This window comes from Artemia sp. Qi Xiang Cuo, chromosome 4 (assembly GCF_049724085.1).
Source record: "Artemia sp. Qi Xiang Cuo chromosome 4, ASM4972408v1, whole genome shotgun sequence".
In the NCBI taxonomy this organism is placed as follows: Eukaryota; Metazoa; Arthropoda; class Branchiopoda; order Anostraca; family Artemiidae; genus Artemia; species Artemia sp. Qi Xiang Cuo.
The window spans coordinates 30,195,508-30,319,390 of record NC_142797.1 but is presented as its reverse complement, the minus strand read 5'-3'; the positions used below and the strand labels follow the sequence as shown (position 1 = coordinate 30,319,390).

The 123,883-nt window shown below is 35.3% G+C and overlaps 3 protein-coding genes, 1 non-coding gene and 1 pseudogene across 5 annotated transcripts in view; 3 read left to right on the top strand and 2 right to left on the bottom strand.

Annotated features, from left to right (window-relative positions):
* The window catches only part of LOC148952986 (uncharacterized), a 12,505-nt gene extending 10,934 nt beyond the window's left edge, over window positions 1–1,571 (top strand). Inside the window, exon 2 of the mRNA XM_089087844.1 lies at window positions 1,076–1,571. Within this exon, the coding sequence (XP_088943970.1) occupies window positions 1,076–1,571 (496 nt within the window). The remainder of the gene's footprint in view (window positions 1–1,075) is intronic.
* A 14,699-nt stretch (window positions 1,572–16,270) lies between these two features.
* Window positions 16,271–17,092, bottom strand: LOC148952985 (uncharacterized). Its single transcript, XM_089087843.1, has one exon. The coding sequence runs from the start codon at window positions 17,090–17,092 to the stop codon at window positions 16,271–16,273; it is 822 nt and encodes a 273-aa protein (XP_088943969.1).
* Window positions 17,093–27,903: 10,811 nt separating this feature from the next.
* Window positions 27,904–116,905, top strand: smash (smallish). Of its 2 annotated transcripts, none has more exons than XM_089088223.1 (15): window positions 27,904–28,051; window positions 37,644–37,974; window positions 41,502–41,669; window positions 46,555–46,791; window positions 50,933–51,409; window positions 54,181–54,324; window positions 63,553–63,664; window positions 68,818–69,006; window positions 77,146–77,268; window positions 79,235–79,364; window positions 91,498–91,645; window positions 97,654–98,101; window positions 101,705–101,878; window positions 111,323–111,487; window positions 114,790–116,905. In XM_089088223.1, the coding sequence occupies exons 1-15, from the start codon at window positions 27,918–27,920 to the stop codon at window positions 114,810–114,812; spliced, it is 3,003 nt and encodes a 1,000-aa protein (XP_088944349.1). In that variant the 5' UTR covers window positions 27,904–27,917; the 3' UTR covers window positions 114,813–116,905. The 2 variants fall into 2 exon arrangements, with proteins under 2 accessions (XP_088944349.1, XP_088944348.1); XM_089088222.1 differs by having other exon boundaries at window positions 37,641–37,974.
* On the bottom strand, window positions 57,775–60,147 carry LOC148952984 (uncharacterized; annotated as a pseudogene).
* Window positions 70,448–70,520, top strand: TRNAF-GAA (transfer RNA phenylalanine (anticodon GAA)). Its single transcript has one exon. It is a non-coding gene; the product is annotated as a tRNA-Phe (tRNA).
* Window positions 116,906–123,883: the final 6,978 nt, after the last annotated feature.

The following is a 123,883-nucleotide window of genomic DNA, read 5'->3' as shown; positions in this document are numbered from 1 at the left end:
ACCACCGTTCCGATTCCACCAAACCAGTTCCAATTTACATCAGTTCCAGAATTTATTATGCAGCTGTCCTCGTGGCAATCTATGGCTGGTCATTGACAGTACCTAGTTTACTATAGTTGGGGGGTCATTTTGAAATGGTTTTATATATTTCCCCTGTAAAATTAAAACTTTAAAAACATACAGAGATTACCTTCTAAAAACAGGGCAACCCCCTCTTTGCATTTTAGATGACAGTTAAGTTTTAACATCACTCCTTAGTTTTAGCAAAATATTTGATCTATTTCAATATCTTTTCGTCTTTAATTTTATATTTTATTGATTTTAATACTTTAATCGACAAGTAGTTTTTACTCTGTTAGAACTATTTTGGATTTGTGGTAAGTATTTTTGTATTTTTTAAGAATAATTTATTGTTTTGTAAGAAATGTTTTGGATTTCTTAGAAATTTTTTAATTTTTTAAGAATTATTTCGGTTTCGTAAGAACAATTTAGATTTTGTTTGAACTTTTTATATTCTGTAAGAACTATTTTTGATGTTGTTAGAAATCTTTTTGTTTTGTAACATGTATTTCGAATTTTGCAACAACTATTTTTTATTCTGTTAGTACTATTTTGGATTTGTCTAAAATATTGTTGTATTTCGTAAGAATAATTTTTGTTTTTTAAGAACTATTTTATGATTTTGTTAGAACATTTTGTATTCTGTAAGAACTACTTTCGGTGTTGTTAGAATTTTCGTGCTTTGTGACAAGTATTTCATATTTTGCAGAAGCTATTCTTAATTCTATTATAACTATTTTGGATTTGTGTAAAGGTATTTTTGTATCTATTGTTCTTACAACTTTTTGTATTTCGCAAGAATTGTTTCTGCTTTGTAAGAATTATTTTTGGAACATGTTTGAATTTTTGTATGCTATAATAACTACAGGGTGTCTAAAAAAAATGTACTCACACTTAGAATAACGAGAAATCCTTTGTTTATGAATATACAGCAAAATGGAATAGCTTCGAATATAGAAGACAAATATGATTAGGAATCATGTTCATTAAGACGTGATTCATTAATGTGATTAAGGACGCTGTTCAAGCGTCTGCACTGGAAATGCTACATTCCAACACCAATTCATGCCCTAAACCAAGACGATCCTGACCGCCGAGTTGAATTCTGTGAATGGGACCTGGCGAAATGTGCAGGGTTTCCACACAAAATTATTTGGAGCGATGAGGCAACTTTTAAATTAAATGGCACCATTAATCGCCATAATTGCACGTACTGGGCTCCTGTAAATCGTCATGTAACACTTAAACACCATTTCAACTTGCCAGGAGTAACAGTGTGGTGTGGGATATCTGCACTGGGCATCATAGGGCCATTTTTTATTAATGGAGCGGTTACTGATGAGAGCTACCTTAACTTGCTTCAAGAGTCTGTTGGTCCACAAATTCCTGAGATGTCTGGTGATGACGGCGAAATTTACTTTCAGCAAGATGGTGGACCTCACGCCCTTGGACTTCTTTCTGTGAGGATATCTCAAAGACGAAGTTTATCGCACCAAACCAAGAACAAATGAAGCTTTGAAAATGGAAATTGAAAGACAATGTCACAATATTCCTAATGACCTGTTTCGTGATGTTTGCGAATCCCTTGGTGCGCTTTATCCGCATTGTCTGGACAATCATGGCCATCAATTCGAACATTTGCGAACATAATTCCTTAATCACATTTGTCTTCTATATTCGAAGCTATTTCATTTCACTGTATGTTAATAAATATAGAATTTCACGTTATTCTAAGTATGAGTACATTGTTTTAATACACCCTGTTCAGGGACGTTGTTAGAAATTTAGTATCTTGGAGCAAGTATTTGGTATTTTGTACCAAGTACTTTTTATTCTGTTAGAACTATTATGGATTTGTGTAAAGTATTTTTTGTATTTACTAATAATAATTTTTGTTTCGTAATAACTATTTTGGGTTTCTTAGAACTTTTTATATATTTTAAGAATTATTTCTTTTTCGTAAGAACAATTTAGATCTCGTTTAAACTTATTATATTCTGTAAGAACTATTTTTGATGTTGTTATAAATCTTTTTGTTTTGTAACAAGTATATTGAATTTTGCAACAACTATTTTTTATTCTGTTAGAACTATTGTGGATTTGTGTAAACATTTTTTGTATTTCATACGAATAATTTTTGTTTTGTAAGAACTATTTTTGGATTTTGTTTGAACTTTTTGTATTCTGTAAGAACTACTTTCGGTGTTGTTAGAATTTTCGTACTTTGTAGCAAGTATTTCATATTTTGCAGAAGCTATTTTTAATTCTATTAGAAGCATTTTTGATTTGTGTAAAGGATTTTTTCTATTTTCAAGAATAGTTTTTGTTGTTTAAGAACTATTTTTGACTTTCTTACAACTTTTCGTGTTTTGCAAGAATTTTTTCTGCTTTGTAAGAATTATTTTTGGAATAAGTTTGAATTTTTTGTATGCTATAAAAACTATTTGGGGTGTTGTTAAAAATTTAGTGTCTTGAAGCAAGTATTTGGTATTTTGCACCAAGTATTTTTTATTCTGTAAGAACTGTATTAATGTTGTTATAATTTTGGTGTTGTGTCACAAAAAAAAATATTTTGTTTTGCAGCAACTAGTATTTTGTATTTTGCAGTAGATATTTTTTTTATTATATTAGAAATATATTTGATTTATTTTGAACTTACTGTTTTATTTTAGAAATACTTTGCTTGTGGTAATAATTTTTTGTATTTTGTAACAAGTGTTTTGTATTTTACGACCAAAAAATTTTATTCTCTTAAAGCTATTTAGGATTTGTGCAAAGTGTTTTTGTATTTTTTAAGAATAATTGTTGTTTTTTTAAAACCAGTTTTGAATTTTGTATTCTGTAAGAATTATTTTCAATGTCGTTCTGATTTTCGCGTTTTTTGACAAGAGTTTCATATTTTGCAGTAGATATTTTTTATTGTATTAGAACTTTTAATAATTTTATTTGTTTAATAACTATTTTTGTTTTTCTTAAAAATTTTTCGTATTTTGCAAGAATTGTTTCTGTTTTGTAAGAATTATTTTTGGAATATTTTTGAATTTTTGTATGCTATAGGAACTATTTGGGATTTTGTTAGAAATTTAATGTTTTGAAGCAAGTATTTTGTACTTTGCACCAAGTATTTTTTATTCTGTTAGAACTATTTTGGATTTGTGTTAACTATTTTTTGTTTTTTAAGAATAATTTATTGTTTTGTAAGAAATAATTTGGATTTCTTACAACTTTTTATATTTTTTAAGAATTATTTCTGTTTCGTAACAACAATTTAGATTTTGTTTGAACTTTTTATATTCTGTAAGAACTATTTTTGATGTTTTTAGAAATCTTTTTGTTTTGTAACAAGTATTTCGAATTTTGCAACAACTATTTTTTATTCTGTTAGTACTATTTTGGATTTGTCTAAAATATTTTTGTATTTAGTAAGAATAATTTTTGTTTTTTAAGAACTATTTTTGGAATTTGTTTTAAATATTTGTATACTCTAAGAACTACTTTCTGTGTTGTTAGAATTTCCGTGCTTTGTGACACGTATTTCATATTTTGCAGAAGATATTCTTAACTCTGTTAGAACTATTTTGGATTTGTGTAAAGGATTTTTTCTATTTTTAAGAATAATTTTTGTTGTTTAAGAACTATTTTTGATTGTCTTACAACTTTTTGTATATTGCAAGAATTGTTTCTGCTTTGTAAGAATTATTTTTGGAATATGTTTGAATTTTTTGTATGCTATAATAACTATTTGGGATGTTGTTAGAAATTTACTGTCTTGAATTTGGTATTCAAATCCAAGAAAGTATTTGGTATTTTGCACCAAGTATTTTTTTATTCTGTTAGAACTATTGTGGATTTGTGTAAATTATTTTTGTATTTACTACGAATAATTTTTGTTTTGTAAGAACTATTTTGGATTTCTTAGAACTTTTTATATTTTTTAAGAATTATTTATGTTTCGTAAGAACAATTTTGATTTTGTTTGAACTTTTTATATTCTGTAAGAACTATTTTTGATGTTTTAAGAAATATTTTTGTTTTGTAACAAGTATTTCAAGTTTTGCAACAACTATTTTTTATTCTGTTAGTACTATTTTGGATTTGTCTAAAATATTTTTGTATTTCGTAAGAATGATTTTTGTTTTTTAAGAACTATTTTTGGAATTTGTTTGAACTTTTTGTATTCTGTAAGAACTACTTTCGGTGTTTTTAGAATTTTCGTGCTCTGTGACAAGTATTTCATATTCTGCAGAAGCTATTTTTAATTCTTTTAAAACTATTTTGGATTTGTTTAAAGGATTTTTTCTATTTTTAAGAATAGTTTTGTTGTTTAAGAACTATTTTCGATTTTCTTACAACTTTTGTATTTTACAAGAATTGTTTCTGCTTTGTAAGAATTATTTTTGGAATATGTTTGAATTTTTTTTATGCTATAATAACTATTTGGGATGTTGTTATAAATTTAGTGTGTTTAAGCAAGTATTTGTTATTTATCACCAAGTATTTTATATTCTGTTATAACTATTTTGGATTTGTGTAAAGTATGTTTGTATATATTACGAATAATTTTTGTTTTGTAAGAACTATTTTGGATTTCTTAAAACTTTGTATTTTTTAAGAATTATTTCTGTTTTGTAAGAACTGCTTTGGATTTTGTTTGAGCTTTTATATTCTGTAAGAATTATTTTTAATATTTTTAGAAATCTATTGGTTTTTTAACAATTATTTTGTATTTTGAAAGAACTATTTTTTATTCTGTTATAACTATTTTGGATTTGTCTAAAGTATTTTTATATTTTGTAAGAACTATTTCCGGATTTTTCTGAACTTTTTGTATTCTGCAAGAACTGTTTTCGATTTTTGTAGAATTTTTGCTATTTTTGAAAAGCATTTTATATTTTGTAGTAACTATTTTTTATTCTGCTAGAACTATTTCGGATTCGTTTAAAATATTTTTCTATTTTGTAAGAATAATTTTTGTTTTGTAAGAACTATTTTGGATTTTTTAGAACTTCTTGTATTTTGTAAGAATTATTTATGTTAAGTAAAAATTATTTTTAGAATACGTTTGAACTTTTGTATTCAATTAGAACTATTTGGGGTGTTGTTAGAATTTTCATATTTTGAAGCAAGTGTTTTGTATTATGTAGCAAATGTTTTTTAATCTGTTAGAAATATTTCGGATTTGTGTAAAGTAGTTTTGTACTTTGTAAGAATAACTTTTGTATTGTAAGAACTATTTTGGATTTTTTTTTAACTTTTGTGTTTTTTTTAAATTATGTATGATTTAACAAACCTTTTGAGATTTTTTTTTAACTCACATTAAAATTTGATCGTTAAAACTGAAAAAAGTTCTTTAATTTTCAAAATACTCCTAGCATCAAAATAATGTGAGTTTCTTTTATATTGTTTCTCTTTCGTTTTTTTGCTGAGAACGACCCTTAGATATACGTGCGCGCACGTAACCTCGTCTAAATGAACCTTAAAAAAATGAAATAAAGCTATGTCGACTTTACATATCTCTCCCGATTGGTCCCTAAAAAACCAGTCCGGTTGAAAACGTGGAGTTTTCGTACTGCTCACTTTTTTTGCAATGTGTAGGAACCAGTGGGGAATCCCCGCTCGTTTGGAAAGGTGCCAAGGAAAGGCATACAAATAGCATGTAGTTTCAAAACGTGTTTAATCACGTTTCTTGATTGAAGTATCTGTACTGCTCACTTTTTTTGCAAAGTGTAGGAACCAGTGGGGAATCCCCGCTCGTTTGGAAAGGTGCCAAGGAAAGGCATACAAATAGCATGTAGTTTCAAAACGTGTTTAATCACGTTTCTTGAATGAAGTATCTGTACTGGTGAGGAAGACCACACTATCTTTCCATTATAAACAATAAGTAGAACAACAGGGGAAATTTTATAAGACAGTGGAATGCAATTTTAAATGAATATTTTGACCGTATATATAATGGCCGTTCTCATCAAAACCACGAAAAAGAAACAAGAGAAAAACAACTCACACTATTTTGATGCTAAAAGTATTTTGAAAATTAAAGATCTTTTTTCAGTTATAACGATCAAAATTCAATGTGAGTTAAAAAAAAAATCTCAAATGGTTTGTTAAATCAGAAATAATTTAAAAAAAAACACAAACATTAAAAAAAATCCAGTTTTTAAGGTTCATTTAGTCGAGGTGACGTGCGCGCACGTAACCTCCGCTAATTGAACCTTAAGAAAATGAAATAAAGCTATGTCGACTGTACATATCTCTCCCGATCGGTCCCTAAAAAACCAGTCCGGTTGAAAACGTGGAGTTTTCGTACTGCTCACTTTTTTTGCAATGTGTAGGAACCAGTGGGAAATCCCCGCTCGTTTGGAAAGGTGCCAAGGAAAGGCATACAAATAGCATGTAGTTTCAAAACATGTTTAATCACGCTTCTTGAATGAAGTATCTGTACTGGTGAGGAAGACCACACTACCTTTCCATCATAAACAATAAGTAGAACAACAGGGAAAATTTTATAAGACAGTGGAATGCAATTTTAAATGAATATTTTGACCCTATATCTAAGGGCCGTCCTCAGCAAAACAACGAAAAAGAAACAATATAAAAGAAACTCACATTATTTTGATGCTAGGACTATTTGAAAATTAAAAAACTTTTTTCAGTTTTAACGATCGAATTTTAATGTGAGTTAAAAAAAAATCTCAAATGGTTTGTTAAATCAGAAATAATTAAAAAAAACACAAAATTTAGAAAAAATAAAAAATAGTTCTCGCAATACCATAGTTATTCTTACAAAGTACAAAACTACTTTACACAAATCCGAAATAGTTCTAACAGATTAAAAAACATTTGCTACATAGTACAAAACACTTGCTTCAAAATATGAAAATTCTAACAACATCCCAAATAGTTCTAATTGAATACAAAAGTTCAAATATATTCCAAAACTAATTTTTAATTAAAATAAATAATTCTTACAAAATAAAAGATTTTATAAAAAATAAAAAATATTTCTTACAAAAAAAAATTATTATTAAAAAATATAAAAAATATTTTAAACGAATACAAAATAGTTCTAGCAGAATCAAAAATAGTTACTACAAAATATTAAAATACTTTTCAAAAATAGCAAAATTCTAAAAACATCGAAAACAGTTCTTGCAGAATATAAAAAGTTCAGAAAAATCCGGAAATAGTTATTACAAAATATAAAAATACTTTAGACAAATCCAAAATAGTTCTAACAGAATAAAATATAGTTCTTGCAAAATACAAAATACTTGTTACAAAACCAAAAGATTTCTAACAACATTAAAAATAGTTCTTACAGAATATAAAAGTTCAAACAAAATCCAAATCAGTTCTTACAAAACATAAATAATTATTAAAAAATAAAAAATTTTTTAATAAATAAAAATTATTTATTAAAAAAAAAATATTATTCTTTATAAATACAAAAATAATTTACACAAATCAACAATATCTCTAAGAGAATATAAAATACTTGGTGAAAAATACCAAATACTTGCTTCAAGACACTAAATTTCTAACAACATCCCAAATAGTTATTATAGCATACAAAAAATTCAAACTTATTCCAAAAATAATTCTTACAAAGCAGAAACAATTCTTGAAAAATACAAAAATTTGTAAGAAAATCGAAAATAGTTCTTAAACAACAAAACTATTCTTAAAAATAGAAAAAATCCTTTACACAAATCCAAAATAGTTTTAACAGAATTAATAATAGCTTCTGCAAAATATGAAATACTTGTCACAAAGCACGAAAATTCTAAATACACCGAAAGTAGTTCTTACAGAATACAAAAAGTTCAAACAAATTCCAAAAATAGTTCTTAAAAAAACAAAAATCATTCTTACGAAATACAAAAATATTTTAGACAAATCCAAAATAGTACTAACAGAATAAAAAATAGTTGTTGCAAAACTTGAAATACTTGTTACAAAACAAAAATATTTCTTAAAACATCAAAAATAGTTCTTACAGAATATAAAAAGTTCAAACAAAATCAAAATTGTTCTTACGAAACATAAATAATTCTTAAAAAATTTAAAAAATTCTAAGAAATCCAAAATAGTTCTTACAAAACAAAAATTATTCGTAGTAAATACAAAAATACTTTACACAAATACACAATAGTTCAAATATAATAAAAAAAATACTTGGTGCAAAATACCAAATACTTGCTTCAAGACACTAAATTTCTATCAACATTCCAAATAGTTTTTATAGCATACAAAAAATTCAAACTTAGTCCAATAATAATTCTTACAAAGCAGAAACAGTTCTTGCAATATACAAAAAGTTGTAAGAAAATCAAAAATAGTTCTTAAACAACAAAAACTATTCTTAAAAATAGAAAAAATCCTTTACACAAATCCAAAATAGTTCTAACGGAGTTAAGAATATCTTCTGCAAAATATGAAATACTTGTCACAAAGCACGGAAATTCTAACAACACCGAAATTTGTTCTTACAGAATACAAAAATTTCAAACAAAATCCGAAAATAGTTCTTAAAAAACAAAAATTATTCTTACGAAATACAAAAATATTTTAGACAAATCCAAAATAGTACTAACAGAATAAAAAATAGTTGTTGCAAAATTTGAAATACTTGTTACAAAACAAAAAGATTTCTAAAAACATCAAAAATAGTTCTTACAGAATATAAAAAGTTCAAACAAAATCTAAATTGTTCTTACGAAACGGAAATAATTCTTAAAAAATATAAAAAGTTGTAAGAAATCCAAATTATTTCTTACAAAACAATAAATTATTCTTAAAAAATAAAAAATAGTTAACACAAATCCAAAATAGTTCTAACAGAATAAAAAATACTTGGTGCAAAGTACAAAATACTTGCTTCAAAACATTAAATTTCTAACAACATCCCCAATAGTTCCTATAGCATACAAAAAATTCAAAGATAGTCCAAAAATAATACTTACAAAACAGAAACAATTCTTGAAAAATACTAAAAAGTTTTAATAAAAACCAAAATAGTTCTTAAAAAAATAAAATTATTAAAAGTTCTAAAACAATAAAAAATAGCTACTGCAAAATATGAAACACTTGTCACAAAACGCGAAAATTATAACGACATCGAAAATAATTCTTACAGAATACAAAATTCAAAACTGGTTTTTAAAAAACAACAATTATTCTTTAAAAAATACAAAAACACTTTTCACAAATACTAAATATCTTTAAGAGAATAAAATTTTTTGTCGTTAAAATAAGAAACAATTTTTAAAAAATACAAAAAATTATTACCACCATAAAAATATTTCTAACATAAAACATTTAGATCAAAATAAATAAAATTAATCTATAATAGAATAAAAAAAATAGCTACTGAAAAATACACAATACTAGTTGCTACAAAACAATATATTTTGTTTTGTGACACAACACCAAAATTCTAACAACATCAATATAGTTCTTACAGAATAAAAAATACTTGGTGCAAAATACCAAATACTTGCTTCAAGACGCTAAATTTTTAACAGCACCCCAAAGAGTTTTTATAGCATACAAAAAATTCAAACTTATTCCAAAAATAATTCTTACAACGCAGAAACAATTCTTGCAAAATACAAAAAGTTGTAAGAAAGTCGAAAATAGTTCTTAAACAACAAAAACTATTCTTGAAAATAGAAAAATCCTTTACACAAATCAAAAATGGTTCTAACAGAATTAAAAATAGCTTCTGCAAAATATGAAATACTTTTCACAAAGTACAAACATTCTAACAACACATAAAGTAGCTCATACATAATACAAAAAGTTCAAACAAAATCCAAAAATATTTCTTAAAAAACAAAAATTATTCTTACAAAATAAAATTTTTTTTTAGACAAACCCAAAATAGTACTAACAGAATAAAAAATAGTAGTTGCAAAATTCGATATACTTATTACAAAACAAAATGATTTCTAACAACATCAAAAATAGTTCTTACAGAATATAATAAGTTTAAATGAAATCTAAATTGTTCTTACGAAACAGAAATAATTCTTAAAATATATAAAAAGTTCTAAAAAATCAAAAATAGTTTTTACAAAACAAAAATTATTCGTAGTAAATACAAAAAATGCTTTACACAAATCCACAATATTTCTAACAGAATAAAAAATACTTGGTGCAAAATATCAAATACTTGCTTCAAGACACTAAATTTCTAACAACGTCCCAGAACAGGGTGTCTAAAAAAAATGTACTCATACTTAGAATAACGAGAAATCCTTTATTTATTAACATACAGTGAAATGAAATAGCTTCGAATATAGAAGACAAATGTGATTAAGGAATTATGTTCGCAAATGTTCGAATTGATGGCCATTATTGTCCAGACAACGCGGATAAAGCGCACCAAGGGATTCGCAAACATCACGAAACAGGTCATTAGGAATATTGCGACATTGTCTTTCAATTTCCATTTTCAAAGCTTCTTTTGTTCTTGGTTTGGTGCGATAAACTTCGTCTTTGAGATATCCTCACAGAAAGAAGTCCAAGGGCGTGAGGTCCACCATCTTGCTGAAAGTAAATTTCGCCGTCATCACCAGACATCTCCGGAATTTGTGGACCAACAAACTCCTGAAGCAAGTTAAGGTAGCTCTCATCAGTAACCGCTCCATTAATAAAAAATGGCCCTATGATGCCCAGTGCAGATATCCCACACCACACTGTTACTCCTGGCAAGTAGAAATGGTGTTTAAGTGTTACATGAGGATTTGCAGGAGCCCAGTACGTGCAATTATGGCGATTAATGGTGCCATTTAATTTAAAGGTTGCCTCATCGCTCCAAACAATTTTGTGTGGAAACCCTGCACATTTTGCCAGGTCCCATTCACAGAATTCAACTTGGTGGTCAGGATCGTCTTCGTTTAGGGCATGAATTGGTGTTGGAATGTAGTATTTCCAGTGCAGACGCTTGAACAGCGTCCTTAATCACATTAATGAATCACGTCTTAATGAACATGATTCTTAATCATATTTGACTTCTATATTCGAAGCTATTCCATTTTGCTGTATATTCATAAAAAAAGGATTTCTCGTTATTCTAAGTGTGAGTACATTTTTTTTTAGACACCCTGTAGTTATTATAGCATACAAAAATTCAAACATATTCCAAAAATAATTCTTACAAAGCAGAAACAATTCTTGCGAAATACAAAAAGTTGTAAGAAAATAGAAAAAATCCTTTACACAAATCCAAAATAGTTCTAATAGAATTAAGAATAGCTTCTGGTAAATATGAAATACTTGTCACAAAGCACGAAAATTCTAACAACACCGAAAGTAGTTCTTACAGAATACAAAAGGTTCTAACAAAATCCGAAAATAGTTCTTAAAAAACAAAAATTATTCTTACGAAATACAACAATATTTTAGACAAATCCAAAATAGTAATAACAGAATAAAAAATAGTTGTTGCAAAATTCGAAATACATGTTGAAAAACAAAAAGATTTCTAACAACATCAAAAATAGTTCTTACAGAATATAAAAAGTTCAAACAAAATCTAAATTGTTCTTACGAAACCGAAATAATTCTTAAAAAATTAAAAAATTTCTAAGAAATCCAAAAAATTTCTTACAAAACAATAAATTATTCTTAAAAAATACAAAAATACTTACCACAAATCCAAAATAGTTCTAACAGAGTAAAAAATACTTGTCGATTAAAATATTCAAATCAAGAAAATATAAAATTAAAGATGAAAAGATATTGAAATAGATCAAATATTTTGCTAAAACTAAGGAGTGATGTTAAAACTTAACTGTCATCTAAAATACAAAGAGGGGGTTGCCCTCTTTTTAGAAGGTAATCTCTGTATGTTTTAAAAGTTTTAATTTTACAGGGGGAAATATATAAAACCATTTCAAAATGACCCCCCAACTATAATAAACTAGGTACTGTCAATGACCAGCCTTAGATTGCTACGAGGACAGCTGCATAATAAATTCTGGAACTGATGTAAATTGGAACTGGTTTGGTGAAATCGGAACGGTGGTATCAGGGAGCAGAAGTGGCGCAACCGAAACTAAGAGGACCAGAATCACTGAAACTGGAATTGGGACTAGAACCTGGGTTTGTGCCAGAAGATTTAGAACTGGAATCACTTTAAGTGGAGCAAAAAGCGGGGGAGTATATTCGGGTATCATTTTATTACAAAAATATTTTAAAAGACCGTGGGGAGTGTAACATGATTGGTGGTAAAAACACAAAGCAATGGACTTAACAGCAAATAACATGGGAATTCCTATACATGCAAGCAAATAACAAGGGAATTCCTATACACGCAAGCAAATAACTTGGGAATTCCTATACATGCGAGCAAAGAACAAGGGAATACCTATACACGCAAGCAAATAACATGGGAATTCCTATACACCCAAGCAAATAACATAGGAATTCCTATACATGCAAGCAAATAACATAGGAATTCCTATACATGCAAACAAATAACATGGGAATTCCTATACATGCAAGCAAATAACAAGGGAATTCCTATGCAAGCAGGCAAATAACATGGGAATTCCTATACACGCAAGCAAATAACATGGGAATTCCTATACATGCAAGCACATAACATTGGAATTCCTATACAAGCAAGCAAATAACATGGGAATTCCTATACATGCAAGCAAATAACATGGGAATATCTATACCTGCAAGCAAATAACATGGGAATTCCTATACACGCAAGCAAATAAGATAACCATTTCTTTTATTCAAATCCCAACCGCAAATTAAGTTATCGTATATTGAACAACCTCTGATTGGCTCATACAAAATGCCCACGTCAAACGATACATTCATTGTGCAATTCTTATCAAAAACAAAAAAGCTTTATACCCCTTTTTTCCAATGAGAGTTAGCTTTAGCAACGACACGCTGCTAACAAACTATTCTTGACTAAAGGCAATTGTCCAAAAAATTAATCACACTAGGACCGGTATTGCGTACTCGTTCCTCTTTGAAAGATGTATTGACCTCTAGATTAGAATTACCTACCAGAAAAACCGGAAGGTCATTGTAATATGCAAATGACCCTGGTAACCCAATTACTTGAAAACCTACACACATATCTATGCCTCAGGCGTAGGGTTCAAATATATAGATGCCTGGCCCGTGGTAAGGCATATTACGCAATCACTGGCAGTGGTACTAGATGCCTTACTACTAATAAAATTATTCTTAAGTTCAGAAGGGTCTATGTTTTGACATCGGTGCAACTTTTCACCATCACAACATCTCACAAGCTCCCCATCAGTCAAGTCATAAGGAATTTTTAATTTGTGTCAAAGTCAAAATTTCGGATTTTCCATTTTTCTAAGGCTAATGTATAAAACAAAGTTCAATGTGTAGCTTGTAGTCAGGGAGATATCCCGGGGGGACGGGAACGGGGTTTGAATCCCCCCCTACGAATGTTTCCAACTCGCAAAAGTAACAAAAATTCATATAAACAAATTTTTCATTCGTTTTTAAATTTTGTTATTGCCCCCCCCCCCCCTCTGAACAAAAATCCTGAATACGCCTTTGCCTATATTATTCACAAATGGCTTTCAATTTCCACTTCAATTTCTGGTCATGACTTTATGAGCTTGTTGGCTAAAATGCCAATATTTCAATCTAGAAGTTTGGAACCAAACACCGTTAGACCATATTTTTTAAATGGTGGTTGATTTCTACTGAATTTGGTATTCAAAGGTTTTGAAATCATGAATTGTAAATATCAGATTAAAGTTGCTAATTGAATGTTGAACAGAAAAATCATGATGTAGCTATCGCTGAGCTCAAAGCTCACTAGCTGCCTGCTTGGAGCATTTTGCAGCTAGCCCAAATAACAATTTAAATGTCTTACTATTCTGCATTACTTAATATTTGAACATCCTTGAATGGGATGGCTATCGGGCCAAATTTTTGAATATTTACAGAAGGAAGCTTGCCTTATTGAACAGTGATGGTGTATAAGACGGGAAATTATGGTGGGGAGACATGTGGGTGAGCACTAGAGGATTCTTAGTAAAACTTACTTGTTTATTACGTTCAACTTGGTGCATTTTCAAATACCAGCACCAATTGCCTAAAAATACATATGTTTATTAGCAGAAACTCATCTGTGCTATTATCCTAAGGTTTCATTCTTTTTTTTGCCTAAATCTTGCTTTCGAAAAATGTTGCTATTTTTGTAAACACAATCTAAATTCTTTTTTACGAATATAACTATAGTGTATTCCTGGTCCAGAACATTTACAATATTAAAAAAATCTAACAAAGGTTCCAGACAAGGCCGTAACCAGGGAAGGGGGGGTAGGGGGTTTGACCCCTCCCCCAAATGTTTGTTCGACTCGTAAAAACGTAAAACAATGAATGGAAATTTTTTTTGATCCATTTTTTTAAGTTTTTTTGTCCCCCCCCCAAAAAAATCCTTTGTACAGTCCGGGTTCCAGTTCATCTTTCTACTCCATGACTCCCTACACCACCCAACTATGAGCTGAGACCGTTCCAGAATTAAAAATTGGAACATTAAGATGGTTCTAAATTTTAGCTGGATTGGGTGCTGAGTTCTCAGTGCAGGCTGCGAATGGACCTCGAGTGGAGAGCTAGCCAAATACTGTATGGTGCTCATATTGTAATATTATTTTGGCCTCATATTTGTAATTACTGACTTTAAACCATACCAGCCTCGATGAGATACGAACTCCATTTATGAAATATGAATATATCGTGTTTTGATATTCTACATTATAACGTTAATCATGCAATTCACAAGCTCAAAAACGTTTGAAAACAAATGTGTAGAAATTGGGTGAGGTAGAACACAGGCTACATACTATTTTGACTTGGAACGTTCGCTTTGGAATTTTACCTTCATAAATCTCAAAATTTGGAAATTGGAATATACCACAAGCTATAAAATATATACTATTCTGACTGGTGAGGAGTTTTTGGTGGGAATTTATGGGCCGACAAAACATAAAAACCGAGAATAACAATTGAGACACATGAATAGCGATAAGACGGCAGACACTTTACTCAATCTAATTATAATCATCGCCATGAATGCCGTTTTCCTACTAGGCCCAGGGGTGGATACAGAATTAGTTGTTGTTGTTTTTTTGGGGGGGATATACCGATAAAAATTTGGCTTCACCATCGGCATTTCCGCCCACCACACCCAGTGATTAGTTTAATTTTTACCTTCTTGGGGAGGGGGTACGCCCCTAAAACCACTCCCCTGGATCCATCTCTATATTAGACCTATTATGACTGAGAGATTTATAATTGTAAGTGGAGGTAAACTGCACATGATTCAGTTTAGGTAATCCTATTTAGGTGTTTATTAATTTATCGGTCCTTAAATGAGGTATGCACGGAACCATCGTGGCTATTCAAACTCAGAAATAAGCATAGATTGTTGGAAAACAATTGCAGATACAATAGTTTCAATACTTTAATTTCCACTAGCTGAGTTCTATTACTGTTATTTTATGCCTTTTTTGCTTTTTAGTTAAGTATCAAATTGATTTTGAGGAAATTCTTTGCGTTGTATTTGCAGATTAAAAAAACAAGGCATTTCCTCTTAACAAGCATGTTTATTTTTCATTATCGTTGCCAGAGATAGTGGGCAGTCATAGTCTTCCGTAACAAAAAAGAAATGTCTCAACTCTCAAAACTTTTCAAGGTGGATTTTTCTTTTTATCTAATTAGCTTAAGAAATAAAAATTGGAATTTTGTTCCATTTGAGCGCCACGGAATTTTGTTCCCATTTGAGCGCCACGGAGTACCATTTGAGCGCCAAACCCAAAATTGTGATTTTGCGGTGGATGAAGCGTGGTTTGCTGCCACATTGACCTGTACAAATATTTATTGCCACGAAGACAACGAACAAAACTGAGGATTTTATTGGGTCAATGGTTGTGAAATAACTCTGTACTGAGAGTTAAGAAGCTAAACGTTTGTTAAGCTTGTGAAGAATATAAGTGAAGATTTTACGCACGTTCATAGGGTAAGAACTGATTGCCGCTGAAGAAGGCTTGCTCGTCAAGTCGAAATATTCGGCTCTTTTTTTAGAGTTATTTCACAACGATCGTTTAGAAATGGAACGAAATCACCCAAAAATCGTGCCAAAAACGGATAATTCAAATTAATATATTGGTAAAAATACAAACAAAAACTGCTAATATCACACATCCGGCGAAATGTTATGTGCGACACCCAAGAGAAGCTCGTCTGCTGTTCGAGTTCCAGCCCTGTACTCCGTCGACAGCTTTTCGAGTCGTTCGTTCAGCCATTCATACTTCTTGTTAGTCCGATGGATGACATGACCCTGGAGTAGCTGTGTCCATGCAGAATCGACGACAGCTTGTTCTTCCGTCAGGAAAGAGATAAACTGCCACAAGTTCAGGTGGTAGCGACCGACTCTTCGGTTAAACCGCATGTGCCATGATTCGAGGTCGTTGTTTGTCCTTCGCTGGATGCCGTAGACTGACCAGAAATGAGGAGGACATTGGTCGAACCACTGACGGCTGAAGTAAGTGACAAACGGACGAGCCGAAGGCCAGGTACGAACGATGTGAGAAATGATTGGACCAGAATTGATTCTGACGATCGCTGGAGGTAGGAACGCCAGAGCCAGAAGCTTTCGAACGTAGAGGTTGAAGTCTGCTTCGGTCATGTACAGCTCACGGACTGAGTGACGCCCCAAGTTTCTGATTACTGCTTGGCAAAAGTGGAAGTAACACCCACGGTGCTTGGCGGCCGGAAAAACTTGCTTCACGGATGTCAGCAGACCGGTCTCAAAATCAGAGACGACGGTCGTCGGGCGAAGTGTCACTCCTTTCATCGCAGCCTGTAGGATCAGCTCGCTGAAGACGTCGTTGTAAAGCTGCGCAGACTTGCTCTCCATGAGCACGAAGACAGCGGGAAGTTGCTTGTCGCCGAAGAAAACGTGAACGGTGAACAACTGGCCGAAGGGGGAAGGAGCTGAGTCGAAGGTGCCGTCCATATACCATTCCGGGCTTCGTTCAAGCAGACTTAACGACTCGTCGGTTGCAAAGCAAATCGCAGCGTTATTTTGAAGCTGAAAGAGGAGGAATCTCTGGTTTGCAGACGTCTCACTGAAAGCCTGGGGCAAGGGCGTCGGTACGGATATAGTATCAGCGGGCAGTGGTGGTATCAGCTTGTTTCGTGATCTGTACATGGACGACTTCACGTGCTTATAGGGTAACTGAGGCAAAGCACTCAGCCCACTGGCAGCAGCACTTGCGACCTGGCCGTCGTAGATAGCGGGAATCGGACGAGTAGTACGGGCTGACTCGCTTCGAAGGTCTGACCGGAATTTGTACTGCTGGGTCTGCAGAGGATCAGCGCTGTGGTCGTGCGTACCAACTGAAACTGGTGAGCCGTCGCTGGAATCAGTGTGTAACCGCCCGAGACATCCCTTCTTCATGCATCTCCAGCTCTTCTTTCTTCCTCCAGAAATCGGCTTATCGAATCTGTAGACGAAACCGTCGTGTTCTAGCAGTTGTTTATTCTTGGAGCTCTTCATTGTCAAACTGACTTATTAATACTAACCAGAAATATTGTTCCTGGCATCATTAAATACTTGTTATAAGAGGGTAAAAAAATATGCTCCCACACTAAATCCTATTGCATTTTGTGGGTAAACGGTTGTGCAATCGCTTACGCAATTAGGTCACCTGACCTAATTATCTGGCGCTCAAATGGGACACAACTGAACTAATTAAAATACGGCGCGCAAATAGGATATTCCCATTTGCGCGCCATGGCGCTCAAATGGGAAAGCGCTCAAATGGGATACATCCAAAATTACCTTGGATCCGCATATACAAAGCAATGATTTTCGATGAAACAACTAACTGGCTCTCTGTTAAAACCTCGCTCTTGGCATGAATTTCAAAAGTAGCTTAAAATTATAATAGCATTGAATTGACTAGAATTGCTGTCGTGCTGTCATGTCATGTTTATCCGTGACTTAAAGAGGACTATTGCATATTTTTCTACTAATGAAACTTTATTTGTCAAAAACTTCATTTTAATCATGATGGGTTATATTCGGAAATAAATATGTGCATATGTTTCCGTGAAAAACCGAAATTGGAGAATGTCGACATTGACCGGTAAATATAACCTATTTCTGAGATTTATAACATAACCTGTCACCATCAAACCTTGCATAAGACTGACTGGCAAGGCTGACTGAATCCAAGCAGAGAAAAAGGAATTTTGGACATTCACCAGTCAATGTCAACAATCACCGGATTTCGGTCTTTCACCGTAACACATACACCTCCTTTCTGTTCCTTTTCCTAGGGGAGGCGCATATGCAAGAATCTTTTCTTATTGGGAATGGGGGCTCGTAAGCTCCCCTAAGACGTCCAAATTATACTTGGGCTAATTTAGGATGAGTTCAACAATATAGAACTACTAGGGGGATGGGTTGGACCCAACGGATACATTCCTGCTTGTTTTGTCTTGATTCATTTTTGATAAGTGTCTAACCTCATTGGAAAACTTTACCTTCAGACTCTTTATACGTTCTCTAGACTCTTTAACGTTCTATTAGAATGTGATTTTATTTTTGATTTCTTTTACTTACAACAAATAAAATCAATAAAAAATAGACCACCAAACTGTATTTTAGAGGGAATTAAGTTTTTGATTAAAGTAGAAAATAATGTCTTTTAGATGTGAAGATATGAATAGATATGAACGTATGAAAATATGATTGATATTTAGATATGAATAGAGGTATTAAAAATCTTGTGTACACTGCCCATTGTACTTGTCGGTTCCCCTTTATTAACTACCTTTGGTTTTAAGCTCTATAATGCAATATCTTAAGACTACCTGCTTTTTTGAATAATTAAATAAAAAAGTTGGTACTATTACTATCTCATTTTGTGGGCCTCTCTAAAAAGTCAAGTTTGATTGATGCTAATGAAAATAAAGTAGTTTGAATATATAACAGTTTAGAAACAAATTTGGGCTATATATTTGCACATTCGGGGAGGGGGGGTAAAGCTTAGGGTATATCGAATACATAAACTAGCCTCGGCACCTTCCCCCTCCTAAACCCCAAAAAACCGCGGTTTAATATCGTATACGCAATGAAAACCTTGCTATCATTGCCTGCTCTATAACAGTTAAGACGGGAAAAACGGGTTTTATCATTGCCTAGTCTACAGTTTAAGCCGAGAGATCCATAAAATGGGATTGTACCAAAAAATTTTCTATGAAAAGTAAAGAGGAAATTTAAAACTTGAAACGAAATAAATTAGCTGGTATGATTACCTCAAACCTAAACCAAGTAGAATTACTATGAAGGAACTTAGTACGAAGATCTCAAACTTCAAACAAACATAAATTATCAAACAGTTCGTGGTAACGAACTGTAAGTAAGGAGCGACCCGGCTCAATGGTAACCGAAACTGTAGAAAACGGAATTTTGATACCAATAGATACATCAAAAGAATCAGATTATTACGCTCATTTAAAATAGATTCGTTTTATCAAGTTTAGTCCTACCTATCAAAAGTTACGCGCCTGAGAAAATTTAGATGATTTTCGAAAAAAGGGAAAAGATCCCCTAAAAGTTATAGAACCCTAATAAAAATCACACCATCATATTCAGTGTTTCAAAGAACCCTACTGCGGATGTTTGAAGCCTCTATCTACAAAAATGTGGAATTTTGCATTTTTTGCCAGAAAAAAGATCACTGATGCGTGTTCATTTGTTGTTGTTTTTTTTCCAGGGGTGATCGTATCGACCCAATGGTCCCAAAAGATCGTGAGGGGGCTTATTCGAATGAAAATTAACAGTTCTAGTGCCTTTTTTAAGTGACCCAAAAATTGGAGGGTAACTAGGCCCCCTCCCACGCTCATTTTTCCCTAAGTCCCCTGATCAAAATTTCGAGTTATTCATTTTGTTCAGCATGGCCGAAGATATAATAACTATATCTTTTAGGATGACTTAATCACCCAAAGTTCCCGGGGGGAGGATTGAAAGTTATTAACTTTGCTAAATTTTTACATATAGTATTGGTTTTTGGGAAGTACACAGACGTTTTCAGAGGGGATTTTTTCTGGTAGTGGGGGGGCAGTGGGTCGGGGGTTATGTGAGAGGATCTTACCATGAAGGAAGTTTTCATGGGAGAAGGGACATTGCTATGAAGGGGGCGCTGGATTTCCCAGCATTATATTGGATTTGTGGTAAGGGACATTTCTATGAAGGGGGCGCCGGATTTCCAAGCATTATTTAAAAAAGATCAGAAATTAAATTAAAAAAAACAAGTTCTTTCAACTGAAAGTAAGAAGCAACATTGGAAATTAAAACGAACAGAAATTATTACTTATATGAGGGGGTTCTCCTCCAAGTCAATACCTCGCTCTTTACGCTACAGTTTTTTTAGTGCTTTCAAAAGAGCTATCTATTCTAATTAAACGGCCTTTGTGATTCAGGACTTTGTGAATTAAAAATTTTTGTAACTTTTAACGTAAAGAGTGTGGTATTGACTAAGGGGAGAACCCCCCTCATATACGTAATAATATATACGTAATAAAAAAAAACAATAAAGAAAAAACAAGCGATACGGCCCACTAGTAATCGACACTTTTAAAAACGGAATTTTGATGTCAATAAATGTATCAAAAGAATGGGCTTATAATGCTGATTCTAAATATATAAATTTTATTAAGTGTAATATTACTCATCAAAGGCTACGAGTCTGAGAAAATTTACCTGATTTTTTAAAGAGGGAGGAAACATCCCCTACAAGTGAAAGAATTTTAATGAAAATCACACCGTCAGATTCAGCGTATCAGAAAATCCTATTACATAGGTTTCAAGCTCATATCTGCAAAAATCTGCAACTTCGTATTTTTTGCCAGAAGAAAAATATACGAATATAGAAGTTCGTTACGTAAGTGAATTTGTAAATTACGTCAGAACCAAATTTAGAGACATCCATTTAGCAAAAGAAAAGTAAAATTTTTATGCAAATTTGTTTACTTATTCAATGACGGTGAGCCAAAATAAAAGCGGCATTAACTAAAAAACGATCAGAAATTAAATAAAAAAAAATAAGTTTTTTAAAGTGAAAGTAAGGAGCGACATTAAAACTTAAAACGAACAGAAATTATTCCGTATATGAAAGGGGCTGTCCCCTCCTCAACGCCTTGCTCTTTACGCTAAAGTTTTTTATTGTTTTAAAAAATAAAGTTTCAAGACAGAGTCAAACTTTAGCGTAAAGAGCGAGGCGCTGAGGAGGGGACATCCCCTTTCATATACGGAATAATTTCTGTTCGTTTTAAGTTTTAATGTCGCTCCTTACTTTCAGTTTAAAAAAACTTGTTTTTTTTTTATTTAATCAAGAATAAGGATAGCGTATCCACCACTCAATCGCCGCAAAGCGTGAGAACAATGTTTTCAAATACTGTGCCGTGGTATTCCGGGTTGTCCTTTCCTTTTTATCCTGCTCCTTTTAAATGCGATGCCAGAATGGAAATTTTCGGTTATGCTTTGGATGAAATTGTTCTTGGTTATCTGCTTGCAAGCTATTATATTCTCCATTATTTTAGCTTAATTTTTTGTAACTGTAATTTAATTATTTTAATTTAATATGCTCGATGGCAAACGTCGTATAAGCCCCATTTTGAGGGAAAGAACTGAACTGAATAGTTTCGGCTCTCAATTAAGTGTCGTTCGGACTTATGCTGTGAAAGGGGGTGTGTTTTATTAGAGGTTTTTATTTTTTTCTGCAAACCTTTCACACTGGATAAGCCTCTTAAAAATACTTAGCGAGGGAATAATAATCAAGCTCTGGTGATGAATAGACAGCATCATGATAGTAGTTATCTGGGCTTCAGATTTTCTTGATCTCCTTATGCTGATAAACCAAATCTATTACGTGTAGTGTGTAGGGAGAGACCGCCAAACGAATGGATAGTACCAAGCAATTTCAAAGGCATTTCACTTCCGTGCATCATTTGTAAGATAAAGAGTTGAGTTATTTTCAAATACTGGTATATCAGCAGTCAAAGCACAAAATATTTTTACAAAAGGAATGCTAGCGTCAGAAGGAGCTCAACTAAAGTTATTTAAAGTGTTCTGGGACTTGAATTACACAAAGAAGAAGAATTGGCCACCCTTTCGAATAATAGAGGACTTGAAATAAACTGCTCAACTGTACCAATTGATACATCGTGGATTTTGTTGCGAAGAGATTACTCTTCAATAGCTAAAAGATTTTGCTAGTTCTTATATAATTTTCAACTTGTTACGTTGTGAAATAGAATTCTCGACCGTAAACAACGTCAAATATACGAAGTGAGAAAGGCTACGATGAACTGAAGAAAAAATGAGGTTATTTTAGAAAAATAATTGACCAACCATCAAATAAAAGTTTAAATAGGGATAAGTCCTTTTATTAAACAGTGAAAAACAGATACAGAAAGTTCTGGATATTTCTACCAGATACATTAGTGATCGTCATCAGCAGATAAACTAAAGTTTTACAATTAAAACAAACTATATTTATACAGGATAAAATAATTATTTCTGGGTCACAGATAGTTTCCGGTTCATTGGCTAAGAGGGTTCATTGAAAGTCTTGAGTTTTTAATATTGCATAAATGTAAGTTGAATTTTTAATTGTTGCATAAACTTCTTCTTCCAATTGCGAACGAAATGTTGCTGAATATATATTTATACACTTGCTTGGTCTATCTAAACTTGTACAAGAATTATCTGAGTGATAGATCGCATGAAAACAAAAGAAATGTAAAGAAAGTGGAGAAAGCATTGAAATATGAAGTAAGGAGGTGTGAAGTGGAGGCCATGGATAAAATTGCCGAGGATTTAGAAGATGCAGCTAGACGGCATAATAGTAAAATATTGTACTGGCACGTTAACAAATTGAGAGGTAGTAGTCAATCCGGACTTGTCCCAGTTAAAGATAGGAATGGGGTGGCAATTAGCGATAAGGAAAAAGCTACAGCGAGATGGGCCGAACATTTTGAGAACTTGCTTAACCGAGATAGAGTTGCAGGAAAAAATATAGAGGAAAATGAAAAAGTTTGTGATACCTTGGATGTGAAGGAAGATTTATTTTGTGAGGAGGAATTAGCAACAGTACTAAAAGGATTAAAGAATGATAAGGCTCCAGGTGCTGATAGGGTGGTAAATGAATTTCTTAAATATGGTGGCTCTGAGGTCAGAAATAATTTACTGAAGATTATGAATATGATTTTTGAAAAAGGGAAGTACCTAACGATTTTCGGAAAACCTTAATTAAGCCACTTTATAAGAAAGGTGATAAAAGTGAGTGTGGTAATTATAGTGGCATCTGTCTGTTCTCTGTAAGCAGTAAATTACTTAGTAATATGATACTTTTTAGACTGAGAGATGCCGTTGACAAAGTTTTAAGAGAAGAGCAGTGCGGTTTTAGAAAAGGTAGAGGATGTGTTGACCAAATTTTTACTCTTAGGTTAATAATTGAGAAGTGCCTAAGTTTTCAAACACCTTTGGTCCTCAGTTTTATAGATTATGAGCAAGCGTTCGATTCTGTTGATAGAAGAGCTTTAGTAAAGGTTTTATCCTTGTATGGTATACCAAACAAATGCATTAAAGTGATTAGTGTTATGTACAAGAATAACACTGCTGTGATTAAGGTAGGGAAGTATGGTAAGCACTTGGTTTTGTATTAAATAAGGGGTTAAGCAGAATTGTGATTTATCCCCCTTTGTATGGGTTAATTTGATAGACTTCGTCTTAAGGAGCATAGAAGAGGCAATGGGAGACCACAGAGTCAAATGGAAAGGAAAAACACTCCTGGACTTAGATTATGCTGATGATTTAAGCATCCTAGATGAAAGTTTGAGCAAAATGAATGAAGTTTTAGAGGTTTTGCGAGTTCAGGGTGCTAGTATAGGTTTGAAAATTAATGTCAGGAAGACTAAGTCACTAAGGTTAGGAACAAGTGACGATGAAAAGGTGATGTTAGGTAATGAAAAGATGATCAGGTGGACAGCTTCAATTACCTTGGTAGTATTATTAGTAAAGAAGGTGTGAGTAGTAAAGATGTTAAAAATAGAATAGCCAAGGCTCAGGGTGTTTTTTCACAGTTAAAAAAAGTCTTGAATAATAGGAAGATAAGTCTGCAAACCAGGATTAAAATATTAGAAGCTACAGTGATGACAGTGGTCAAATATGGTTCTGAAGCAAGAATACTCCGAAAAGTGGATGAAGATTTCCTCGATGTTTTCCAGAGAAATTGCTTAAGGATTGTTCTGGATACCCGGCTGACTGACCGTATTTCAAACAATAGGCTATACGAAAAATGTGGTTCAATACCGCTTTCTAGGTCTATAATGAAAGAAAGGTTGAGGTGGCTAGGGTACGTTGTGCGGATGAAGGATGACAGATTGCCGAAGATTGCTCTTATCGGCCAACCATCTAGGGCAAAACGGAAAGCAGGTCGTCCCCGTCTGGGGTGGGAGGGCGTCATAAAAGAAAATTTAAAGGAAATGGGAGCTTCGTGGGTGGGTATAAAAAGGGAGGCTTTGAATAGATTGGGGTGGAGGAGGAGCGTGCGTAGCTGTGTTGGCCTCAGGCGGCTTGGTGCTGCGATGAGCTGTTAGTAGTAGTAGTAGTAGTTGGTCTATCATGCCCATATATACGACATAGAAAGGCAGTGTGGCCCCCGAAAAAATACCTTGACCACACATTAAGGTGATTAAAAAAAAAAAGTATCTTTATCCCATTAAACTGACTATATGGAAACGCGCAAATAACAAGTAAAGTTCATTTTTGTGTTTTATATGACTTAGCTTATGCCCTTCAAATTTTATCTGGTAACATTCAATTGTATTTTCATATGAATTTTACCGAGTATTCCGCGTAATTATTATGTATTCCAGGTCAGCGTGAGCCGCTAGTAAAACACTGGGTTGGAGTGTCATTTGCGCTTTACTGAAAATAAACAAATTTTATGCAGTTTTTTTTTCCTCATAACTTCATAAATTAAATACTGCTCGAATATCTAGGAATTCTTGTTTTTATATCAGCACATTTGATATGATCAATATAGCTTTATTACTCTTATGTATAACATGATTTCATTTATGTTTTCTTTCTCTTAATCATTTCCTTTCAAATACATAGATTGGCTAAATTGGCTAAATTCAAATTCTCTATTTAAACTGTTTATTTGGTTTTCACTAAAGGACAAAAGATACTCCAATATTTCGGTCTGTTTTAGAGGCGGAACAACTACACTTCTGTGTGGTAACGCTTATGGATGTAAAACATTTGTGACAGTTCATTCAGTTTCACAGTTCTAAAAAGATCTCAATTTCGCCACTGCTTTCTTCATTTTAAACCATTCTTTTCAATGTATAGAAAATTGGCTAACAAGAACTTTCAATTTGGGCTGTCGATGCTCGAATGGGAATTCAGCCTCTTCGTAGGTTTGAGGGACAGTGCAGCGCTCTTTGTTTTGGTAGTTCATTTAATTTCTTCATGTAATATTCACACAGTGGCGGCTCTGGCCTCTCTTGCGCCTAGATGAAATGTTTATTAGCACCCCTCCTGTCTCCCACAAAATTTTCAGGCAAGATTTTAACAGAATTTTCACTTCCTAGCAAAATTATTTTCAATTTATTAGTTAATTAATAATTTATTTTTAATTATTTTTTATGTACTATTTAAATGATTAATTGTATAATTAATCATTATTAGATATACTAGTAATTATTATTAATTATTTAATAAATTTTATTTACTCGTTTTTTATTTATTTTTATTTTATTAATTACTTAGTAATTTTTTAATTATTTTTTCATTTATTAACTGTACCCTCTACTCTATTTTAATAAAAATAAAATTTCAGAAACTACGAAGTGACTATACCGTTAGATTGTCTATTTAAGATTTTGCGCCCCTAAAATGTCTGTGCCCAGGGCAAGTGCCCCTCTGTCTCTCCCCCAAAACTGCCTCTGTATTGACATAATTTCCTGTTCATTTTGTTGATATTGTGAAAAATTAAAGAAATGTTTAAATACTCTCTGTTTGAAATACAAGTCATTTTCTTTAACGCGTTAGAGGGTTTAAGGGGGCATTATCTCCGTTTTTTCATGTGATAATTCATTTTTAAGTATATGTTATTCATTTTTAGTTTTTTTTTTTGTTTTAAGTTTATGTCCATTGTTCGTTTTTATTTACTTCATTGCATAGTTCACTTTTATTTCCTTTACTTTCTAAGTTTCATTTCTTCATTCATAGTCATCTCAGCGCAGTTTAGGTTTGACATGTATTGTAGGCTAATTTCTGCTCGTCTCAATTCTTAAATTTTCTTGCTACTTTGTTGTTTGTTTTCTAAGTTTGAAAATGGATAAAAGGAACAATTGCAGGCGTCAGAAAGAAAAAAACTGATAGACCAGTTTATTCAACCTAAATTCATTTATAACTCCATACTAAACCTAATAAATGAAAGACAAAATTGCTGTAGTTATGTGCCTCGCAAAATAATTAATCATTACGCAACAGAAAAGTATTAAAGTCAAGTATGAAAACTTAAAATATATTCTATGAAGTATATTCATTCGATTTTGCCATGAACATAATTTTGTGGTTGTGAAAGATATTATTTAAAAAAAAGAAAAAAAGAGAATTTTATGGAATTTTCTCCAGTAGCGTTTCTTCTTTTCTTTCTTGATATATTTGGCGATCTTTGTAAACTTGTTTTTTTGAAAACTCAGCATAATGCTCTTGATGATTAGCTTGCCATTTAATTTATTTCATGGATGTTTATTTTACTTTTTTTTCGAACCAGGGATGGCGTGCTGTTTTTCAAAGTCATAAAACTGAGTTTGTGCATCCGAGCTTACCTCCCAGGCATTATTGGATATAATAATGAGCACAGTTTATATAATTATCCAGTAAGCTTATCGCAGATCATTTCTGGTCTTCGTTCTCGGTGCGAACAAAAAGCTCCTCCCACTTATTTCTTCACTTCTGGATCAGTGTGTTTGCGTCTATCAATGAGAAATGGTTACAAAGTGCATTATTCGTAATAGCGGGTTTCCACTTGTTTCCGATTGTTTCGCGTCTGACTTGTCTACCCGTGAAAAGATCTGATGCCGCTTATGTTTCTATCTGCAAAAACGTTCTCCGTAGCACTCGCACCCCGGTCCGGGTTTTTATAATGGGTGAGATAGAGAATGATCATACTGGATAATTATATAAACTGTGATAATGAGATAGAGGTGCAATTTTTTTGAAGTGAATAAAGTAAATAATTTGGAATTTTAGAGAACATAATTTCTTTGTAAAATCTGTACGATATTTTGATGGAATAACTTCATATAATTGTTTTATAGGAGTTTATTTCATGAATTTTGGGGGAGTCAAGGGGCTTTAATACTTTTTCATAGATTCGCACAACTTGGTGCCTCTGAATGTGTCTGAAAGTTCTGTGTCTCCTTTCCATTCTACGGTGCAAACATATGATCGAGTAGGCACCCTTTTTGATGCAATGATGCAGATATCGCAGCTTTCAGGTATGCACGTAATAATTTTTTGTGGAGGGGGGGATGAATTTGTAGAAATGTAAGAACAGGCAGATTAATTGGGAAATTAATGAAAATATACTGGGAGTCTTAAAGAATTTATGTATTTGTATATACGTAATATTTTATTATTATCTTGTTTTGCCTATTTAGCCTAGTTTTGTGAAAACAGTGCTTGTTCATTGTGCTTTAAAAAAATGATCTTGATCGGTTTTTCTTCTTAGAATTTGGAAGGTTGGAAGATGTCTAGAAGAAAACGCCAAGACCCAGTCATTCGAAGGGTATCTGAGGTTAAGAAGTTTGAACAGGAAGAAGCCATACGATCTTTTGAGTCAAAAGCGAGGAAGAATAGAACTTTCAGTGAAATGTTAGGAAGGTAAATAATTTATAGGATTATATCATCTTTTTTTCTGTGACTGTCTATCTGTGACAGTCTATTTTTTATCCCTTATATATTGCTATATAAACACGTAGGCTCTGTAGAAGATTCCTAAATTTTCAATTAATTGAATAACTAGGCTTCAAAATTTGTGGAGGGATGAGAGGGCTAATTTTATTGGTTTGTGTCGCGCATCCACTTTTTATTAAGGGCTCGCTTTTAAGACTGGAACAAAATTGTTGGAGCATTATTTCATGCTTCAACTGGAAATTTCGATATGCATGTGCTTGTTTTTTAAATGTAATTGCTCAGTTAAATCTAGAGGAATAGTATAAAAAATATGATAAATTATATTAAAAATATTAATAATTACGATTTGAAAACAAAGCTACCTTCATAGCCATATAATATATATCTTTTAAAGGAGAATTGCATTGTAATTCAATTCTAGATTCTTTTACGATAAATAAAAGTTCAAATAGGGATACAATCCTTTTAATAGACAGTGATGACAATGATAACAGTGATAGAAATTCACAAAAATACCAGGTATTTCGGTCACATATGCAGTGACCAGTAGTAAAACTGTAGTAAAACTCATGTAGTTTTACTACTGATGGCGGTCACTGCATATGTGACCGAAATATCTGGTGTTTTTATGAATTTCTATCACTGTTATCATCATCACTGTCTATTAAAAGGATTTTATCCCTATTTCAACTTCTATTTATTGTCATGGAAAGGCAGTGTGGACTCCGAAATTATCTAGATTTATTTTACTTATGTCAATACTGAACATATTCTGTAATTGATTTTATTAAGTAACGTAAAAAAATTGAATACCACAGTTTAATGATGGACACAATCCGAGACGGGAAGGGAGGGGGAGTGATAGAGGGTATCACTAGCGTTAATTTTATTTCAGGAAAAAATATCCTGGAGAGGAGCATCCCTCTTTAGCTGAAGATATTACAATTTGTAATCGATAGATATAATAAAAAAAAGTGTGTTCTAAAATGTATCTTTTTTTTAATAATGGAGATCTTTATTACATAACTAATATATACAAAGAAAGCACGAAGCCCAGTATTCTGGGCTTGTATGGCTACTCCTACAATACTCTACATTACACATATGGATTGGGTTACCACACCTTCCAACTACCAGCATATCAACACAGCAATATAATTCTGCTCGGATAAAAAAAAAAAAAAAAAAAAAAAAAAAAAAAAAAAAAAAAACTCATACTCCTACAGGCAATGACGTATCAAGTGGCTATGGAAATCACAAAATTTATTCCCCAGTTGGTTAGATGGAAGGTTCAATATTAAATGAAGTAATTTCTAAATAATAAATTTAAAAGATGCTGCTTCTTGAAGTTAAGTGGTCAAAACGGAATAGCTTATCTTTATAAAAAATGGTAAGATTTCACAAATAGAATTATAACAACTCTTTAAAAAAGGGTGAATAAATAAACAAGAACAAAATCGTTTGTGTTCCATTTATTCTTCGTTTACTGTAACTCTAAAAGAAAATCTGGTATTTTCAGAGTACTTCAGTTGCTGCTGCATTAACTTCGTCTTTGTGTTAATTAGAATATAGTTTCTTTTTTCCCCTAATTTTCAGCGCCAGGTATAATTGAATATATGATTTGCCGCTAGTTTTTTTTTTTTTTTTTTTTTTATCATCGAGGTTTCAGATGACTGTTGAATTTTCTTTTGAAAGAGTAAACAGAGAAACTTTTAGGGATAACTTCCTCAGGAAGATCATTCCCGATTGGAATGCAACTTCGAATGAAGCTGGTCTTCAAGTACTATGCTTTCGGCCTGCCGGCCTCAAGATAAATGGACCGAGCTTTGTGCCTTCGTGTCTGTATTTTTCAATTCAATTCAATTTATTGAAATAAAACAAGATGAAACATAACACCAATAATAATAAGGATCCTGGAAGCGAACTTATTGAGGACCATAACAACAAAAAATTGAAAATGAACAAGAGAGAAAAAAAGAAAAAACAGAAAAAACACGGGTAAATTAAAGCAAATTGATTAAAAATTTAGAGATTAATAATATCAAAGTTTAGTAACATTGTTATACAGCGTGCTAAAACTTGTGAATAGCTCGATACTGGGGGCACCATATTCCATTGAAGAATAGATTTATAGATGGGGGATCGCTGGGCGCAGCTACAGACAAACATGGGGACACTTAAGGAACGGTTGGTTGAACGGAGACATAGGCCTTCAGAATTATTGCAATTAAAATAAGATAATAATTGGGAAGGAAGGTTTTTATGGTCAGCGAAATATGCAAGGGATAAATTTAACTTTTTAATAATTTGTTCAAAAGGAATAATACCAAAATCGGAGAACAAGTCCTGAGTGGGATATAGTCGGGGCAGCCGAAAAACTGCTTTGATGGCATGGTTTTGGGCAGATTTTAATTTATTTGTAACTGAAGGATAAGTGTTGCCCCAAACAGATCCACACTATGAGATATGTGGCTAAATAAAAGAGTAATAAAGGGTGACAAGGATATGAGGGGGAAGAAAATTATTTACACGATTAATCATACTTACCTGTCGCAAAATTATGGCTCTGATGCACGATACATGAGTTGCAAATGATAGGGAGGAGTCTATGTGGACACCAAGAAACTTGGCAACTTTGACCTGCGGGAGGAGATCGGTGGAATATTTTAGGTCGAGTGCTTGTTGAGCTTCATTTTTTTTGTAAGGGTTCGAAATAATACAACCTGACTTTTCTTGCTGTTAATGGTCATGCAGTTAACGAGAGACCATTCCTGTACTCTATTCAGAAGAATTTGAGCAGAGGTGACGACGGATGGTAAATTAGGGCCGGTGATGAAAAAGTTGGCATCGTCAGCAAAAAGTACTGGGTGCACTGATGGACCCAGGCCTGTAACCAAATCATTAATATAAAGGAGAAAAAGTATGGGACCGAGAACAGAGCCCCGCAGAATGGCCATTCTGACAGGGAGGGGATGCGAGGTCATGCCGCCCAGACTCACACTCTCTACTCGACAAGAGAGATAGGAGCCAAACCATGAGAAAGGAAGTCCCCAAATCCCTGTGTTCTTAAGTTTACTTCATAAAACACTATGATCAACCATGTCCAAGGCCTTAGAAAAATCCAGAAATAAGCCAATTACAGTATTTTTAAGGTCATGTTGGTAACGTATAAACTGTATTGCGTCTATTAGTGCATGAGCATTTTAAAATTTGGAAAGGAAGCCATATTGATTAAAAGAAATCAACGAAACTGAAGGATTAATCCCAAATGAAAAGGAAGAAAGACGTCGGAAATAATTCTCCCAAGCACTTTGGATACAACTGGGAGAAGTGAGATTGGACGATAATTACGTATCTCAGACGGATCGCCTTTTTTATGAATCGGGATAACAATTGCTGATTTAAATATTTCTGGGAAGACTCCATTGATCATAGACAGGTTAGCTATATGCTCAATGGGTTCACAAACATAGGAAGATGCAGTTCTAAGAAGCTTATTACTTATCCCAAGGAAGTCAGGTGTACTACTATTAGAGAGAGATTCGATAACTTGAAGCACCTCATTACTATCAGTTGGAGAGAAAAATATGGTCTGGGATTCTTGCTAGGGTGTACTGACTCGGAGGGGGAACAGGAGTTAGCATTTGGAATATTGGTGAAATAATTATTAAAAGCATCCAGCACTGAAATTGGGTCAGTTAATCTGCCACTGATGTCCTTAAGGTTAATAGGTATAGATCTTGAATCCTTTTTTTTAAAGAATTTCATTCATTGTTGACCAAATTTTTTGCAAGTTCCCTTTGCAGTGAGTGATTTTTGAAATATAATATTTTTTTTTTGCTTCACGGATGAGTTTGGTATATAAGTTTTTGTAAGTTTTGTAATAATTTATGTCAGTAACGCTACTGGTCTTGCAAGCTAACTTATCAAGGTTATTTTTACAATATGAAGAGATTATCAGGCTATTGGACATCCAGGGCTGTATATAGGTAGTTTTTCGGTTTGATTTACAGACTGGAAAGGTTGAACTGATAAGATCACTCAGTCCCTGTGTAAAACCATTTGTGGCTGGATTAGCATCCTGACAATCCAAAACCTTTGACCAGTCAAATGATTTTAAACGATCCCTGAACCGGTTCATATTCACACTATTATATATTCTATTAGACGTAGGGTTATTAGCTGTAGAGTGTTTAGTAGTTGGTTGAAAGGGTAGGGAGAGATAGATTGGAAAGTGGTCTGACAGGTCAGAGAATATTATTTTGGAGGACAGGTAGTTTCCCAGGGAAGTGGATACAAAAATATTATCAATTACAGTAGCGGTAGACCTCATAGGATCAACTCTAGTAGAAAAAAGGATTGTTGGAAGAAGACCACTTGAGGTAAATGTTTCAAAGAAGGTATCACAATCATTATTACTGCTAACATTTGGTAAATTTCAATTGAAGTCCCCAAAAACTATTGCCTTCTTTTGGGGTAAATTAATAAAACTGGAAAAGTCATCAAAAAGATTACAAAAAGAAAGGTGTCGGAAATGAGGGTGGTTTATAAAACAATGAAAAAATAAAAGAATTGTCGTCAACACTTATATCAACAAGTACTGAATAAATGCGTCGCTTGCTTTCACGTTGTGAGAATAAGGAGTCATAGTGCATGATTCGGGTGAATTTTAGATTTGACCGGATGGAAATAGAAATACCAACAGAGGACATCGTTAAATTCCTTCCAGTATGAGTAACTCAAAAGCTTTGGAGGAACAAGTCGTTAGTACCATCAATTTCTGAAAACCACGTCTCCGTTATTCCAATTACGTCGAAAGGGCAGTAACCGTTAATTAAAATTAAATCTTTAAAATTAGTCTACTTATCTCTTATGCTTCTGATGTTAAAGCAGATTATATTAAGTTTTGTCTCTTCCATTAGCTTAGGTTTTACATTTTTTACAAAATCGAAATTGTCGAGACACTGACAGTTTAAATTGCTAAAAGGGCTATTTCGGCTAGCTAAGGGGTTGTTGCACAAAGTATTTTGGTCATCGTAATAGTTAAAAATAACATTATTGGACAAGTGATAATTTTGTGAGAAACGTAAAACCTTGCATAGTATACATTTAAATATCAATTGTGGTCGAACTTTCATCATTTGCTTGATTTGAATATTGAAATTATTCTTCAGCCGACGAATTATCATTGGTGGTAATTTTGGACTGGGATGGAAAGTTTGCCGTTTTTTTCTTAGATTTCTTGCCTTTGACTAGGGCAATGGCACCGATTAGATTAGCAGTTGAGTCAACAGGCTTAACTAGCTTCGATGTGGAATCTATGTCCTTTTTGATGGAAGATAGTTGAGCTATAGCTGTTTGCAAGATGTCATCACCTAGGAGTTTGGTGAAAGCTTTCTTCTTGAGAATATTTTTGGTTTCTCCTGGTTCATTACTAACCTCAATTCTGACCGTGAGATAAGTTGCAAGTCTTTGCCATTCTTGGCAACTTTCGGATGAATCTTTTGGGGGGCAGGATGTAGAAGTAAACTTAGGTCAGGGATGGGGGGACTGACTACTACCTTGAGTATGAACATTGTTTGCCTCTTTAGGACATGCTACTGTATTTGCATCTACTACGACAACTGTTGATTGGCTTCTACTGGGCCGATGGGGTGTGGGTTGCCGAGGGATTCTTGCAGCCACAACTGAGTAGGGTAGGTTCGTTTTATCACATGTTCTAATGATTACGACTCACTTTTGGTGAGCCGGGCTCGACTGTTTTTACAGGGTTGTGTGTCTATTACAGTCACACTATCTGCAAACATGGTCTAACTCACGGCAGTCACTAATTGCAGGCCCTGTCGTCACAAACTTAAGGCAGGACGAATTGTACACTTTGCAGTGTTTTTTTCTGTGTCCGTGGGCCAGACAAGTAGAGCATTGTAGGGGCTTAGGCTTATAAATCTTATAAAAAAGGGACATACCGTACAAGAATATTTCTCTGTTTAGCTCAACTTTGCAGGAAATGAGGATTGAACGGCTTGGGTGAAGGACTCCTTCTTTGTTTAAACTTAAAAGTTTTAAACGTAAAATGCAGTTGAAGGATTTATGAGAAGGCCTGAAGAATCTATTAGTTCGGTTTGTATGTCCTCCACTTTTAAACTGGTATCATCACCATAAAGCACATACTTGTGTAAATTTTCCACATTTTTTTTTGTGGCTAAAGTTTTAAATCAATCAAGGATTATTTCTTTGTATTTTGACAGGACATGGTCTACAACCTGAGAAGACGTGAAGTAAACATCAATAGACTCGTCCTGCTTGAAAACAAGTTAAAAATTGAACTTGGCAATCAGAAAAACAGCTTTTCTAATGTGTACTAGTCGATCTTTATAAAAGTGTTGTCCCTTGATTTTATGTATTGCAACAGACTAAAGCCTATGATCCTTAGCACAACTATTTTCGGGGACACTTGAAGGGAGAGGTTGCACTATCACAGTAGCTCGTCTATCAGCATGTTTCATCTTTTTGCCAGGCGTCTCACCTCTTTCATTAGAGGTAGTTGTGGCTAATGCCTGAATTTCTGACAGGTGGCTAACTGTTTTAGACCGCGTATTTGGGGGGGGTTCTAGAAAGAGTTTTAAAAGTAGGTTGGAAGGGCGACTGGCCAAGGGTTTCAGTGGGAGTATCCTTCTCGGGTGGTAGCCGTGGGGGCTGCTTTTTTCTCGACATTTATTCTGAAGAGACACTACAGATTCACGAACTGTTAATCAGTCTTAATTCAAAGTTACTTGACCAATAGTAAATATTCAGTTATGGAACTAGATTATTCACTATGATAAATAATAACTCACTTTGTGTGAAGTGAACAATCCCTTTTCGGCTGGACAATTGGACACACAATACAAGAAAGCTCTAGAGAAGGAGGTGAACAGCATGCAGCGGGCATCCATACTTGGCGATCGGTCTGATGCAAGACTTGTAAAGTCGGATGGTCGAACTGAGCGGTAGAAGGTTTTTGCAGCTATATTCCCTCTTAATGTCCGTTAATAGCCTCGGTTAAGAGCAGCTTTTTTTTAGAATTTGAATACAGCTTTTAGCTTAAAAAAGACGACATTAAATACCTACTTCGCTCATCCCATAATAATATTTACCTTCGGTTACTGTAGACTGGTTTTAGCTTCGCACTAGGTTGTAGCTATTTCTGCAACCGCGGGTATAGTAGCCGAGTTGCTTGAAATTGAAATTGAAAAGCCGAGTTGTCAGCACGCGAAAGGAGGGCCCTCCTGCTGTTTCGTTTGAGCTGACGATATAAATAATTCAGATGTTGGCGGTGTTAGACAGTATTTCACATATTGAAATTTCGTATGTTATAATGACAATTTGCAAAGTCTAATAGACAAAGAAGCAAGTAAAAAAAAAAAATGAAAAAAAAATGTCATGATCTACTGTTTTTTTGAGTGACAAAGTTTAGGAAGGAAATGATTGAAAGCACCAAATTTACAAGCAGCTTCTAATAAACCCAAATTCTCGCAATAAAAAAAAAAAAAAAAAAAAAAAAAAAAAAAATGAAACATTGTGATTTACTCGTTATTTGGATAACGAAGTATTGGGAGGAAAATCACTTAAAACGCCCAATTTAGGAAATCCCTTATTTGGCAACCGTGTTGTTCGTGCTCTGGATATTTTTATTCCGGATAAGTAGGATATTAACGGTGTTATAAAGTATCGCCCCAATGTTAAAAATATATCACTAACATCTACATTCTTCTGGTTCTTATAGATGACGTCTGAATAATTCCGTATAAATACAGAGATTACCTATTGTCGTAGCTACACACAGTTCCGTTAGGACGAATTGAGTTTGTGTTTATGTGTCATTACAGACCCAGACGAAAAATGAAAGAAAATAGGAATGCAAAGGTCTAAAGTATGTTAAATAAATAACCTACGGATAGAAAATAAAAGAAGGGAAGCGACAGTATAACTAAGTAGGTTTAAAAAAGCTGGATAAAGAGGGTGATAGCATTTCCAAGGAGGAAATGCAATAGAATTTCCAAGGAGGGTGATAGCAACGGGTAGACGTTTTTTTTTTTTTTACAGCTTTTATTTAAAGAGCGCTTTGGAAAAACCTGTAGAATATGAACAGCGATCGGGCAAGGAGTATGAGGAATAATAGTCAAACAGTTGTGGTAACGAATTGTAAGTAAGGAGCGACCAGGCTCAATAGTAACCGAAACTCTAAAAAATAATTTTGATGCCAGTAGATACATAAAAAGAACCGGATCTTTATGCTGCTTTCAAATATATAAGTTTCATCAATTTTAGTCGTACCCATCAAAAGTTACGAGCCTGAAAAAATGTGCCTTATTCTTGGAAATAGGGGGGACACCCCCTAAAAGGGATACAATCTTAATGAAAATCACACCGTCAGATTCAGCGTATCAGGAAACCCTACTGTAGAAGTTTCAAGCTCCTATCTGCAAAAATGTGGATTTTTGTTTTTGCCAGAAGAAAGATCACGGATGCGTGTTTATTTATTTTTTTTTCCAGGGGCGATCGTATCGATCCAGTTGTCCTAGAATATCGTGAGAGGGCTCAATCGAACGGAAATTAAAAGTTCTAGTGCCCTTTTTAAGTGACCGAAAAAACTGGAGGGCACCTAGGCCCCCTCCAACGCTCATTTTTTCCGAAGTCACCTGGTCAAAATTTGAGATAGCCATTTTGTTCAGCATAGTCGAAAATCTAATAAATATGTCTTTGAGGATGATTTCATCCCCCGGAGTTCCCAGAGGAAGGGTTGCAAGTTGTGAACTTTGCCAATTGTTTACGTATAGTGTTTGTTATTGGGAATTATACAGACGTTTTTAGGGGGAATTATTTCTAGTGGGGGGTCGGAGGAGGGGTTTACGTGGGAGGATTTTTCCATGGAGGATGTTTTATGGGGGAAGGGACATTTTTATGAAGGGGGCCCCGGATTTCCCAGCATTATTTAAAATACGATCCGAAATTAAATAATAAAAAACAAGTTTATTCAACTGAAAGTAAGAATCAGCATTAAAACTTAAAACGAACAGAAATTATTACGTATATGTGGGGGTTCATCCCCTAGTCAATACCTCGCTCTCTATGCTAAAAATTTTTTTTAACACTTTCAAAAGTGCTATCTATTCTAATTAAACGGCTTTTGTGATTCAGAGGTTTGTTATTCGAACAAAATTCGAACTTAGCATAAAGAGCAAGGTATTGACTAGGGTGCGAACCCCCTAATATACGTAATAATTTCTGTTTGTTTTAAGTTTTATTGCTGTTCCTTACTTTCAGTTGAAAACCTTGTTTTTTTTATTTATTTAATACAAACAGAAATCAATTCTGTTCGAGATTTCCTGCATATGAGCTACTCTGAATTTAAAAAAAATACTTTCGTCGCCATTGTTTTATTGCCAAAGACCTCTCATTGGCCATTAGTTTTACATTTCGTAGACAAAGTTCGATTCACTATTAGTGGAGTATGTCAATATTAATTGAACATATTCAACATTAGTTTAGCCTAATCTTCAAGTTAATTTTCTAGCAGGTCGACTGGACGGAAACCTAGTTTTGGATTTTACCCAGATGATGATGACGGTGGGACTTTGGATTTTGGAGAAAGCAATGACGATCCTTTTCAGCAATCTGATGAGCCGGTGATAGTAGCAAAAATTGAGAAAGTGACAAGCCAATCACAAATCGAATATAGTTATGGAAAAAGTGTAAAAAGTGTAAAAATTAGCTCTGAAACGGTTCTTTCTAATGATTTGGAAATTAGTGATGTTAATCAAAATCTGGCGGATAATAGTACCTCAAAGACAGAACAGTCCAACTTGGATAAAGATGACTCGTCCAGCTCTGTTAAGAAGGAGAACCCAGTAATTTTCTTTTACTTTATTTAGTTACTAAGCTAGTATCAAACGTCAATCAGATCGAGAAAAATTATTCCCCGTCGCTAAAAACCTTTTGAAATTAAGTAAATGGGGGCAGGTTATTTTTACACTAGGAACAAGTGCCAAAGATTAAAAACATCTTCATTTTGAAATTAATTAAGAAAAATAATAATTATGTTTTGCATAAAAAGTCCGCCCTAAAAAATGATAAAATTTCCTTCACAATTTTCTGTAACTTCCATGTAGAAGTTGATCATACAGTTTGTCTTTTTTGCGTTTTAGTTGAAATGGACTGTAGTCCACAGTCCATGGACTGTCACTATGACAGTAAAAGCGTCCAAATGACAATCCAGAAGTCCATATCATATATCCTATGCCTGCGTGCATGCCTGCGGATCGTAAGATTAGCATATATATTGCCCTGGACTTCTAGTTTTGTAAGATGTTTAACTGTATAAATAAATAAGCTTTTCTGAAGTTTTACTTTTTTGAAAAATCTTGTTTTTTTTTGTTTTTTTTTTGAGTAGCGAAGACGAATTAGCGGAGTTCTTTGCCGAAATATGTGCTTAATTTTTTTTTTCACTGCTAAACAAGTTTATAAATCTGAAAAGAATCCTGGAATTTCGTACAATAAAAAAGAATGAAAAAAAAATGGAAAAAACAAAAAAATAAAAGACAAGAACAAAGGAAAACAGTTTTTTACCTGTGTAAAAGGAAAACGAAGAGTGGCAAAGATCTTTACTAATTCGTCTTCAGTGCTAAAAAAAAACATTGGAAATAACCTTTACGAAATCACAGAAGCAAAGCATACCATATATTAAATACGTAATCTAACCTAACCTGGGTACCTTTTCCCCCCTAAACCCCAAAAAACAACAGTTTAAATATAGATCCTGGAGTTTGAAACCCTTTGGTTATATCCCACTAGGCAGTGTAAACCTGTTTTTCATCACGCGTCTCGGTCTATTTCGTGACTGGTTTCCTTGTAACTGCCCATATAATGCCGAAGTAACCTATTTTATTAGAAAGGGAAAAATTAACCTATTTATTTTTTCCAGCACGTACAACAATATAGAGAACAGTTGAGAAGCTTTGCAGCAAAATTTTGATTCCATAAGCAGTCCTGAATTCCTGATTTAAAGATTTTTGTTTTAGTATTGCTCTGAAAGGAAATAAGATATTTTCACAGCCCTACAGGAGTCACCTCCTTTTTTTCTGCTAATTCCTCAATTAGAATTTCGCTCATAAATACACAAGCAGTCATTTTTGGTTCGTACGGCATTGGTACCATGAAAATAACAACGAATGGACTGAGTTGTCTTAAATACTGGTCCTATTTCTCATATGTTGTCCTCCTGTAGACCAAGGCAATTGACTCTTGAGTATTTGCCTCTTAAATGTAGGTAATTTAAAGCTCTCTGGGACTGAATGAGCCTGATTAAAACCTGAAATTTCTTGTTGCTAATACTATTGTATACTTTTGGATTCCAATCAATTTTTGCATATAGTATGTGTTTCAGGAAGTAGATATTGCTAAAAAATGAAAAGGGATAGTCATATTAGTTGTAGCTACAGTAGTCTATTTCTATCCCGTTTTTTATGAAGCTTTATTTGGGAAACAAAAAAGTCTCATCGTTTGATTTTATCCAATTGGTGAGACAGGATTAGCAGTATGAATGCTTGACTATTTTGCAATCCACAGGACAGATCTTTCTTCTTTTCCTCACAATCATTAGCAATTGCATAATTTATGCCAAAAGTTTTCCCATTTTATCGTAAAAAGTATTGCAAGACTAATTTTTAATGAAAAAACTTTCGTTTCCCTCAGTTTCTATTCCCGGAATTTGTCTTTAAAGTTAAAATTCATAAAAGGAGTAGTATAAAATCTTTTGAAATTGAACTGCTCAGGTCTTCTAAATCAGGTCTTCTGGACCTAGGCGTTCTAGGTCTTTTAGGTCTCGCTGCCTGTTCCTTATAGGTATAGTCTAAATTAAATTAATAGCACAAGCTAAATCTTCAGCTGCCAAAAACAGTGGTAGTGGAACTCCTTCAGAAATGGTTGTTTGAGTTTTGTGGAATTTGATGGAACTAAAATTAAAGAAGAACCCAAACAATTTATTTAATTAGAGTATTTAATGGTATTTAATTAAGTATTTAATTAGAGTATTTAAGGTATGTTAATTGTCTCCCAATCCCTTTTTGTATGAATCACTCTTTAGTTTATTATACAATTAAGGAAATAATTGCCAAAAAAAATGGCCAATTGCTCATATTTCAAATATCCAAGTCGGTTTCGAGAATTTGCCCTTGATCAGGAAAAAGGAGTAATAAATGGTAAATTACCATTGATACTGGCGTGGAAAATAAGAATTTCATAACATGCCTTGGCTTGTTTTTTTTTTATCATTTGACAAATTGATAAGTGATAAATCCAGGAAACCGAAGAGATATTATATTTTCTGAATTAATGTTACTAAGACTATTCCTAAATTCGATATATTTAAGCGTTGTCATCATAAAATAATTATAAAAGCAATTAAGACCACACACATTTTACAGAACAACAATGGCGTCAATGCACGAAAATTCATGTGGTTAGAGGGGGGTGGGAGGTAAGATGTATTTTCGTAGACTGGGGGTATAGTTGACATTTGTTTTAATTTTTCCAGTGAAAATACCGAAAAGGCCTTTTTCGATAAAAATACCCCCCAAAAATGGCATTTTAAAATCCAGGAGGAAGGTTAAAAGCTAGAGGGTACACCCCTCCCCCCTTGATGCCACTGCTGTACTATTTTGATAAAAATATTTTTCATAGTAGGCTTGTTCCCCGGTTCTCTAATTTTCAATATTTATGACTAAAATAGTTACTTTTCATAGTTAAGCTCTCCCTCCAAATCAAAACCCGGGTGCTATCCAAGTGGACCAGTGTAAGTTCGATGAAGTCCTCAAAGTCTGAAAAAGTTTGTCCTATTGTCATTTTTATTCTTAAATCATTGTGTTTTGCCCTCTTACGTCCTTCTTCTTTTATATTTATTTTGTCCTTTGTATTCACTATTCTTTAAATTTGTTTCATTAATTTCATTTCATTAAAACGCAAGAACAAAATAAAATTAATTAGTATAAATTACTAAGAATATTAGAATAAAATTGATTAATTTCATTGAATTAAGAGAGTAAGGACAATAACAAAATAAATGAAGAATACCTCATTTGACGGCTTTACACCTTTCCTCAATCAGGTTTGGCATAACACTTGTCCCTAATTTGATAATTAGGGACATTATTTATTGATAGGGGATAATTAGGGGTATTATCTGGTTAGGGTTCTTTCTTTTAAAATCTGTCGTTCTTTGTTCTTTTATTTCTCTATCTTACTCTTTTGTTTATTGTAATTATTTTCTTTTTAATTAACTAAGTCAATAAAAAACACAAAGGATAAAGATTGTGACTTTTATATTCAAATACCTTGCCTGAATTTTCATGATCGTTATAAGTTTGTTTTCTCCACCAAGGTTGAACAAAACGGATCACATGAGGGTTATCCTCGAAGCGAGGATGAAGGAAAGATGAAATTGAACGACTGCCCCAGTGACCCTGTTAGGAGAGAATCTAATGTTCAGAGTCGCTACCTTTCACAACTAGAAAACAATTCCAAAGAAAAAAGTCCAGTAATGTCTAAGGTATGTCTCCCCATCCTCTGTTTCTCACTCTTTCTCTCTCTCTTTCTCTTTATCACGCACTTACTCTTGTTTCTTTATGAGAGTCTTATTCTCGTTTCCTTTTGTTTTCTGTTCAATGCATGCACTACCATTTCTGCATGCAGTTTAATCGACAAATCGATTAAGTTTTATCGATTATCGATATATCGATATATAAATCGATTTATTGATTAAATCGATAAATCTATATATTTCAGAATAACAAATTTTATTATACTTTACACTAAAAAGGAGTCGGCTTCCTTACAATGAGTTGTTTCTCAATCCTATAAAATAGCATTAGAGTATGGCCGTGATGCTATTTAAGATTAATTATGAAAAAAGATTTTAAAAAATCAATTAAGAACCAAATTAATACCTGAAACGAGCAGAAATAGTCAAGTGATAATTCAAGTATAAAAATAATTAGTTCAGAACAAAGAAAAAAAATAATCAAGTCAAAATTAAACTAAACAGAAATTATCACAGATGAAAGAAGGGCTGTTACCCTCCTCCCCCCCCCCCCAAAAAAAAAATAGAGGCTTTAGAGCGTTTTCTTGCCCTATTCGGCCCAGCACATTTTTTTTTAAATTAGGGTCAACTAAGCCCAGGGACTTACTTACGGTTTAAGTTTCAATTTGCTCACCAAAAAGCGTTTGTTGTTCCCTTCTTGGGACCTATTTTCAGACAAAACTTCATTTAGTTTTTTTGGGGAATTAGGGTCCCCTCGTCCTAAAAGATTTCAGATTTTCTGTTTAAAGCCAATCAGAAAAAATATGTCTGACCATTTGTATGGATTGCATACCCCTAATGTAATTTATTTGTATATTAGGGTTCACTTGGGACAGGAACTTACAGGTGTAAGGTTCAACTGTTTGGAAAAAGAAATTTTCCAAACATTTTGAGCTGATTATAAAAAAAAACTTTTGGGTCCCTTTTTTGGGGGGAAGGGGGGGCTTGTGAATTTTAAGTCTTCTTGACCCAAAAACTTAAGGGTTTGCGTTTTGAGCTGATTAGAAAAAAAAGTTGTTCGCTATCGGGTCCCTATTTTATTTCATTTTTTGGCGGGTGGGGGGGGGGGGGCATTTTTCCAAACTAAATATATTATAGATTAGGCTCCTCTGACCCCTAACATTATTTTCCTTCCAAAACAAATGTCTGGTCTCCTTAGCTCCGGCATTGGGTTTTTAAAATTTTAAGCCATTTTGAACCATTGATGAGATCCATATTTAAGGCTGTATGTCCTAATTTAAAAAAAAAAAAAGATTTTTGGCCCTTTTGGGACCCATTTTAGGGGAAAGGCAAATTTTCTGTTCAATTTTTATTGTTTATTGTGGTCTTGGACTGCACTAGGGACTGCACGATATAAGTTTTTAAGACAGTCGTGAAAAGGCTTGCTCTTTTTTTTTGGGGGGGGGGCGGGTTGTACATGCCCCCAAACTAAAATTGATTTTGTGCATTAGGTCTGTTAAGTTTAAGTTTCCAGCTTTTACTTGTGCCATTTGGAGGGCCCTGTTTCCAGACGAAGAAATTTTTTTCTTCTTGATTATCACCGAGGCCCACTTAGCTCAGGAATTAAAGGATATAACTTTCGAGCCGATTGGATAAATAGAAAACGCAAAAATATAAATACGACAAAACCGGTCTGTGGCCAGTAAATAAAAACGAAGAAAAACAAAAACGAATATTTCGCCCGTATCTAACAAGGCATCTTCAGCGTAGAGAAAAAATAACTAAAACTAAAAAATATATATAAAAATAAAATAGACTCACCTAAAAATAATACAATTACTGAACATTTACAATTTGAAGTTTGGTTTCACGAAGGCAGCTTCAAATTGTAAATGTTCAGTAATTGTATACTATGTTTTTAGGTGAGTCTATTTTAGCTTTGTGTTTATTTTTTAGTTTTAATTTATTTATTTCTCTGCGCTAAAGACGCCTTGTTAGCTACGGGCGAAATATTCGTTTTTGTTTTTCTTCGTTTTCATTTACTGGCCATAGACCCTTTTGTCGTATTTATATTTTTTGTGTTTCTGTCATGGCTGGCCAGTTCGGCTTTAGATCTTTTGTTGGAAAAATAGTCTTTTGAGTCCCATATTTTGGGGCCAGTGCCCCTAAACAAGTTATTTTTTGTGCACTAGGCGGATCTTGGCCAAGAATTTAGAGCTGTAAGTTTCATGCTGATCATAGACAAGCACCTTTTTGGCCCTTTTTTTCAACAAAATGTTTTTCCTCTTGGCGTTCCCGAAAACTTCCAGTCAATAGGACACCAAGATACACCGCTTTTTACCCTGTAAAACCTATATTTAAACAATTGGCTATTTACACAATTTATAGCCCCTGCCCCAGGAGCTGTGGGGGTTGTGTCATCCCGGAGGTAAATTTACTGGACCTTGCATCAATTATGGTAAAATAATGGCTATTTCAAAATTTGATTTGAAGTCAAAGGGGACCGTGGGAGTGTTGGTTGGAAGGGGGGTGTAAAAGGGCACGGGAGGTGGTCTGATTGCCTCCCAATCACTGTAGACCCTTAAATAGGGCGCTAGAACTTTCATTGAATGAGAACCCTCCAAAGTTTCTACATCTACCTTTCTATACAAAATGGTTGAAAAAAAAGAAATAATACATGGCAGGCACGTTGCTCTTTGTTTAGGTAACGTTAGAGCGTGGCGCTAGAGTTTAGGCAATACTAATGGAACAGCATTCAATACAACTGAAATGCTGTTTAAATAAGTTCTTGAAAGAAATGTTTCCGGCTGCTAATAAAGGGGTGTAACTCGGATTTTGTTTTTCTCTGTCATTCACAGCCTTTAGAGGATGAGGCAAAACTTGGAAGCTTGTCGTTTCTCTAAAAGCAGAAATTAAAAGAGTTTTTTTCTCAAGTTATTAAACCAACATTAAATACAGATGAAATAATGTTTAGTATTTAATAAATTCTTCTTAGAAATATTTCAGGCTTCTAACTGACTTATCCGTGTAGTCTTGATTTTTTTTTTTCTCTATCCTTTCCAGTTTCAAGAGTAACGGGAAAACTTAAGTTTGTCAAAACCTTCAAAGGCTAATAAAATTTTGTTTCTCGTGAAAATATACCAGCATTAAAACACTGGTCTTATTTGAATTAAGTAAACCCTTGAATAGAAAATTCTGTCTATTTAGTCCTCAAATAAGTCCATCAACAAGGATTGTAACAAGGATGTCACAAGGATTTTTAATTATTGTCTTCTGTTGGTATTTTGTGTAATTCAAAAGGCAGTATGATGCACAAATAAATTTTTTAAAAGAGCGCGGGCAACTGAAAAGGATATTCTGAGGTTTTTGAAAATAACCCCAGTAAGTAAACCCTTGAATAGAAATTTCTGTCTATTTAATCCTCAAATAAGTCCATCATTGTCACAAAAATTTATTTCCTATATCCTCTTTTGCCTCAGGAGGAACTGGCAAAACTGCCAAGCTTGTCGAAACCTTAAATTGGATTTAATTGTATTTAATTTTTTAACAAAATGAGTTACAATAAAACAAACATAACGGATAATAGGCTCTAGACTAGATGCTTAAGCTTGTTCGAGGAGTCCATGACTGCACAAGAATAAATTATCTAGGTTTACACACCTCATTCCAACATTTGAAATTAATAATAATTATTGTAACACTAGCAATAATAATAGAATTAACATTAATGATAATAAAGGAGAACAAAAAAAAGGTTATAAAACGTTCATAAAATAATAAGGGAAATGTAAGAAAAAAAAAGTGAAGACAGAAAAAAAGTGAAAAACAGCGATGCCCGTTAACGAAACGTGACAAAGAATCTTATCTTATTAAACTAACAATTATTATATATATGTATATTTATTTATTTACTTGTAATTTTTTTAAACGGACAATCTCTTTTTTTTGTCAGGAAATTAGTATGTCACCATTTTCTAATGTAAAAAAAACCTTAATTTAGGGCCTTAACTTTGGAGAAAAAAAAAATTCATACGAATGAGGTAATAAACTTTTGGAATAGTTATAATAATTTTTTTCTGAAAATTAGTGTCGGTGCTAAATATTTTCAAAGGAACTTTACAGTATAATTTGATCGTCGATACCACTGTATATAAATAACATAACAGTAAGATCAAAGCTTATTGATTTTTGGCACTACATCCTCGGTGCATACAAACAGCTTATCCCATTTGCTCTATCATTGGCGGGTCAGTGTAAATTTGTCAGTCACTGAATAATGGTGCTCTCATTTGATCTAGCATCAGCGGTCCAATTACCCTGGCACACGTATTTTGATACAAACTTTCTCAAAATGCCTTTGAAACCAACTCGAGACTTTTCAACCTACTTGTAATTCCTAAAAAATCTAATAATAACATTGCACTACTAATTACCGATTTTCATGTAAGTATTGGAATTAATTAATTTATAAGTAGATTCTTTAATATTTAGTGTTACAACGTTGAAGCCAAGTTTCGCGTTCAAGAGAAATCTAACTTGTCTACCCGTGAAAAAATCGACTGTCGCTTATTTTTATAGTTGTTTGAATGTTCTCTGGAGCACTTGCATCTCGGTCCGGGTTTTCATAATGGTTGAGATAGGGAATGAGCATACTGTCTTATATTTATATACAGTGATCGATATTATAGAATAATTTGCCGGTGCAAATATTCAAAAAAAGGTTTGCCAAGTAAAATACAATGAAATTAAAGTTGTTTAAAGAACGAGATTAAAAAACTGTCTTTCTTTTCATCAAGCCAAACTCGGTGCCCTGGTACTATAATTTATTGCAACTTCAGTACTTACCTCACAAGAACTTTCTAATTTAGGGCTTTTAATAAAGTTTCTCTATCCTTTGATTTTTTGTTCTTTACAGCCTCAGGATGAAACGGCAGCTAACGTAAAAATGAGACGGTCTTTGTTTGAGCGTCAGTCTAGTGGTGACTCCCAAGGGAGTGTGAGCCATGAAGTCAAAAGAAAATCTGGTGAAATATCCGATGGTCTAAAAAGCAAGCTTCAGGCTTTAAGTGCAGCTGAAAGCTCCATTCTGAATGAAGAAGTCAAATTTTTAAGCCAAAGAAGAAAATCTTTAGAAATGTCAGAGTCGTTGAAGGTAGTAACTCTTTTTCAATTTATAATTAATTAAAGTTGGAAATAATCCACTATAACCGATTGGTTGCAAATTATGCCAAGAAATTTTACCATAAATTAATGAAACTACGCATCTATGTTTTGGGAATTTGAAAACCATTATAATAGGTCGCACATAATGCTTTTTTCTTTAACCTTGAGTAGATTTTTAATTAAGGCCATTAGGTACCTTAAAGAATCGTCCTATCTTGTCCATAATGAACTTTTTTAGTTTGTATGGCCAATTTATTTAGAATTGAGTGGGTAGTTCTGGCATAACATTTAGGTTTTGTATAAGAGACCCGAATAAACGACAGAAAGCCGTCACCTACTTTCCCAGAAATCTTAGAAAAACCAACTTATCCTTAGGAAAACCAACAAATCTTAGAACTTATCCTGTTTTGTACCAGAGGTATTCCGATTTCATGAAATTTATATTATTAGAAACTGTGAGTTTTGTTTTTTCTAGTAAACGGAGGAGAATTTTCTTTTTAAAGTTCAGGAAAGAGCAGTCCCTAAAAATGTTGTAGCATGCCTGCTAGGAAAGCGTTGAAAATTAGCCCAAAGGAAATATCATTTGAACAATTTACAGTCTTCGGAGTTCCCTTTGGTACTATCTGCTTTGATTAAAAATCTTGCCGACACAGGGTTGTTATTATTTATGTTGTAGGTACATTGAATGTGCAGTGCTTTGCTTAACAATTAGTAAAATATTATATTTTTTTATTATTTTAAAATAGGCTTCAGTTAGTCTTTTGAACTGTTGACTCATTTAAAATCCCTTATCAATTTTTACTAAATTTTAAGGAACGATCATTTGACTAATTTGGCAGCTTTGGGAGTTCACTGTGGTGCTAACCGCTTTGATTAAAGTGGAAAATACCCCCCCCCCCTAGAAAATACCCCCCGTGGAAAATAAGGCTTTCCAAATTTGAGAATTTTATTTGAGATTTATGTTTTTAATTTCCGTAGGGGGAAGGAGTTTTGGTACTTGTGTATTATGTGCCACTAACTCAAGTTTACGCTGTGTAAAACTCGAGAACAAACCGGTTTATTCGTTAGTTTTTTTCAGCTTAGCGCGAAACAAGACAAAGAAAAAAGACAGAATATATGGGAAATATATAATTTAGGCTATATATTTAAACATAAGGGGGGGGGAGGAGGGGGTAAAGTATGTGGATAGTTTGAAGTCAGAAAAATTACAGAAGAATAGCGAGGTATCTGGAAATTTTGTTAACTAACTAACTAAAAAAAAAAAAAAATCCCAAATGTTTCATTTAAATTTCATTTTTCCAAGTGTTAAGTGTGTTTTATTTTTCGATGACCGTATTTCCAAGTATTAAGTACTATTATTAGGTTAATTTAGTGTTTCATTTAAGTGTTTTATGATGATCGCTGATCAAAGTTTATGTCATTTTACATAAACCTTTCATTTATGTTATTTTACTGTGTTCATGGCCGTATATTTGGCTTTAAAATACACTTATCTATCTACTTATCTAATGTGCAAAATTGTACCAAACACATTATGGATGCAGACCCGCTATACTTCCCCCCCCCCCTTAATGTGCAAATCTATAGCCCAAATTTATTTATGAAGTAACGAAGAAACTATCGAAAAAACGGTTTGTTCTCGAGTTTTAGACAGCGTAAACTTGAATGAGTGGTGCATAATACACTAGTACCAAATTCCTTCCCCCTGCAGAAATTAAAAAAATAAATCTCAAATAAAATTCTCAAATTTGGAAAGCCTTATTTTCCAAGGGGGGGGGGTATTTCCTGGGTGGTATTTCCCGTGGGGGAGCATTTTCAGCCAGGGGTATTTTCCCTGGGGGGAGGGGGGGGTTCCGGGGGTAATCGTCAGGGGGGTAAACGCCTAGGACCGATTATTCAGTATTCTTGTTTGGCCTTGAAAACCCCATTTTTGATTGTGTTCTTTTTTTACTATAAATTTTTTACTATTTACTATATTTTTTTTTGCTATTTTAAACTAGGCTCTGGTTAGTTTTTTGTACTGTTGTCACATTTAAGATGAATTATTAATTTTACTAAATTTGAAGGAAATATCATTTGAGTAATTTGACAGCTTTGGGAGTTCCCTCTGGTGATTGGAAAATTCTCTAATCGACCATTTGTCTTTGAGACGGTCAAATGATTTGTATGGTGTTGAATTTTCTTAATATAATCTAAAGCTTGAATTGATATAATCAAAGCTAGGATATCCTCAGACACTTGGAATAAAAGCTGTTCTATTTTTTTTCTTTTTGGAACTTTCTTGACGTCTTTTCTTCTTCATCTTTTTGTAACAATCGTAAATATTTTCGAAATGGAATATGGCCTTTACACTAAGCGATTGGATTAATCACTTCAATATTTTTGAAGGGCAAAGAAAAGTAAAAAAGAACCATTCCTTTCGGTCTTAGTACTTAAAATGCGTTAGCAACGTCATCCCTAACGCCCTCTCTGAATTTACGAAGGCATCTATTGATAAGGTAATGTAAAATGTTGAGTAATTTTTTTCAAATTACTTATCAAATTCCCTGACGTTATTAGTAGTGACTTCTTAAGCTACATTGCACATCTTGTACATTGTACTTCTTAATGCAATTATTGTGTGATCAAGTTATTACGAAGAATATCAACAAACTTTTTATTTAAACTTTAATTAACAAACTATTAATCAAACTTTTTCTTTTTAGCTAGTAAGTAGCCACCTTTCTTCATTTCCTCACCGTGGAAAACATGTATAATATTTTGTTTTAACTTGGTTATGGATATGTTACCGTGAATGTCCGAAATCTGGTTTATGTCGACATCATTGTATAAAGATAATTAGCAGTAAGTTCACCGCAGATGATTTCTGGCTCTTCATTCTCAGTGCGAACAAACAGCTACTCCAACATTCTCTTTCATTAGCGCGTACAAACAGCTCCTCTCATTTGATATGCCATCAGCGGTCCAATTACCCTGGAACACGTATTTTGGCAGAAACTTTCTCAATATGCCTTTGAAACCAACTCGAGACGTCGAAACCTACTTGTAATTCCTAAAAACATCTAATAATAACATTGCACTTCTAATTACCGATTTTCATATATGTATTGGAATAAATTAATTTAAAATTAGATTCTTTAAAATTTGGTGTTCCAACGTTGAAGCCAATTTTCGCGTTCAAGAGGAATCTGACTTGTCTACCCGTGAAAAGATCTAATGTCGCTTATGTTTTTACGTTCTCCGGAGCACTCGCACCTCGGTCCGGGTTTTTATAATGGGTGAGATTGGGGACGATCATACTGTGTAATATTTATATACTGTGGTTGACATTCACCGGTGAATGTCCGAAATTCCCTTTTCTCTGCTTGGATTCAAATAGCTTTGCGAGTCAGCTTTTTCAGTCTTATATAAGCTATGATGGTAAAATTTGGTTATAACTATCAGAAATAGGTTAAAAACCTAAGCTAACCAAACCTTATAAAACCTAGCCTATCACAATCAAACCTTGCATTAAACTGAAAAAGTTGACTGGCAACGCTGACTAAATCCAAGGAGAAAAACAGATATTTCGTACATTCACCGGTGAATATCGACATTCACCAATTTGCGGACATTCACGGTAACATATACGTTTAAGAAAATGTAAAAATAATATCCATATCTATGTTAAAGGCTATCAGCAGTTTAAGTGCAACCATTATAAAACTAAATCAGCGTCAAGATCAACTCTTAATTTTATTTTTAATTCTTATAAAAAAATGGTCGCTTAATCGACCAGCTAGATCTTAGCTGGTTCTATTTATTTCTGTACCCCAAAAAACTTATGGGTATAAAATGAACAACTGCAAAAATAGTAATCATATCTGTGTTAACAACGGCTATTAAGAGTTAGTTCAGTTGCAACTATTAGTTGCAGCAAGGACGGAAATTCTTACTTTTGCTCCAATCAGCGATTTAAGGTAATTATAAAACTAAGTCAGGGTCTAGACCAACCCTTAATTTTATTTTTGATCCTAATAAAAAAAGTGAGCCGTTGCGGGAGTAACGAAATTGAATTCTCGGGGAATTAAATTTCATGAGGTTAAGGTTTAAATATTGATTGTGTATATCTTTTTTTGTTTTCTTTATAGAACAAATTGCAAGCACTTGCCAATGAAGAAAGTATACCTCAGACGCGTATAACTCCCGACAAAGATGAAACATTCCAAAGAAAACTCAAAGCCTTTCAAACACAAGAGAAGAACCATGATTCCAAGAAATCTGAATTGAAACTATCTGACGGTTTAGATATGTCATATTCAGTCAAATCTAAGCTGGCAGCATTCCAACAAAAGTGTGAACCCGAAAAAAATGTTAAACGGCCTCCTCCAGGTCGCCTTGCCTCAGAATTGATCCGACCTAAATCTGCCGAAAAAGAGTGCAGTGATACCCGACCAGTTACAAATATGACAGATATGAAAACCGTGGTTTCACATAAGCAAATGAGTGGCTCTAAATTGGTCAATTCTAAAGAAGGGGAAGTCTTGAAAGATGTTTTGGTAAGCAAAACACAAGACAGTAGCATGTCATCGTCTAGGGCTGAAAGGAACGAGGACGTGGTGAACCAGGTAAGATGTTTGGCTTTCCTGTTGAAAACTTACGGTTCATTTTATTTTATCTCTTCTTTGTTTTAGTTCTGCTCAATTTGATCAGCAGATTAAATTGACTAAACCAGCCTGAATATATATTCTGCATTTTGCGTCAGGGTGTCACCCCTCTTTTTGGTGTAAGTAAATGCGTTTTGTGGCCCGGTGGTAGCACGGTGCTAGGCGACTTTCCCCCGGAACATTCTCCCTAGAAATCTCCCCCGCAAGAAACACCCACTGCGAAAAATGTCCCCCAGTAAGTTCCAGGGGGGGGGTTGAACCGGTTGTTTGGTTCTACACCACACATTTCGGAATATAGCTAGAATATTTAAACATCCTTTTTGTTCTTAATGTTTTTATTGGGTCTAATTTCCGCTTGGCTACTCGATTTACATATTGGGTAAATTTTCGAGGGGGTGGAATTGTTCATTAGGAATCTACTACAGAAGGGGGGGGGGAGGGGAGATTTAAAGGAACACGACGAAACTCTGGTATCGCAATGGATTGATGCTCTGTTTGGCAATATGGGGCCTGGGGTTTGATTCCAGCTGCCGCAAGATTGGCAACAGGCTTGCTATTTTTTTCTGAAAAAAAGAAAAAACTGAGAGGTTGATTCGTTCCCTTATGCGGAATCAATGGCCCTGGAGGATCTTTATATTTATCCTATATATGCGTCATGGCGATTTCTCAGGCTCGTTGAAATATTATAGCTTAGCTGTTGAAAAATTATGACCTTCTACCCGAGACTTTTTATCTACAATATTTTTAAGAGATTTCACAGATTTAATATAAAAGTTTATTTTGTGTGTGATCAGAGGTAAGTAGCTCGATGCCGATAAGAATTGAAAATTAGAAATTTTTTCCCCATATGAGCATCATGAAACGGAGTAGATATGTTTCTCTGAAGTTTGCGAAATTTCTATTAGTTTTCCAAACCAAAAAATAGTATAATTTTCCTTAGTCTACTAGATGATGTAGCAAAGACACCAACGGAAAGTGTCTTAGCTGAAATTTCTATTAGTTTTTCAAACCAAAAAATAATATAAATTTCCTTAGTCTACTAGATAGTGGAACAAAGACACCAACGGAAATGATCTTAGCTGAAATTTCTATTAGCTTTCCAAACCAAAAATAGTATAATTTTCCTTAGTCTAGTAGATCAGTAGACACCAACCGAAATTATCTTAGCTCCAAAATCAAGCCGCTTCGGGATCTTGTAATGTCATATTGTCGTATGTGCAACATGGAATTATCTCTTAGATAATATGAAACCGTGATGCTGTTTCTTTTCTATCCTTCTTAGTAAATCATTATGGAAAAGTGGACCTCAAAGTTCTAAATTCGGGTTTTTGTCATAGAGTTGTTTTTGATCGTGGTTGTGTTTTCTTAAATTGTGTATGTATAAAGTTTTGGCTTAGAACGAGACTGAAAAACATTACCGTCGACACTACCGTAAGAGGTAGTCGGATCTCAACATACTTGATATTCATTAATAGTCGAAATCCTAGTGAAGTCTCTTGTATAAGGAGGAATTTTTTTTTATATCAATCAACCTTTATGGCAAAGAAGAGTAAGTGTAGTTTTTACGTTTTAGTAGTCTATCCTCAATCCGATCTCTATTGGGGGAGGGACAGGGGGTCCACAAATTTGGGCGTCCAAATTTTACGGAAGATGAGTGTGTGTTCAAGTTGTGTCTTTTTGGTATCCTGTTCCAATCCTACCTTCATGGGGAAGGGAGTCTAAATCTAAGTTTTCAGTATATCCACAAGAAGGATTTGTTTGAACTTAACCATATTTAATAGGGAATAAGAGCTGTGGTCCACATTGAGCCTCTTAAGAATTCGGACGAAATCTAACCTTTATATAGGATATGAGGGAGGGAGGGGCGGGTGTTTGGGGATGTAGAGTGAGGACATCCTAAAGCTCTCGTCATCAGGACATACACCGAAAAAGATTTTTGTGTCTAAACAAGGCTCTGCTGGTAAAACCAACCATTTCTAATCATTAGATCCATGCGATGAGGATCCAAGTGAGAGGTGAAATAAGAAAATTGAGAATGAACTTCCCTTGTCGTGCCTTATGGACCTTTAGACCTGTTTCTACCTCGGAATGGGAATAGGGCTCGTCAGCTCTTGCTATTTGGACATCTACTAGAGATGTTTTTTTGTTTTTTGGCCAAACTTGATTAGAGGCAATTGCTAACATCCTGGTTGTGCATTTTGGGGGTCAAGAACTAATCTTACCTCCTGGGAGGAGGAGGTGGCCCAAATTCTAGTTACAAGAATGCCTACCGAAGTGATAGTCTCATCTCGACCGAACCTACTCAGAAGTAACAATTATTGTCGTAGTAGTACCTTTTCGAAGCCTGTGGCCGAATTGACCTGAGCTGAGGAGGAGTAAGGGAGGGCTTACACTGTTATTACCAATAATTTCACCAAAAGGTTGTCATTGTATGTTGAACTGCCAAAGAAAAGCTGGTCTGATTTTGTTTGGATATTTTTCTTACAGATACTTGAGCAAGTCTAGAAATTAAAGCAAATTTTGACTGTCCTCGACCTTTGGTGTCTTTTTCCTTCGAATCCTTGGTGCGATTTTTCATATTATTTTTCTCATAACTTCCAACGAGAAGGATTTTGTCCTTTAAGGGTTAGACCTTGTGCCCCTTTGACTTGGGGCATGCTATTCTTTAAATCTATATTCTGAGTTTCAAATAACCTATGTTCTCTTGATTGATATATAACTAAACATTACAGAAGCCATGGGAACTTGAAGCAGTGCTTTTAGCTCCAACTGCCAGATTAGCTCCACCAAAGAGTAAACCTCCCCCTCCTCCAGTGGAATCTGGGGATTCAGATGAGAACGAAGTGCTACCAAATGACTTTCAAAACGATTCGCAGGTATGTATACTATTAACATCTCTGAGTTTACTTGTATTCCTTTTGTCAGGGATTGCCTTTTTACTGCTGTACGTGGAAATTAAGCACAATCCAAAACATAAATTTTTAAGCTTTTGGGAAATCCGTGAGATAGTGATTTTTTATTTATTTATTTTTTTTTTTTTGAGCGGGAAGAAATAGATGAAAATACAGAATTTTGTTAATAGATTTTCGAAGTTTTCTTATTCCGCTTTGCAACTCCGTTTTCTACTAGACATACATAGGCTACTAGATTTCATTATTCTAGTTTGTCCGTAGTGTGTTTTGGCTACAAAATTCGGTGAAATTTATTTTTATGGCATGCTAGATTGTATCTTACAAAGTATGGCACACAGAAAAATCTAAAACTCTTACTGTGCCAATGGACTTGCCGTGTCGAAGTCAGAGGAGGTCTATCCTTGACTTTTATTTTTTGTTATTATTATTTTTTTTTTTTGTATATCCATGTTATGGCAGAGGAGAGTCGGTTTATTTCGCTTCCAAATTCGCATAGAGTTTCCATTTTATATTTATTTTTGTAACTATAGAGTGTAAGAAAGAAGTTTTTGCTAAGTTTAACAGATGATGAGACACAACTATCAGACACGTTATTAGCAATTATTGAATAGGACGGAACGACCTTATAGAATACTTTGTGCCGTTCACTGATTTTCACAACACCGGAGGTATTTAAATACTAAGTTACGCTATAAAGCGGAAGGTGTTTAGGGTATTTCAATAGTATGTAAGGTATTTAAATAATATTTTTGGTATTTAAGCATTTACTTTATTTAATTAATTCATCTAAGATATTTAAAGAATTTAAGGTAAATAAGGTATTTAGCTTATCTAATACGAGGTATTTAAATACTGAGTTAAACTACAAAATTCGCCCCAATCGCAGACAATTTAACGAGGGTGCATACAAATACTGAACAAAGCAGTGCCTTTACTTGAACGAACCTTAGTATGAAAACAGGCAGTATCAAATATACAATGTCGATAGATATTAGATTTCACTGTATTTTTAAAATCAGATGTGAAGAAATGTGGGTTCTAAAAGTACAAGTGCTTCTTCTTTTGACATCCTGTATTTATATGAAAGTTAGGACGTGGTCAGATCAGCATGGATCGTACGCGTTCCAGAAGCTGTCTAGGTATGTGGGAGCTAGATCTAGAGCTGTCTAAAGCTTGTACTTCTGGAAACAACAGTTTAATTTTTTTTTATTTACATATATTTTTACTCAGAGAAATTGAACTGGTAAATTTTTTAATCAGTTTTTTTACTGCCCAAAGCTCTATTTTTACAGCATTTAATGTCACTACATTATTCATTCCCCTGTTCTTAAAATTTTTTGAAATTTTTGTTTTCAGTGCTTTATATTAATTTTGCTCTGACATAGTTTAGCCTTCGTATAGTTTTTGCTCTGATATAGAAATTAGGTGGAATTTGGTCTCGGAGGCTGAAATAGTCTCGTCAAGGCAAATCCAGACTTTGTTTTTTTAATTATCTAATTAAATAGAGCCTTTAAGTGTCATCTTCAACGTATTTGTAGTGAACTCTTATTAGGGCCTTTTATCGTGCTGACCAGAGGCTCAGCCGAAACAAAGTTCTGTTGATATGAAAACGCTGATCAGGATCAAAAGCATTTCTGGTTAACAGAACCGGAGAGCATTTGCGCGAAAACACCTGTCAGTACCTAAGATTGGTTTGATGAAACAATTCTTGGTAACGAACTGTAAGTAAGGAGCGACACGGCTCAATAGTAATCGAAACGAAAAAAGGAATTTTGGCATCAATAGATATATTAAAAGAATTGGCTTATTATGTTGATTCCAAATATATAAGGTTCATTAACTTAGTGTTATCCATCAAACGCTACGAGCCTGAGAAAATCTGCCTGATTTTCGAAAAAAGGGGAAAACACTCCTAAAATCAATGAATCTTAACATAAATCACAATCAGATTCAGCGTATCCGAGAACCCTCTTGTGTAAGTTTCAAGCTCCAACCTCCAAAAATGTGGAATTTTGTTGTTTGTTTTTTTTGCCAAAAGAAAATCATGGATGTGTGTTTATTTATTATTTGTTTTGTTTTTGTTTGTTCCATGGGTGATCACATCGAACCAATAGTCTTAGAATATCGGAAAAGGGCTCATTTGAACGAAAATTAAAAGTTATTGTGCCCTTTTTAAGCGACGAAAAAGATTAGAGGGAAACTAGCCCCCCTCCCATCCCCCTTTGTTCCTCAAAGTCGTCAAATTGAAATTTTTACAATGCCATTTTGTTCAGCATAGTTGCAAGGCCCAATAATTATGGATTCGGAGATAACATGACCCCACACATCCCCTGGTGAAAGGGCTTTAAGTCACAAAATTTGCCCGTTGTTTACGTATAGTATTTGTTATTGGGAAGTGTGCATGCATTTTTCGGGTGGGGGCCATTTTCTTATGAGGGGGGGGGGTTTCCACGGGGAGAATTTTCCATTGGGAGGTAAGTTTCCGGGAGGTGAACTTTCCCGGGAAAATTTAAACTGCTGGAATTTGCCAGAATTCTTATACGAATTTATTTTTATTAGTCTTATTTTGTCTTTGCCGAATTTCCCGGGGCAAAACTTTATCTGGTTGCAGTTGTCTAGAGTATCTTTCCGTAGGTGGGGGATTTTCCACGGGAGAAATTCTCTATGGGGGAGTTTTTCACGGGATAAATTCTCCGGTAATTTTCTGCGGGGGCAACTTTCTACTGGGGGGGGGGGGGGTGCGGGACAAAATTTCCACGGAGGAGAGGATTTTCGGCATGATTTTAAAAACAATCAGAAATCGGAGTCTTTTTCTAATGAAAGTGTGATGAAAAAAATATTTCACCCGGAATCTTGCGCAAAAAATTTTCCAGGGAGAATTTTCAGGGATAGAATTGTCCGGGGGGAATTTTCTTGGTGGGGGGTATCTTACATGAGAAAAACGTTCCATGGAGGTATTTCCCCGGGGGGGGGGCGAGAATTTTCCATGGAGGGGGAGCTGGATTACCCTGCATTATTTAAAAAAGATCAAAAATTAAACTAAAAAATTGAAAATAAGTTTTTTCAATTGAAAATAAGGAGCAACATCAAAATTTAAAACCGACAGAAATGATTACGTATGTGAGGGGGGCTGTCCCTCTTCAATACCTCGCTCTTTAAACTAAAGTTTGACTTTTTGTCCCAATTCTTTAAGAACGATTCCTGAAACACAAGGTCCGTGAATTAGAATACCAACCTTTTTTAGAATGTTCTAAAAAAAGCTTTAGTGTAAAGAGCGAGATATTGCGGAGGGGACATTCCCCCTCATATGCGCAATTTGGACAACGCATAAGTTTTTGCAGTCTAATTATACCCTAACAAATTTGTAAGCTCAATTTTCTTCATTGAAATATAATAATTTTTATTAGGTACTACTTAGTCTACATTCAAAAATACATAAAACTTATTTTTTAGATTTATATGACCCTTAGCTGCAGTTTATTCGTAACTCTGCCTGCTTCGTACAAAGGGAGGTACATAATTTTCTCGGCTGCTACGGGTTTCATCCGTAAATCTACCCGGTCTCTCCATTTTTCTACTTCTCGTCCAACTGGGAGGCACTTTGGCAGATATCACAGTGCGCTCATTTATATGAGCCTTAGCTGCAGTTTGTTCTCTTATTACAGTGGGAGGTACATATTTTCCTCGGCTGCTACGGGTTTCATCGGTAAATCTACCCGGTTTCTCCATTTTTCTACTTCTCGTCCAAATGGGAGGCACATTAGCAGATATCCCGTCACACTCGTTTATATGAGACTTAGCTGCACTTTGTTCGCCACTCTGCTTGCTTATCATTAGTAGCCTTTCATTGATCGGCATCAACGGTTTTCCTTGGCTGCTAAGGTCATCATTGGCAAATCTATCTGGTCTCTCCATTTTTCTACTACTTGTCAAACTGGGAGGCACATTAGCAGATATCCCATCACACTCATTTATATGAGACTTAGCTGCAGTTTGTTAGCCACTCTGCTTGCTTATCATTAGTAGCCTTTCATAGATCGGCATCAACGGTTTTCCTTGGCTGCTACGGTCATCATTGGCAAATCTATCTGGTCCCTCCATTTTTCTACTGCTTGTCAAACTGGGAGGCACATTATCAGATATCCCATCACACTCATTTAGATGAAACTTAGCTGCAGTTTGTTCGCCACTCTGCTTGCTTGTCATTAGTAGCCTTTCATTGATCGGCGTCAACGGTTTTCCTTGGCTGCTACGGTCATCATTGGCAAATCTATCTGGTCTCTCCATTTTTCTACTACTTGTCAAACTGGGAGGCACATTAGCAGATATCCCATCACACTCATTTATATGAGACTTAGCTGCAGTTTGTTCGCCACTCTGCTTGCTTATCATTAGTAGCCTTTCATTGATCGGCATCAACGGTTTTCCTTGGCTGCTAAGGTCATCATTGGCAAATCTATCTGGTCTCTCCATTTTTCTACTACTTGTCAAACTGGGAGGCACATTAGCAGATATCCCATCACACTCATTTATATGAGACTTAGCTGCACTTTGTTCGCCACTCTGCTTGCTTATCATTAGTAGCCTTTCATTGATCGGCATCAACGGTTTTCCTTGGCTGCTAAGGTCATCATTGGCAAATCTATCTGGTCTCTCCATTTTTCTACTACTTGTCAAACTGGGAGGCACATTAGCAGATATCCCATCACAGTCATTTATACTAGACTTAGCTGCAGTTTGTTTGCCACTCTGCTTGCTGGTCATTAGTAGCCTTTCATAGATCGGCATCAACGGTTTTCCTTGGCTGCTACGGTCATCATTGGCAAATCTATCTTGTCTCTCCATTTTTCTACTACTTATCAAACTGGGAGGCACATTAGCAGATATCCCAACACGCTCATTTATATGAGCCTTAGCTGCAGTTTGTTCGGTACTCTGCCTTCTTCTTGTAAAGGGAGGTACATAAATAGGCTTCTTTACTGGCTTTTCAGAAATCGGCATCAACGGTATTCCTCGGCCTCTACGGTCATCATTGGCAAATCTATATGACCTTTCCATTTTGTTACTTCTCGTCAAACTGGGAGGCACATAAGCAGATATCACAGCACGCCCATTCGTCACTGGCCTATTATTAGCCACTGTCGATCTTCTGCTTTTTATCTCAGTGAATCCTTCACCTTCTTCATTCATCTGCTTTACAGTACAATCAATTTCACTTTCATCATTTCCAAGAGTCGGGAATAACTTTAAACTCGCAAGATTTGGTGCTTCCCTTTTTCTTCTATTTCTCAAACTGGGAGGTACGTAAACAGCTTTTACGACTGGCACACTCGTCGGTTCTTCTGCAGGTTTAACATTAATTTTATCCCAAATTTCTGAAACCCTTTCATTGGCACTTGCATCTCTATCCTCCTTCGTTGGGTCTCCTATTTCTCCCTTGTCATTCAGTTTCAGCCTTTGGATCCTTGAGCCAAAATACAGTTTTTCTTTTTCAAATGCACCCCAAATCTCCTCTTGCACCCCGTCAGTTTCTGCTGACTCAACAATCTTTGAATCAGGTTTGAATTTTCTTGTATTGATGGAGAAGACGTAGTTGCTTTTGAAAGGCAATATTTCTGTTGTTTGTGGAATTGGTTTCACTCGGGATGTATATCTGTAGTTATACCCATTTGTAAAATATTCCTCCAAATCATATTCACCATCGTAGTTGCATGTGTTTGAAGTTGTATCTCTGTCTTCGAAATTTTCGTAGACTTCGTAGTCTTGGCAGTTGTATGTTTCATACATATTACAAAATGTTATACTTGACATCACTTTATTAAATCTGAGTTAAACTACCAGTTTGCCTGCACCTTAAGTACCCTCTATGACGTCATAATTGGATTTTTTGAAAAACAAAATGACGTCATCTATCACTTTGTATTGTGATATGACAAGAGTAGAAATATGACGTCATGATAGCTTGTGAATTTTTTGCCCATGCATTCTTGTTGACATCATATTACCGTTTTTATTATTTCCGTTTATTTTATAATTAGTTTTAGGGGTTTGTCTAGAGCCTATGTACAAACTCCTACAAAAAGATTAAAGTTATTATGAACAATGTCTATTTCGAACTGGTAGCATCAGTTAGAATTCTAAACTTTCCAAAAATAAAATATATATTTTGGCAGACTTAACTTTTGTATTAAGGGTGTCTTAAGCCGCAACTAAACACTAGAAAATAAAGGCTGCGAATAATGTGATTTGGTGTTGTGTTTGAGCAAGATTGTGTGTTTCCCTTTTTTAAATTATCGCTCTCAAAAACGCTATGATATTTATAGATTTGATGATCATGTAAGAATTGTTGCAACAGGCCGATTTAAAGTATAGACCAATTATGTCTCCCAAAAGAAAGTATTTAAAAAAAAAATTGTGATCAAAAAAATAAATTTAAAAATAAGTTAAAAAATTTTTGCTTAATCTTTTTTTTGAAAATGGCAATTTTTTGAAAAGCAACAAATTTTATAATTTACAAAATCTGAATGAAAATGAGGGAGAAATGCCAGATAAAACTTTTTCGAAATACTTTCCCTTTTTCTATACTAAATTCTAGGATTAAATTTTGAGCCTCTAAGCAAGAAAAATCAAAGTTGTTATTTCAAACTATGTATATCACTGGTAGTATTTCTGAATAAATGTTTTGATTTTTTGCTTTTGTCCATATATCAATAATTCAAACTCATGATTGATTATAAAAACAAGTTTAAAATGAAACTAGCTTGTTTAAAACTTTAGGGACTTGATTGGGATTCAAAATATTAGCAAACGCCAATTAGTAGCTGCAATGGCGTGACTAGGTGGCAAGACTGTAGGCCTTCCCACTAATTTTGTTTTTATTCCCTCTATAGTTTCACTATTTGATTCTGTTTATCAAAGGCCTTTTAGATGCATATCCTTCAAATGACAAAGGGGTGTGTCCCCTAGGGTACACAAAACCACAGGACCTCTGTGGTTTCGGAATCTAAGAGTAGTTCCAGAATATAACAGCGATTTCTGTTAACTTGGTGTTGGAAACTCGTACTAGAATCTAGCTCTTATTGGGTGTAATTACTTATAGTATGGGTATATTATGTCTACTATTCTGCAAGGTATTATTTCAGCTAAATATGATGAAATATATTTTGGATCAGTAAAGGCCACCCCCTAATATGCATCTACAAATGTGAACAGTGGATGACTTTTGAAATACGCAAAAGATGTACTGCTTCATTTTGGGCATGACAATAACTTTAGATAAATGGCACTACCTGACAATATCGCAGTATCTATGTGGTGCACATACTTGTTTTTGGTTGTATTTCGACTAAGGGTAATGAAATATGGTTTTGCCCTATTATTGGCCATCTCCCCTACCTTCTATTAAGTCAATATAACCCAATAAACGTAAACAGTGGATACAAATCCATCTGAGGAATCTGCCTCACTGTCTGACCAAATTTTGTAAAAACAAACTACAAGGTACCTTGTTTTATTTTGAACATGGTTATATCTTCTATTTAGAATTATTTTCCCTTTTCAACTTTTTGGTATGGTATGTTATTTTTGGTATGTAGACTTTAAATTGTTTCAACGTCAGATGAAAATTTTGCTACAAACCGATAGCGAAGGTTCATTTTTATTCAGAATTTGATTTTTAGGGATTGTTTAGCATTTTTTGTAGATTGAAAAATGTGTTGAAAATTGTTTGAAAATCGTTCGGATGGAACTTTTTATCATTTAATTAGAAAAGCCAGTTAAAATCATTCTGTGAAAACAAGTCTAGGTAACATCGTAATTTTGATTGGATGAATGAATGCATTTTATGTTTCAAAGGGAGCATAAACGTTAAGCGTGGCTCTGATAAAAACTTAAAAAACTTTTTGGCATGCTGACCGAAGGTCTGCGTTGCGCAGGTACCGATCTCCTGATTCACTGCCTTCGGCCGAGAGTGCAATTCTTGATTGGAGGCAAACCGTCCAATGTGTCCCGTGTTTTTACTTTAGATTTCTTCTGGCACCCATTTAAAGTGGGCTTGACTCTGGCCGAGCTTTCAGGGTCACACCATTGACCCCCGTTCCAAACCAAATAGCCAGTGACACCAGGACTTGAACCCCTGACCTCAGGATTCCAAGTCCGGAGCGCTAACCACTCGGCTCTGTTAGGAGTCTAAAATTTCGTATCACCTGCTGGATTTCACGTCCACTCATCAAAAATATATATATATATATATATATATATATATATATATATATATATATATATATATATATATATATATATATATATATATATATATATATATATATATATATATATATATATATATATATATTATTTTTATTAACGTGGAAGTTCGATTCTCCTTGCCTCCTTCTGTGTGCGTTTTTTTCTAGATGTAGTTGGTTTATTGTTGAGGTTTTATTTACACTGTTAGTATTTTACTGTATCAAAAGTTAACTGTGTAATCATGCCTTTCCCTGGCACTGTCTTACCCTATATAATGACGGTGTCAGTAAAATTATTAAAAAAAAAAGAAATTAAAAATATTCTTTCTGATTAAAAGAAGTGGGCCTTTTTTCTTTGTTCAATTATCGGCCTGACTCTCGAGTCAGTTTGGCCAGTCCACCCATAATTATGCTGCAAAACTTGTGCCACAAATAAATGGCACATCTCATATTTCCCTAATCTTATAGAACAAAAAAAAGGTTTTTAATGTTTTACTCAGCATTGTTTTTGTTTGAGGATTTAAACAAAAAGCTCTGTTACGGCTACTGTCTTTACTGGATAATATATACTGTCTTAAATGAATAATACCTCTATGTAAATAATATAGAGGTATTGATGCATTTTCTTTTCCAATGATGGCTGGTACCGTCTACTTCCTCGGAAGTAGATACCCTACATTCACAATACTCTATCCCCGTGTAAATACCCTACATCTATTGTAAACATAGCCACAAGTGGGTAAAGACTCATTACAGGACTTTTTGTTACCTTACGGTGTGTTTTTCTCAGAAATGTGAAGCATACTTTTAGCTTTTGGTACACGGACATGTGGAGTATGACTTTCCAAGTCCAAGCTTTCTTTCTTCTTAATTTGGTTTATTTAGAGGGTATTTGTGCTTTAATTTTTTTTTACAATTGGATTATTAAGTTTAAAATGATTTTTAGGATAATATGAATGGAGTTTCCAGCAAGTCGTCGCCAACGCGAAGTTCGGATGATTCGCCGCAAAGTTTAGGAAGTGCTGCTTTTGAAAACAGTGATTCCCATTCTCCAATGAGTAAGTCTTGTAATTTTTCAATTCTAACAATAATCTTGTGGCAAATAAATATACTACTACTACTACTAACAACTCACCGAAGCACCAAGCCGCCTGATGCCAACACAGCTACGCATGCTCCTCCTCCATCCCAACCTATTCAAACCCTCCCTTTTTACACCCTCCCACGAAGTTCCCATTTCTTTTAAATCTTTCTTTATGACGTCCTCCTACCCCAGACGAGGATGACCTGTTTTCCGTTTAGCCCTAGCCGGTTGGCCGAAAAGAACAACCTTCGGCAATCTGTCATCCTTCATCCGTACAACGTGCCCTAGCCATCTCAACCTTTCCAAATACTATTTTATTAACCTTTCCAAATAACCTTTCCAAATACTATTATAAATACTATTTTATTAAAAAAAGAGCATCCTTTCATGCGGTATGGCAAAAAAAAAAGCATTGAGGGCACATTACTCTTAACTATATTGCTGGGGTAGCTAGAAACTTGGTAGAAACCCTTAGAAGCTTTGACCTGTGCTCTATCGATCGCAATTGACTAGCTGAAATTGATCACAATGATTTAAAATACTACTATTACTACTAAATCACCGCAGCACCAAGACGCCTGAGGCCAACACAGAACAGAGCTACGCACGTTCCTCCTCCGCCCTAATCTATTCAAATCCTCCCTCTTTACACCCTCCCAGGAAGTTCCCATTTCTCCTAAGTCTTTCTCTACAACATCCTTCCATCCCAACTGTGGACGACCTGCTTTCCATTTAGCCCTAGACGGTTGGTTGAAAAGGACCATCCTTGGCAATCGGGCATTCTTCATCCGCAGAACATGCCCTATCCGTCTCAACATTTCCCTCATTATAGTTATAGAAAGCGGGATTGAACCACAGAAAGATTTAAAATATTGGCCTAAAAACCAACAATTTTGCTTGTAGCCTTAGGGAAGGTAATGACAATTGCACAAGAAATCTTTTAAAAGGAAATAGCAACCACACCTTACACTCAATTATGCATCAAACGGCTAATTTTTGTCGTACGCTAGATTGAGCGAGTGGAGAAAAAAAAAATCAAACAAATTTATAAAAATGATCTAAAAAACTTAACTGGTTGAAAAGAAATCAAATTATAGTATCTAAATACGCTTTCACTAATATTTGGAGGTCCAGAGGGATTGACAGTCTTAAACATTGGAAGGCAATGAGGTTCAAACCTATTGCTCAAATGAGTCTTTGAGACTAAAAATTAATTTGGAGCGCGGACAGTTGGAAGACTGGCAATAGAATGGTATTGAAGTTGCTAGAAAAACAAGATGGCATCAGACAAACAAAATAGAAAACGACTGTAGATTAAATCTGGAATCTACGAAGAAGTTTTCTGTTGATCTATTTGATTCCAGGACCAACAACCGAGGATTTTGGCGAAGAAGAGAAAGAGATTTTTTTTTTTACAAGGAATGGAAAAGTATCCAAGACAAAGAATAATGATTTATCCAAGACAAAGTATCCAAGTATCCAAGACAAAAAAGTATCCAAGACAAAGAATAATGATATATGCAAGACTGAATAAGAGAGTTGCAAAGAGACTTCAAAATGTAAACGAGGAAGGCATATACATTGTGCGATGTCCTATATGTTTCGGAATAATATCTAAGTTCAGGAACCTAAGTCCTACTCCGGAACATGCTGGCATCTAGACAGTTTGCTTTCAAGCCATGCATAAGCTCTATCCATAAGAATTTAAAGCTTTTCTGCCCAGCTAGATTGGGCGTAATCTGCACTTACAAGTGTAGTATCATATGCAAAACCAAATAAATCTTCACCATGCTCTGAAATATTCGCGTCTGGATCTTGCAGATTACTTTGGAAAAATAAATTACATCACACAGACCTAGATTCGTCTCTTATTGCCTAATATGCGTTATTAATGTAAACAAGATAAAGTGATGAATTAAGGATGGAACCGTGGGGAATTCGGAAACCAACATATACCTTAAAAAACACTCTGGATTATAAAATAAGGATCGCCAATGGAGATGAGAATGTAACCAGTCTAACGACACTCCCCTGACACCTAAATATTATAATTTTGGGAGAAGAATAACATGGGATAAGCTACCGGATGCTATTAGCAAAATTGAGAAGAAGAACACAAGTTTGATTTAGCAGAAGTAGAATTGATTTTGAGGGAAACACCTCTTCGCCTCAGAATTCAGCAGACAAGAATGAAACGGCTTAAAAAAAATATATTATATATAGAAAGAAGAGAAACCAGCCGGCAATTTAAAGGATTGGTCTTACTACAACTTTTATTGGAGAAAGATTATCCGTACAAACTTAAAAACTGCTGAAGTTTCTCGCACTCAGTCAACAGTCTATTAGTAAATTTTTTCAAAGGAGTCAAAACTACTGAGAGAATATATTTAAAATACGAATTGACATTAAATCAGGCCCTGAAGAACATGATTCATTTTACTGTGAAACTAATCGAGAGACTTCAAAGTCAGCTATTTTCTCTCGCGCAAAAAACTTGAGACACTGAGACGTCTCGCCAAGGATGCTGAAATAGATGCAAGTTGACCAATTGAAGCAAAATATGAAGTCAGCTCCGTAATTTATCACTTCTTTTTATCTTTAATATCTTCACCAACAATTAATTTTGTCAGCAGCGAATTTGGTGAATGACCTGTCTTAGTTACTGAACCACATTGATAATAGTTACTAATCTTGAATCTGTGTCAAATGACGATTCTTCTATGAAAATTAAATGAAAAACGTAAGTTATGATTTTTAGTTACTTTGGGCTGTGGTTTGTTCTTTACTAGTCTACAGCTATTGCTGCATCCAAGGTAATAACCGTTGGGATATTTTTAATATTCCTCTCATGTTCGGAAAATTTTCCCCGTAGTAATCCATTTTTGCCTACGCGTAACTGACTTTTAAAACGTACCTTGGCCCTTTAAACGAGATGGACTGAAGAATCAAGATTGATCATTCGCGTAAACTTTCTAAAGATATGCTTTCCGCTTAACACATGTAAGGAAACCTGGGGTCATCCAAGGACAAAGTGGAGTTGATTTTTTGGAATTATTCTTCTTTTGGTCACGCCCGCACAAACAACCGTATATCCGCAAATTCCCAGCAAGGCCGTATCCAGGGGGGGGGGTACCCGGTTTGAACCCCCCCCCCCCCGAAATTTTTGAAAACTAGTAAAACCTAGGTAAAAATCAGTAAAATTAGTCGAAAACTGAGTCAAAAATTAGTAAACCCCCCCCCCCCCCGAAAAAAATCCTGGATCAGCCCTTGATTCCCAGGATACATCCAAATTTTTTTTTTTATATCTGAGAATCAAAAGTCGCTCATTTTTAATCAAGAAAGACCCACCTTGAGAAATATAATTACAAAGAGAGGCAAGTGAGACATTGGGATCCAAAGCAGCGAAAAGTGCCACTGCCCTTTTTAGGGATGAAAAAGAGAAAATATGTTGTCAGTCAAAGAAGCCGACGCCTCTGCAACACATGTTATAAGATAAATATGGTTGGAAGTAAGCGAAAATAAATCATAGTAGTACTGGTGAGATTTTGACTATAATTTTTTACATTGAAATTATCCTTGTATAACACCAAGATTTAGACCGTGTATCTTTTCCTGAAAACCTGCAAATATATTAAGGAAAGAAGTATTATAAATTATATTAATAAATTAAGACAAGATTATAGTATTATAATCTTGACATATTTCATATTTGTGCTTTTCTAATGACATTTTGTTCCTGGGTAGGTATATCTTATAGACCAGTACAGGTTGTAGCCTAGATCCCTCCAATCTCGATGGCAGGTACGTACGGAACTTTTTTTTGGAGGGGGGGCGGCAGCTAGAATAATTTATGAAATATATCACTAATATGGAAAATACAAGAAATTTACAAGTCTCCTTAAGAGTTGCCAGTACAAACTTTTTATTAATATTTTAATTTAAAAAATGTAAGACCTTTCGAGTCGTGTTTTGGATCTCTTTTTGAATAAAGGACCAGGGTCCCTTAAAACTTTTTTTTAAGAGTCCTGTATGCTTTTTGTGCATAGGTTTGCTTATTTTTTTGAATTGGTTTAACCTTCTGGTTTTCACTTATTGCTGATTTTCAGTTAAATTTGGTTTATATATATACGGGGTTTTCAAAAACCATTTTTGATCAAGACCATAACACCTTGTCACAAAGTTGAATGAGCGTTTCAGAAGCCAATTTTGTCAAAACCACTTTCTACGTATCTCATAATGTTTTAGCGCCAAAACAATTGGTTGACTTAACTATATGTAATACTAGCTTATCCGTCGCACGTTGCAGCGATCTCGAAAGAAGGAATTGTGACGGAAGTGTCAAGCATTTGCGTTTAGGGATTTCTAATTAAAAAAAAAATACGAAGATGGCTTTGGGGAGGGGGGAAATTTCATGCCTAAAACATTGGCAAGAGTGCACTCAACAACTTCTCGAAGTTTCTTGGCGATCGGATGAACAATGTAGTAATCTATACACGATACATAGGCATGCATGCATTCGATTTTATATATGTACAATTTTATAGAGAATATCCTTTGTCTCTTTATAGCTGCTATATTTAAACACAGGACATTCTCTGTAAATAAGGATTGGCGTCAAGAAAGGCAAATAAATAGTATGTTAAAAAAGCAATTTTTTAAAATGCAGAACATTTTTAGTTTTGGCTAGCAATATTTAGCTTTTATAATTTTAGCTTTTTAGCTGTAAATATTTTTATGCTGTTAAAAACAGTAAAAGATTGTATTTTTAATTGATTTAGTTAGTCAATTCTTGGTCAATATGGCTAAGTCTATTTGAATATGCACTTATAATTGTAATCTAAGAACTTGAGTCAGTTCTAAGAGCAGAACATTCCCCAGGCACTAGTACATAGACAAAAGCTATATAATCCTGGAAGTTTTTAACCAGACAATTCCTGGTAAACATAATAAAAAAAAGAAACAGATAAAAAGTTTTCTTTCGGAATTTCCTCCAACGCTTTCTTTTTGGTATTCGCTCAAATCAGCCTTTGAACGGCTCAAATAAATCTAACCCGTCTACTGGGTATTGAATTCTTGCATCCTGTATAAGATTATAGCCGGGAAAATAAATCCTCAAAACTATTTTAGGAACTCGAGCGGACTCTAGTTCATCGTATACAAAGTCTGCAACTTTAGACGTGTCTACGCCGCCTAGATATATAATTTCAACTTTAGATGGGGAAGCTGATGAACTGGCCAGGAAGGAAATGGAAATAATCGAGTCCCTCGAAAAAGAAGAAGAAGAAAGATTAAAAAGACTCGTCAAGAAAACTCAAGGTACCTATTCGTTTTCATATTTTTAAGCTTTTCTTCTCGTGAATATTGCGGATGTTAAGGTCAAACTCCATGTGTGACAGTTTGTCTGCGTTTGTTTGACGCTCCATCTGAAGTCGGTCATGTCGTATTGAATGGTGCAATTGCGGAAATATCAAATGGTGTATGGAAATATCTAGGATGTCATAAAAAAGGGATTCGGCTTTATATTTTTTATCGGCTTTATTTTTTTTTTTCATCTCTTTTTAAATGTGAAATTGATTGTTTGTTTTGCGTGTGACATTTGATTATTTATTTATAGCCCCCACATGGAAAAAGTTTAAATGTAGAATAAAAATAAAAAGAAAGAAACATAAGAGAGAAGTATATAATTAATGTCAAATAAGGGATTCCAGATTAGTTGCAAAATTTTAATTTAAGATCGATACTACATTACAATTTTGCGTCAACATACACTGTTACCATTTTTCTGAAAACTGGTTTAAAAACCCGCCTTTCATTTCGTTTTTTTTTTTCATTTTGGATGTGAATCATCATTTTGGATGTGATATGCCAATAATGATTAGTTTTGGATTCTGTAAAATACTTAACACTTTTCTGTGGGGGGCGAGGTGAGTGTCTCAGCGATGACTCTCGCCATGGGCTTATTCCCCTCAAATTTGGGAACTATAGTTCAAACATACATTAATTGTATATATTATTAGGCGATTTCGAAATACATTTGTAAAGCAAAAGAGGCAGCGACCGTTAATGGGTCTAAAAGGAATTTTAGCATGTAGTAAAGTGACCAGATCTGGGGAACCAGTGTTAGAGAACGGGACGCTGGTTCTGGTGCTATTGCTGGCCTCTTGGATAGCTGTTCAGCTACAATAGATTTTGTTCGTTCAATTGTTTTTAGGTCAAGGTTTTGGAAGATTTGCCGGCTAAGATTTTTTTTTCAGCTTATAATATTAAATATTTGGGCCTGTTTTTATTCTCATATTTACATACAACTACAATTAAAAAAAAGAAAATCATATGTAGCCTACAACATCTTATCAGACTATATTTACCTTAATTACTTACTTGTGATAAAAAAGCATCCCTCTTAAACATTTAGACCCGTATTGACAAATAACAAGGTCAACTACTTCTTTAATAAAAATGAACTGAAACCCAAAGCTTGCATTCAATCCCTTCAGCTTATCCTTCCAAATGGGTATGTTTCCTTGGAGCTAAAATAAGTGCTTTCTTTTATAAACTTCTGAATGAAGGGGGTTTTCTATCTTGGAAAGTAGTTGAGCCAGGTGAATGAAACTTTGAGGAATGTATCCATAACCTGAAGCTTGTCCTAAGAAAGTCTTTTTAAGTATCTCTGGATACTAGAAGACATAATACGAATAGCTAAATGCGTAGTTTTTATTTTGGATTTTGTATATCTATTTTAAATAATAATCGTAATAGAGCCGAAATAGCTCAGTTGGGAGAGCATTAGACCGAAAATCTAAAGGTCCCTGGTTCAATCCCAGGTTTCGGCAGATTTTTGATAATCAATATCGGTTCGCTATTGGTCTTTCCCGCTATATAATGATATGAAATACATGCTTTAAATAAAATCTTAATTTTGGTAGATGCTGTAAGAATTGTAGAAAAAAATTATTTAAGAATACTTGTATTTATTTAAATTATAGAGAAGATTTTTTAATAGAGATATCATATAAAGATATTATAGAGAAGATGTTTTCCAGACAAATTGTCTAAACATTGTTTTGGGCACCTGAATGACTGACTGTTTATCAAACAGTAGCCTGTACGAAAAGTGTTGTTCAATCCCACTTTCGACGGCTGTAGTAAGGAAAAGGTTGAGATGGCCGGGGCAAATTCTGAGAACGAAGGATGGCAGATTGCAGAAGATTGGCCCTGTCGGCTTACCGTCTAGGGCAAATCGAAAAGCAGGTCGTCCCCGATTGGGGTGGGAGGATATCGTAAGGAAAGCTTTAAGGGAAATGGGAGCTTTCTTGGAGGGTGTAAAGATGGCTAGAGTACGTTTTGCGGATGAAGGATGACAGATTGCTGAAGATTTTCCTTTTTCGCCAACCGTCTAGGGATAATCGGAAAGCAGGTCGTCCGCGGTTGGGGTGGGAGGATGACGGAAAGAAAGATTTAAGGATATGGGAACTTCCTGGGAAGGTTTAAAGACGAAGCCTTTTAATAGATTGGAATGGAGGAAGATCGCGCGTATCTGTGTTGGCCTCAGGCGGCTTGGTGCTACGGTGAGTTGTTGGTAGTAATGTTTAACCAAGAAGTGTCGCTACTTCAAACACAAGTTAATTTGTACATATCGTTTCTGGTAGCTAGGCTATAGAACCAGTTACCTGTTAAATCTAGCTCAAATTGCAAAACTTTGAAACTAAATTGGCACATGAAATCCTCTTTGAAAACTCTACTCACACATAGACCGTCTGAATGCTGAATTGGATCGATTGATAGTTCTTTGGATTCTGCACCCCACTGGTCGAAAGATCAACGCCTGAGGCTTTAGGATAGGTTACGTCCCATAAGTTACATAACAATGGCAAGGAGTAAAACATGGTAAAAGAGGCAAATCTTGGGGACCTCTCTTCGGAAGGGGTGGGGCTCTTGACCTGCCCCCCCTGAAATCTCGAGATTTTTCTATTTCCCTCATAATTTTATATATTTGTTAATATAATTCATGGATTTTCATTCTTTTTTATAATTAGAGCCTCCACAAGGTACTCCACAACGAAACGATTTTCTTCAGACGTGTCTGATCTCATGTAACTTATTGGAATACTACTACTATTAACAACTTACTGCATTACCAAGCCGCCTGAGGCCAACACAGGTACGCATGTTCCTTCTTCATCCCAATCTATTCAAAGCCTCTCTCTTTACACCCTCCCAGGAAGTTCACTGGGGGTGAAAGAGTAATCAAGCAATGGAAAATATACACAATTTAAAAATGTTATTAGTTAAGGTGTCGTTCGACCTAATTTGAAGATTCTTGTCCACATTTTCATACCCCTACGCTCACGACGTAGTAGGCCTCTAATGATGTACGCTGTTAATATACTTAATTTTAAGCTATGTTAAATTAGTATGTATTTCAGAGTGCTCATATATTTGCGTTAATAAGCTAACATTGAGTTGGTCACAAAATAACCTATCGTTTCGCCTAGCTGAGGCTCGGAGCTGTTGCCCTAGCTGCCTTGGAATCCTTGATATTTTGCTTATCTTATTATTTCAATTGAACTTTATAGTAGCTGAAAAGGCTCGGTGCCTGGGTCTCTTGGATATCCAAAAGTCCTCTTTGTGGACTTTCATCACCTCCTTCCACCCGCTAAAGTCAGCAGGCACTCGGCCGTTTTTTGGTCGGGCAGCACTCAGATCTTCATCCTCTCGCGAAGAAAAATTCGCTTCACTTAGGCATTTGGTCATCTGAGGATATTTTTTTTCTACCGTCTGCTCGCTTTGCTTCCTATGGTTGGCAGCCTGGCCCTTCAACCATCATTCAAATGTACCTCCTTTGTACACCAGGGACGCTAATTTTTCATAATATAAAGTTAGTATTTTCTCATTAAGCATTTTTAGTCTTTGATGCAGAATTTTTGGGATTTTCCAGTTTTTTTTTTCCAAATCTCTTTAGCCAGTTTTCTTTATGGTTTTAAAGTGCTTACGTCTTATTTACAGCGACTCTCCGTAAAACGTAAATCATTGTCCAATTTGTGGTTTTGGGGGTACACTTTTTAAATGTTAAAGCTTACGGAAAACATTATGTGTGTGATTATGCTTGTGTGTGGAGCCAATTCTGCTTATGGTTTTAGAAATATTTACACTGTGTTTGCACGGTGCTATGTTTACGATGTCTCGCCGCACAATGTTAAATTTATGTATGATGTTTAAACTTTATTCTCATATTTATAAATTTTATAAAAACAGGCTATTTCCGCTTTTGAAGAAAGGCTTCTCCGTTCCAACGGAATCAGAAAATCTTTTTCTGCTTAATTTGGCAATCCAAATTGATAATTATTTTTTAGTAAGCAACACAGTTGATTTGAGAATCGAAATTGCAATCCGATTGTGAGATTATCAATGAAAATCAATGTTTACAATCGAATTATCAACTAAAGTCGAAATTACTCAATCAAATTGCCAATTTTACGCTATTAAAAAAATTATAAACGACATAAGTGTATATACCGCTACGCATTGTTGGCTTTATCACAACTACGCATATTGCTTCACAAAGCATTAAATGATTTTACGAAGCATTATGTTGAACTTAATCATATGCCCGAGCCAGGTTACAGTCACACTTGTAGATAAAACAGCCAAGCTTTATTGAAGGTTTGTGTTTTTCCTACATTTTACCCTCAAACTTATTCTACAAAAACCGGAAATTGGGTTGGCAAAAAAGCGGTTTGAAAAAACTTTTTTAATAGAAATTTCTTTGTCTCTGCTAATACTATCTATTTATAAAATCTAATTATACCTTGTTTCTAAATCGGTCAAATTCTTCCTTTACGAAAAATGCTGTTCAAAGCTTCCATCTTTTCTAATTTTCAAAAATGTCCCTTAAACCTTCACTCTGATTGGTTATAAAGTTTGTGCTGGAAATCTGAACATTGATCAATCTCCAAACTTGCCAACAAGTTTATTTTTCCCTTGTTTTCAATGGCTGTGAAATTTCACTATTTTTTTTTTTTTGTCCTACGTTTTCTCTTATTTAGAGCTTATTATTCTCTTATTATTTTCTTTTATTACTTTTCTTTTATCATTTTTATTTTTTTATCGGGATTGTTACGCTTTGTAAAACCTAAAATTAACAGAAATTACCCAAAATCCTGTTTTTTGAAGTTTTGGAGTTGCTCTTTAATTCCAAGTTTCTTTTTTAGTTTAATGATTGTATGTTTCCAGTTATTCACTTACTTAGGGCTTTTTCAAGATACGAAAAGCTAACGAGAGGCAAGTTTAAAACAAAGAAAACAAATCATATTTTACTAATTGATAAGCAAAACGCTGTCTATTTAATGTATAAACAGCGTAAATAATATGCATCCTGTGTCAGCAGTGATTTCAATCAAGGCGGTTAGCACAACAGTAAACTTTCAAAGTTGTCAAATTATTCTGTGCTACTTCTTTTGAGCTGAATTTAAAATTTTCCTAGCAGGTATACTAGAAAATAGGGACTGCCCTTTCCTGAACTTAAAAAAGGAAATTCATCTCCGTTCAATAAAAAAAATTAATGTAATTTTTGCTAAAAGTCTCATTCTATTGATGTAAGTCTCAATAAATCCGAATATATCTATCTCTGGCACAAAACAGGAGAAGCTAAAGGGTTTTTCTAAGATTTTCGGGAAAGTAGTTGTGGGGTTTTAGGTTTATTCCGTCGTTTATTCCGATCTCTTATTGGAGCTATAGAAGTTAAGGCAAAACTGCACAATTGATTCTGAATAGTTCGGCTAGACAAACTAAAAAAGTTTATAGTGGACGAGATAGGGGGATCCCTTTTGGTATTGAACAGTCTTAATTAGAAAAATAAAGAATTAGATTAATTCATCTGGCTGATGAAAGGAGAAAAATATTTCGGTATGTTTTATTGCTTAAGTCTTTTAAAGTAACTCAAATTCTTTGAATTTATTGCGCTAAAATTTACCAATTCAAAAAGGGACACGTTGTTGTAGTTCATTGTCCTATTCCAAATTATTGGGGCTTTTTTACCCAGCTATTTTTGTAGGTGGTCTTTCTGCAGTTAATTTTTTTGTGAGAATAGGAAAATAACTTTGCGAACTAAGATTGTAATATTGAAGGTCACGGTCACAACAGTGATCAAGTTTGGTCCTGAAATGCAGCGCTTCAAAAGGCTGGGAAAGATCTTTTGAATGTTTTACAGAGGCATTGTGAAGAGATATTGACAGAGATACAGTGCTAAGAGGGTACTCATTTAACTGACTATATCAAACAATAAACTGTAAGAAAAATATTGCTGGATCCCACCTTCTAGGGCTAAAATGAAAGAGACGTTAAGATGGCTAAGCTACGGATGACTGATTGCCAAAGAATGTGGTTTTCGGTCATCCGTCGGAGGCTAAATGCGAATCATGTAGTCTCTGAATTGGGTAGGAAGAAATTGTAATATTGAAGGCCACGGTCATAATAGTGGACAAGTGTGGCCTTGAAATGTGGACGCTTCCAAAGGCGTCCAAAGAAAGTATTTAAATGAAACTGGAACTTAATGGGAGGGGTAAAGAGTGAAGCTTTGAATAGATCGGCTGTAGGAGGAACTGGCGTTGCTGTATTGACCTCAGGCGGCCTAGTGCTGCAGTGAGTTGTTAGTAGTAATACATTTAGATAAGTATGATTTTGGTTTCACCCACTATACAAGTTATTCAGGGGAATAGCCTACAAAAGGAAAGATAAATATATATGCATCAAAACAAATTAAGAAACTCAATATATTTTGAATATTATAGTGTTAAAAAATAAGGTCCATGCGTTTCGTGATTTTGCGGAGGAGGTAGTCTTTGTGAGCCGGGGTAAGGGGTTTCTATCTAATAATCGACTCAGGAGGTAGCGTTAAAGAATGAATTCTTTTATTGCCTGCAATACCCCTCTCTAATGACGTATCTCGTGGTCGTTTCTGAGGTCGATTCTTTTTGACTAAATTGGAAAATGGCTCGTTGCTTTCAGGCTGTGAATTATCACTACTACTAGAGGTTTTAGTCTCTGAAGTTTCTTCTCGACGTCCATTTTGAGGTCGACTCTTTGTAACTAAGATGGAAGGTTGCTCGTCGCTTTCAGACTCAGAAGTATCACTACTACCAGAAGTTTCAGACTCTGAAGTATCACTACTACTAGAGGTTTCAATCTCTGAACTATCTTCTCGAGGTCTATTTTGAGGCCGACTCTTTGTAACTAAGATGTAAGGTGGCTCGTCGCTTTCAGACTCTGAAGTATCACTACTACTAGAGGTTTCAGTCTCTGAAGTATCTTCTCGAGGTTTATTTTGAGGCCGACTCTTTGTAACTAATATGGACGGTGGCTCGTCGCTTTCAGACTCTGAAGTATCACTACTACCAGAGAACATTGTAGTTTTACAGGATTTTTTCACCTCTTCATCTGACGGATCTTCTGATAACTGTAATGATACACACTTCTGTAAACACACTTTGTTTTGCTTAGCAAACAGATATTGCTCTATAGGTTGTTTGTTATGAACAATTTCACATTCGTCTGACGAGGTTGAAGATTCTGAGAGAGATCTGAAGATTCTGTGAGAAGATTCTGAGATCTTCTTATCCATCATCTTTTTTTCTTGATCAAATTTATCTGTTTTGATTGTTCGTTTTGCTGTCATTACATGTTGATTTGTTGTTTTGCGTTTGCTGCTTTCTTTTTCTATGTCCTCTTCTTTTGATTTATCAGAGGTTCCCTCTTTCTTTTTGCTCTTTTCGTTGCGGGATTTATTTTTATCATATTTTGAAGAGCTTCCACTTTTTTCTTTCTGCACTTCTTGTCTGGCTTTCTTTTTCTTTTTAGCTGGAACAGCTGGTTTACCAACAATATTAAGGAAATAGTTGCTCTTTTTGGGTGTAGTTAAATTAAACGAGACCTTATTTACATGCTCCTTTTCATTTTGCAACAAAGTAGGTTTTCTTTGCAATGACTTATAATATGTCATGGCTTCACTTCACTTGTTCGCTTTTAATAATATGCCATATTTGAAGAAACTATGCAGTATATATTGCTGATGCCGTCATTGTAATGACATCACAAAATGAATATGTGATGTCATGCTCATTGTTTTTACATTGTAATTTTACCGTATGACGCCATAGTTTTCATGATAATAAGCGTAATGCTTTTCAGTTTTTTGAGGCTGCTCATATTACACTTTTCGCAACATATTTAGAAATAACGACCTCGAAATCCCTTGAATATCTAATTAAAATGTGCATTCCTATTATTGTCACAATTTTATTTTTGCTTGATAGATTCTAGATATTGAGCAAGTAAAAATGACATAAAAGCAAATGAAATTATTACTCCCCACGAATGCAAAATTTTAGTTTTAACAGCCCTTAGCTTCCTTCCTAGACCAAATTTTTGTAATTACGCATGGTCGTATTATGTATTTTATAGGTTTTAGTTCATCTTCACTGGATGTTTCAGTCACTTCTGAAGATCAAGAAAATTCAAGTTTAAACGACACTGTAACTTCTAGTAAAAGAATGATATACGCAAGAATGGAATTGCCTCCTATCAGTAAGTGATTAAAATTATTGCTCAGAAAATAACTCGTCTTTCTAAAGTTTTTCATGAAGCTTCTACGAATCAGTTGCCATAATAACATTTTTGGCCTCATATCCTAGCTATTTGTAGATTTATAGCCTACTAACTTATGCTCTCTACGCTTGATATATTCGCCGAATCGGTTTTCCCATACCATTAAGTGTTCAAGATACTCATAAAATCCTATTTTTGTGAGATGTAGTGTGTATCTCCATTTTTTACCAGAATAAATAGTTGAATTGGAAGGCTTTGGCGTCAAAATCTTAGATATCATGCCTTGTGTGTCTTAAAAACAGCCCTTTTGCCAAAAATAGTCCTTAAAGTACGGATATTAATCATATCGTTTTAAGTACCAACCAAAAACATTAAAATGAAAACATTTTTGGCCCCCTGGTTTTATTTTCGGTCTATCCATACCTGAAGCCGTATCTTAGCCATCTTGGCTAAGCGGACGTGCGCTGGGTTGAGAATTCTTTGTCCAAGGGGTACGGGTTCGACCCCTGGCGTGGCCAGTTTTTTGGGTTTGGGACGCGGGTTAGTGGTGTGACTCTGGTGTGTAAGAGAGTGGTCTGGTGAGAGTGGTGTGTAAGCTTAGCCAGAGTCGACCCAGCTCTAAATGGGTACCTGGAGGAATCTGGGGAAGGTAAGCAGGAAGGGCGTGCGAAAGCACAGGATGACTGGCCCCCAGCTCCCCCCCATTGCACTTCCGTGCTGAAGGACCTCGAAGCGGAGATCAGCACCGCCAGTTTGGACCTAAAGTGTCTAGTTCCGTCATACTTACTTTTTTTTTTACTTTTATCCATACCTGAAAACCGGGATTTTCTATGATTTTTCTTTTGGCTGTTATACAATTATTAAAATTTGTTCATTGTTTAAAGTTTCTCCTTATTTGTACACTGCATCGTGAAAAGAAACAAGCGGAAGCTCTTCTTGCATACACAAAAAGCCGAATCGAACGAGTAGACCGTCCAATTTACCTGCATCTTATAGTCGAGCATTACAAGAATCAATAGGGCTCTGTAACCGATTGCTACTGAACGAATATAGGCTTGTGGGAATATGTAAAAATTAAGTAGGAAAAGTTATAGTTTCAGAATCAGAAGAAAAACAGAAATCTATTGATATGTACACAGTCAACTGATGGGTAAGTACAGCAAAATAGTCAAACTCCTCTCAAGAGCATCTTAGTATATAGGCTATTTTTAACGAAAACCACAACATTTCTTTCACCATATATCCGTGGGAGTGTGGAAATATGTTCAATGTGATCTCTTGCTTTTTAAATTAAAATAGGGCGAGAGGCAACCATACCTGTAAAAATTATCATGTAATATAAGAAAATACTAAATATAAAACCTGTCTGAGTCAAGGTTTGAATATATTCTAAAAGGAGAAAATATAATATCAATCAGGCACGAATGCAGGAATTTTTTGGCTAGAGGCTCAATAATTTTTTGTTTGATAATTTGAGTAAGAAGTACATAGAAATTCAGAAAAAATTTAGGATTTTAGAGGCTCTGAGCTTTTTTTATCCACGGGCACATATTTATACATATAATTCATGTGTCATTGTGAACCTTATATACTGTGTATCCGGGTAAACCTTACGTTTACTAGAGTGTATGTATAATATACAGCATATAGGCAGCATAAAATTGTAGACAAAGATAAATGTTTCTATGTATCTATGTAAACATTATGTGCTGCTTATGTATGTAACTATGTAAACCTTATATCTAAGTTTATCTACGTACCAATATATATATATATATATATATATATATATATATATATATATATATATATATATATATATATATATATATATATAAAGTTGAATATTTTTGGTGTAAAATCCGTCCCCCTTCACGCATAGAAATAGAAGGGTCAATAAATTAATTCTTTTTTCTTGTTTAGCATAAAGAGTTTTCTATTTAAGGTCATAAACGGACTGAGAGTGATCCATTCATGATTGTGCCTAGACCTTCTGTTGCACCAACGCCTCGTAACTTTTATTCAGATGTACAAGACCAGCAATTTCATCAATCACAAGGAGTGTCAGAAGAAAGGTAGCCCAGTTTTTTTTTTTTTTTTTTTTTTTTTTTTTTTTTTTTGTCGCAAATGCAGAATCAAGCGAACTATGAAGAAAGTCGAGATAAATGAACCAACAGAATGAGGTAAAAGGATGAATTATTAAAGGGGGAAACCTCATGATAATCTTTAGCTTATTAATCTAGAATTGTTAAGCCTTTTCAGCTCCTCAAAAATTTCAGCTCCTCTAAAGAGTATATATATTCCATAGTTTCTATTTTAAGTAATTGGAAATAAGCTCTGTATTTCCAAGTGCTAGCTTATAATTGTTATACCTGGCTCCTATATTAACCGCTAAATTGGTTAAATTTCATGAAACATTTCAATTCTCAGCAAATTTACCAATAGGGATAGCAAACACACAAGTATACTGATAGAAGCCATAACGAAGTAACCGCAGGCATGGAGTGAGTTTACTTTACTTTTTACTTTGAGTGGGAACCAGACGAAGATCCATCCACACCGGCACCAACGTACGGCAGTTGACACGGTCTGTCAGGGGCTGCCTCCAAATTACTTAGTATGATGATGCTTATTAGAATAAGAGAAGGTGTAGGTAAAGTTCTAAGAAACGTCAGTGCGGTTTTAGGAAGGGAAGGAGATGTGGCAACCAAATTTTGATGGTTAAATTAATAATTGAGAAATGTCTGAATCACCACATTCTTTTAGTCCTCAGTTTTATAGATTATAAAAAGGCATTAAATTTAGCCGATAGAAAAGCTCTAGTGAAGGAACTATCCTTGTATGGTATGCCAGATAAGAACATTAAAGTGATTAGTGCTATGCGCAAGGACAATATTGCTGCGGTTACAGTAAGAAGCAAGGTTAGCAGCTCGTTTTGTGTTGAATCAGGAGTTAGGCAGGGTTGTGTCCTATCCCCGTTACTATGGACTATTTTGATGGAATTTGTCCTAAGGAATATGGCAAAGGCTATGGGAGAACATGGAATCAATTGGGACAGTAAAACTCTCGGTTGTCTTAGACTGTACAGGTGATTCGAGTATCCTAGATAAATATGTTGAAATGAATGAATGTTTGGATGCTTTGAGAGTCCAGAAGGCAAGAATAGGGTAACAAGAAGATCGATCAAGTGGATAACTTCATTTAGCTGGGTAGTGCTATCAGTAAAGATGGTGGATGCACTGAAGATGTTAAAAGTAGAATAGAAATGTCTAGGGAGTTTTTTTCACAGATGACAAATTTTGAAAAAATGGGAAGATAATTCTTCGGAGCAATATTACAAAACTGGAGATTACAGTAATGACAGTGGTCAAATATTGTTCTGAAACGTTTGCACTTCGGAAGGTAGAAGAAGATGTGTTAATTGTTTTCCAGAGGAATTGTCTACAGATAGTTTTAGGTACCCGTTGTATTGATTGTTTTTCAAACTATAAGCTGTACGACCCCTTTTTGTAGGCCTAAAACGAAAGAAACATTGAGATGGCCATGCTACATTTTTTTGCCATCTATTTGAGGCTAAAGGAAAAAAAGAGGGCGTCCCCAAGTGGAGTAGGAAGACTTGATAAGCAAGGATTTAAAGGAAATTAGAACTTCGTGGCAGGGGATAAAGAGTAAAGTTTCGAATAGATTGAGGTGGAGGAGGAGCGTGCACAGCCGTGTTACCCTCAGGCGGCATATTTCGAATTTTTGGGCAAAAAAAAACTTTGAAAATTCACCAGTTTACTGGTTTTTTAAGCAATTATTGTGGCTTTAAAGACTTGTTATGTTCTACAGGCTCGTGTAAAATTAGCAAGCTCCCCTTCAAAAAATTATTAAAATTCAGGAGTTTGTTTAATGTATGTATTAACAATTGGTGAGTTAGTGGTAGGTAGAGTAGAAGGGCAAGGCCATTTTGAGCCAAATCTATCGCCGCTCCTCCTAGAAAAATCATCTTAGTTTTATCGCTTTACAATAATTAAAAAAAGAACCACATTACGATAACAAAATTTTTCCTCTTCAACAGCCAGTCCATTTTGAATCCATGGGCTCGTCTTCCCGTCAAATAAGGAAGGCAACAGTAATTCCAAGAGAATTAAGTGCTTTCTGTCGGATATTGAAAGGATGTAAGACGACTTTGAGACTATTCAACTTTTGACTCTGAATTCTTAAGGCATGCTATGTAGGGTTAATTGACCCAAGCCTAAAAGTGTGATTTGAAGGGTAGACTAATATAAAAAGAAAAGGAATTGGGTTTGGAAAGGAGGGAAGGAAAACTTGATTTTCTATACTCCTATAGTCGCATGTACGAATGCAACCAAGACCGACCAATGACGATGGGTGAGGGGTAATTGTAGGCCCTTTGCAAAAAGGACTTGTCTCCTTGGGGCAAATTTCCCACTCTACTATTGAAATATTTACCTATGTCTATTAGTGAGATTTAAAATTTAAACTATTAAAATAGCTGCATATATAACTATGGGGAAAATTGTGAAATAAGTGAAAGAAAGTGACTTTTCTCTCGGGAGTTGCTTATAAGGTGAGATGCTTTAAAGAGAAAAACTTGTCTGTCATTATTAGATGTTTCTAAATGTCCTAGAAAGATTCATTTGCTATGTCAACAAATGGGATCTGGGATCGGGAGTAGGGATCTGGAAATCATCTCCTTTAATTTCTACCAGATTATCTATTTTTCCTATAGCTCAATGGTTCCATTGCAACTGAACCCCGTGTAACCCTCACGTAACTGAACCCTCGTGCTACTGATTACCTGTTCAACTCAAACCCGTTCAACTGAACTCTCATGCAACTCAATACCCGTACATATGAACTCTCGTTTAACAAAATCCAGGTGCTACTCAACTCCCGTTTAACTGAACCCTCATGCAACTCAACCCCGTTTAACTGAATCCTCATGCAACCCAACTCGGTTTAACTGAACTCTCGTGCAAATCAACCCGATTCAACTGAAACTCCATACAACTCAATCTTCATTCGGTTCAATAGCTGTGCAACTCGGCCCCATTCAACTCAACACTCATTCAACTCAACTCCCGTGTTATTCCTCTTGCAACTCAATCCCGTTCAACTGAAACCCGTGCAATTAAACCCTCATTTAACTCTACCCTTATGTAACTCACCCCTTTTAACCCAACCCTGTTTGGCTGAACCTCCTTTCAAATCAACCCCATTTAACAGCCTGTTTTGTTAAAGCAAAACAGGCATTTAACAGCCTGTTAGTGAGAAGAACTGACTCAAATGAAATATCTTTATTTATTGGCTAATTCTCTTGTGTTGTATATATATATATATATATATATATATATATATATATATATATATATATATATATATATATATATATATATATATATATATATATATATATATATATATATATATATATATATATATATATATATATATATATATATATATATATATATATATATATATATATATATATATATATATATATATATATATATATATATATATATATATATATATATATATATATATATATATATATATATATATATATATATATATATATATATAAAAATATATATATATATATATATATATATATATATATATATATATATATATATATATATATATATATATGGAGAGAGAGAGAGAGAGAGTTGCATAGTTATGCAACTATATTAAATTAGTCTCAATACTAAAATTTTATTGCGGAAACAAATTTATGGGAATTTTAAAAAGCGCTGGAAACGCTGATAATTCTCTCTTTTCTGTTTTATTTCTTCAGTACTGATAGAGCACTAGAATATCATAGAAAGATGTTTAAGGTCATACCAAAGCTAATATTAACATTTACGGGCTTTTTATAATTTCGTCATGACAACACCATCATAAAATGCCTTATGGCACCTAAATCCGATTTTAGTATCATTTCTGGAGTGTAAGGGATTGAAACCATAAAATTTCTATCACTGAAATCTGCATGATCGAAAACTTTTAAACTGGTGTTTAAGATCCCCATATTGAATACTTCCCTTCCCAGTCACCTTTGCAAGTGGAAAAAAAAGAGTCTTGAAAAAACTACCAAGTAAGAAAAAATATCATTCAAATACAAAGCTAATTCGTTAATAATATATGCTTTTTATTTTTATATCAATATTAAAATTAATTGAAAAACAAATACGTTGGAATTCCGAAAAATACTTGATGCCTCTACGTGTCTTCTTACTCTTTCTTTTTTTTCCAGCACTAGTGGGTCATTGAACATGCCAGGGACTCTGAAATGAGTAACCATCCAAGGTTCTCGGAATTAGCGTTTTATTTTCCCCGCCTCATAAAGGCGTGAACTAACTAGTCACTGATTTTGATGTTACATGGCATACTTCACCCGAAAGCTCCAAACAAAAAAGACGATTAACTCACTATTCAAACCTGCTTCTAAGTATAATAATCGCTACCGTCACAATCTTCTTTTAGAACATTTTTTTTCTTGAAGCAGAAATTTGGTTTCTTCCCAATATCTCTCAATTTTTCTTCAAATTCTTTCTTACTATTTGGCTGATTTTCAAAAAAAGGCGGAAAGACCCCCTAAAAGTTATGGAACCTTAATGAAAATCACACCATCATATTCAGCTTATTAGATACCCATACTGGAGAGTTTTCGAGGTCCTTTCTACAAAAATATGTAACTTTGCAATTTTTGCCACAAGAAATATCATGGTGGCGTGTTTTTTTTTTTTTTTTTTTTTTAATGGGTTTTCGTAAACACCCCATGGGACTATAAAATCGGGGGTGGGCGAGTTGGAACGGAAATTAAAAGTTCTAGTGCCCTTTTTAAGTGACCAAAAAAATGGAGGGCAACTAGGAAAGTCACCCGAGCAAAATTCTGAGATAGCCATTTTGTTCAGCATGGTCGAAAATATGATCAATATGTCTTTTAGGATGACTTAATCCCCCGAAGTCCCCAAGGGGAGGACTAAAAGTTATGAACTTTACCCAATGTTAACATATAGTATTGGTTATTGGGAAGTATACAGAAGTTTTCCCGAGGGTTTTTTTCTGGTAGTGGGGGGGGGGGTAGGGGGTGGTGTTGGAGGATCTGTCCATGAAGGAAGTTTTCATGGGGGAAGGGAAATTGCCATGAAGGGGGGGGGGCGGACTTGCCAGCATTATTTATTGGTTATTGGGAAGTATACATACATTTTCAGGAAGGATTTTTTTCTGGAGGGGGGGGGCTAGAGGAGGTTATTCGGGAGAATATGTCATTGTTAGTGGTTTATGTGGGGTATAGAACGTTGCTTTTAAGGAGGCGTTTGATGTTCAAGCATTATTTAAAAAACGATAAGAAATTAAATAAAAAAAACACAAGGTTTTTCAAGTGAAATTAAGATGGAACATCATAACTGGAAATGAATAGAAATTATAACTTATTTGAGAGGGTTCTCCCCCAAGTCAATACCTCGCTCTTTACGCTACAGTTTTTTTTATTTCTTTCAAAAGAGCTATATATTCTAATTAAACGGCCTTTGTGATTCTGGGGTTTGTGAATAAAATTTTTTTTTTTACTTTTAACGTAAAGAGCGTCTTATTTACTAAGGGGAGAACCTCCTAATAGACGTCATAACATATACGTAATAAAAAAAAAAATAATTAATAAAACAAGCGATAGGGCTCAATAGCAATCGAAACTTTTAAAAATGGAATTTCAATGTCAATAAATGTATAAAAAGAATTTGTTTATAATGCTGATTCTAAATATAAAATTTTTATTAAGTTTAGTATTACTCATCAAAGGCTATGAGCCTGAGAAAATTTACCCGATTTTTTAAAGAGGGGGGAAACATCCCCTAAAAGGGAAAGAATTTTAATGAAAATCAAACCGCAGATTCAGCGTATCAGAAAACCCTATAATATAGGTTTCAAGCTCATATCTGCAAAAATATGTAACTTTGTATTTTTTGCCAGAAGAAAAATATACGAATATAGAAGTTAGTTACGTAAGTTAATTTGTAAATTACGTCATAACCAAATTTAGAGACATCCATTTAGCAAAAGAAAATAAAAATTTATGCAAATTTTGTTTACTTATTCAATGACGGTGAGCCAAAATAAAAGCTGCATTAACTAAAAACGATCAGAAATTAAATAAACAAAACAAGTTTTTTAAACTGAAAGTAAGGAACAACATTAAAACTTAAAACGAACAGAATTTATTCCGTATATGAATGGGGCTGTCCCCTCCACAACGCCTCGCTCTTTACGCTAAAGTTTGACTCTGTCTCACAACTTTATTTTTTTAAACAATAAACGACTTTAGCGTTTTTTTTATTTAATTCCTAGACTAGAGACTGCAGCCTACTAAAATTTAAGCCCGGCGAGAGCCTTGGATTGAGTTAAGTCAAACAGGGTTCAACTAAATGGGGTTGAGTTACACGGGGGCTCAGTTAAACAAGGGTTCGGTTCCACGGGGGCTAGTTAAATTAGGCTAGGTTGCACGGGAGTTCAGTTGAACGAGGGTTCAATTAAACAGGGTTGGGTTTCACGGGGATGATTCAGTTAAATGGGGTTCAGTTGCACGGAGTTCAGTAACACGGACACCTAGCTCAATACAAATATTATATGCTAGACTACTGTTTCAGTGTGGATTCAGCTTGGTGCCATAAACTAAGCATGTATTATCTGTCAACCCTCCTCACATAAAATAGTTATAGGTACATGCCAGAAGATGTCCATGCCAGGGTCTGCGAAAGTCGTAAAAATCATGAAAAATAAAATAAATTAAAAAAAAATTCATATACGCGGCTGTATTTTCACTTTTCCTCAGCCTCTAAAATATCGCTGCGTACAGACTTTAATAAATTGCCGTGCTTATGAATACAAAGAAAATGCGATAAAAACTTGCCGTTGATCAAGACAGCTACTCTGAAATTTGTTCATGGTGTTTATTATAGAATTTATCATTCAAGACAACTAATCAATAAGATAATTTTAGGTTAGAAAACACAGGATATTCTTAACAGCTAAGAACTTCACAGAAATAGATACACGAGAAACCTGTGCTTCATAGTCGACAAGCATAACAAACCCACTGTAGCCTATAGAGACTATAAACAGGACTGTAACCAGACGGAGGACTGTAACTTTGAGTTTGTTCCTTTAATGTGGAAATATCCTTTCTTTTTTTGAAGAAAGAAAGAAAGGGTTTATTCATTAACAATAAACATAACAATACCTGAAGCAAAGCCTGAATAAATTTCTTCAATTTATTGGTACTTTTCTGGTCATACTTATAACATACACCCCTCTTCTTGTTTGGTGGTCCTGTAGTCAGTGGCGTCTATTTGGGGGTAGGGGGGGCATTTGGATTTTAAATAAAACCTTGGGGGGATATTTTCGCTGAAAATGCCTTATGGTATTTAATTGACAAAAACTGAAAAAAAAAACAAATTTGCACCCTGCCTCCCACCTTTGATTTGGAAAAGTACATTTTACCCCCTAAATTTTCCTGAATGGACGCTGACTGCCTATAGCAGTCACTGCTTGAAATTTTTCTGAATGATTCTGAATGCCTATAGTGATGGTGTTTTTCAGTTATCGTATATGTAAACACATTGAATAGACAGTGCTTTACATACACTTCGTAAAATATTTACATTTTTCGTTTTTATAAAGGTTATGCTAGCTTTTAACTGCATTTAAGCTTTGTTGATACATCTAAGATGCCCAATAATTTTTATCAAAATTTTGATCGAAACACTTATCATTTATTATTTCTTAGTTAGAATTTTACAGACTGTCTCGAAAACAGTTCCACAAACAGGTTTACAAATAATAGTACAGTCAATCTAGCGTCAAATAGGACTCGACCGCAAACAAATTGCAACAGAAATGTTTTTTACACCATCTTGTAGAGAAAAAAAAAACTGTACAACATGTCAGAAGTTGAGAAACCCAGTGGGGTGCAAAATAAGTGTTTTTAGCGTTTTCCGTTTTTTTTCTTTTGTTGTTTTTAGCGGAATTTTTCCGTTATCCTAGAGCTTAGCATTTACTTCATGGGAGACATGTTTCTGAACTAGTTTTGTGTGCTGAATTCTAATATAACATCAGATTCAAGTTATATCCCACCGTTAGTGTTTCACATTCATCACCAAACAAGAAATTCGTATTTCGTGGCCATATTTCACTTTTTTCGTCCTTTGGGGCGAATGAAGTCAGGAATAACTTCGCCCTATCGACTGAATACTATATTTTTGGAAAGTTCCGTACATTCTAAGATTGTCGTCGTTAAGGTTTAACAGCATATACGGCCATCTAGCGGAAAATTTCGTAGCGTATTTCGCTAAGGTCGGTGTTGGAACCCTTGGTCCCAGTTTTGTCAGATAAATATCGCTCCCAGGTTCATTTCTTTGGGCCCCTTCATTATTTTCCTTCTTTAAGTAATAAATGTTAATTTTCCTATTATTTTTTTACGCCATTTTGGGTCCTCTTAACTGCGTACGCGTTTAATTCACCACGAGGGAAAAAGTGCGCAGTTAGGGAGATTGGCCAGTATATTAGGAGCCCTGGGATTGGCTGGAAAGATTCATTTACCACCCCTAGTAGCCCTCACGGCGTGCTGCGGTTAGCGGGCTGGGAGAATTTGTCCTTTTTCAGTTCGGTTCTTTTTATACTTGTAACTGTGAATATAGTAAGAATTTTTCTATGTACCTATTTTACTTTTCAGCTTAGGCCGAGACTAAAGGGTTAATTAGAAAATCTTATCGGTAAACTTTGGCTTTAAATGTGGCCATAGACCACCCGACGTCAGACGATCTGATCGCTATTAGGCTGGCTTGTCGACGGATCTAGTTATTGAACAAGAGCTTATGCGCTCGTGAAAACATCAGGCGGACTGACTAGGGGTACGGGCATGACCGAAACTCAGAGGTCGCTGTGGGTCTTAGCACGCCCAGCCTGCTCTGCTGTTAACCTCCTAATGGAAGATCTGACGCAAATTCTCTATGGGACAAGCGAGCAGCACAAGGAGAACGCAGGCCCCAGACAAGAACGAGACTTCAAGGATACGCAGGCGATGGTCACGTACTTTGAAAATGGCTCAGCATTCGGAGGGGATACCCAGCTTAGAAGCATTGCTACCGGTTTGACTGCATATGAATCTGCAAACGTTGACTGTGCGAAGGCTGTCGGGATAAAAATCCTTGATGCTATGACTGTAAAAGTGGCTATGTATTTTGTATGCCGAATAAAGGAACCGGCAGTCCAGATACAACCAGAGCAAACAGCGATAGGAGATCACACGCGACTGGATCCATCTGTGCTCTTCCACCGCTTCATTATGTTATCTAAAAAAACAACACTTCCTGAATAAGAGTACTTCCGGTATAAACTTTGTTCGTATCCCACTGCTCTGTTTGACAGCTCATTTATGCCGAGAGTGCCCAACAAGGCTGAATTCACCAAGGCCATTGCACTTGCATGCAAACTCGAAGAAATTCCGTGTGTGCTGAACGACGGGACACACTACGTACTTGACGGCGCATCTCTATTGCACCGAGTCCCATGGATAAAAAATGACACGTATGCGGGTATCATACAGAGCTACTCCCTGTATATTTCGCGGAAGTACCCTGGCGCAACTGTTGTTTCCGATGGGTATGATAGTGGACCTTCCATCAAAGATATGGCCCATTCGTATCGTAATCGAACGATTGGTCGCGAGGTTTTCTTCACGAATGACATGTGTTTGAAAGTTAAGAAAGAAGAATTTCTCGGGAACAAAAAAAACAAGTCAAGATTCATTAGTGCGCTTGCAGTTCATCTCCGGCAAAAAGGCTATTTTGTAGTCCAAGCCCCCAGTGATGCAGACGGGCCTATTGTAAAAGCTGCTATTGAATCAGCTAAACAGAAGGTAACTGCCGTTATTGGAGAAGAGACGGATCTTCTGGTCGCTCTCTGCTACCACTGTGGTGTCTCCACTAACAAGGTGTACTTCGCCCCAGAGCCAAAGAAAAATAAAGAGTGAAGGTGCTGGGATGTTCATGAAATGAGAAAAAGATTAGGCCAAGAAGTATGTGGTCTGATCCTCTTTGCATATGCATTCCTTGGGTGTGATTCTACATTCCTACGTGTCCACAACATCGGAAAAGGTCTTACCCTGAAAAAAGTGATAGAAGACGAAAGTTTTCGAGCATCTGCCAAGGTCTTTATGAAGAAGGCAGCAACAAAAATCGAAGTCAAGGAAGCCGGAGAAGACGCACTTCTTATAATATATGGTGGAGAGAAGGGGGGAAATCTGAACGAGCTTCGAAAGCAGCGCTTCGAAAGAAAGCTCGTCACAGCAACGGCCTTTGTTCACCCAGAGCAGCTACCTCCCACATCCAACTCTGCAGCATTTCACAGCTATAGAGTTTACTTTCAGGTACACGCCTGGAATGACGACCGTAATCTAGAATTGGACCCTCAAAAGTGGGGCTGGAAGGACCGAAATGGTACATTATACCCTGTGATGACGGACCTATCCCCAGCACCTCCCCAACTTCTTAAGATTGTTAAGTGTTCCTGCCGTTCAAACTGCACATCTGCTCGGTGCACTTGTGTCAGAAACGGCATGTCTTGCACTCTCGCGTGCAAAACTTGTCAGGGAGCAGAATGTGATAATTCTCCCAAATCAGAGGATCTCATCGACGATCTCGACGACGAAGTTTCAAACTACACTGCCAGTGATTAATGTCGCAAGTCATTTGAAAAGTTGCCTGCCTTTTACCGATGTGATTTTTGTTACCTGTGATTTTAGTCAGTTAATACATTAAGAGAAGATTGATTATTTTGAAGAAACCTTTTGGTGATGAATGGGAAACACTGTCGGTTGAACATATCCTTGATCTGATGTGATATTCGAGTTCATCGCATAAAACTACTCAAGAAATGTGGTCAAACGACTATGTTATAATAGAATTGCGAACTTCATGAATGGTGATGAATATGAAACACTTTTGGTTCACCGTATCTTAAATCTGATGTAATATTCGAGTTCAGCACATAAAACTACATCAGAAATTTGTTTCCCATGAAGTAAACTCTAAGCCTTGAGAAAATCGAAAATTTAGGCTTAAAAACGAAAAATAAAACACAAAACGCTAAAAAACACTAATTTTGCACCCCGCTAGGCTTCTCAACTGTTGATATGTTGTACAGTTTTTTTTTCTCTACAAGATGGTGTAAAAATTATTTCTGTTGCAATTTGTTTGCGGTCAAACCTTATATTGACTGTACTATAATAACAATATACACCGCAGCCTTGGTTGCCTTTTGACTACTAGTAAACTTCTGTCCATAAATAAAATGAAAAGTTTTAAAAATCTAACTGGTTTTTGTGAAAGCGATTTGCCCGCGATCCGGTTGAGCTTTGTAACAACAGGATAAGATTTTTGGCATAGCAGCCTCCCGATTCGGACCAGGATCAACTGTTATAGAGACCTGTCACACAAAATAGGTTTTTTTTTTTTTTTTTTTTTTTTTTTTTTTTTTTTTTTTTTTCTAGTCAGTCTGCTAAGACGAGGATAGTTCCAACCAGTGAAAATGAATAAAATATTTCCGCCGAGACCTTTGCTCAACTGTCCTCAGTGCATAAATAATAAAAACAAAACTGTAAAAAAAATAACAAGGAAAATAAATATAAATAGACTGTCCAAAACATCAAATAAAATGAAATATACCCTTTCCGTGTAACGGTGAAAAGATAATTGAACACAAAATTCGATATGTGATGATTTTTGTGAAGTCTTATTTTTTTATTTAATTTTTTAAATAAATTTTCTTATTTAAGCACTTCTGATTGAGGACAATGAGCAGTAAGCTGTTAGCGCTTTCTTTAAGTAAAAAAAGAAGAAAAAAGAGCAGAATGACTAAACTTCAAAGTAAGATTTTAGTAGATTGATTGCCAAAAAACAGGGCTAAAGTGGCTTTGTAAGAAAATGCAATAAGCTCCCTCAATGCTTGCTACAGTAGCTTCTTCTCTAATGTTAATGTAGTATTAAATATTTTCGCTAATATTCCGCGACTTGTCTTAAAGTTCTCTTGTACTTTGGGCAGAAATATTGAATAATAACATAGTCAATAATGATTCAAATATATATATATATATATATATATATATATATATATTGATTTGTTTAATCATTCTAGCTCGGCAATTGTACCGCCAAAAGAGGCACCCCGAAGAATGCTACCCAAGGCTCCCAGCGTTGACTATTTAGATAAGGATATATCAGGCCTAAGACCCGTCAGGAAAGAAGACGGTAGAAGAGATATTAGCAAACATTGGCTGGTTCAGGTTAGTCTTGTTTATAGATGCATTAGCCAAAGTATATTTGGTAAGAAACAGGTTTCTATGTTTAATACCAGGGAAACGAGCTTTGCTCGGTAAAGTTAATTTTAGACGTAAAAAAGGGTCCGGCACATTCCCCCCCCCCCCGATACAAAGGCTAAGGTATTTTCCAATCTCTACTGGTCAAGTTTCCCCCTTCAGTTGTCACCCCTGGCAAGTGTACAGGCTGGGATATTCCCTTCTAATCCTGGGCAATAAATTTATTTGGGCTATATCTTGCAATAAATGTTATCTGGTTTTACAAACGACAAGAATAGAACGAAGTCTAAAACAAAAATTTCTGCATCTGTAGAAAGGGCTGTATAAAAATATATATTATGAAATAGCTTAAGTCACTTTAGGTAACTTGTAATCCTCCAGGGACTTCATTATGCTGTGCCTAAATTATGCTGATGCGATGCAGAGTTAGAGTGGGGATACTCATCACGACAAATTTTTACTATTAAACGAAGAGTCCGATGCCCAGTTGAGTGACATAAAAATTGTATTCCTCGGTTAGAAATATAAAACATTAGTAATATATATTTATAATATTATTATTTATTAGCATTTATTAATATAATTAGTATTTTTTTTGTGTGTGTGTGTAAAAATGAGCATGGGGAGGGGACTGTTTACCCTAAAATCAGCTTTGCTCTGAAAAAGAGGGCACTAGCACTTTCAATCTCCAATCAAATGAGTCCTCTTAGAAGTTAATACGACCATCGTCTTCCATTTGAAGCGGTCCTGAAAAAAAAAAAAACACAATAAAAAAGGAAAACGACAGATTGAAGCGTTATTGCTCTTAAGTCTAGCCAACGCTAGAGCGTTACCTCTGACAAGATAGTGACGTGTGAAAAACGAATATTCCTAAAAGATTCAGGGTTAAATTTGAACAAGAATAACTTCATACAAATTTTTATTATTTACTCTGACACAGGGAGTGCAATCCGATTTTAAAAACTTCAAAAATATACTGAAATTTTTTAAATCAAATTTAAAGACTTCTTAAGGTAATATTCGAGTCACAAGGACCAGGTGTAACTTTTCTCCTGTCAAACGCGAAATGATAGAAAAAAAGGTAAAATGATTAAAAAAAATCAATGGAAACAGTTAGAAAATAAAGTTTTTGATATCTTTTTTGCTAGCCTTGTCTAGAAGACCTAAATAAATTTTTACTGTTCATTAAAACCCTGATCACCATACACCCAAAGTACTAAAACAAATTTGTTATTCAGGTTTTTTGTTCTCCTACAATATTTAGGTATTGTACCGTGTTGCACTTTCATTACCCTAGCCTAGGGGCACCATATACGGAAGGAGGGTGACGCCCTCAATTGCCCCATTCATTTGGTAAAACAAAAATGGGCCAATAGAAACATATGACGTAAAATCACTGACAACGGATCAGTCTCAGTTAGTAAAGAAAATAGAAAATTAAGTATTTTTAAGAGGAATGCCACCCAAATTAATCAGTAAAAGTTAATGTCCAATCGATAAAATCCGTTGCCCACTGGTTCTCGTTGTATAAACTGATAGAACTCGAGTGAAATTAATTAATAATTTAAGCTTTCTCCTATAGATATTTGCCCTCCCCCCTTAGACTGTGAAAACAGTATTTTTAAGTGTTTTCATTGAAATGAGGCTTTTTTTTTACATTCGTTTAACAAAATTGGCTAAACAACAAAACATATCCCCTAGGTTTTGAAATGTATCCCCCTCTCCACTTTTATGAATGATGCCACTGAAAGCATTAAATACAATAAAGCATCAGGTCAAAGAAGACAAAAAGCTTACATCCGTATATAGATAAATATAGAAAAGTAATTCCTCATGACTGAAAAGGTACAAGTCCTACCATGTCACTTAGCACCCTTCCATCAACTTTTTCTGGCAACATAGGGCTTCGGGATAGAAGTTTCCAGCTTATATATCTCACAGCTTGTTCTCTTACGCTGAACTTGAACCTAAAAGCTAGCGGCTAAATCGCTTTTATCTAGAGCCAATTAGAAAACCGTAACGATGCACATTAATTTGACAGCTACTCAGCTCTTTGCTGATTATTTTCCAATTTGGAGAGCTGGTATGTTGAATATTCTAAAGGAATGTGTCCATTACACATATGTTATAAAATCACAAATCCAATCATTGTATAGAACATTTCTCGCTCTGTCTTTTGATATTATTTACGAGAATATCGAATATAGTTCTTTAGAGAGCAAACATGAAATCAGTTTTGGAGTTTATCGGCAATTTCGGAGAAAAAAAAGTGACGGCTTTAGTTTTTTTTTTTTATTCGTTCAAAATATTTGTCTCTGTCTCTTTTACAAACCAACAAAAAGACCGAGAAAATCGTTCAAGTCAATCGATCGAAAAGATAGCCAAGCGTCTTGGACATCTTTGGGCCTTAAGCCGATTGGAGAATAAATTTCTGCCCTCTTTCAGGTGTCCCATATCGATACAACAAATCTTCAAAATGTTTTGTTTTCATTGAGGTATGTTTGACCTTAGCTTTATGCCCTGTAAATTTCAAGCATATCAGGGATGAAACAAAATTTGGGCTACTTTTCGAGTGGCACAAGATACAACTTAAATTGATTTAATTTGTTTTTATTTTGCTTGCTTTCTTTAAGTAAAATTCTTTTTTCAAGTAATTGCTGTACTTTTTTTTGTTGGGGGGATAGGGCTAGCTAAGACTTAAAGACACGTAAAATACTGCCAGTATATTGAGTGGTAGATTTGGAAAGAGACGCAGGAAAATATTGTGTTTAGCTGTTAACGTCACAGATCAATGCCCCCTCTTTTTTAGAATTATTCGTCTTCATATAGGTTCCTTGGCACTGTCTACATGTAACTTTAAAGCCGTTGGATTTTAAAATTTGCGTCCACAAAATTGTAATTATTTTAACCTTTTTTGGGCTGGTTTTGGCCCAATACTTGGTCTAGACTCGCGGCTTTTATAACGAACTTTTTAGCCCTTTTTGGGTCCCTTAACTCTCTCCCGCCATCCAACAAAACGTGCGATATCCCTAGCCTTGGTAGTAATACTTAAAAATTTCAAGTCAATCGAAAAAAATCTATTTTGACCATTTTTGGGCTTATCCTAAATGGGGGTTGTGCCTTCGTGCTAAATTTTTTCTTTCATACCAGGGTCTGTTTGGCCGGGAACGAACAACTTTAAAGTTCGATCTGTTTCGAAAAAAAATATGTTGCCCCTTTTTTCCGTTTTTCTTTTGCATTGCAGTCCTCTTAGGCCTAAGACTTATGTAAGTTTTAAGATGAAAAGGGAGAAAAAATCGTGGCACCATTCTGGTCCCATTTTCAAGAGGATTATGCCGATACGGACTTAAGGTGGCAAGTATTAGACTGATACAGGCTTTTGGTCCATTACGAATCTAAAACTAAAATTTCGAACTAAAAATATTTTTGACATTTGCTTCCCTTTTGCCCAGGGAAATACAGTTTGAAGTTTCAATGCGCTCAGGGGAGAGCTTTTTTTGCCTCTGTGTGGGGTTCTGTACATTTTTTTCCCCAACATGTTTTCTAATTTCCTTCTGTATTTGGGTACCCTTAGCCAAGGACTCCAGTGTATAAGTTATGAACCAAATGGATGAAAACATTTTTGGTCCTTTTTTGAGTCCCGAATTAGTGGGCCTGCGCTCCCGAATATATATTTTTATTTTTTTTTAATATTTGGTTTCTGTTAGTCTACCTGTCTTGGCTTTTCTCTGTCTACAATTACCCAGCCCAGTCTTGATGCAACCTATGCAACCTATTGCCCAAAATACTTGATAACTTTAATTCAAAATCAAATTCAAACTTCAACAAAATTGAAGTTATCAAGTATTTTGGGCAATAGGTTGCATAGGTTGCATCAAGACTGGGCTGGGTAATTGTAGACAGAGAAAAGCCAAGACAGATAGTCCAAGTAATTGAGAGGCAAATGTTTAAATGGCTGGGGCACGGGTAAATGGCAGGAGTATGAATGACTCTCTTATTGGACACATACTTTTCAGGTTAGTTTTTGGAAAGGCATGCCTGCCTAGAGTCTTAGGCATGCTGATCAAGAATTTAAAAAAGAGGCAAACAAGGCACACCCGCCTATGGTCTTAAGAAGGTTGACCAAGAATTTAAAATTGACATAGGACCATATACGGATAGGCCATATACGGATATAGTCCTGAACAGATCAGGGACTCAAATTTTTTGGCTTATTTCTGGACTCTCAAGCACCTAACTTCTCCCAACTAAAGAAGCGTTTCTCTTGGCCCAGGGAACGAACCCTGAAATTTTCGAGTCGTTTGACATCCAAAATGAAACATGCTCCAGTTTTCCAATATAGTACTTTACTGTTGGCCATCTGCATCATTTATGGCCCTTGTCCCAGGGGTGGGGGGCTCTTTATCCCTGGCGCAACATTAATTGGGTTTTTGAAAGTTTTGAACAAAATAGTATCTCAAAATTTTGATCTGATTTTTATGTAGGGCAAGGGGCTGGTAACAAAAAAGTGTCGTGATGGCGGGCTGGTTGCCCTCTAATCAATTCCAAAAAGGGCACTGAAACTTTTCATTTCCTATTAAATGTACCTCTTCCAAACTTTCTATGACCATCCCTTCCATGTGAAGCGTTCCGATAAAAAACATACTAAACAGTACATAGGGGGGGGGGGCATAGCCTTTTACTTAGGCAACGCAAGAGTATTGCCCCCGAAACGGTGCAAAGTGGTACTTGAAACTAATTCCTCTTTTTGAATTTCTCCTCTTTTGTACCGTGAGGTGCGTTTGCTAAGTGTCTTTATTATATATTCAAGTTGCATTTTATTTGAAAATCACATACAGGTTTTATATTATAGATACACCACCTCTCAAGAATCTATTTATAGTTTGCAAGTTTTCTAATACTTATGTGCGGTTTTATTCCTCCTCGTGCTTGTCCTAAGTTTTGAAATGTTCCATGCTGAGAAAGTGTGTCAAAAATGAATTGTGCTTTGGAGGGAATTTGTTGAGGTAAAGGAGGAAGCTTGTAGTGGGAATTAGGAGGGCGTTTGTTGAGGCAAAGGAGGAAGCTTGTAGTACGTATCTCTGTATGAGGTTATGATCCCACTTCTGATCTCTTTTACTATTTTTCTATAATTAACGTCTTTGCTGTCTTAAAGGACTCTCCCCTACAAATAAAACAGTCCCGCCCAGACTAAATTCATTCCTTTGGTTTACTAATGAGTATCCTTACTTAAAAGGCTTAAAATTCAAAAAAAAAATTTATTCAATTTTCCATTTTTACGGTTTGTTGTATCTTTTGTATAGCTTGCCTGATTCCGATGAACTTGTCACTCTCAATCCCCCCCCCCCCCCAAGAAGGTTCATCTGTATGTGTCTAACCTCAGGGCTGCACAGTATCGTCAGAAATTTTGCTACACCTGCCGATGTTTTAGGTTGTCTACATCAAAATAATATGAGTATGTCCATTAACTGACAGACAACAACCGACCAATCATGCTACAGTGCTAAAAACTTAAATATGGGACTGAATACAATATTTTTTTATTTTTTTTTCAGGGTTCATTTATTTCCATAATTTATCAGTTGAATAAAGGATACTTAGAATTTATTTCCTGGCTAATATAATTTTCGCTATTTTCTTTACCTATCAGTTGTATTTCTTCAGTTCCATGTACAGCATACTTCAATGTCAAATAAAATCGTGTATTCCTGTCCAATGACATGTTTTATGTGATCAATCAGATTTTTATGACTTTTTTTGTCGTTTTGTTCACTTTCTTTTTTTTAACTGAAGCTCAGCAATTTTTTATAATGAAAGTCAAATTCATCCACTGAAAAAAGAAGAAGAATGAATGGAAAAAATGTGTAGCCTGTAATTGCACAAAGATAAATAAAAATTATATTTATTCTTCTATCTGCCACGGTCCAGTGCTCATCAAAGAAAAATTCAAATTGCAAAAAAAAATCTTTTTTTAGGAAGCAGAGCAACGTCGTCTTGAATCTCAAATCCGTCGTTCAAACGACAGTCTTCCAACTAATGAAGTGCTACCGTCGGTAGATTACCAGCAAACGTCAGGTCAACTCTTCCCGAGGAGCTCTTCCATGGGTAGCATAACACGAACTCGAGGAACGAGTGAGTCGACTATTAGCCCGTCTATTTCTGGAAACAACCCTACTCCAAATTTAAAAACGAGAGGCCCTTCTCCAAGTACTCAAGAGGCTCATTTCGCTCTGTCAGGGTGTAGGTCTGGCCCTTTGAGGAGTAGTTCTACTGATTTCTTATCGAAAAATTATTGGGAACAAGAGCAGGCTAGTCGACTTGCAGGGGAGGAACCGGTAAAAAGAGCACAATCTGCTAGCCATTTGCAGACGGACTATATGAATTTGAAAGATCTTCAGCAAAGCATGGTTGCTCAAACCAGAGGTAAGGGAAACAACCAAAAGAATTTGAGCAACACCTTTTGTAAAAAAAAAAGAATTGAATTAAAAATCGAGTAAGATTTTTTTTCTTCTCAATATCCATTCCAATTCGAATGGGGTAAATTCAGTCAATCTATGTCAACTGACCATCGTCGATTTTCTAAAATTTTGTTGGCAAAAATAAGCCCTTTTCCAAAGGATGTAAGATTACACGAATTGATACAAATATTTTGTCAATAAAAGTTTATAACTAATTACTGAAGTGTTCTCGCCAGTGCTATGTATGCTTTACTGAAACACAAATAAGTAGCTTTTTGCAGTTTTGATTTTGTCATTCCGTTTTATATACTTTTGAAAAGACGAATTTTAAAGGAAGAAACCAAGGATAAAATTTTATTAAGTATTAGACTAATAAAAATTTTTGTGATTTAAAAAAGCAGCATTCCCGAGAGTTTGAGCCGTATTTACTTTTCAAGCATTGTAATGAAAGAAGAAAACGGTGTGAACATATCTTTTGTTTTAAGCAAATTGCAGATAAAACGTATTCTGTTCTGTTCAATTTGTTCTGTAATTTTGTTCTGTTCAATCAGTCTGTTCGTCATATAGACGAGAATTTCTTGTATAAATCTGATTTTCGACGGTGTACCATAAAATATACAATTATACAAGCTTGAAAAAGGCTTTTGAATTCAAATCAAGTTGCCATCAAGCCATGGCTAATTGAAAAAAGAAAAAGCCAAGTGAGATAGTCTAAGTGAGAGGCAAAGCTGGCATAAGCCTTTTTCAGGATTATAAATCTCAGGACTCTGAGATTTAGAACCACAAAGCTCAGATAATCGAAATTACTAATTTTGATGAAAATCAAGCACCATCTAGGAAATATGTATTAATGATTTTTTTTATTAAAAATTTTATTCATCGTTTAAGAAATGTTCTGAATGAACCTGACTTGAATGCAAGCACAGGTGTGGTGGTAGTATGGTTGTTGTAGGCGTATTATCTTAAGGGGTGCTCCGTCTTCGTACATCACTATGCATATTCTATTTCAATCAGTGAATCAAATGAGGTTATGATGTCAATAAAGTTGACTACATCGGGCTGCTTGTACTTGGACCTGTGTCCAAATATCTACCTGATGGTGAAGAACTGCTAAGCACCATCCATTCTTGCTCAGAAGCCAGCTCGGTTAAGGTGGTTTATTTATTTTCTTGCTGGACGCAGCAAAGAAGAAAAATTGCTAAGATCTTGATTCCTATAAAAATCAATTATATTTACTGATACTTTTTGCACCCTGATCCATCCTTTTTTTAAAGGATTTTTTAGTCTTACCGCTCTTACAACCAGATACAGCAGAAGAGTTTTTGTAGTTTCCCGGGGAATCAGTAGCTGCTTTGTAGAACCTGGCTGGAAGCGGACCCACTCTTTGGGCTTTGTGGTTTTCAGGCTTACTTATGGCCACATGAATTTTAGCGACTGAATGAGAATGAATATTAATGTCGGTGGTAGGGCTGCTGACTCCGGGAGAGGGTTGTTTCAAATTATTACTGGGTCCAGGTGCCTGTCTGGCTGTACTGGGGGTCATCAGTGTCGAAGTTTGTGAATTAATTGGTGAAGATGTAGGGTTCAGGAGTTTTTGAAAATGAAACGTTCATATCTCGACGATGTCATCTTTTTGTGTTAGAAGGGGGTAATCTTCTCCCTAAGCAAGTGCTGGGACCTTTTTGTTCTTGCCAGTAGTTTCTTTGAGAAGCTGATAGGGCTTTCTCGACTTAGATTGGCTTGCAACCTTTGGCAATGCATCGTTAGCAACGGTCTTGTCGAGTGGACTTGTGGCACTACCTTTTCAGATCTTTCAGACGTCAGATGTTTTATCCGAGAAATGTTGCTTACGAGCAGCAAGTTTAATTGTCTCATCTGGATCCATTTTTTTCACTTTTTAGAGTTTTAGTCTTCCCATACCTTTTCGATACCGTCCTTTCTGTTCTTTTTTACGCACTTCCAGTCACCCTTAATATCACCAGGGATTCAAATTCAGAGCCAACAAGAATAATGAACCGGTTTCTCAGCTACACATGGGAAGCTTCTCGATGTTCTTGGTTTTTGACGCTCAGAGCCAACGAAAACACTTTACCGGTTTCGAAGCTCTATATGGAAAGCTTCTCATACTGATTTATCTGGGGCTTCTCATACTGATTTATGGGGGTTGGTTTCTCGAATCTCAGAGGAAGGGGTACACGCTTTCTAATTGCAAGCTTGGTGAGGCTGGAGAGATTCACCTGAGGATTGTAAGAGCGATTTTTGGATAATGTATCAGGTCTCCTGTAGCTCCTGCAATTGCATTGGATAGAGTTCCTTTAGCTGTTAGAAACAAATAAATAGTCAAGTTTGGTTTATGACCTTTGGCCTCTTGATCTTTGATCCTCTGGGAGAGTTTATGCCTTGAGTAGAGGGTTCGCTGTGTTAATATTATGTTCTCATTCTATGCCGACACCCCCTCTGTTGCTTAGCTGAGGATTGTCGAGGTTAGGTTGAGAGGATCATTGCCATCCATCTGCCGCTGTGATGCTCCGTAACTAAATTTCCTCGATGAGAAACTAGACGAAAGAGCCGCCTTTGACGCACTCTAGGGACGCATAACCATGTCTAAGGACGGAACAATGAAATTCACTGCCTAACTTAGTCCTAGCGAGGTTTATCATGGACAAACTTACTATCTCAGTTAGGCTGCTTGTATGCCAGACATGTAAATGAAATTATCTATGGTTTTTTGTACGCTACAGTTCAGTAATTTACTATCCGTATCGTCGGTTTTAACATTAGACATAACATTCTTCAGAGTGATATTGCTAATACTACTACTAAAAACTCACTGCTGCACTGCTGCCGCATGAGGCTAACACAGGTACGCATGCTCCTCCTTTAACCCAATATATTCAAAGCCTCCGTCGTTACACCCTCTCAAGAAGTTCCCATTTCTCTTAAATATTTCCTGACGACATTCTCCCACCCTATTCGGGGACGACCCGCTTTTCGTTAGGCCCTAAACGTTTGTGCGTCAAGGACAATCTTTGGTAATCTGCATTGTTCAATGACTAATTCCATGCCAGTCCAATTGAATTTTTTCACAGCATTTGGTATTTTCTGAACTTTCTACTTAAGTTTTTTTTTTATAAATTGTGTTTTTTTTATCTTTATTTTCTATTCTTTTCTTCTCATTCATGACCGTTTTAAACTGTTACTTAAGTTATTATTAAGTATGTTATGAAAAAAGGACTATTTAACAGTAAAATAGTTCTACTTAGTTGTGAGAGAATTCGGTAGGATGAAATTGTAAGTCTCCAGATAACAATATAAGTCTCCAGTATATTTTACATAAGAAAAGGAAATATAAATAACGACGAAGACCACACTGCTTCTCCATCACAAACATCAAAAACAAGAAGAACAAAAGGGAATTTTTTTCATGAGACAGTGAAGATAATTTGAATATTCATTCAAATTATTTTCACTATCTCATGAAAAGATTTCCCTATTGTTCTTCTTGTTTTTGATGTTTGAAAAGGAAATGTGTAGATCAAAATGGTCAATATGCTCCTATGCTTTTTAGGTTCTTTGGCTGACAGTACGAGAAGCTCAAATAGGAGCTCACAACTCAGTGGGAGTGGAGCTGCACCTCAAGTTCCGAGCTTACCTCCTCGAAATGCCAGCAGTGAAAGAGGAAGAGATAAGATGCTGAGTGTCAGTGGTAAAAAGAAATGCTCCCAGTGTGGACAAGAGTTAGGTAATATCTTGATTTTAGATTTTCTTTTATTGGATTAAAGGATAAAAGAAAGAGTTTCTCCAGAGCACTTGCTGACGCGTAGGGTGTGTACTTGACGTTTCAGTTGCTGAGTCTAGGGCAAGTAGCAAGCCTCTCATTCATTCTTATGGCAGTGGAAATCGATCCCTGGGCCTCGTATTGCCAAGCAGGGCATCAATCCGCTATGTTACCAAGGTTTATCTGTATTATTCCACGACAAGGTTTTATTTGTATTACTGCTCGCAGATTCAAAAAGGTTTAAGCCAGAAACAAGTGATTTGAGAAAGAGGAAACGCAAAAGGATACCCGACTGAAACGTCAGGCGGGTATCAAAAGGACGTAACTCCATAATTTTAAATTTTCAGAAAAGCAGAAAAAAGTCTCACAACTCTTTTATTTCCTGTCCGGTAACAGTAAAACAAAACCGGCTTGATATGTACTGATCTTTCATATCGATCCGTTTTTGTTTTACGGTTATCGGAGGAGAAATAAAAACGTTGTGAGGTTTTTTTGTTCTTCTGGAAATTTACAATTATGGATATACTACTATTACTACTACTAACAACTCGCCGCAGTACCCAGCCGCCTGAGGCCAACACAGCTATGCACGCTCCTTCTCCATCCCAATCTGTTCAAAGCCTTCCTCTTTACATTCTCCCAGGGAGTTCCCATTTCCTTTAAATCTTTCTTTATGATATCCTCCCACCCCAGACGAGGACGACCTGCTTTCCGTTTAGCCCTAGACGTTTGGTCGAAAAGGACAATCTTCGGCAATCCCAGAACAATCCGTTGGCAATTTTTCTGGAAAACATCTAGCAAATCTTCATCCGCTTTTCGGAGCGTCCATATATCAGATGCTTAAATCATCAGCATAATCTAAGTCCAGGAGATTTTTTCCTCCCCATTTGATTCTGTGGTCAATACCTCTTTTTATTACAATTTTGTATTGGTATTTAACAGAAAAAGGAAAGTATCTAAGATGAGATCAAATGATCCAAGAAAGAAGGAACTTAAAAAAATCCGCAAAACTTATGCAGTTCTAAAATGGATAATACAGGAAAGAAACCATGCATTTGGGGCCTAATAGGAGAGCTAGAATAAAAGTGATTCAAGCGGCGCTAAGTCAAATGGGCATAAATTTCTTTTTGAGTAGAGCAAAGAACAATAAGTATTTTAAGAAATTCAAGAAACGTTGTACTATTTTCAAAGAGCATCCAAATATGTCACTTCCTTAACACACTGATTTGTAGGCGATAACGATTAATTTTTTCTTCTTTACCAAAAGCTTAGAAAAGACTGACCTTTCGCTTATGTTAAGGTATTTTCTAACAAACCATTATATTGCTTATGAATTTTAAATATAACGCTTTCGCTACGTTTATTTTGTTTTAGAAAATGATTACAAAAGTAGATCTTCTCTGATAGGCTTATCTTTAGTTAGATAAGACTTGTAAGTAAAAAAATTAGAATATATGCTAATCCGGCTTTTGATATTTGCGAAAAAATTTAAATACAAAGTTTGTCTTAATATTATTTATTGAACGTCCGGTCTATTGTGTTAAACTGAACAAAATGAGACGCCCAGTCTCCTTTTTATTTCCCCTCTTTTCAACAGTTAGCTGAAAGCGATTGCAACAAGCCCCTTTCGAGCTCAGTGTCACCAAACAAGTCAATTCATGTTGGCTGCCTTTTGTTCAAGATTACAACTAATTAAATAACCCCTATTTTAAATTTTTATAACCAATGACACATTTTAGAGACGAAACTTTAAAAGCTAAACAACAAATTAGTTTGGCTCTTACCATTTTTGTAAATTGAAGAATTTCATTTTTAAGCCGCACAATATTTGGTAATGATGAGGGAAAAGGTGAATGAATCTACAATTGGGTATTGATTCCGAATAGAGTCAGTTGTGGCCAGTTGGCGTTATTTTTGTACGCCAATCACAAACAGGTTTACACAGCTAATTGAGTAACTAAAACGAGTTTGAAGATATATGTAACCAATAGGAAGTTGTCATTATAATTTGAGTTCCGGGCTTTTCTTATTGACTTTTAGATGAGTGATTCTTTTTTCTCGTTCTCACACTATTTTCTCGGTATTTGTCGCGAGTCCAAACTGTATAGATTTTAATCCTTTCAGAATTTTGAATTCAGTTTCACCGGAATGAAGACATAAGGAGTAACAACAGTGGCGTAATTGCGCCAAAAAGTCTGGGGGGGGGGAAGGGGCAAAGTTGGAGCCAATTTTTCCAAATCGGGTGAAAATGACAGTGAAAACTGAAAAATGATCCATATTTTACCATATTAATTAAAAAAACTTTTTCCACAGAATAAGTTTTCCAAAGAAAAGTAAAGAACTCCATTAAACAAAAAATGAGCAAAAATAAAATCAAATAATCTACCAAGCTCGAAACTACCACAAATCAACATCGATAAATAAATAAAACCCAAAACGAACAGAAATTACGATAAACAACCGATTCAAACTTAATATAAGCAAAAATTAACACAAGTTGGGTGTAAAACCCCGTTTCCTTCCCATGGCCAGAAAAAAATTTACGCTTCACTGAAAAAAATATAAATGTTTTTACTTTTATAACTTTAATAAATCAAATAATTTTAACATTTTGATTACTAAATATCAGTATATGTATATTAAACTGACAATGCACATTCATTTTGTATTTTTTCAGTAAAGTACAAATTTTGTTCTGGCCTTGGGAGGGCATTGGGGTTTTGCGCCCAACTTATGTTAATTTCTGTTCGTTTTGGGTTTCATTTATTTATCGATGTTGTTGAGCAACAAAAAAAAAAAAAAATATTACTAATCACTTTTGACTATTAAAAAGGGCACTAGCCTTTGAATTTCCAATCGAATTAGCCTTTTTTGAAGTTTCTACGACAAAGCCTTCTGTAACAACCTTATATGCACCAAGGATATAGCTCAAAACCCTTGTACTGAGATTTTTGGGGGAATGTCCTTTCAAAAACATATTTTCTATGTGGAAATCAACTAGCCTACGCTAAACAAAATGGCTATCTCAAAATTTTGATTGGATGTGTTTGGGTGAATGATGGACGTGGGGGGGCTAGTTGCCCTCCAATCAGTTTCGACTATCAAAAAGGGCACTAGCCCTTTGAATTTCCAATCAAATGAGCCCCTTTTGAAGTTTCTATGACAACGCCTTCTATAAAAACCTTGTATACCCCAGGACATAACTTAAAAACCTTGACCTAAGGGTTGTTGGGGAGTGTCCTCCTCAAAAAAATATTTTCTATTTGGAAATCAACTACGCTGAACAAAATGGCTATATCAAAATTTTGATTGGATGTGTTTGGGGGAATGATGGGCGTGGGGAGGGGATAGTTCCCCTCCAATCACTTTCGACTATTAAGAAGGGAACCAGCCCTTTGAATTTCCAATCGAACGAGCCTGTTTTGAAGTTTCTACGACAACACCTTCTTATAAAAACCTTATATGCCCCCAGGACGTAACTTAAAACCCTTGCCCTGAGGGTGGTAGGGAAGTGTCCTTTGGGGGTGTGTCCTCCTAAAAAACATATTTTCTATCTGGAAATCAACTAGCCTACGCTGAACAAAATGGCTATCTCAAAATTCTGATTGGATGTGTGTGGGGGAATGATGGGCGTGGGGGGCTGGTTGCTCTCCAATCACTTTCAAATATTAAAAAGGGCACTAGCCCTTTGAATTCCCAATCGAATGAGCCTTTTTTGAAGTTTCTACAACAACACCTTCTATAAAAAACCTTATATGCCCCCAGGGCATAACTTCAAACCTTTGCCCTGAGGGTTGTGGGGGAGTGTCCTCCTCAAAAACATATTTTCTATCTGGAAATCAAGTACGCTGAACAAAATGGCTGTCTCAAAATTTGTATTGGATGTGTTTGGGGGAATGAAGAGCGTGGGGGGGGGGGCTAGTTGCCCTCCTATCACTTTCGACTATTAAAAAGAGCACTAGCCCTTTGCATTTCCAATCGAATGAGCCTGTTTTGAAGTTTCTACGACAACACCTTTAACAAAAGGCTTATATGCCCCCAGGGCATAACTTAAAACCCTTCCCCTAAGGGTTGTGGGTGAGTGTCCTCCTCAAAAACACATATTTTATATTTTGAAATCAACTACGCTGAACAAAATGGCTATCTCAAAATTTTGATTGGATGTGTTTTGGGGACTTATGGGCGTGGGGGGGGGCTAATTGCCCTCCAATCACTTTCGACCATTAAAAAGCGCACTGGCCTTCTGAATTTCCAATCAAATGAGCCTTCTTTGAGGTTTTTATGATAACGCCTTCATTGATAACCTTATACGCGCCCAAGGACTAACTTAAAACCCTTGCACTGAGGATTGTGGGGGAATGTCCTCCTCAAAAACATATTTTCTATCTGGAAATCAAATACGCTGAACAAAATGGCTATATCAAAATTTTTATTGGATGTGTTTGGGGGAATGATGGGCGTGGGGGGGGGGGGGGGGTATTTGCACAAAAATCACTTTCGACTATTAAAAAGGGCACTAGCCCTTTGAATTTCCAATCGAATGAGCGTGTTTTGAAGTGTCTACAACAACTCCTTCTATAAAAACCTTATATGTCCCCAGGGCATAACTTAAAACCCTTGCCCTGAGGGTTGTGGGGGAGTGTCCTCGTCAAAAACACATTTTCTATCTGCAAATCAACTACGCTGAACAATATGGCTATCTCAAAATTTCAACTGGATGTGTTTGGGGAAATGATTGGCGTGAGGGGGGGGCTAGTTGCCCCCCAATCACTTTCGACTATTAAAAAGGACACTAGAACTCTCGATTTCTAATCGAATGATTCCCTTATGAAGTGTCGATAGCCATCCCTTGTACATGAATGGGCCAGCTTTAAAGAAAAAAAAAATAATAACCTGCCACTTGTCAACATTGATCTTACGTGCCATCATGGCATCAATTGAAACCCTTACCCTGAGGGTTGTGGAGGAGTGTCCTCCTCTAAAAGATGTTTTCTATCTGGAAATCAACTACGCTGAACAAAATGGTTATCTCAAAATTTTGATTGGATGTGTTTGGGGGAATGACGGGCGTGGGGGGGGGCTAGTTGCCCTCCAATCGCTTTTGGCTATTAAAAAGGGCACTAGCCACTCCAATTTCCAATCGAATGAGCCCTTTTCGAAGTCTCTACGACAACCCCTTCGATATGAAGTGCCCGGGTATGGTGAAAAAAAAACAAAAAAAAAACAACACATTGTGCCCACATCGTTCTTTACTTAGGCAGCGCTAGCGCGCTGCCTATGAAAGGCAAGATACAGTGAAGAAACCTAGCCTGTTTCTCTGGATACTTGAATTGTGCAAGCTTATTTTAGTTTGACAAGATTTTTTGCAGAAACTAAGTTTCAGCTGGGGGCATGTGAGATCTGGGAGGGGGGCAATTTTGGGTCTGTGCCCCCCTGTCTCATAGGAAATTACGCGCTTGAGTAACAAGCTGTGTTTTATTTCGGTTTAAAACTAGCTAAAACCTTTAATTATGACTCCCTCCCATTTATGTAAATTAGGATTTAGCAGTTAAGCAGCTTACTTTGTTCAGGGGCTCGAGTCCTGGTGTCGCTGGTTATTTTGGTTTTGAACAGGGGTCAATGGTGTGACTCTGTAAGCTCATCCAGTTCCGACTCAGCTCTAAATGGGTACCTGGAGAAATCTAGGAGGAAAACCCGGGAAGCGTCGGATAAACCACGCATTGCACTCCCGACCGAAGTCATTGAATCAGGAGATCGGTACCTGCGCAACGCATACCATTGGTCAGCATGCGATTTTTTATTCGAAGCAGTAATTGGTCAGCATGCGATTTTTTATTCGAAGCAGTAATTGGTCAGCATGCGATTTTTTTAGAAGCAGAAGCAGCTTACTGCTTCTGCTTACTGCAGAAGCAGTAAGCTGCTTCTGCCTGGGCTATCCTGTTGTGTTGACTTAGTAGCCTATGTTTTGTTTTTTGTCATGTTGGGCCGGTCCGGAATGAGCAAAGATCAGTATATAGGCTAGCAGTCTCTGCTTAATGAGACTGTGAGTTCTTGCGACTTATGCGTTTCCTGGCTGTACGCTATAAAAGGCTGATGCGAATACGGCATCATCCAGTTTCGGACATATCCACATTTTTTCTTTTTATGGCCTTTTAATCGCGGGATTCTATTTTGCAGGTGATGCTTGGTAATTAGGTATGGGGCCTACCAAGTTCAATAGTTCATGGCTTGCTAAGACGGATTGCAGCGGTAGAAAAATTGGTGAATGGTGTAAGACTGGGAACGACCAGTACTCGTTCTTTTGCAAACTCTGCTTGAAAAATCTTGGTTGCACAGCTGGGGTTGCTCAGCTAAACCAACATGTGCGATCTGCAGAACACAAAGCCGCAGTTACTGCTCAACTACATCCACTACAGCTTCACCTGACCGGACAATGTCGAGTTGATGAAACAACCAAGGATAAATCATTGGTTGGTACAAACATATTTTGTGAGCGTGATGCCGCTTATAAATCTGAGTTAATATGGGCACTTCAGACGGTACAGAGTTCCATGTCTGCTAACTCCTCAGACCATATTGTCGCAACCTTCCATGCGATATTCCCCGGTAAGATCCCCGACGGAATGCCCCGTATGTGCGAAGAAACTCACGTATCTGATCACCGATGCGCTGCATCCTTACTGTAAGCAAATGCTTGTGAAGGACATTCAGTCATATTTTGTACTAGAATATAACGAGACAACCGACAACGCTGGTATGAAAGAGTTACAGATACGTCTTTGAAATTGGTCCTTATACAGAAATGAAATCCAGAGCAGACATTTATACACAAGTTTCATGGGCCATGCAACAAGTGATGACCTATATAGGAAGATTGTATCAGCCACTGAACAGTATCAGCTGCCACTTGAAAAACCGATAACGCTTGGAAGTGACGGACCAAACGTCAACAAAAGCGTTTGGAACAAGTTCAATGCCGAAAAAAGAAAGTGACGGGAAAGGGAATGTTGAACATTGGTACTTGCAACATCCATATAATTCATTCAAAGGTCTTCAGGTGTTCGGAGAAGAAAATTCCGACTTTGTTATTCTTGTGCATTCATTTTTTGACGGCTGGCCTGCGCGTTGTGAAGACTATCGAAAGTGCCAAAAGAAAGTGGGAGTGCCAGAGAATGCTTTCATGAAGCATGTCCCAAGCTGCTGGCTGACGATCGGACGTGCCCTCGCTAGAATCATGCAGAAGTGGCCGGCAATCATAGAGTACTTCCTGGACTTCGTGCCGGGAGAGAAAAAACTGAAGAATCTTCTGTTCACTCCCAAATTTCTGTAGATTGTGGCTTATATCTAAAGTGCGACGATGAAGGCCCAACTCGAGTTTGTTCTAGCCTCAGCAGAACTGTTCATGAGTTTCACCCAACTGTTCCAGAAAGAAGAGCCTCTCATTTATGTTCTGCACTCAGAGATCAAAACACTAGTTGCGACGATTTTCGGACGGGTCTTTACTCCAGATTTCGTGACCGAGACTGAAAATTTCTCAACAGAAATGTTGAACCTAACTGAAAAATTTGCAGAACAACTCATATTTTCAAAAAATGTGGAACGAGCTTTTGGTGAGAAAGCAACACTGAAAAACCAGGCCATTTTCTACGTCAATGTGCGAAAACATTTTATTGTGGGTAATCGCCATATTTTGAACAAATTTCCTCTGGAAAAGGATGGTTTTCTAGAGGCTTTACGCTGTTTGAGTCTGATCAACATGAAGGATTCAAGAAGCATTGCAGACAGAGCGGTTGTGGCACGCGAGATTGCGATTGGAGTAAGCTCAGACGTCGCCCAGGCTGAGTGGCTGCTTTGCGAACGGAAACTGGACCCCGTGAGGACATTACTCGGATCGATCATTTTTGGAGCCATTATTTTAGACTGGTGAATGAGCGCGTGGACAGCAAGTACCCGGAACTTACCAAGCTTATCAAAGCGGTGCTGACGTTGTCGCATGGCAGAACAGATGTAGAGCGTGGGTTCTTGCATTCTGGTTAGATTCTTGGTGAAGACCAAGCCTTGATGTCTGAACGCGTTCTGGATGCGAGACTCATGGTATATGACACGTTGAGGCTTTATGGAGGAAAACCAGAACGGTTTGTTATTACAAAAGAGCTGTTGAATCTTGTACGTTCCGCACGGTCTCGGTATCAACATTATCTGGATGGAAAGAAAAAAGAAGAGCTATCCGAGAAGGAGAAAGCAGCTGTCGAAGAGGACAGCAAGCGGAAGTTGCAGGAGGTCCACGACAAAAAGAAAGAAATAGAAGACCTGGAAAGCAAAAGGAAAAAACTTAGAGCATCAGAGCAAGAAAAGAGAACAGTAGCAGATACTCTACTTCAGGAAGCGACCAACAGAATGAAGAAGGCTACCGAGTCCAAGAGTTCCATAGACATTGCCCTAGCTGTTTCTTTGCTCGAAGGAGCTGTGAAGTCCAGAACAAGTGAAAGAGAGCAGATGGTGGAATCTGCGAGAATGGAGCAGTCTCTTGCAAAGATAAAAACTGACCTCATATCGAAATTGATGCTCAAGAAGCAGCAAGACTGACTCCAAATATTTTACCTGTATCAGTCAATCGTTCGCACAGTATGTGTATCTGATTTTTTCTATTTTTTACTATTTGTACAGTTTGTATTTGAAATAAATAAAAAAAAAAAAAAAAAATTCAAAAACTCGGGAAATGACGAATTTATGTGACCAGGTATCCCACACCATCTACCACAGATCTGATCCCGAGGACTTCCGAATCCTATATTTGGCCTATATTTAGGCCCGGGAAATCCTATAAAAATAGGACAGAGTCTATAATTTGAAACGAACCGACCTGTCCGAACCCTGCTAGTACACCGCAATGTAAAATTGAGAATAAACTTCCTATTTTTGTGTGGATCATTAGGAATGTCAGTTTTATGTAAAATGATGAGAAGACCTTTGTAAAGGTCTTAGAAAAGTACTAAGTCTGGTTAGAGCCAGCATGAGTAGAAAGCGAGCAAGAGTTTAAGAGCATATTTTGGCTTCTATTTTTATTGCTTAAAATTTTCTATTACTTCAAGTTGAATCAATCCCATGGTAGAATAGTGTGGAGTATCAAAAGAATCAAGTAAATGATAAAATGTCTATTCAAAGATAATGTTCACTCAATGCGCCAATAGTTGGATTTTAGTCCAGTTTTAGTCATTTTAGTATATAGGGCCAATTATTAATAGCTTAACTGACAATGTTTCTTTTTCTTCTACCGCCGTTTTTTTTTTTTTTTTTTTTTTTTTTTTTTTTTTTTTTCGTTTCGTTTCGTTGGTGATATAATTGGCAGCCTTGGCAATTATTTTGACATCTGACACTTCTTCTCTTAATATTTGAGTTTTCTTATAGGTCGAGGGGCAGCTATGATTATTGAAACATTAAGGCTGTATTACCACATGGATTGCTTTCGATGTTGTGTCTGTCAGTCTCCTCTTGGTAGTGGTTTATCTGGCACTGATGTACGGGTGCGAAATGCCATGCTTCATTGCCGAAATTGTTATTCAAATGACGACGGTAAGTCTTTCTGTAAAACATACGTTTTATCGGTTCGGTTTTATCGGTTTTCGCGTTATTTACCAGCTAATGATAACAAGATTCTGAAATTTTCGGTTTTATTTAGAATAAAATCAGTGGCGTCAATTCACGAAAGTTTAAGGGCCTGGAGAAAATGTTTTTCTGAATATGTAGGGGGAGGCAAATCCAAACAGAGTGCATCTAAGGTTGCTAGGAAACCAGTTTTCTCTTGCAAGGATTAAGGATTGGCGTGTAGCTGAATTTATTGAGAAACAGGTGAATGCTGGCACGTCTATAAATAAGAAAGGTAGTAACAAAGTAACATTTTTCCAATATCCTAAGATGCCGTGAGGACTTGAAATTAGAGGACAGGCATTAGCAAAATTCCAAGGTTATCTGAAACGTCCCGTTCGAATCGTGGACATTACGGAATTCAAAGGAAGAACGGAACACACCTCATCGTTTTCTGCTAAGGCACGTACGAAGTTATAATGGTTCAACAATCTCTGCTCGAATCATAGCAAGAAAACTTCGGCGAAGCTGTTAAGAAAAAAACCAAAGGAGTAGCAAATGCATTCAGTAAAGTTGCTACTTTTCCAGATATCTACTTAGAAAAGTTAAACTTGGATCGGGTTTCTCTTGCCTCCGTCGTGGATAGCGCACAAAAAGAACTAGAACATCTCCGAAGTGGTTTGCGCAATGAAATTAAACAAAAGGCCTGTAATAACTTGAGCACGGTTCCTCCTTCGGTGCTCAACTCTGCTTTTGCTGAAGACATAGTTTCCAAAATTCACGATGCGATCCTGCTTGAATACTCGGTTAAGGTCAACTCTTTTGAAAAAATATTATCTGGGCTCAAAAACCAAATTGGATCCCTAGAGGACAGAATTTAAGCGATTAAACTGAAAATAGATGATATGGACCAAAAAACGAGATTGGATGCACTTATTTTCAGTGTTTTAAAGCAATCTCAAGGAGTCAGTGCTGAGACGGCAGCAAAAGAAATTATCGGAGACAAAGTGGGACTACCGGATATTGCAAATTCGCACATACCGAACATTCGTCGGTTCTAATCTTAAAAAAAGTGGTCTTTACAGAAAAAGTGTTTAGTGCTGTCCTCCTCCAGGTTTGTTTTTTCTCCCCGTTTTCATTTTCCCTTTTTTTTCTTGTTCCTTATTGCTTTCTCTCTCTTCTTCTTTTTTTTTACCTTTAAAGTTGAAACCATAGGTTGATCTATTTATTGGCTTACTTTCCTCCTCTTTTTTTTCTTCTTGATAAGATTAGGCAATTTGTTGTTTCTGTTTTGTTTTTAATTAATATTAGTTAATGTCCTGCCCTAGCCAAGCATTTTTTTTTGCTTTCCTGTCAGGAATGTTATGTAAGTTACGTATTTTGTTTTTACATACAGATAACTGAAACTGAAACTTTCTTCAATGTGTCGGGAAGGTTTCCAATCAAGGAGGGTGGCACAACAGGGAACTCCTAGAGCTGTCAAATTACTCAAATGATGCTTCTTTTGAACTGATTTTAATGTTTTCCAAGCAGGTGGGCTAGAATATTTTAGGGACTGCCTTTTCTTGAACTTTAAAAAGAAAATTCTGCTCCGTTCCATCAAAAAAAAAATAAAAAAAAGATAAAATTCAAAACTTTCGAAGGATGTAAGTTTCATTAAATCTGAATATATCAATAAAATAATTTGACCATTCAAATTAAAATTTTATATAATGGACGAAATAGTGTGGTCTGTTAAGGTATTCCCTTAAATAAGCTGGTTAAAGGTAATCTGCTTGGTCCCTTTTGTTTTATAATTATTGAAAATGAGTAAAACTGTTTTATTAGAAACGTAAAAGAGACTTATCATGCTGTGACTAAGCTAGCCAAAAACATTTCTAACAACCAATTTCTATAATCTGAAGTATAATTTATTAGTTTCTTCTGTATCCTAACAAATTTACGTAAAAGGTGTACGCCACTTTGGGGTATCTTGTTGAGAATCCACCACCCATAGTAGGTGATAGAGAACCTCAGTGCGCACCAATTTCACTTTCACTAAAAGTTCTTGACATTGGGATAGTGTAGACGTTTCTTAGGTAGAAATTTATATTGGGTAAATCTTTTTGGTACCTCAAGCTACGCCGTTATGACTAAATGAATAGCTTTAGTTTCTTCTTCATTTTTTGTGACTGTATCTTAGTAGAAAGCATTTTGTAAGAAAAAGTTACTTCGTCAGATGTGATGCTATATTATGAAAAATATTTAACCGGGTTTTAACAAATTTATTCTTCTTTTGTAAAACATTCTGTATTCTCTATGTAAGTTTAAACCTGTTTCCTATTTCAATATTGATTTTACCTTTGTAATTACTATTTGCATATCCCCATGGCTTAACCCTTTTGATGGTGGTCACTATACTTCCGTTCGCAAAGCACTGAAAACCAGAATTTTCTTATCTGGATAAAACGTCTAATATAAAAAATTCTCGTATTTTTTTTCTACATTTCAAATCTTTTTTAAAAAAAAATTGATTTCTGTTGTTTATTTCTTTTTGGTAGCTCTGATTTTGATGAACATGAAATAATTAAAATATCCCGTTCAGATCAGAAATGTCCAGTCGCTTCTGGTTATCACTATTCGCATACAATCCAAAATAAAATGTAAATTTTGGAATACGTGTAAAACTTTTAATGGGGCAGGGAACTTTCCAAGATTTTTTTTTTCTTTTTTTTTTTACAAATAATAATAAAAGTTTATGTATTTGGCTTCACACCCAGAGGTTTTTGGCTCACGTGCTCAAAAAAATTCTTGCAATTAGTTTTTTCTTTCTTTTGTATATTTCTTTACTTTTTTAATTTTTAAAAGCTTCCGAATGTGAAGTTGGAAAATTTGGACTTTTATTATTATTTTTATAAAAGATTTTTTTTTTGCAACATTCACTGTCTTATTAAATTTTTACCTGTTTTTAAACATTGCTCTTTCGTTGAGTTATAAATGGAATGGGAAAATGTCAAGGAAATTTTCTGACATTTTTCATGATTGTCTTTACAGGCTACCAGACCGTAAACGTGCTATAAGTGACGTATGAACTGTTGCACATCAATTTTATGTTTCATCATGACAAAATACTATCTAATCTTGTTCCAACTTTCTTTGCTTTGCCCTTATTTCTTCCAATTCTGATCTTCGGACCATAGGAGAGGAGTGTTTAAAACCATTGAAAAAGGCTTGAGCCTTTAAGATTTAGAGGTGCGTGTTTCGGTTTGGTTTTATTATGATTTAAAGCTCCCTTTGAATTTATTTTTTAGGTTTTAAATTCAGCAAAGTTTGAAGTCTTCTTCTACTGGAATTTGGTTTCATTTAACGGAATATGTCAGTCGTCTTCTATCTAGTCTTTTGATCCTGAACCTGCTAGTTTTATCGGAAACTATAGTGAAGGAGCCCTGTCTTCCCTTCCCACCAGAGAATGCTATTCTACCTTCATACAAAGTTGTTCTTTATCGCAAAGTAGCATTCAGTTCTTTATTTTCCTTGCTACGATTACGCTTGACAGTAGGTGCGTTTGACAGTTGATTTTGATGTGTGAATAGCTTAAGTATGGTTAAGCTATAGTATGTTAATTTAGACTGTATTTTTCAAAGTAGTTAATATTTCGTAATCGGTTTTTCTATATTATCGTATTTATTAAAAAACCGTAGACTGTGTTTCTGCCGCTTCCAGTGATATCTAAATCTTACTTATCGATTTTTTTTTATTGCAGTAATATGTGCCCTTTTGAACAGATACCAGAATCCCAACCCTTTTAAAGAATACAAAGCGTACGTTTAACCTACAGAAGAGAAAGAAAAAGTATAAAGCAGAATCAAATCAGATCAAATAATACTCAGAGTCGAATGCAAGAGGGAGGAAGCGTTGGACGCCTGCCTCCCTCGACAGCTTCTCGCGGTTTATTTTCCATATCTTTTAGAATGTTTTTTGCTTTTTAATATAATGTGGAGTCCAAGTTCACATTTATTACCCATCCCTCCTCCCCTCAAATAAAGTTTTGCTTCATGCCCGCGCCCAGCCTGCCTACCTTGTCGTGTATTTTTCTAATTTTGAAACGTTGAATATATTTTATGTAAAGTAGGAATACACTGTATCCCTGAAGGAACTGTGAGCGAAATCGTTGAACCTTTCTTTAACAACGAAATTAATCTCCATTTTGGTCTGTAACCCACATTTGTCAGGAAAGGGCTTTTTTTTCTTTTGTAAAACAAATCTCGTCGTGGAAATTTCTGTTTCTCAATCCAATTTCTAATGAAATATCCCTGGGAAATTTCTCTTTTCCCCGGAATAAATCGACTGACAGGTACCTATGGTACTGCTTAGCTTAATATAAAGAATATATCTCAAGAAACCGAGCTTTGGATAATGGCAATTTGAATGGAGTTATTATCTGTAACCTCTTAATCTACTTTTGTTAGCAATTTATGATCATTTCTGAGTTAGGTATGTGATTCCTATTCAGGAGCTGAGGTCGACAAACTTCTTTATTTATCTAAGCCATAAAGGTCCTAGGAAATAGATATAAGAAAGCTATACCAACGGGTGCCTAATGTTTTTGATTTTAATTAAAAACAGTTCGGCTTATGGTCTACTAAAATCCAATAAAGTTATACCAGTGCAAAGTGCTTGCATTGTAAGTTTTGAAAATTTATAATTTCTGTATGCGCAGTGTTGCCATTTAAGTTTTAATTGTCCCAACGTATATGTTTTCAGTGAACCGTCTACTGGCAACCGAAAAAAAAAACTGAAAATAACCAATCATAATTTATCGACAAATGATGATAACAAACGCCAACAAAGGTAGTACCAGGAAAGTGGTAGACAACTATAGTAGCCACCGTGTTGTAACAGGTACACTACCATATGTCTTGCCCTCATTGTGGCAGTGGACTGGTATTGGTACATTGCCTAGATAAATTAGATTCCTTTTCTAGAGAATAATGTACTTTAACTTACCTTGACTTAAAGCTCTTGCTCGGCAGCGTCGCCAGCATAGAGGGAATCAGACGTCAGCGCCATTAGTCGTCTCCAGAGTGGCTTATTTGGGCGAGGGTAGGAGCCTCGTTGGGGTCGATGCACCGCGAAGTGAGTCGATTGCGGATGATATCCGCCCATGTCGCACGCGGTCTACCTCTAGGGTGTTTCCAGCCTTTTGCAAAGAAAAATGTAGGCCAGATAAAATTATTTGTTGGGAATTGTCGTCTTGTTCACAAATCTCTTTTGTGTTAGTGATTACCACAGACTTTAGAACGCTTTAGACACTAAATAACGCTATTATAAGCGATCTCCACACGTCTTTTCTTTGTGGGCAGAACACACTTCATGTACTTGAGCTATGGAAGAAAGGGTGTTAGAGACGAACGTATGTTCTGCCCACAGGAATATGTTCTTACCCACGGCTCGAGTCAATCTTGTTGATAATTTAAAAAAAAAGTTTTTTTTGTTCAAATGAAAAATTTCACGCACTCCTCCAACATAACAAAAATAAATATTTGATTGAAAGGAAAAGTAAATTCTGTATGAAAAAATTTACGATATAAAGGGAAGAAAAAAAATCGATAGATTTTTGTTACTTTCTGAAGGATGTATAGTGAACATTTAGTAACCTAAAAAACTGTGTTTTTTCTATTTAATGTAAATCATTTGTACATTGTTTTTTACCTATGCAGTGGTGTTTTCATTAACGTAGGCCTACATATTACTTAAACACTGAAAAAAAATGGTGAACTTTTGTTTCATTGTTGCTGTTCAGTTTTCTTTTTGTTATTCTTTATATGCTAACTAGGAGCCTTACATTGTTGCTTTGTATATAACGAATTCCTAAATCCATGTCCCCCTCCTTTTTTTAGAGAAACCGTTCAGGCGTTTCATACCTGAATTTACGTCTAATAACTATTTGGTTGTGTCCTTTCTAATCCGGATTAAATTTTTGCTATTATGGGCTAATTGGTGGAAGAAAGTGTTAATTGTCAATAATTATCTGCAATAAAATACCTCTTTATGTTTAACAATACTGGCGTAGATTGGATTGTCTTATTTACGACTTAAGGAAAGATTTCCATCAATCTATCCATTACCCGGGGCTATATTTTCCTTTGTAACATATATTTCCAATATATATATATATATATATATATATATATATATATATATATATATATATATATATATATATATATATATATATATATATATATATATATATATATATATACTTCGGAATAAACATTTTCCTGAAAAAAAAAAAAATTACTTTTGGCAGTTGTCTTTATCAGCAAGTGATAAATAAAGAAGGTTTTGAATGTTCATGACAACTTATTTTAAGGCTTGGTTACAATATTTGATCACAAACTTGACTTTTAATACTTGATTACAAATCTTTGATCTTTATTTCTAGACCTTTTTCTTTCATTTGGAAAACCAAATTTTCTAATTTTTTTCAAAACCAAACACCTTGTTTGTTTCTTAGTCGTAAATATTAAACCAATGGGGAAAGCAATTTTTTGGCTTATCTTCTAATCGGACTTTGAATATGCTATCGAACTAGACATTAAAGAATATAGAAAACAGGACCATCCAACACATGGAAAACTGTTTTCAGGTTGTTTGTTTCAGTGGAAAAACAGCTCTGTACAGCATCATATGTTCCGTGAGCTTATGATTTCTAATTTTGTTTGTTAAAGCATTGAGGAAAAGTGTCAGTATCATCTTGCTAATGTTTCTTACAACCTTGCCCCCCCCCCACCCATCATCCCTATGTAATGTGGCATAGATTACAGGAAATGTTTACCCAGGCACGTTTTATGCCCGAGACACACTAAAGCCACACTCCTTGATAGAAAAAACATAACTATAATGCCAATAGTGGTAGTCTGGTGAGTTGAGCTATGCTCGATTTTCCGACATAATTTTTATAATTGACTAATTTGAAGATTTAAAGCAGTTTTATTATTATTTTAGAAAAACAGAAGCTAAAAGCAGCAGTTGTGAATGCGTCTAAAAATATAGATATACAGTATTAGTGGAACATACTAAAGAACAAATAAGTGTTAATGTAGTTTTTTTTTAATCAAGTCGACGCTAGATTCATTATCTACTTCTTTGGGGCGAGTATGACGTTAAAATCCAGGAAGAACATTAATCATTCATTAACCATCCATTTTTAATCGATACTCGTGACTGTATTGTGACTAGGACATTAGCTGAAACAAATCATTTATAACGCTTGTCTCGCTTGTAGCTTTTCCTAATATTTGACAAACTTGTGTCATGGTATTAACCCCTGTAGTCTTTGGCGTCGTAATTACGTCTTTAACGACATTAAGGTCTTGAGCAACAGATTAGTAACCTAAGCACGCTGAAATGTAACATCAAATTTCTCCTAAAATTACTTAAATTAATATAATTGGAAAAATAGGATTGTAACGTTTGCTTTTGTGGTAATTTTTGCGTATTTATTACTATTGGAGAGTTTTGCATCAGGTATATCCAAATTTTGCATACCAGTGGGCAGTAATTTAAGTCACTTTTCAGGAACTATGCTAGCTGATTAATTAGCAAATGTTGTCGTGTTTAGTGAAATCAGAGGATGTATCTCATTACAACGGAAAAAGCGGTAATTCCAACATGAAGACTATATTTGAATAAGATTAAATATATAGACAGTACAAAGACTTGCCCCTGAAGACATACAAAATGTCGACGAAGCTAACAGACTTCTTATATCTTATGCGTATTATATGCTTTTCAAGAAAGCTTGGCGAACTACAAAAGTTTCTTCTTCCTTCTTCAATCCACAAAACATCACTATTTGGAGGAGTTTTATGGGTCAACTAAATAATAGCGGTCCTTTTCTTCAAAGACTATGCTGGAGATGGTTTAGCTATGGATGGTAGCTAATAGCTAATTCAAATCTAGCCACTTCTTATTGCCATAGCTGGTATCCTATTGATGTATCTGATGGTGTTTGATTAGCGTCCCTTATCTTGCCATCACCGCTATATTCTTATACTCAGAGAGTCTTAATACCTAACCAAATCTACTCAGCGGTATCAATCGGAAATAGGTGGGAGGGAGTCCTCTTAATTTTTTTTATCACCCTTAGGTTTCTTAAAACACCTTCTGGGGAGGGGGGGATATTTACGTTGAAAATGCCCTTTTTGTTATTTTCATAGGAAAAATTGTAAACTGTTAAATTTGCACCCCAACCCCTCCCCCCAGATTTTGAAAAATATGTTGCATCCCAATATCTATCCACAAAGTCGTCATCTCCTGTTACAAGACTAGATAAAATTTTATGTTCTTATAACCAAAATTTGTTCAGTTTGAAATTCCATGAAATGATGCTTTCAAATGTTTCCATGAGAGTCCTTTATTTCCTGAAAGTCTAAATTAGAAAGTTGCTCCAGTGGAAACCCCTATTTACTGTTTACTTCAGCTTTTTAACAATGAGTTCTGGTCTTTTTGTTTCTCGAACTTGCGTTCTAAAATATAGTGCAAAATTGTATAAAAAGCATTGTTCAGTACACGAAAAAATAGTATAAATATTTCTATGGAAGAGATTTTGCAACAAATACTTACACATCACAAGTTAGAGATTCTGTTTGGAATAGTATCTCCAAATTGTGCATTTTGAGATTATAAGTAGTACTGGTTTACCCGTAACTTTTGTGCCTTTATTTAGATTTTGTATCATTTTGTTAACGTGTATTCCTCTTGTAAACGTTGTTTATGGTTTTGGAAATTATTTCTTAATGACCGAGTGAAGTAAGTTACAGAAAGTATAGTGAATGTTCGAGGGTTAGTGCCCATCTACCCTGTTGTGCTATGGAATCACTTTAAATGGTTTCTGATTTCGGGTATAGTGTTGTTAATTTTCTTATGTATTAATAGCAGCTTTCAAATAAAATGGCTCCTTTTAAACTCTTTTCTTTTTTGTATTTTAAAGAAGGTATTGGTATTTATGCAACTTTTCTACCCTGGAAAAGTAATTAAACTAATTTTTTTTTTTTCCTTAATTGAAGTACCAGAATTACCTAACGTTGAGAATAATTATCCGTCCAGCGAAATTTTTTTTGCCGAAATTTAGTTTTATTCTTCTAGATCTTGCTTCGCGGATAATATTTTGTGTCCTTACTGGTATTTTGGCATCAAGTGATTGTATTGTTGAATTTCACTAACAATTTTGGTTAAATGCCATTAATAATTATAGTTATACGATAATAATAATAATAAATTATACATTGTAATAATAATAACATAAATTGTAATTGTTGTTAAATTTCATTATATAATTGATATATAGGGATTCTAAGAATCTGAGCCCCTTGGAATGGGGTGATGAATAGCAAGGACATTCTGATGGATATCTCCACGTATACTACTACTACTACAGACACCTCAATGCAGCACTAAGTCGCCTGAGGCTAGCACAGCTTCGCATGCTCCTCCTCCATGGCAACCTGTTCAAAGCTTCACTCTTTGCCCCTTCCTATGAAGTTCCAGTTTCCTTTAAATCCTTTCTTATGGCCGCCTCCCAACCCATTCGGGTACGACCTGCTTTTCGTTTGGCCCCAAACGGATGACCCATGCCCCCAATTTGTCATCCTTCATCCATAAAGCGTGACCTAGCCGTCTCAAACTTTCTTTCATTGTAGCAAAATAAAGTGAGACAGAACCACATTTTTCTTATGTTGTTCGTCATACGGTCAGCAAAAAGGGTAACTAAAACTATCCGTAGAGAACTACTCTGAAAACATTTAGCAAATCTTTCTCTGTCTTCCGAAGCTCTCATGTTTCAGAACCATACTAGACCACTGTCATTGCCGTTCCTTCTAATATTCTAAAATGGGTTCTCTGACTTATTTTCCTGTTCATCCAAACTTCTTCAAATGTGAAAAAACACCCTGAGCCTTGGCTATTCTACTTTTAACACCTTCACTGCATGCACCAACTGTACTATTGAACTAACTAGGTAAGTGAAAATATATTATATAATGTTTTCGTGTATAGTAAACAGCGTAATTAGAATAAGGGAAAAAAGTTGTTGGCTTTATTTAACATGTATCAATTTTTATTTAAAACAATTATCTATTTAAATCATTTTGAAACACCAACTAGTTTCTTATTTTCTACGTCTACAGTACATCTACAATCTACAGTATTTTCAGCCTCTTTTTCCTCTTGGGCTTTTTTTTTCTTAGAATAGATGGATACCTCGGAATCAGGGTACTTCTGGCACAGAAACTGCCCAGTCCTTGGGCTACATGTGGTCTCCCATGCCACAAAAGAATGTATCAATCATCTTATTCTACTGGCCAGGAGACTGCATGTTGCGTGGTCTTTTAAACTAGTCTCTTATATTATTCATATTCAGTCATACGCTGTCTTTACGGAAATTCTGTATGTAGTTGGTGGTTTGAGAAACGTCAGATTATAAGCTTATAATAATAAAGCGATTATGATGGCTAGAGCGGTAGCTGCAACCTAGTATATAACTAACTGCGGCCCATAGCAACCAAAAATCAAAAACAGCCTATTTAAAAAAAAAGAAAAAAAATGGCTAGCGAGAAAAATTGCCTGTTGCAGCTGATTCAGGAATGGTAATTATTAACTCGATTAGTCCTAATAGTAAAATGTTATTTTGTAGACTGATGTTCTTAAGACAAAGGTCTTAAAAGAGTATTTGATTCTTTAGGCTATCATTAAAATACATTATTTTTAAGTTTCCAATCCTGCTGTAACGGCATCAAAGTTACGTTTTATAAAAATGAAACAAATTGCCTAAGAAGTGTAGTTTATGGCATGATTTTTTTTTCTATTTTTTGAGAAAAAATTATTCAACAAATGTATTAGTGCGATTAAATTGGTCTCCTGTATAGAAGTGGAACCAGGGCATGCTTTTCCCTACCAGGGTTTTAGGGTCTAGTGCGTGGACAGACCAGGATTTACCAATAGGCCCGCTAGAGCTGGGCTTGTTTTAGAGACCCTGAGGCCCTATTCTCTTGTCTCCAAATGGTGTCTGTTACTTTTGAGGCTGGTAATGGAGGGGGCTTTGCTATCAACCCCACCTGGTTTCTGCAAGTCGTTTGACAGTAGCTTCAACATTTGCTAAGAGGGCATTCCATCTGTGTGTTGAGCATGAGAAAAAAACGTACAACCTTTCCGAAGTACCAAAAAACGTCACACAGGAAGGAGCTGTAGCAAAAGAGTGCACTCCGCCAAGATTTAGTGAATGGTTGGCACAAGGTACAAACAATGCTTTAGGGTTAAGCTCACCAATCCTAGCTTGTACTCCTGAATGTATTCCAGCCATTGTTGGAGCGTTGTCGTAGCCCTACCCTTGGCACATTGCTATATCCTGACCATCTTCTTCAATTGCATTTAAAATATCCGTGTATTGTCCACGGCTCTTTTTCCTGTAAGCTAATAATAGCCTAAAAATGACTCCTTTACTTCAACTTTCTTGTTCTTAATGTGCACGTAACGAATTACTTCGCTCATTTGACCAATGTGCGAGGCATCGGGTGTGCTGTCAAACATTATACTAAAATACTTTTCCTTTTTAATATCAGTTAAGATATTTTCCTTTACCGTACCACCAAGAAGTATGATGAACTCATTTTGAGTAGTTGGGGACAAATAGCTTGTCTTTTAAACTATTTTTTAGCTTGGAAAGATACTTTTAGTTCAAAACAAGTACTTTTAAATCAGCTCTAGGAAATGCCCCTTGTTTTCTGATAGCACATTTTCCTTGTGTCCGCGAAATGGGAGATTAAATGTCTCTCCATTTTCGTTTTTCTGTTTCAGCAGCTGCTTCGTTTGCTGAATCAATTGCTTTATTGGCATTTGGATTTAGCGGTAAAGTTTTCCACCTTTTATAGCCACTGTAATGTTGATCAGATGTTTAATGCTTCAGAACTTTTGGATTAAGTTTCCACCAAGCTTCAAAACCAGTTACAAATTTAGATGTGTTTGGGATATTCAAACTTTCGTTTTGGCAGTACAATACATAAGTACCCTTTAATCTATCACGCATTCAATTAACATGTTTCTAGGGTTAATATATTATGCTCAAAACCTAGAGTAAAAGAAAATAAGGTCCAGACTAAATTGTAGAAAATAAGAGAAAAGGTATCATCTTAAAGGGTCCATTTAATTTCTGAGTTAAACGACAGTTATATTTTGAAAGAGCATAAGAAAGGGTCTCGAGTGGTATGTTCATTTAATTTATAAAATGATGGATGAAATGATATAGTCTTACAAACATTATGATTTTACTAGCATAGGAAGAAAGGTCAATGATTCAATGATTCATGTCTGGTTTTTGATATGAAGGCTAGTAGATAAATGAGA

What these genes read in the sequence shown, in the direction of transcription:
- LOC148952985 (XM_089087843.1), bottom strand. Translation starts at nt 17,092, where the DNA reads ATGGACGGCACCTTCGACTCAGCTCCTTCCCCCTTCGGCCAGTTGTTC.
- smash (XM_089088222.1), top strand. Translation starts at nt 27,918, where the DNA reads ATGTCTAGAAGAAAACGCCAAGACCCAGTCATTCGAAGGGTATCTGAG. An exon ending in CAAGGAGTGTCAGAAGAAAG is followed by an intron (nt 79,365 to 91,497) that starts GTAGCCCAGTTT and finishes TAATCATTCTAG; the next exon opens with CTCGGCAATTGTACCGCCAA. An exon ending in TTGTTATTCAAATGACGACG is followed by an intron (nt 111,488 to 114,789) that starts GTAAGTCTTTCT and finishes TTTATTTTTTAG; the next exon opens with GTTTTAAATTCAGCAAAGTT.